The sequence below is a fragment of the Vicugna pacos genome, chromosome 13, assembly GCF_048564905.1.
Source record: "Vicugna pacos chromosome 13, VicPac4, whole genome shotgun sequence".
Classification (NCBI taxonomy): Eukaryota; Metazoa; Chordata; class Mammalia; order Artiodactyla; family Camelidae; genus Vicugna; species Vicugna pacos.
In genome coordinates this window covers 44,701,277-44,833,203 of record NC_132999.1, presented here as the reverse complement: position 1 = coordinate 44,833,203, position 131,927 = coordinate 44,701,277, and the positions used below count along the sequence as shown (strand labels likewise).

Here is a 131,927-nt window from a genome sequence, read left to right as displayed (position 1 = left end):
TCTAGCCATTTCCAAGAGCCACTGCTGTGTACCCTCGAAATGGACCCCCGTTGACATTCTTTTACTTTGTTTATGAGTAGAACTTTAATTGGAGGGAAAGGGTAAGCCTGTATAAGTGAGTTGTATTTCTAAATTGTTTACCTTTTAAAAGATCCTCTGAAAGGCAAGGGGAAGTTAGGAGAAGAACAAGTTTTAAAACCAGTCTGCTTTTCACCCACTTTGCAGCCATACAATTATTCTAACAAAAGAGACTACTTCTTTAAAGGGCTAAAAAGCTGGAAATATTAAGGATTAAAGATATTTAAGTCACTTAAATAATTTTGTCTTATGTTAAAATATCCAAAATGGATTTTAAAAAAACCCTTTTTCTTCCTTTAGTTTTAACTATAATTGAATTTCAAAAGGTGGTTAAAAAATCACTTTCCTTTCTGCCTCTTGAACCAAAAGAGATAATCAAAAACATTAAAAATTGGCTTGTGAATAAATGTTAGTCATTGAAGAGTTCAGAAGATGTTTACACTGTACATTTCAATAGAAGTTAGAACCCTAGGATGGCGCTGCTCAAACTGTGGCCAGAGACAGCTGCTGTTCTGTGAATTCTTTGATCCTAATCTACACAGTAGGACCACACATTAGTCTACAGTAGATTGGAAATTTAAAAACCCGGTCTTTTACCAGAGAGAGTTTGAAAATTGTTGTTCTAGATCAAGAGTTACACATTGAAAGTTAGCAAGGACCAGAAACACTTTTCTTACCAGACATTAAAATATTAGTGTTGCTTTAAAAGAGGGACCTTACAAAACGGAAACCTAAATGGAAGTGTAGAAGATACACTTTGCAAGGAGTCGTGTCTGATATTTTGGCTATCTCTGTTTAAAGTATTTCTGATGTTTTAATATGACTTTTCTACCTCACGGTTCAACTCTCTGCCTACTTTCTCTAGCAGAGCAATGATCTTCTCTGGTGACTCCATGACCTATTCATATCACTGGGTGCAAAGTGAAAAATGTTACATTAGAGGGAGAAGGTATAGCTCAGTTGTAGAGTGGGTGCTTAGCATGCACGAGGTCCTGGGTTCAATCCCCACTGCCTCCATTAAAAAAAAAGTTACATTAGAGATTTTATTCTAACACAGTGATTTTCAACTGGGGGTGTTTTTGCCCCCAGAGGACAGATATCTGACAATGTCTGGAGACATTCTCCATTGTTACAACTCAGGGCAGAGTGCTGCTGGCATCATTAGGGTAGAGGCAGGGGATGCTGCTGAACATCCTACAATGCATAGGACGGCCCCTGCAACAGGGGGATCTAGTCCAAAATATCAAGAGTACCAAGGTTGAGAAACCAGCTGTAAGATAAAGCAGGATTTAAAAAATGATAACTTTAATGAGTGAACTTAATTTTGTGCTATATTTTAGGCTACCTTTTACATTCATAATATTAATATTAAGTTATGTTCCCACAAGTTTTGGAAAATAGTGGATTAGTTATATTAATTATATAGCTGAGGCCAGATTCTTTACAACTTGCCCAAGATCTGGTTAGGTTTGTGATGTGGAAACTTAGAAATTCCAATCTGATTCATACTGCCAGAATCATTTCTGGACTGTGATCATGTTATTAAATTTTAAAGTGGCAAAATCATTGGGAGGAAAGCTTATATTTAAATGATTCTCTTTCTTCTATAATGTCTTACATTATTGTGCCCCTGGTTAGCTGTTTGGAGTTTGTGGATTGGCACTGGGAATAACTGAATTTGGTCACTGTATTCTGTCATTTTTAAAGGAGCAACTTCCTCTGTGTGGACTATCAGATCATAAACTGCCCTCAGTTTTTAAATTTATGTTCAGTATTTATGGCAGTCAGTGTTTATAATCTGCACAGTGTCTCTGAGGTTTAATTTGTGGAGTTGGTGATATTTTTATAAGTAAACTCACAGTTAGGCCCAATGCAGATCATTAGGGATTTAATTTATATCTGGCATCTTTCTGGTACATTCAATCCAAGTTCACCAAGGGGTCCTTTTGTCTGTCATGCAGACTATAAAGGGTATGATTAGAATTTTTTTGGAAGTCCTATTACATATGTTGCATGGATGGGAACAGGATTCTTACTTGCAGTGGAATTTTAAAATGGCGTCCTTGGGAAGCTGTTTCTCTTAAGGGAAGGGGACAGGCTTTCATAGCAAGGGATCGAAAGGAATGTAAATAAGGTCTGTATCTGTAGTAAATTTAGAAATGACATAGAGCATCGTGGCTTCTGGTCATTTGGCAGAAAGATGCCAACCTGATGTAAATATTTTGGTGGTCACTAGACTTTGAATGTTCCTTAGGAAAGCTATTGACCTAGTGGTCTGCAAAATGTTGTGAAATTGAGTATTCTGGAGGTTCGGAATATTATGATGAGTTTTGTTGTTGTTGTTGTTAACTGATGTTGTGATAAACCCCACAGAGAGAAAGGCAACAGACAGGGCTGCATGCACTGATTCTGAGGGCAGTGGGGAAGACTGGAGTGGCCTTGGTCAACTGAATTCAAACTGTTTCATTTGGACTTCTAGGTTTTTCTTGCTTGTCCTTTGTGCATTGACAATAGAACTGTCTCTGTGAAGTCTAGTGTGATGGGGTAGGGAGGGGCAAGGGGTTGGGGTGGGTGAGAAGTCCTATGACGCTCTGTCTTGAGCATTATCACTTCCTCTCGTTGCTGAACTCTTGTAGCTTGCTCTGTGCCTTCCCATGGTCACATTATCTTCTAACTCAAAAATGGGGGCACTTTATTCAGTTGCTTATGATAGGCAATGTTTTCACTGATTTTTGTTCCATATTTCCACCAAATATTGCTGTGTTCCTCAAACCTTTCATTTAAGCTCTGAAAACTTGAATTCTTTTCTTCAAATAATGCTTCTGTAGAGATAAATGAAAAGTTTTTTGTTTGGCAGGTATAGTTCAGTTGGTTTCCAATATGTCCTAGTTTTAAAGATGACATTAACTCACACCATTGTGATCAGATGATATGGAACCTTCATAACTTAAGGAGGGCATTTAGCATGAGTTCTGACCCTCCAGATGGAAATTTTACTACTGCCAATTCTTCATGGACAACTGTGGTTTAGGGGAGCAATTTCTATATCTATCATTTGATTTTTTTCAGACCTCTAGTAGCATGTTAAAAATCAGTGGGGGTTAGGATTGGGATTATGTGCTTAGGTGAAGAAAGTTGAGCAGGAATAAGCTTGGGGATTTCAAAGGGAGGCATCAATTTGAGATAGATGTCTTAGTGATGTGTAATGGATGTGGATTAACTGTCATGCAGACTGTGAAGGGTATAATTAGGAATTTTTTTTTGGAAGCAAAAGAACATGCTGGACAGTTTCACATCTTTTCACCATTCATACTCTCTGTGGAGCTTCTACTACCACCAGAAAAAGCAAGCAAATCAGACTGTAGTGCCCTCCAGGGGTCTACGTAGGCTCAAATGAATGTTCAGAAACATTCACACTCAAAAACTTCCATGTTAGACCCACTGAGAAGGGCATAGGATGGGAAGCACAGCTGGCCAGGAGGGCAGAGCCAGATGTTGCTCCTCTGTCGGAGTGCCTGCATCTGTCCATGTGGCTCAGCGCAAGGAGACAGACCCACATCAGGCAAGTATGGTAGCTCTTCTGGCTTAAAAGCCTCTTGTCCCATGGGAGCAAGTACCTCTTATTAACAACTCCATAGAAATAGCTTCCAGGGTCCCTGCAAGAGACACGTGTATTCCGAGAGTCACTGTAGTGAGGGAAGCTCACAGCTGTGGCCTTCCATCAGGCATCTGTCGTTCTCCCGGTCTGGATGCTGTTTACCACTTTAGGGTCATTTCTACCATATGTAATGTCGCCTAGCAACATAGCTGATATACTACTCTTTATTAGGTTGCCAGGGGAACAGAGCTAGAAAGTTAACCCAAGGTCAAATTCTCACAAGGAAGGAGAAAAGGTTCTGTTAATCCTTTACCAAAGGATATGCTGAGCAATTTCATAATAGATACTCTATCTAGATTCTATAAAATGTAGCCAGAGGAATTTCCTATTAAAATATACCCCACACCAACTCATTTTTCCTCCCTTGAGGAGTATTCATTCTTTGTGCTTAGCTGTTTGTGCGTAGTACACTCTTTGCGAATGTTACTGAGGTATGTGTAAGAGTTGGATACATAGTCAAAATGGTCCCATCAAAATGTCTTGTATCCTTTGGTGCTACTCAAGAGTAGGCAGGTATAGTATGACATACTATAGGGACATCATTGAATGGAAATTTCTAGGCATCCCATCAGTCATACTTTGATAATGGCGCCTCTTATTACTATGTCATGTGGTGCTATTCTTGCCTGCTTCTGTTGCTCCTGGCAGATCAATAAGTGAGGGTAGCCAGTTACTTTTTCAACAGTTATTCAGCAAGTATTTATGGAGTCCTTAGGTGTCAGGCCCTAGGGGTACATCAATGAACAAGCACAATCCCTACCCTCAAGGAACTTGCAGTGTGTAATCAGGGAGACTAACAATGAAATAACAGTTTTGGGTGTGACAGTAGGGGCAAGGACAGGGTGCTTTGAAAGTGCTTGGGTAAAGCACCCAGCCATCTTAGGGCCTCAAAGAAGACTTTCTTGTCCAAGCTACTGTGTTTATGGTCCTTCCCATCCAGTAAACTTCTAGCTTTGGGATACAATTTATAAGCAACTCAAATAGTTTCTGACATTTCCTGCGTTTTCCGAACATGGTGGTTTGGACATTAACAGTGTTTAAATCACATGTTGTATTCAGGTATGTAAAAACACTACTACAAACATTTCAGAAGACTCTAGTCTTTAGAAAATATGCATCAGATGCTATGGTTTTCTTATTTAAGAAACAACAACAACAACAAATAACTTCCCATTATCTCGACCCTGTGTAATGGAATAGAAGAAAGGTATTGTTCCTGTGACAGACCTGGAGGAGCCCTGTTGCATCTGGATCGGGGCTTGGTTGGCCATGCAAACTAGCTAATACCCAAACCAGATAGATTTGGAACAGAACCATTAAATCAAAGGATTTGAGAACTAGAAAGGATTTTAGAGATAATCTCGTCCAGAGAGATTTTACAGAGATGAAATGACTGGCTTTTAGTTCCTACACAGCTAGTTAGGATGAGAAACCAGATCCTGCAAGGCCAATGCTGATAACAAATAAGTATGTTTGGGCAGGCAGCAAAGATCATCTGTAGACAGCATTTGTTTCCTTGGGTACCCATCAGACTAAAACCACAGACGAGGAAAATGCTGTTTTAGCCTCAACGTGACTTTGTGTGATCCTGGCCTGAATTCTTGAAATGCTTAGGCAGGGAGAGGGGAAATCACATGTTGAGTATGGGGGCATTAATTTAATTTCTTCTCTTATAATACCTATGCATATTTGAAACAATATAAACTGTCATCAAAACATACACATACATGGAAAATCAAAATTTTATTATCCACTTATTTAATATGTATCAAATATTTTTTAATGTATTCACTTTATAAAAACTTTCAAATTAAAAAAATTACAATATTAACTTGAAATTACATTTGTCAACCTCTCTAGCTATTTTTTGAAATACAAATTGGTTATGATTCAGGGAAGCTGACAAGGACAATCATATTTGAAACAAAAACCCACATATTTTTAAGTCATAATATTATGGTATTGAGTGAAAATGTATTTTAGGTATTTCTTGACTCAGTGGATTTTAATAAATCTACTGCAAAAGCTAATTTGATTTAAAGTTCTGTGATAATATGTAAAGGTTATTAGTAAAACAGATTAGCCACTTGATGATGTAAAAATACGTAGAAGCGGTGATCCTGGTGTTAATGAAGTATCTATCAAGTTTGGGATTAAAATTCATGCAAATCATCTTTAATTTGGTTAAATTAGCCTTGGGGGCAAACTGGAAATAGTCTCAAACTAAATTTTTGTTTTGATTTATAAAAAGTCAAGATTAAGACATTCTGGTGACAAATTTAGAACAGGAACAGCCTCAAACAGGTTCCAGAAAAAGTCCTTTGTTCCTTTATTGCTCATTTTGTCTTCAGAAACAAATGTAATTTTACTATTTTGTGTACCTCCTAGATTTAAAATTGACCTAAATTAGAGAACTGCAAGTTTTAGAACAGTTAAGATCAGAATGGTTAAAAGTTTCTTTAGGAAGAATGAAATACGTTGAAGATTGATCCTCTCATATCAATGAGTTAATACTCCTTCATAATTTAAACTTGGTTAACTGTTTCTCTCAGGGCAATTATTTTGTATGAAATTTTATGAATATAATATTAGTTAAGAAAAAATGCCACAAAATAAAGAGAACTATTAAATAGAGCTCTGAACAGAAGAAGCTTCCATCAAACATCTTTCCCCACCTCTCTGTCCCAGGGGGTTAAAACCAATTACTTCCTTACATGAGACAGTTTCTGGGCAGAGCATTCCAAGCCAGGTCGTTTCAGATTTTGTGAAAGAATACAGACCACTGCTTGATGAATGGGTAATGCAGGATGCAATATAAGCAAAAGCAATGGCAAATAATACAAAAATCAGAAGAGCCACAACCATTCTAAGCTCTTAGCTCCACAGTCACATACTTTCCAACAACTCTTAGAAGAAAAATAGTTAGAAACTGACTTTATCTTTGGTTGCCAAGTTTCCAAGTGGATTAGTTCCTCTAACAAAGGCATTTGTCAAAACTGCTATCAAAAAAAAAAAAAAAAAGATGAAATTGGAAATGATCCTGAGCATTAAGACAGTAGCAACTGATACCTTTTCTGAGTGGGAAACTTTCCGCTTTTTGGAACTGAATTGGTCTTTATGTTAAAGTTATGTACCAAATCTGTTTATATGATTCAGTATTGTCCATGTTGTGTGTTGTTTTGCTATTTTTACTTTTTATATATAAAGAATTAAAATTAAAAAGAATGAAGTAATAAATTGGTGCATATAATCTATTTTTTCTAGATCTGACTTATCATTTCTGTTGTTCTGGCATTCCATTTTTAACATAGATCTTTAAGTTGTATGCATGTTTTTGTTTAAAAAATTATTTCTGCTTAACCAGTTTCAAATATTTATCTTCTGAAGACAGGAAGTTGGTTCAGTTTTAGCAATGTGTTGATATCATTTTACATTTTAAAAAATATAAGGTGGGCTTTATTTAAGATGGGCTGGGCTCACTTTTAAAAAGCATTTATAGCCTACAGATTTTTTAAAAATTCCCTCATAACAATATAGACCTGCTAACACTACATTTTCCATCTGTTTGAAGACTCATTAACTTCATTGAGTAACAGGCAAAAAAGTTACTGTCTAGAGCAGAGGTTGGATCAGATTTGCTTGCTGCCTGTTTTTGACAAATGAACTTTTATCAGAACACAAGCACATCCATTCTTTCCATATTGTATATGCCAGCTTTTGCACTGTAAGGGCAAAGTTGAGTGGTGGCAATAGACACCTTTCATCCGCAAAGCCAAAAAATATTTGCTTTACAGTGAGTTTGCCCACCTGTGATTCAGAATGTTGAATGGGGCATGAAATCTGTTATTCCTTATGTAGAGACCATGGAGGTGTTGTAAGTCCCAGCAATCTGGAAAGGAGCAGTAGGATTTAAACCAGTCTGGTATGTATGAACCAATCTGTGAATATCACAAGGATTTAAACATGTCTGGTAAGTATGAGGGTCAGTGGAGGGATACATATGAAGATTTGGGGGAAGTCCCTGGAAGGATCTGACGAGAAAAGAGAGTCATTTGTTTCAACTCCGGCAACTCAGTATACCTGAGTCTTCAGTGTGAGAGCTACAGGCAGAAGCTAAATGAGCATGATCCAAGATCTTGGTGAGATGCTGGGAGCTCAAACTTCACAGATTTGAACATCTGATGTCAAAGCTTGAGGCCCTGTGGGAGGGCAGGAGCACTGACTGCCCTACACTTCTGTAGCTCTGCACTTTCTTGATGTATTCTCAGCACAGCTGTGGCTCACAGGCAGTAGCAAGAGAGGTTAAATCTAGCTGGACAGGCTCTAATGGTGAGCACTGGAGGCAGCTGGGATGTCAGCTTTCCTAGGCACCCATGAATTCAGCAACAGACATCCGAGGGCTGGTCTTGGTCAGGACACTTTTGGCTTCAAGGAACAGGCGCTGAAGCAAGCTTATGACAATGGTTCTCAAAGTATGGTTCTAGGACCAGCAACATCAGCATCATCCCTGGGGGATTCTGATGCAACCTAAAGTTTGAGAACAGTTTTAAGAGGATTTGTTTCAAGATTAAAATGAGTGACTTTATGAGTGTCCTAGGAGAGGAAGCCAGCACCTGAAATAAGAAAGTAAGGGCTGGGGCTGTTATGGTCCTTGTTCATGTTCCTTGTCTGCTTCTCTCTGTGCCTGTGTGAGGTTCCTGAGCTATTCGCAGAAGATTAGTTTTTCTTCTGCCCATTCATCTGTTCTAAACGACTGCCCCAGCCCCTACCTGTCCTTCAGTTAGAATCCCCCAAAGGAAAACACTTCAGTTTCTGTCCAGCAAAGGAAGAGTTACTTTGTGTTGCATGGTACCTTAGGCAGAGGAGGGCTCTGGCCAGAGGTGAGGATGGGGGTTGGAAGGGTCAGGGGATGTTTTATTTTAAGTTTGGAGTAGGAAGTTTAGCCTTGGAGAGGTCAGGAATATTGACACGTGTCTGCTATACCAAGAAAATCAAGGCAGATATGAAAATTTTCCAGAGCGTGCCTTATACAGCTCCAGGAATTCCCAGAATTAATGAGAGGAAAACTGTAGGTAGCTGTAGGTTTCCATTAGAAGGGGAGCACAAGTCTATTTAGTTATGTACTCAAAAGAATTGAAATTGAGAGCAGGTATGTGAACAAAAACGTGTAGGCAAATACTCTTCCGCAGATCTGTTCATAATAGCCAAAAGGTGGAAACACCTGAAAGTCCATTAACGGAGAAAGGATAAACAAAATGTGGTGTGTGTATACAATAGACTATTACTCATGCCGTTCTGATACATGCTACAGCATGGACAAACCTTAAAAATATGCTACGTGAAAGAAGCCAGTCACAAAGGACATGGTATTTTATCAGTCCATTTATATAAAATACTCAGAATAGGCCAATACAGAGAAACAAAAAGCAGAGTAGATTGCCAGCAACTGAGTCTGGAGGAAGGAACAGCTGCTAATGGGTGCAGGTTTCTTTGAAGTAATGAAAAGTTCTGAAACTAGATATTGGTGATTGTTGCACAACATTGTGAGTGTACTTAATGCTACTGAATTGTACTTTAAAACAATAAACTTCATAGGTATTTTACAATTTAAAAAAGTCTATTTAGTTACTGTTTCTGGGACCCCAGGAGGTATTTACGGGAGGGCGGGCGGGGCGTCGGGGCTGCCCAGGACCGGCCCGCGAGCCTCGCGGCTGGCGGAGGTGCCGCGGGCTCTGGCCCCCGGGGCAGCGGTGGCGGCTGCGGGATGCAGCCCGGGCACCGCGCCCCTAGACGTCCCACGGCCCGGAGAGCGGTGGGAGGCGCAGAGGCGAGCGGGCGCCATTTGCAGCGCCGGACGCAGCAGCAGCAGCGGCAGCGGCGGCGGCGGCGCGCCGGCTCCGAGGGACTGGAGACGGTCACAAAGGAGGCGTGGGAGGCCGGCGCCGAGGACGCGGCCTCCGGAAGGCGGCTGGCGGGGAGAGGCGAGTGGCGGCGGGGAGAGGCGAGTGGCGGCGGGGCGCACCGGCTCCCAGACTGTGCGGCCACCCCTCTCGCGCCCGCCCGGCCGCCCGGCCCCCCGGCCCGCCCCGCCTGCGCGCCCGGGAGGCGCTGCGGGACAATGGCCGGGCCGTCGCCGCCCGCGCCAGCCCAGCCTCCCCCGCCGAACCCCGCGCCCGCGGGGCCCGACCCGGCCGCGGCGGGAAGAAAGGCGAGAAGGCGCGCGGAGCCTCCTGGCGGCGGCGAGAAGGCGGCGCGGGGACGGTGCCTGGCGAGTCTGGAGCCGTCGGGCGCCGCGGACTCAAGGAGGGTTGGCGGCCGGCCGGGCTCCGGCTGCTTGGCGAATGATGGGCGGCCCGCCGAATGGGACGGCGGGGAGGCAGGCCAGCTAATTTGTAGAATCTTTCCCTCAATTTGGTTTTGTGTGTCTGTCTCATCATGACTAGATTCAGGTATGCGTTTCGGCAGGACTATCTCAGAAATGATGCTGCGTTCTTCTCAAAGCATCGCATCAAGTGACCCACACTTTCAGCTTGTCAGTTTGTCTCACTACTGATGTTCACGTTGATCCTTGATTAAAATGCCTGCCAAACTTATCCACTGTAGTTAGCTTTTCCCTTTTGTAAAGATAGATCACTCATTTCTCATCAAACCTTTAAAATTTTATTCTTTAATTTTTCCCTCCAGTTTTATTGAGATATAATTGACATATAGCATCATATAAGATTTGACTTACATAAACCATGAAATGATTATCGCAGTAAGTTTAGTGAGCACTATGGCCTCATATAAATATAAAATTAAAGAAATAGAAAAAATTTTTTCCTTGTGGTAATGAGGCAGGAAGCCCCATAAAAAGACCGGCAGGACCCCTAGGCAGGGCCGTTGCTCTCCTCCCAGCACTGTCCGGTCCCCTGGTCCATAGCCTCTATCTCACTTTTTGCCTTTAAACTGTATAACTTACACCTAAAATTATATTGGTTCCCTGAGCTCATTTCTGATTGGTTATTTCCTTCACTCCTGATTGGTTATTTCTCTCACTCCTGATTGGTCTATTTCCACAAAACTTGTTCCTGGTTGGTCAACTTCTGTCATACCTTATTTGCATATGATGTTGCAAAGTGTAAAACTGGCAGCCTATAAAAGGCCTGTGTAAACCTACAGACGGGGTCCAGAGTTCGGAGTGTTAAATTTTCTGGGCCTGGTGGTGTAATTAACCTGAGTTCTCCAACTCTCAGGATCCGGGTTGCTGTAACACTGAGCTGTAATACGTTTTTCTGCAACAGTAAGAACTCTAAGGACTTTTTTTTAAAATAACTTTCTCATATAACATACAGCAGTGTTAATTGTATTTATTGTGTTGTATGTTTTGTCCCTAGTACTTTTTTCTCTTATAACTGGAAGTTTGTTAGTTTTGATCGTCTTCTTAATCCAATTCACCCCTCAACCCCCAGCTTTCCTCTAGGGTAACCACAAATCTAATCTCCTTTTCTATGAGTTTGGTTGTTTCTGAGGTATAATTGACCTCTAATACAATGTTAGTTTCTGTTACATAATACAGTGATTCGATATTTCTGTACATTTCAGAATGATCAGGGTAAGACTGGTTATGATCTGTCATCATACAAAGACATTACATAGTTATTGACTATATTCCCCACACTGTACCTTTCATACCCATGTCTCATTTATTTTATAACTGGAAGTTTGTACCTCTTAATCTTCCTCACCTACTTATTTAAGTCGTAGGTACTCATGGTTCCCTGTTTTATTGATTGGGCTATAATCTGTTGCTATCATTTATTTTTATGCTTAAACTGTCCCGCATTTGGCTAGTGAAGGCCCATTCAGGCCACATTTTGTATCCATTTGATGTGTCCTATTTGTTTTTTGACCACTTTATTCCTTTCTTATACAAGATGTTCCAGGCTCATCATGTCCTTTTTCCCTGCCCCAGCCCCGGAATCAGAGACTTCAAGGAGCTTTGGTTCTTTTTAGTGGTGAACTGTTATTTAGAAACCAAGATCTGGATGTGAGGTGTGCTCATTGCTTACGAAGTGTAGCTGTTTTCAGGCTCTCTCAGTGGACATTTCCATAGATGGATAGATAAATAGAGAGATAGTTTGACATATAATTTGTCATATAACTCAAGTTCCAGTCCAACACCATAGGATTCATCTGAATTTTCTCCCTCTTCATGATTTTTGGTGTATGTGCTGTTCAGGGGAATACTACATTTATTTTTCAAAATATTTTTATTTCCAGCATTAAAGTAAAATATTCCAATCAATAAAATCTGAAACTACCAAAGCTAAAGGGAGGAAAATCAGCCACAATCTCAGCATTAAAAACACATGTAAAAACACATTTTATAAATTTACTTTCAGACTTTTCTTTACATGTAGGTTGCCTCTTTTAAGTTATAGGAAATCATACTGCAAATACAATTCTGTACCCTATTTTTCTTTTTTTTTCCTTTGATTTTGCAAGAGTAGGCAAATTACAGCCCACAGGCCAAACCTGGACTGCTGCCTGCTTTTGTCCATGAACTAGAATTGGTTTTTAAATTTTAAGTGGTTGAAATAAAATCAAAAGAGGAATAATATTTTGTGACATGTGAAAATTGGATGAGATTCAAATGTAAGTGTCCATAAATTGTTTCACTGGAACACAGTCATGCACATTTATTTATAAATTGTCCATAGTTGTTTTTCCCTATGATAGCAGAGTTGAATAGAAGTTGTAGAAGAGGCCGTATCACCTGCAGAGTATAAAATACTATTTGGTCCTTTACAGAACAAGTTTACTAACCCTGGAAATACTGTTTTTTAATCACAGTATTAAAGTAGCTGCTAAATTTGTGTTTTGAAACATTACGAGAGTGACAACAATAATACTTAGCACACTTTAGGTGTTTAATAAAGTAAGTTCTCCCAAATAATTCAGGAAGGGAAGGGAATAGGAGGAGGAAGAGGAAAAGGAATAATGGTGGTTAGATTTGTCTCTTTTCAGACATTTGCTGAACTTCTTATTCTCAACTAGTGGAAAAGATATCTTCTCACTGTCATTAAAAAGAAGGTGTCTTTCATCAGTCTTTCGTGTCTAAAATAATAGCTTCTTAAAGTCCTTTGAAAATACTATTTGGGGCCAAAATAATCTTATTGTTACCAAATTAGTAATATATCTAATTTTAGCCAGCTTTTCCTCTTTGCGGAAGCTTTGGTGAATTTTAAAAAATGGCTCTATAAGACTGACAGATATAGAGAACAAACTAGTGATTACCAGTGGGGAAAAGGAAGGAGGAGAAGCAATTTAGGAGTAGGGGAAAAAAGGTTATTATGGGATTATATGAAATTATGTTTGTGAAACTTTTGAAAACTATAAAGTACTATAGAATTTAAAGAATCTTTCATTCAATTAAAAAAACCAATTAAAAAATGGCTCTGTAACAAATGTGGGAAGATGGTAGGGAGTTGAGGAGGCCTCTCCTATCTTGTGTCTCCCCGACCCCAGCCATGTGGTCTGAGCAGGAATAAATGCTGAGACACCTTCTATTTAGATCTCTTTGACTGAAGACAGCCATGAGTTTATTATTTTTTCATTTATGTCCGTAGTTTTTGAAAGTGGCAGTTCATTATTTCAATGCGTATCCCATTAAGAGGTGGGGTCTTTATACTCTCCTGTGGAATCTGAGTGGGCTTGTGACTGCTCCACCAAGTAGTGTATGTAGCAGAAATGATGTATTGAGGCTCAAAAAGGCCATGTACCTTCCACCTAGCTCTCTTGGAATGCTGGCTCTTGGGACACTCCCTCTGGGTTTGTTCCCCCATGGAACCCAGCCACCGTGCAGTGAAAAGCCAAGCCACAAGGAAAGGCCATGTACATAGATGCTCTGCTTCAGTGGAGCCCAGTCTTCAGACTTTCCAGTCCAGGCTCAGGCATGTTAATGAAGAAGTCGTTTTGGAGTCACTCCTATCACCCCAGTCATTCTAGCTCCAAGCTGTTAGTCACCAGCTGAGGCCCAGGACAGAATGGAGCAGAAGAGTAGCCCCCACTGTGCCCTTTCAGAATTCATGACCCACAGAATCAATAAGCCCAATAAAATAGTGGTTGTTTTACACCACCAAGTTTGGGATGGATGTTATACAGCAAAAGTAACTGAAACAATATCATCTTGATAAAGGACCTTATATAAAACCATGAAATAAGCATAAACAATGAAAAGCCATGGAGAGCAGAGGGATAATTAAAGCTAAAGGTGGTGAGTATAACTGAATATTAAATACAGTTCTGAGTTTTCTAGCCAAAATATAAGCAGAAAGATTGCCAAATGTAATAGTTCTCATTGTATAATAATAGGAAAGATGGCTATTTGTCAAGAGAAAGGAAGTTTTTCTGGCACTAAACTTAAAAAAGAATTTATTAAACAGCTCCCTCTAAAAGGGATATTGAAAAAATATCATGGGCAAATTCTTTATCGGCAGTTTTAGAGAATTCACAAGGGCTGTTTCTAATATGGACCATCAATAAACCCCAAGTACACAACACTAAATCATAAACGCCTATCATTTTAAGTGTGTAGCTTGATTCAGAGATAGAGCTTATAAAATCTAGAAGAACAAATAGCACATTCCTCTGACCCTCTGAGCAATCATATAAAACAGGCTTTTTGTGAGGGCTTGTCAGCAGCCAACCATTAAAAGATAACTTTTCTGGTGAATATCTGAATTTCAGGAATTCTATGATGTTAATGAAAGGTCCGTTACATGCTTTAAAACGCAAGAAAACAAGGTGAAATGCCTACAACATCTCAACGTGGAGGCAGGGGTACAGACTGGAGGCAGGGCTAAAGCTTTCTTTAAAAAATAATCTTGAAGCACATCAGAAACAACTCAGTTTTTTAAAAAATGAGCAAAAGATTTGAACTTCACCAAATAGGATATATGGATGGCAAAAAGCGCATGGAAAGATGGCCAATAGCATTGGTCATTAGGGAAATGCAAATTAAAGCCACAATGCAAAGTTAAAACCGCTACACACTTATTAGAGGCTAAAAATAAAATTACCCAGCACTGGATGCAGAGCACAGGAACTCTCATATGCTGCTGGTAGGAACGAAAAATGGTACAGCCACTTTGGAAAACAGTGTGGCAGATTTTCATCAAGTTAAGTGCAAACCTAGCATATACCTTGGAAACCCTCTTAAGTATTTACTCTTAAGTATTTACCCAAGAGAAATGAAAACTTGGGTTCACACAAAAAATCCATATGTGAATGTTCATAGCAGCTTTTTTTTTCATAAATGCCCCAAGCTGGAAACAATCCAAATGTTCTTTAACTAGTGAATAGATAAATCCATACCATGGAATATTACCTAGCAATAAAAAGGAAGGAACTAGTGTTATATACAACATGGATGAATCCCAGATGCATTATGTTAAGTGAGAAAAACCAGACTCAAAGGACTACCACTTAGTGGTTAAAATGGTGAATTTTATGTCATATATACACACACACACACACACATATATATATATCACAATTTTTACAAAGACCATATACTGTAAGATTTGACTTATATGTCATTCTGGAAAAAGCAAAGCTATGGTGACAGAGAACAGATTAGCGTTTGCCAGGAGATGAGGGGGTGGAGGAGTGTTTACTAAGATTCAACACAAGGGAGGTAAGAGAATTGTTGTGTGTCTTTTTGTTGTTGTTGTTTTTGTTGTTGTGTATCTTGATTGTGGTATTAGTTGCCTGACTCTAGGCATTTGTCACTCATAGAACTGTACACCAGAAAGAGTAAATTTTACTGTATGCTAATTAAAAAATAAAAACTTAAAATTTTTAGGGCCCACATTTAAAAAGAAAAAGTAAATAACATGAATGTTAAAGTTAATACTATTAGTTTAATAATATAGTTTATTTAACTCAATATGCTCAAAATATTATCACTTCAACATGTAATCAATCAATATAAGAAATCATTAGAGAGATACTTTACATTCTTTTCTTCTTACTAAGTCTCTGGAATTTGATATATAGCTTACATTTACAGGACAACCAATTTGTTTAAGCCACATTTCAAGTGCTCAGTAGCCACATGGGACTAGAGGTTATCCTATCAGACAGGGCAGGTCTAGATCATGATCTGAAAAAAGTAAGCATTAATGTTTCCAGCCTTGAATAGCTATTATCAAATAAACAGAATATTTCCACCAAGCAGAATATACTACTTAAAATGATCAGACTTAAAAAAAAAACTTTAAACAATCATAATGAAAAATTTAAAAATATGAACTCAAGGGAGTCACATATTTGCTAACGCATCCAAACTGGCATCATCTTCAAAGGTGACCTCACTCTCCTACTTGCATCATATGCATTACTCCTTGACAGCACCATTCCCTTTCATGTTGCATATGTCTTCTCGTTTTCTTCAGTGCTCTTATCTCTTCCTCACTTCACACACCCATATACACTTCACCCTGGTGAAATTTACTTCTTCTTTAAGACCCAATCCCAGTGGACTTCCATTTCCCCAAATTCCTGCTCTAGGAGGGTGGGAACCATGCCTTTTTCTTTGTAATTCTGATACCAATTCAGATGTGTGGGGTTTCCAGCCCCACCAAGCAATTCTCCCACATTAGCTGGGTGTCCCACAATTCAACTCAATGTTGACACTATCTCCCTGGAGATAGAATCAGATCAGTCCTCTAAGACTGCTCCTCACCCCCATCAGCAGCCCCCATCCCCCTTTAGAGGCCAATCTCAAGTCCAGGTTGTCATTGTGCTTCTGATCAACTGGCTGTAGATTGGAGATGCCAAAGACTCCCTCCTCAGGTTCAATTAATTTGCTAGAGTGGCTCACAGAGCTTGGGAAACCAATTTACTTACCAGATTGCCAGTTTATCATAAAAAGATGTAACCCAGGAAGAGCCAGATGGAAGAGATGCATAGGGCAAGCTATGTGGGAAAGGGCTTGGAGCTTCCATGCCCTCTCTGCGTGTGTCACTCTTCCCGAATCTGTAGGTATTTGCCAACCCAGAAGCACTCCAAACCCCATTCTTTTGGATTTCATGGCGGTATGATTGATTAGATCATTGGCTTTTGTCAGTTGAGTGAACCTCCAGCCTCTCTTCCCTCCCCTGAGGTCAGAGAGTGAGACTGAAAATTCTAACCCTTTAATCACATGGTTGGTTCCCCTGGTAACCAGCCCCCATCTTTAGGTGCTTTCCAAAAGTCACCCCATTAAGATAAACTCAAGTGTGGTTGAAAGGGGTTTGTTATAAATATCATTATAAATATCAAGACACTTTTATTGCTCTTATCACTTAGGAAATTCCAATGTTTTTAGGGGCTGGAAAATAATCACAATATAACACACACAGTATAATAGCCCTTACCACTGTTCTTTATTCTAATGGTTATTGAGTACTTCCAGGTGCTGGGGATACTTGGGTGAATGAGAGACAGCCCTGCCCCCAAGTATCTTATGGTCTGTGGGGATGACCAAGGAATTAAAGGAGAACTTTAATATGGTTTGCTAAGTGCCAAAGCATAGCTTGCAAGCACTGAGGAGGGGAACGAGACCTGGTGCTGGGAAAGCCAAATATTCCTGCACAACTTCTGAGACAGTCCTTTCCCATTTTCCTTTAAGGGGTCACTCTGGAAGTCAGAAGCAGTCCCTGGGAGAGTGACCACGTATGTCAGACGCCCTTTCTCTCTTTTCCCCTATACCAATATTATAGTGCAAGTGCCTTCACAGCAGTGGAAATGCCCCAGTAGGCTCCTCCCCTGCCTGTACCACACTGAAGAAACAATTCTTCCATAATAGCAATCCTGGGGCCATGTCCCCAGGTGAAAATCCTCCTCTTGAGGCCTGAGACATCAAAAGTCAGCTGTCGCAAACCCCAGGGAGCCCTTCTAATATCTTCTGTTGCTTCTAATATATTCTGAGTTTTGCTTTCAAAATCAGGAGGAACAATGAGGTGAGGTTGCAAGGAACTGCACATACTTTATTTTTAAGGAAGAAAGTATGATTCTAAAGAAGGGAGGAAGTCGTGTTGGTGACAATACTGGTGGTTGGAAAAGGTGCTGATCCCGCTTTTCTGCCAGTTAGAGAATGATTGTGTTTAAACATCTTCTCTTTTATTTATTTTTAACACCTTTATTATATTATGATTCCTGTACAGTGAACTACACATATTTGAGATGAATAATTTGATGAATTTTGACAGATGTATACACCAATCAAACCATCACCACAATCAATATAGTTAACATTTCCATCACTCCCCAAGAGGATTTTGTTTTTGTTTTGTTTTGTATTCTGCTTCTAATCAACTGGCTATAGATTGGAGGTTCCAAATAAGAGGTAATTAGGTTTATTTATTTATATTATTGTATTTATTTATTCTTAATGGAGGTACTGGAGATTGAACCAAGGACCTCACATGTGCTAAGCACGCACTCTACCACTGAGCTATACCCTCCCCCTAAACACCTCCTCTTTTAAAATGCAAATAAATTTGCAAAATTTAAACGTCATTCTTAAATTGGTGTGAGGCATTATAGTAAAATAATCAAACTGACACGCAACAAAGTTAGAGAATGAGAGTTTTAATTATGATTGGGAGGGAGAAAATTATGGGCAGAAGGAGGGCTCGAAAGAGGCAGGAGGATGGGAGCATTATAAAGACAAACTTCGTTTACTTTGTGTTTTATTTGAATCCTGCATCAGTGAATAGATTGTAAAGGATTTTTTTTTTAATTAAAAAAATTTACTGTTGACTGATCAGTAGGTGACAAACAAATCTGCTGAGTTTTAACAGATTTTTTAAAATAAATGCTGGTGAAATCTCTGAACTCCAAGGATCAAGGATCATTTTAGAAGCTTCCAGGTATAACAGTTTTCTTACCAAGGCAAGGGGATTGAACTGGCATCAGACGACTCATTAGCAAAACTGGAATCTAGAAGACAAAGGAACATTACAGGCCTTGGAGAAAAAAAGGGAGGACCCAAGAATCCTACATTCAACCAAGAGACTACTCATATGTGAGGGTTTATGCCTTATCTTGCTCCCAGTCTGTTCCAACATCCATATCTATCCTATTTCTACCACCTGAACTTGGTTTTCCTGGCTTAACCTTGAGTTGTCTCCAAGGATTTGGCTTGGGAATCATCTTTGACTCTCTGCAGCTCCCTTGGGTGGAATGATCTATCATAGCTCTGGATCCTGGGGCCCAACCACAGGCATCACCATTCTTAGCTGGCAGTCTGAGATTTCCCTATGGCTAGTTGTCCTGGGTAATGTGGTCACACAAGATGCCTGCTACTTCACTGATGATGTGGTAGCAATAGGACCCGGTGAAGAGAAGGAACAAGTACCCAGATGCATTGGTAAAACACATACAGGTTGGAGGATGTAAGATAAACTCCACGATAATTCAGGGGCCTGACATTTCAGTGAACTTTCCAGATTCCAATGGATGAAGGCATGTAAGGATGTTTCCTTTAAAGTAAAAAGCAAGTTGCTGCCTTTCCAACACCTATCCTTAATAAGTACCCTTGATATTGTACAACTACACTTCAATGAAGAAGGAGAAGAAGGAGGAGGAGGAGCATCCTTGTAGGAATATGAAATTTGGAGGCAATATGTAGCACATTCAGGTGCTTCTCTGATCCATTTGCCAAGTAATGCAAAGGACTGAAACTGAGTTGGGCCCAGAGAATTAAAGATACTTTCAGCAGGTTCAGGATGCAATGCAAAAAGCAAAAAAACCCAGGCTATCAGCACAGACGGACAAGGATCAGGCAGTGCCAAGCCCTGCTGGGGGATGAGAGATGCGGGTGGGCTGACTACAGCATGTGGGCATTCTCTCTGCCAGCCTCTTTTCCAAATACCCGAGGCTAAAGAATTAATAAACTAAGAGACCATCTCATCCCAAGGCTGCTTCTCCTGAAGAGCTGGAAGGTAAAAGCTCAAAAGGGCTGCCTGTTCACGGTCATGGCAAAAGGAAATGACCCAGAGAAGTTCTGCAGTGCCTGGCATTCCCTTCTCCGGGGCTACTCCCCTCTCTCTCCTTAATCTCATCTTGACTATATTAATCATTTTGGCTGATTTGTGAACCTCAAAATCTCCGTGGCTTACAACAGAGGTTGGCAAACTTTTCTGTAAAGGGCCAGATAGTAAATACTTGGGGCTTTGTGGGACATAGGGTTGGAGCTCCTCAGCTCTGCCCTTGTGGAGTGAAAGCAGCTACAGATACACGCAAATGCATGTGACTGTGCTCTGATAAAATTTTAAGAACTCTAATATTTGAACACTAAAATTTGAAAAATATTCTTTTGATAACTTTTTGATTGTGATATAATTGACATACATTATATTAGTTTCAGGTATACAATATAATGATTTAATATTTATATATATTGTGAACTGATCACCACGAGTCTAGTTAATATCCTTTACCACACAGTTACAAATTTTTTTCCTTGTGATGAGAATGTTTAAGATCTACTCTCTTAGCAACTTTCAAATGTCCAATATAGTATTGTTGATGATTGTCACCATAATGTATGTTACATCCCCATAACTTATTTATTTTATAACTGGAAGTTTGTACCTTTGACCCTGTCACCCCTACCTCCCTGCCTCTGGCAATGACCAATCTGTTCTTGGTATCTATGAGCTCATTTGTTTTGTTTTATTTACATTCCACTTATAAGTGAGATCTTATGATATGTGTCTTTCTCTGACTTATTTCACTTAGCATGATGCCCTAAGGGTCATCCTTGTTGTCACAAATGGTAAGATTTCATCCTTTTTTTGTGGCTGAATGATATTCCATTGTATATGTACACTAAATTTTCTTTATATGTTCTTCCAGTGATGGACATTAGGTTGCTTCCGTGTCTTCACTATTGTATACAATGCTGCAATGAACATGGAGCTGCATCTATCTTTTTGAGTTAATGTTTTTGTTTCCTTCAGATAAATACCCAGGAGTGGAATCACTGGCTCATATGGTAGTTCTGTTTTCAATTTTTTGAGGAACTGCCATACTGTTTTCCATAGTGGCTGCACCAATTTACATTCCCACCAATAGTGCATAAGGCTTTCTTTTCTCTAAGGCTTCATCAACACTTGTTTTCTGTTGTCTTTTTGATAACAGCTATTCTAACAGGTGTGAGGCGATAGCTCATTGTGGTTTTGATTTATATTTCCCTGATGATTAGTGATGCTGAGCACCTTTTCATGTACCTGTTGGCCATTTGTATGTCTTCTTTTGAAAAATGTATATTCAGCTCCTCTGATCATCTTAAAATCAGATTGTTTGGTTTTTTGCTATTGAGTTGTATGCATTTTTATATATTTTGGATATTAACCTCTTATCAGATATGATTTGCAAATATTTTCTACCATTTGGTAGGTTTCCTTTTCATTTTATTCACTGTTTCCTTTGCTCTGCAGAAGCTTTTTAGTTTGACGTGGCCCCACTTATTTATTTTTGCTTTTGTTGCCTTACCTTTAGGTATCAAATCCAAAAACTCATCGCCAAGACCTGTGTCATGGAGCTTACTGCCTGTGAGTTTTCTTCCAGAAGTTTTATGGTTTTAGGTCTTACATTCAAATTTTGAATTTGAGTTGATTTTTTGTATATGGTATAAAATAGTGGTCCAGTTTCATTCTTTTTTGGCATCTAGCAGTCCAGTTTTCCCAACACCATTTATTGAAGAGACTGCCCTTTCCCCATTACATATTTTTGGCTCCTTTGCCATAAATTAATTGACCATATATACATGTTTTGATTACTTTCCAACCTTTCAAAAATGAAAAAAAACACCCTCAGCTTACGGGCCTTACAAAATAGTAGGTTAAATTTGGCGCAGGGACTGTATTTTGCCAACCCTTGGTTTACAACAACAAACAAATATTTATTGCTTACATTACATGTTGACAATTGCAGGTCAGTTTCTGTGGCTCTGTGTGCTTCACTCTAGGGCACAGGCTGGGCTAGAAGAGCAGCCCCTATTTGGGTCACTATTCTTGCAGCAGAGTGGCAGAACAAGAGAGCTGGTGGAAACACCTGATGCCTCCTAAAGCTCCTGTTCCTGGCATGCTGTCACTGTTTGTATTCCATTTGCCCAAGCAAGTCACAGAACCAAACCAGTCAATGGGGCAGGGAAGTGCGCTCTGTCTCCAGAGAAGCACTGAAAGTCACATAGCAATGGGTGATGACATACAATCCTCTCAGAGTAAAGGAAGGGAATAGATGGAAAGTCTAATACAATATACCACCCTGAACAAATACCCTTTCCCAATATGTATTAGGACACTAATAGTCAAAGTATGGTTAAAGGAGGGATGTCCCTGGTCTATAATAAGTACAAAAAGTGAAACCAGGCATTTAAAAAGTTTTGTATAATAAATAGGCCTGCAAAAGATAGGGAACAAAAGCAATCTGATTCTTCACCACAGTTGGAGAAGCATTGCACTTCATAGCAGACAAGAGTAGCCAATACCCCCAGGGGACATGAGTTCACAGGCCAAAATACAACCATCATGAGAAAAACAATAAACTAAATCACATGCAAACACAAAATTACATACATATAATCTAAGAATTATTGGAATAGAAGGATCAAAATTTTAAAATAGGAATGATAAATATACTTAGAGAACAGATTACATTAACAATATGAGGCAATAATGAGAAATCATAAAAAAGAACCAAGGAGAAATACTAGGTTTTAAAATATAATACCTGAAAGAAATTTAAAAATGTAATACTTGAAAAAACATGAGATAGGATAGATATGGCTGAAGAAAAAAACCAGTAAATTTTGAGGTCATATTGAGGACCATTCCCATAAGATAGCAAGGAAAAGAAAAGTCAAGAGACGTGGAGGAGAGGAGTAGAAATGCCAAGATCTAGAAAATCAGGTGTTCCATAAGGAAGAGGAAAAATGGACAGGGATAAATAATATTTTAAATAATGAAGATAACCTTTCTAGAATTAAAGAAAGTTGAAAGGTGTTTGACTAAAAGGGCCCACAGAGTGTTAAACAGGAGTATTAAGAAAAAAATCTACATTTAGACACATTATAACAAAATCTAAGAATATCAAATGTAAAATGTAAGAATATCAGAAACAAAGGGAAAATTGCAAAAGCTTTCATAATAAGAGCAAATTGATATCATACTACTCAATAGCAACACTAGATGCAAGATAAGAATAGAGATACATGTTTTAAAGTAGCAAAGGAAGAGAACTCTGATTCTAGAATTTTATATCCAGTCAAACTGTCCTTCAGATATTAGCGTATAATAAACATATTTCCAGCACACTAAGCCTTAGGTGCTTTGCCACACAAATACTGAAAGAATCTTTTTTCTCTTTTTTTTTAATTGAAGTATAGTTGATTTACAATGTTGTATTAGTTTCTGGTGTACAGCATAGTGAGTTAGTTTTATATATAATATATATATATTATTTGTCATATTCATTATCATTATAGATTATTAAAAGCTAATGAATATAGTTCCCTGTGCTATACAGTAGGACTTTGTTGTTTATTGATATTATATATAGTAGTTTGTATCTGCTAATCCCAAACTCCTAATGTGTCCCTCTCCCCACCCTTTGGTAATCATAAGATTGTATTTTATGTCTATGAGTCTGTTTCTGCTTTGTAAATAAGTTCGTTCATGTCATTTTTTTTTTAGATAATTGAAAACATTTTGAAGAAAGTACTCAGGATGAGAAAGAAATCCAGGAGATACTACAAGAGATAGAAGAAATAAGAGTGTTCAAATGGTTTGGTAAAGTTTATCTTAGTTTTTAAAGAAAAAAGGTTTATGTCAAATAAGATAAAAAGAGAAAAACATCTATTACAAATAATAGCAATATTGGGGGGGTAAAAAAAGACATGAGGGTACTTTCTTGTTTAGGGGAAGAAACAGATATTGATATATTTAATTATCCATAAGGGTTAAAAAAAGCATGAATATAGGAAATAAATTAAGGGCAACCACAATACAAACAAAATATATAGTTTTTAAATCAGGAAAAGAAAATTCAGGCTATCCAATGGACTATATGGAAGGACAACAATAGCATAAAATAAATAAAACATGAAGCAAATGTAAAACATAAGATATGACAATAATAAGTAAATCCTAATTTAACTGTAAATACAACAAATGTAATTGCATTAAATTGGAAACTAAAAGACCAATACTCTCAGAACAGTTTTTTAAAATCCAACAATATAATTTACCAAAGTATATATTTAAAATAAAACAAAAAAAGGAAAAGTTAAAAATAGGATAGTTAGAGCTATGCCAGGCATACATGAACCAAAAGAATCCAGAATATAGTAATCCTAATATGTAATTAAAATGAATTTTTTAAAATGAACTTAAAGTTTAAAGTGGTAATGTATACATACCCAATATAGGAGCACCTAAATTCATAAAGCAAATACTAACATAAAGGGAGAAACTGATGGGAATACAATAATATTAGGACACTTTAAGACCTCACTAACATCATTGGATAGGTCTTCCATTCAGAAAATCAAAAAGGCAATGGAGATACTAAATGACACAATAGAACAGTTAGACTTAGTTGATATTTTTAGGACATTACTTCCCCAAAAAACAGAATATCCATTCTTTTCAAGTGCACATGGAGCATTCTCTAAGATAGACCACATAGTCGGAGACAGAAGAAGCCTCAATAAACTTAAAAGGCTAGAAATCATTTTAAGCATCTTTTCTGACCACAATGGCATGAAACTAGAAATTAATCACAGAGAGAAAAATGAGGGAAAAAAGCAACTGCATGGAGACTAAACAACATGCTACTAAAAAAACAATGGGTCAGTGATGATACCTTCAGATTTTTTATGTGAGAGAAAAATAAACTTCCACCTTAAGCCATTGCTACTTGAGTTTTCTGTCACTCTCAGCCAAATCTAATACAAATGAATCAAAGGCCATAAACCATTCCCCAAATTCAGAAAATATACTCCCTTCCTTTCTGTCCATTAATTTCCAGTTCACATTTCAGGAACTGGTTTAAAATTCCATATCATTCAGTCTCTGACCACTCTAATCCACATCCACCCAAGGATGTAGTTCCTTAAGTACAGCTCCTAACGTATAGCTCCTCTTGATCTGAAGACCCATGAACTAAAGAGACAAGCTATCTACCACATACACACCCAACAGGCAATGGTGGTACATATAGGATAACCACTATAGACATTCCTGTTCAAAAAGAGCAGAAATACAGGCACAAATGAGTCACTGGTCATAGCAATTCTGAAACCCAGCTGGGCAAATGTTGGAAATTTCTTGACTAGGACTCAAGGCCTTAGGATAATCATCCATGGCTCCTGATTCTACCTTCTGGGCTCTTGGTTCTGCCCTCTGAGTAATTCTTTCTTTTGCACAAAAGATGGCCCATGTCTGCAACTGCATAGTTTTCATTGCATTCTACCAGTACAATTTTGGGAATCTAGAAGGTATCTTTTTATTTTTTATTGCCTCTGACACTCCAAGTCCAACAATAGTGTTCCTCTGAACACTCTCTTAAAAATGTGGTCTCTTGTTAATCTTGGGGTTCATTCCATTAGACAAAATGTACTGACACAAATATCTTCAAGATAAGTCCTTCTCTGAGGAACAATGCTCTTAAGATTCTTAGAATTCTATTGTTTGATTGAGAGGATCCATGAATCACATCCTTAAATCTTCAGAGTTCTTCTTAATCTAACTGAACAGTGCTCCAAAGTACCACCTTAGATCTCTCCTAGATATTAACAAAGGCTCTTACAGCTACTCCCTTGACTTCATCTTTAGACTATGTTTTCCTGGCATTGCCCTGGATATAATCTATTCCAGAAGCCATTTTAACATCATTTGCCACTTGGAGAGTCTGGGAATATTCAAAACCAGCAAGTTCTGACTTCCTTTTGTTTTATAGTCCTTGCTTTGGTTTATCTCTCTCCTTTCATATATATTTGAAGTGGCAAGAGACCAGGTGACTTCTTCAAAACTGTGCTTGGAAATCTCCTTAGCTAGGTCATTCAATTCAGTAGGTACATTTTACACTTTTCACCTTAGTGCAGGGAATAGTGTTGCTAAATTTCTGCCAACATAAAAAGGATCCCGTTTCTAACAACGTCCAGTAAGATTTTTTGATTTTCCTTTAATTCCTCACTTACAGCTTCCTCAAAGGCCATCAGGACTCTACTATTTTTTTGAAAAAGCTCAATATTTCACTAACACTCACATCAAAGTCCTTCCATCTTCCACCCACTGCCCAGTTCCAAAGTCACATTTTTAGGTTTTTCTTATGTAGCACTTTGAGGCACCACAATCTGTGTAAGTTGTCTATTGCTGCATAACAAATTACCCGCACAACTGAATGGCTTAAAACAACAAACATTGATTACTTCGCAAGGTTTCTTAGGGTCAGGAATCTGGGAGCAGCTTAGCTGGTTGGTTCTGGCTCAGGGTTTCTCATGAGGGTTCAGTCAAGCTGTTAGCTGGGGCTGCACTCAGCTGAAGGCTTGTCTAGGGTGGGAGGATACACACCAACATGGCTCACTCACATGGCTGTTGGCAGAAAGCCTCTGTTCATCTCCACACACGGCTGCCTGAGCATCCTCAGGCAGTTGGCTTCTCCCAGAGCAACTGATCCAAGACAGAGAAAGAAAAAGCAGGAAGCTGCTTTGCCTTTTATCACCAAGACTCTGAAATCTAACACTATCATTTCTGCCTTATTCTATTCTTTAGAAGCAAGTCACTAAGTCCAGCTCACACTCATGCAGAGGGGAATCTACCTCTTGAAGGGAGCAGTGTGAAAGAACACGCAGGCATTTCTAAACCAATACAACATACTCTTCTCCATATTCAACACCGTATTAGAACTCTTCTCTTTGTCCTCCAATTTCAATGGGGATAGCTGTGTTATCATTTTCTGATCCTAGACTATTCCCCTATTAGAGATTTTGATCTTCTTCTCCCTGAATTTGCAGAAATTCAGCCACTGATAATTATTCCTCTTGTGTTTTCAATCTCTCTCTCATCTTCATGCTTTCCATCACCATTAAACATTTTAAAGTCTTTTACCTATTTCCTTTTCTGGCTAATAACCCTCTCTCTTTGCTTGTAGTAGTTTCAAAACATGGCCCCAAATACTCTAGCATTTTTCCACTATCAGATAGCAGCTTACCCTCTTCTGCTTGAATGTTAGTCGGCTGTGACTACTTTAACCAATGGAATATGGCAAAGGAAGCAATGCAACTTCTGTAGATGGGTATAAAAGACCATGCAGTTCCTTCCTAGTTCTCTTGGAATACTCCTTCTTGGGGATACTCTTTTTCAGAACCCAGCCACCGTGCTGCAAGAAGCCAAGTCACATGGAGAGGCCATGTGCAGTGCTCCAGATGACAGGCACAGCTGAGCCTAGTTTTTAGTCTCAGCTTTGGTGCTAGATCTGTGAGTGAAGAAACCTTTGGATGATTCCAGTTCCCAGCAGTTCAAGTCACCCCCAGCCATTTGAGTCTTCCCAATTGAGACTCCAGACATTGTGAAACAGAGACAAGCCATCCTGCTGTGACTTGTCAAATTCTTGACCCATGGAATCCATGAGCATAATAAAAATAGCTCTTGATTTAAGCCACCAAGTTTGGATTGGCTTGTTACACAGCAATAGTGACTGAAATATCACCCTTTACAACCAAATTTCTCAAGAGTGTCTATTCTTACCTCCTCTATTTCTTCATCCTTACATAGTCCACTAATCTGCATTTTGCTCCCATCTTTCAAGATTAATAACATTCTCTAAAGTCAATGATTTCTAAGTCATTAAATCTAACAGCTATTTTCTCTTAGACTGCTAAGAGAGGTATTCAGCACTACTGTCCGGTTCTTCCTTCTTGAATTACTCTCTTCTCCTAGTTTCTATAACACCACCCTATCCCACATCTCTTCCTTCTGCTCTAGTCACTTCTGAGACTATTTTGCAGTTTCACCGTCCTCTAGCCAGCCACTAGATGATGAAGTTGATGCTTGATTCTAAGCCTCCTTCTCTTCTTACTTTATATTCTCTCTCCATATCCATGGTTTTAATTCCCAGCTATAAAACATTGATGACAACATTTCACATGTCCAAATACCCTTCAACATTTTGTACTATTTAGGGTTCTTCATTGTACAGAGACTGGCCTTGGCTGATTTAAACAGAAATGAATGCATTAAAAGTTCACAGAATCACAGAAAGAGCAGAGCAGAGGGGTTGGAACCTATGTTAACCAGGCAGAAACAACAGCCAAGTCATAGCACAGAACTGGCCTGGTGAGGATACTAACAGTGCTCTCGGTTGGCCTGATAGCACTAGCACTGGACAGTGGCTGCTGCCACTAGTGAGTGGCACTACCACTATGGCAACTGGAGATACTATTTTGCTGCAACTGTCACCACTGCCAGAAAAGATTCTTTGAGGTTTCTGCTTCTTGGTGTCACAGCTCCCTCTTCAAAGCCCCTGGTGGGTGCATCGAAGTATAGACCATGGCCATTGTCTTAGCTGCAAGAGATTCTGGGGAAGCAAGTTATTGGCATTTCCAGATTCTGTTGCAGAAGTTAGACTCTACCTCCCAACAATTACTCATAAGGTAAGGAATTCTCCAAATATATAAATGAGTTTCAGAAGCTGAGAGGGAAGTTGAGGGAAAAAAACTCCCATTACTTCTTCCTTGCAGCAAAAAGTTTATCATCTATCTGATGTGATCTTTTGAGAAACAAGTTTGTAGAACTCTTTTGTGTGTTTTAATTAATTAAGGCTAAAATAAAATCTTTTGCTATAACAATGCCCAGGTCTTTCTGGGAGAACTGTCAGTGGGGACGCTAGCAGAATAGTTTGAGTACATCCAGCACTCCTGATACTTCATGGTTTTCGAACATGTTTTCAATTACCTGTTCAGAATGTGAGGAAATGCAACTAAACAGCAAAACAACTCAAGAGTAACACAAAAGTGACATTAAGAGATAGCTGTGAATATTCTGTATCCTTCTAATAGAGTATAATCCTTAGAACACATAGCTACTTATTGATGAAACCAAAGCAATAAACTTTGTCCAGCATGACTGAAAATGACATGAGAGAAATCCATTAAAAAAACTAAATGTTTTCAAATTCTTTTTTTTGTTTGTTTTACTATATCACAGCATTTTTCAGTACTTGACTTCAGCATAAGGAACTAGGAAACTAATTTAGTTTATAGAATTAATGTTTCTGAGTAAAAATGAAAATTCAGTGATTTAAGATTTTAGCAAATACATAACCTGATGCCTGTATTCTAAACATTAGGGACACAAATATGTCAGAAGAAAGGCTTGATGTACAATGAAACCTGCTAATCTTACTAGTTCTATATTTTTTCTGAACTTAACCAAGAATTATTTTCTCTTATCTCACCTTCTTGGGTTGTCCTCTTCAAATTAAAATTCTTGTGCCCTGTAGAGATTTAGAAAAGGTTATCCCCGACTAAAATGAGTGCTTCAATAAAGGGAAAAATTCTGTGGAGATCTCTTCCATTTGACGTTGCTTAACTTAAGTACAATAATGTCACATGTACTTATACAGTAATTGCGGGCACGCCTAAGTCCCTCCCTCTTTCCTAAACCAAATTCCCCAGATCCTAGAAATCCAGCCCTTCTGCCCTCCGGAGGCGCCTTCCCCAACGTGAAGTACAATTTAAAATTTAAGCTCCTGACTAAATAATGATTCCGTAGTCAACTGCTAGGGGATCTGGGCGCCCCAGTGCCTCTGGAGGGTGCAGCGGGGTGTAGGCAAGGGCAGGGGGAGTGGGCGAAGCTGCTGGTTGGTGCCTGAAATCTGTGCGTTGCCCCTTTAATTGTGTCCCCAGCCCTCGGGCGTTTCTGTCCAACGCCCACGTCAGCAAATACCTTTTGTTTCTCTCACGTTGGGGCTACTTGTTTTAGGGCGCAAAGGAACGGCCTCGAAAGGGGGTATTTCCCCTGCCGAGAACCGGGAATCTTCTCCCAGCCCGCGCGCGCGACCCGCCGGTGCGCCGCGGCCCGCGGTAAGTGGCTGCGCACGGCGCGGGCGGAGGGCGGGCGGGGCGTCGGGGCTGCCCGGCACGGGCCCGCGAGCCTCGCTGCGGGCGGAGGCGCCGCGGGCTCTGGCCCCCGGGGCAGCGGTGGCGGCGGCGGCGGCGGGATGCGGCCCGGGCACCGCGCCCCCAGACGTCCCCCGGCCCGGAGAGCGGCGGGAGGCGCAGAGGCGAGCGGGCGCCATTTGCAGCCCCGGGCGCAGCAGCGGCGGCGGCGCGCCGGCTCCGAGGGGCTGGAGACGGTCACAAAGGAGGCACGAGCGGCCAGCGCCGAGGACGCGGCCTCCGGGCGGCGGCCGGCGGGGAGAGGCGGGCGGCGGCGGGGCGCACCGGCTCCCAGACTGTGCGGCCACCCCTCCCGCGCCCGCCCGGCCGGCCGCCCGGCCCGCCCCGCCTGCGCGCCCGGGAGGGGCTGCGGGACAATGGCCGCGCCGTCGCCGCCCGCGCCCGCCTGGCCGCCCGCGCCGAGCCCCGCGCCCGCGGGGCCCGACCCGGCCGCGGCGCGGGGAAAGGCGGGAAGGCGCGCGGAGCCTCCTGGCGGCGGCGGCGGGAAGGCGGCGCGGGGACGGTGCCGGGCGTGTCTGGAGCCGTCGGGCGCCGCGGACTCCCGGAGGGTCGGCGGCCGGCTGGGCTCCGGCTGCTTGGCGAGTGATGGGCGGCCCGCCGGATGGGGCGGCCGAGGTCCAGGGCTTCTCCTCCGCGGCTCCGGGCACTTCATCGGGATGGTGGCTGCCTGGGCAGTAGTCCGAGTTTCTCCGTACATCCTCCATTCTTTGGTTTTATGTCGTGATGCGACAGATCCGGGCTTAGAACCGGAGGCAGACTTACTCTACCTAACAAATAATTGAGTTACACTTATTGTTTTATGACGGACCCACACATACGCACGTTCTACCTATGCAGACGGCGTCTTTTGTAAGTTAATTAGCCGTTTCGCCCCTTCCCTTTCAAATGCGCTTATTTATTGCTGATTGTGCCAGTAGCCAGGCTCCACATCTTTCAAAGGCGTGGGTTTTTTTTTCCTTTTAAATTGAGATATAATAGAGATATATAACATTGTGTTAGTTTTAGTCCAAGACGTGTTCTTAAGCGGTAGATTCTCACCTATTGGGCTTTTAAACTATATACATCAGTATTACTTCTATTCTTAATAAACGGTTATATTTGCAGAACTTTAATAAGTGGAGTGCATTTGCCTATATGAATTATTACACTTAATTTCACATAAAACAACCACCCAGTCAGGCTAGTGGTTATTCCACTTTTCAGATGAGGAAACGCATTAAGCGTTTAAGCGTTAAGCCAGAAGGTGGACTGTGGCAGCCTTCCAACGCCCTTGCCTCCTGTTCTTGCTCTTCATTTCCTCCAAAAGTCACCTCCAGAGTCTTCCAGAAAGCAAGTCATATCGCGCCCCTGCTCTAAAAACCTTAACTGATCTTTATCAGAAACAAGTCTAAAATCCCCAACAGAAGAACCAAGGCTCAAACTTATTCTGTACTCTTGTCATCCCCAAGCCTCAGATATGGTTGGGTTTGCGGGATCCCTGGAGCAGAAGCCCTTCACCCATAACCAGAGCTCAGATGTCTTTACTCCTCAGAGCCCCACTGGCCACACAAGGGGTAAATGGGAAGTGAGAATCTAACCTGCCACCCTTTACCAAATGGGCACGTTTGGGTTAGACTATAGAATGTCAGTAGGAGGCATCATAAATATCTGAACTTCTAGGTCGTGTAAATTTCCAACCCCTCGAGAAAGAGGGCACTCTGCCAGACCTTATCTCATGGCTTTGAAGTCATCAGTTCTGCTGTTGATAATGATCCGAGCCCAGCAAAAGCTTTGTAAGATAATGTACTACTTGTCATCCTGTGCTATTTGTTTATAATATTTATTAAGTTTTTAACATTTGTTTATATATTTATAATATTTAAAGGATTTAGTGCAAGTTTTTTGATCCCCTTGAGGGAAGTTTTTGTCACTTCTTTGCTCAGAATTGGTCAGTGGCTCCCCATCTTCAGTGGCTCCCCATCATACTCAGACCAAAAGCCAAAGTCCCCTAAGTAGTCTACAGAGCCCTACAGGAATTGGTCCCATGGTGTCCTACCTACCTCACAATCTGCCCTTCCTTTCTGACTCCATCTCTCATTGCTCTCTCCAGCCATCCTTAATGTTGCCCAATCCTCCTTGCCTGTTTCATCTCAGAGCCTTTGCACTTGCTGTCCAGCTGCCTGGAACACCCTTCCTAATGATGCCCACATGACTCTCTCTCTTTTCCCTCTTTGGACTTCACTTTAAATGCCATTTCTCACTGAGATTTTCTCAGCTGTGATTTTGATTCTTGGAAATGTTTTTATACTTAATTCTAAACCTTTACAGGGTTAAAAGATTATCCACCAAAGAAAACAGTTACCATGCCAGTTTGCTGAAGTTCCTTATGGCCCAGGGATTTTTGCTAAGGAGGCTAATGAAATTTGTATCGGTCACCCTGATAGGACACACTAAATTCTAGATTAATGACCATATATCTTAAAAAGATGGTCTTCTAACCTACAACCTTAATTTGAGTTACACTTGTTACCTAAATCTTTAGTCTATTTGTGGCAATATATGTCTTTTCCTCCAATTCTAAAGACCCTTGAAATTAATGGTTCCTACAATATGTAATTGTCTTTTCCATCCACATTTAAATATCTTTGAACTTGTTGGGAATCTTGATTTATTTAATATTCTTAGGATCATTATAGATAATTTAACTCTTACAGATATTTAAAATATTTCAAATTGAATTTTGACTGTCTACATGAATTAATAAGTATAATCTGCTGTTGCAACTTAATGAGGTCAATCTACTGAAAAGAAAATCTAAAATATATTGCCCATTGTCATGACTTAAGCACACATTTTGGGAAGAACGTAAACCTTTCCTGAAGACTCAAGAGTACAATATGAATGCAGGTTATGTCAATGTAGATGTAAATATGATCAAGTTGTAACTGATCCTAGTTTATAGGACAAGTCCTATTTTCTTGGAAAAATTCCTGTTACCACTTCTGTTATTCATTCTGTCTCCACTGCCTTCTTAGTTAAATTCCTCCCCATTTCTTGCCTTGACAACTACACTAAGCCTTTAAATTGGTCTCCCTGGCCCTGCCTCTCCCACTGTTTCTCTTCTTCCATGCTGCCTCAGGTTTTCTTCTGAGCATACAGATTGGATCATCATAACAATAATACCTAATATTTATTGAGCTCTGGCTGCATGCTAGGCATTGTGCTAGGCATTTTGCATACATGATGGTCAGAAGAAGTGTGCATGACTTAAGGGTGCCAATTTGGGGTCAGTCAACCTGAATTCCAATCTCTGTTCACTTGCTCCTTGTGGAATCTGGGAGAAGATTTTCTTTTAATTTCTCTGTGCTCCCATTTCTTGATCTAGTCGATGTGAATCATAGAAGCACTTACCTCATAAAGCTATCGTGAAGACTGAAATAAGATAATGTAATGTAAAGTGCTTAGTACAGTGCCTAGTAAACATTCAAATATTAGCCATTTATTTTTATTGAGATATAGCTCATATGCCATAAAATTCACCCTTTTAAAGTGTGCAATTCAGTGTTTTTTAGTGTATTCACAAAGTTGAGCAACCATCGCCACTCTCTAATTCCAGAATATTTTCACCACTGCGTAAAGAAACCCCGTACCCATTAATAGTCACTCCCTATTCCTGCATCTCCCTAGCCCCTGACAACCACTAATCTACCTCTGTCTCCATCATCTGCCCAGTCTGGACATTTCATATAAATGAAACCATAAAATAGATGGTCTTTCATCACTAGCTGCTTTCACTTAGCCTGAGGTTTTTAAGGTTCATCCGTGTTGTCCGGGTAATCAGTTCTTCATTCCTTTTTGTGACTAAATAACAATTCCATTGTATGGATACACCACATTTTGTTTATCCACTTTCCCAAGTGCTGATGGACATCTGGGTTGTTTCTACCCTTTAGCTATTATGAAGAATGCTGCTATAAACATTTGTATCCAAGTTTCTATGGCGACATGTTTTCATTTCTCTTGGACATATACCTAGGAGTGGAATTGCAGAGTTCTCTACATTTAATCATTTAAGGAACTACCAGACTGTTTTCCAAAATAAGGGCACCGTTTTGCATTCCCGCCAGCAGTACACGAAGGTTCTGATTTCTCCACGCTTGTTATTTTTGTGTGTGTGTGTGTGTTTATTGTAGTCATCCTAAGTAGGTGTGAAGTGGTATTTCATTGTGATTTTGATTTGCATTTCCCTAATGACTAAAGATGTTAAACATATCTTCATGTGCTTATTGCTACTTGTCTTAATTTATTTCTTATTGCTATTAATCTTATTTGCCTTAGCTGTTATTTAATCCTCTTAACAGACTTCCTTAGAGCCTTTTAACAGTCAATGTCCCCATTTTATAAAAAGAAAACTGATGCTTAGAGTTAAGTAACTTGACTTCAAGTCACATTGCTAGTCATTAGTGGACATGTAACTATGTAACTCTCCTTAAAATCCTTCAGAAGTGCCCCAAACCTACAAATTGGAGGGACTTCAGGATCTGGCACCTACATATTTTTCTCTCTTTTAATTTTCCACTATCCCTCCACAGACCCTAAGTCTCCAGCCATAGCAACTTTTTTTGGAAGAGGTCGTGCTCTTCAATACCTGTCTGTGTCTTTGCCCTTGGTGCTTCTGTCTAGAATGCCCATTGTTCTCTTTTTCATGTATGAAATTTTACTCATCCTTCAAGACTTGACTGTTAAGCCTTTTGAAAACTTTTCTGAACACTCCCAGGCAAAATCCTTGGAGTTCTTTCTTTTCTCCCAGGAGTATTTTCTTTCTCTTTTTGAGATTCTCTCTCTGCTGACAGACACTGAGGTGTTCTAGAGCACTGATCTTTGACATGGCATCATCTTTGTTATCTCAGGGCCAGGGATAAGTCCGGCAGAGAGTAGGTGCCCAAATATGTATTGAATGAATACATTTCACATTTCAGTTTGAATATCTGACCTTCTCATGAAAATAGAAAAAAAGATTTTTTTTTCTTGTTTTACACTATATAACCCTCTTCAGTGCTCACAGCCCACACAGGTGAGAGGGCTGGGCAGTAGTTCAAGGCTGCAATTTTCTCTGGCATGGGTACTATGAGAGGCCCACAGAGGACCCGCCAAAAGATTTTTTTCTTAAAAAGTAGGAAAACATGTATAGCTTATGCAATTCAGGACAATGTAAAAGTAATTACTGAATCAAAAGATGAAGTAGCTTTCTTTCAATTGCTTTTCTAACTCTTCAGAAAATCTCTACTGCTTTGAGTCTTGGACTTTCAGCAACATCTGAACCATCGAGGGTATAACGAATACCTTTGGTCTCTCTATCTCACTGCCATTGTTCGATAAGGTGTAACATAAGGTTCTTACAATTTCAGAATATTTGGGGGAAGCTTTATTCCAAAATCTGCAATGTATTTTTCATCATCAGAAGACACTTCAGCAAACCAAACCAGACCATAATTTTACCTAAGACCTTCATAATGTGTACATTAGAATACTATTCTAAGCCTAAACACTAAAATTTTAAACTTTCAGATTGCAAGTCTTGTCAAGTACAGATCCTATTTTCATGAAATCACCTCTGTGATAACATTTTAAAAAGCTGAATAACAAAACAACCTAAGTGTCTTTTAATAGATGAATAGATAAAGATGTGGTTCATATATATATAACAAAATAATATTCAGCCCTGAGGGGAAAAAAAAAACCTGTCATTTGTGACAACATGGATGGAACTTGAATGCATTATGCTGAGAGGAATAAGTCAGAGAGAGAAAGGCAAATTCTGCATGTTATCACCTATATGTAGAATAAAAAAAAAAGTCAAATTCATAGAAACTGAGTAGAAAGTACTTGTTGAAGACTTGGGGTGGAGGAAATAGGGAAAGGTTAGTAAAAAGGCACAAACTTTCAACTGTAAGATGAATAGGGTCTGAGGATCTAATGTCTAATATGTGGCTATGGTTAATAACACTGTATTGTATAATTGAAATTTGCTATGGGAGTAAAACTTAAATGTCCTCACCAAAAAAAAAAAATATATATATATATAAAAAAATAGGTGGTGGATGTATTAATTATGGGTGGAATCCTTTCACCACGTATATGTATATCACTGATGTATACTTTAAATAACTTATAATTTTGTCAGTTACATCTTACTGAAGCTGAAAAAAATCTAAATAACAAACACCTTGTGAGTGTGTGGGTCAGTCACCCTGCCTCACCTGGTACCCTGGCACAGTAGGGCCTTGGGGCAGTAGCCCTTCGTATCTGTACAGAGTTTATGTCCCTGGATCCCTGTCCTGGTTCCCCCACACTACCCCCATCAGTTCTGCTGGGCCATGAGCCTCCCCTTGTCCCTCTTCTGGGCCAGAAATAGTGGGTGAGGGTGGGCTGGGCTGAGGCTGCCACTGCCACCACTGTCGCTGTAATGAAATCTGTGAGCACTAAAAACAAAAACAACAAACACCTTGGTTCATAGAGCATAATTAATGAGGTAACATTTGAAATGGAAAATGGCAAAAATTGTTTCTAAAGAATAACTCTTCCTTAGGGTGAGGTCTACAATAACTAGTTAGACTAATTAGTTGACCTTAGAGTGGAGGTTTGCTATCCTCAGGTACACTGTAGTTTTGAAATGATCACTTTCTCTGGGTACACAGATAGGATGGAACTAGTCAAATTTTTTGTGTCTACTTTTGTTTAAGTTGGCATTCTTTAGGCCACACAAGAAAATGTGTGGTAATAAAATTCTAAAATGTTTGTATTTTCTACTCAGTTAAAGCATGTGTTTTAAAGTGGTCTGCATAATTAATTATAGTGATTCCTATTATTATTATTATAATAGCTAAATAAAATAAGCTTGAGGGCTTATTATAAGCCAGCCACTGTTGTAAGCACTTTACTTAGATTATCTTTTCATTTACTCTGTCCCATAACTCTAGAAGATATAGATATTATTACTAGTCCCATTTTACGTATGAAGAAACTGAGGCACAGGGAGGGTAACTTCCCATGTTATCCAGTTAATGTGTGGCAGAACCAGAATTTGCACCGAGGCAGTCTGATTCTAGAGCCTGTACCCTCAAGCACTGCCCAGTACTACTGCTCACAGACAGACTAGTCACACTTCTGCTTACATTTTGAGGCAACTGATGTGCTAACATGTCATCTGGGCCCAGTTGCAGGAAAGAAAAACCACCTCCAGCATTTTAATTCCTTTTCTAAAGGGAACTGAACGCTTACAAAATCATTGGAAGGGCTGGGAGGAGTGGGCTCCAGGCTGGGCCTTCAGAAATTATTCCCAGGACCAGACTGCCAAACAGGCCCTCCAGGGAAGGGAGTCAGGAGGCCACCAATGGCACTTCCAAGTGCCGAATGACGTTGCTCACTGCAATTTAAGGGTCAAAAAATTGCTATTTGGAAACTGCCCCTCAACACCCACCAACTAGCGATGAATGCCTCCACCAAACTTGTCTCTCGACAGCCATGAGGCTCTGGAGACTGGAATGCTGCAGAAAAACCCAATGTTTCCATAAATGTGCTTGCCAGCATTAACAGCCAAAACAGCAGAAAAATGGCTCCTGCCTCATTTCTGCCTTCCAAATCTCACAGCACAACATCTGATGGATGGACCCCGTTTCACATGGGGAAACTTAACTGTAAAGGAGTCTGGGAAATGGACTTTTTAATTTTCCAGAAGGAAGTAGATAGATAGAAAGGATGCTGGGGTTTAATACACAAATCTCCTTTTAACTAATTTCTGCTAGGGTAGAACTTGGTGGTTATCCCTAAAAATGACATTTCATCAGTATGTGTAAACTGTTTCAGGCACAGACTACGTTCAGAAGTCAGTTCTCTTAAAAAGCCACAGAATTAACTTTTGCTTGCCACTGTACAGATTGAGTACACTAGACAGTACTAGTAAGTGCTAATCAGTAGCACTGTTGAAATAGTGAAGTTAAAGCTATCAAAGTAAAAACCCTTTGCTGAGTGCCCTCCGAGCTCACTGAGACTAGGGATAGGTGAGCTTTTAGGGTCGCAAGAAGTTGCTCTCAAACGTTGTTTATTTTGTTCCCCCAACTACAAAGTCCTAGTTTACCCTTAAATTAGATATTGCTGTTTTAATTTTGGGTGTTTCTTAAAATCCTTTTCATAGCCAGTTCTATTCTTTACTGTACTTTAAAAGTAACACGTAAGTAGTGTTGATAACCCACTGTCAGAGGTTTGCTTCTTCCCAGCTCCATCACCTTTTGCTCTCAGCTGGCTCTTTATCCCTCTAAGTTTTTAAAAATCCCATTCTTCCTAGCTGTAGAGACGTGGGACTTTTTTTTTTTTTTTTTAATAAACTTTGCCAGTCATAAGAGGAAAAATCACATTACACTTTATGGAATACTCAGATCATCTTGGCTATTTTCTCTTTTGGTGGCTGCTGAAAATTTTTTTTTTTTGTAAGCTTCTAGGTCAGCAGTGTTTTGAATGATTTAAGTTGCCAGAATTCAGACCTCCTCATGAGTGGGTAGTTGATGCATTTGTTTTACTAACTAAAGTATATTTGAGCAGTTCTTTCTTCTCTGGCGGTTTTTAGGGCACTCATTTAAAAGTTTTTTTCTTCTTTATACTTTCATAATTGGAAAAAAACTCTTATTATTTTAAAAAGTGATTTCATTAATTTAGTCAAAATTATTTCAGCGGGAATTCTTAGCTGAATCGATTGATTTTAAAAAGCATTAAATTCATTTTTCCACTGTCTATGGACATAAAGCCTTAACACTCTCTACATTAACAACTTTGTGGTCAATGAACAAAAGAGTTAAACAGATTTTTTTTTTTGGTAATGAAAAAGATCTGGAATATAGTAGAAACTGAAACATTTTTAATACAAGAGTTGTTAAGCTGCTGTTACAAATTGTGGTACATTCTGGTACAATCTGGCAAATTGAATAAAAGATCTGGGTGACTGCAGTGGGGCTTTCTGAACATATGTAGTAGAGTTTTTCTTTCCCACTTCCCTCTTAACCATACAGTTTCTAAGAAATGTTTAATTTTTCAAGTTGAATCTTTAAAGCTATTCTGTTTGGTTTTTTTGCAAATCATATTGATGCCACTTGCAGGAAAAGGGTAGTAGAACATATGTTGCTGTCTTGGTATTTCATTTGTTGGCTTGCCTTTGAATAGCTGTTGTCTTAAGAAGTTTATTTTATTCTCAAAGTTAGAAAGTATGTTTGCTTTCAATTTGCCATAATGTATTTTAATTTTGGAAATCTCCTATTGCAGGTTTTAGTATTAAGGTTCAGATTATAAATAGATAAATTCCATTAACTAATATTCTGTGCTAGATTATCTATTTCTATATGCTAAAAAGTGATACCTGATAAATGGTCCCATGTAATTTATTTAAATATTTATTATGTACCTTAGCAGATGTGTCTGTCTCTTATAACAAAAGTTCATTATAAATAGCTACTTTCTCTCTCTACAGGACAATCCTTCGTACATAGACTGTGTTTGAGTTGGAATCTTCACTTTTTTATTCAATTCAATCAACTTAGTAGGGTTTCAAGAGCAGCATTTGTAAATTTCCAGGTATGAAAAATTTTACTTTTTGATACTACACCTAACTTAAATATATAAATAAAAAGTAGAGTTTTGCAATTACAGATTTTATTTATCAGAGTATGGGTTTATTGCTTGAAAATTCACTGCATAAAACATTCAATATTCTGATTTTCTTGGCTAGATCTCCCTGTTCACTTATGGCTAAATTTTTAATTCATTGCCTCTCTTGTGTATGTAACTTTTCTATTCTGTCTTAATCAAAGACTCAGATTACATAAGAGCTGGAGATTTTCTAGACCAATCCCCTCACTTTACAGAGAAGGAAATGGAGCCTAGAAAGGTAAAGTTACTAGTCCAGGGACATGTAGCTGATTTATTGGTAGAACTAGTGTCAGAACTGTGATCTTCCAGCTCTCCCCAAGACGGTGATGAAGGAGTTCAGCCCATCAGTTACATCTTGGAGCTTTGGAGTCACTGTCTGGGTTAATACCCTTTTCTGTAAATGGGGCTAATAATACCATCTGTCTGATAGGTTATCGTGTGTCGGGATTAAGGAGACAATGCATATTGCTACTATTATTGTTGCCTGTGGCCCTTTCATTTTTCACCATGTTCACCTCTTCACTGCTTCTTGAAGCTCCTCACCCTTGGTGTACACGTTCTCTCCTGAGTCTCCCTGTGATTCTCGATAACACTGGCTTCTCTTCCCCACTGTGCTCCACAGTCGGGGACATGTCCCTCCCCTCTCTGAACTTCAGACTAGCACGTGCAGTGGCTGTCTGACCATAGCAACCTGATTTTCCAACCCACATCAAACATAATGTACTTCAGACCTGAGTCATTGCTTTTGCTCTAAACCTGGCTTTCTTCCTCCTGGCTTCCTAACTTTTGTTAGTAATATTACAAAACACCTAGGCTTTAAAAATTACTGTGTTCTCTTTTTGTCTCTCTAGCCTTCCACAGCCAATTACAAATTGTGGTACACTTTTGTACAATTATGCAAATCGAATAAGAGTTGTGAAAGATCTGGGTGACTTCAGTGGGACTTTCTGAACATATGTAATAGGATTTTTTCAATCAGCCATCAAGACCCACGGATTTATTTCTTGTTCAAGTCTTTTGTGTATTTTCCATCTTCCATTCCTGCCATCATCACTGTGTTCAGGCAGATAACCAGACTGACAGTTGCAATAGTGCAGCTGTTTGTTCATCTGGAAGTAGCTTGGTTTGTTCCGTCTTTCTCTCTCTCCCCCTCTTCCTCTCTCTCTCTCTTTCTCCCAAGAAATACAACGTCCTGACTTTTCATAATACAATGCCATCTTGTCACTTGTTCATGGAGCACATGAATCTTGATTTAAGTAGACACAGAGTATCATTACTCTGAGAGCTCCTGAGGTATCTTAATCTTGAATTACAACCTAGATCTAGCTAAACGTGAGTGAGACTATAGTTAATATTTCACCCACTCATTTGACACAGTTTGAAATGTTTATTTTTGAGTATATTCGTATGATTCAAAACTCAAAATATTAAAAATTTTACTGTATAAAGTCTCCCTTCCATCTTTGCCTTCTGTCTCCCAGGTCCCACCTCACTTTTTTTTTTTATATCTCACTTTCAGTTGGCAACTATTCTGGGTTTCTTGTTAATCCTTCCAGAGTTTCTGCTTATTTTTTCCCAGACACACACACACACACACTCTTTCTTGCTTTTTTAAAACTTAACTATATGTATCATAGGTACCATATATGTATCATAGCCATCTTTCCATATGACTGTCCTCCCCTACTGTTGGACATTTTTCTAATCTTTTGCTATCATAAACAGTGCTGCAGTGAATAGCTACGCACATGTGTCACTTCGATTAGGTACCAGTATACCTGTGAGATAAATTCCCAGAAATTGCTTGATCAGAGAATATATGCATTCGTAATTTTGAGAGTTACTGCAAATTGCCCTCCATGGGGTCATACCAATTTATATTCCTACCAGTAAAGACTGAAAGTGCCTGCTTTCCCACAGTCTTATCAATGTTATCAAATTTTTGGGTTTTTTTGCTCATTTGAGGGGAAAAATGAAACAACAATGTAGTTTTAATTTGCATTTTTATTTTTATGGCTAAGGTTGAACATCCTTTCATATGATAAGGGACATTTGTATTTTTCTGTGAACTGTCCTTTGTCTCATTTTGTCAGATTATTTTTCTTTTTCTTGCCAATTTCTTAGAAGCCTTGTGTATATTGTAGAGATTGCCCTTTTCTCTAATAGATGTTTTTGCCATGTTGTCTTTTGCCTGTGTTTTGTGGTGTTTTTTTTTTGCCATACAGAATTTTGTTTTATCTTTATGTAATCAAATGTAACAGTTTTGTATTTTATGGCTTTTGTATTTAGAGTCATGGTTATAAAGGCCTTTCCCACTCTGGGTTTATGAAGTCTTCCATATTTTCTCTTAGCACTTTTATGACCTTGTTTTCATACTTAAGTCTTTGATCCATATAGAATTTATCCTGGTATAAGGTGGGAAGTGTAAAGCCAGTTAAATTTTTTTCTCCAGAAGACTAGAAATTGTCCCAATGCCATTTAGTAAATTGCTCATCTTTTCATCACTGGTTCATCATACATTAAATTCCCATATATATTGGGGTACATTTCTGGATTTCCTAATATACGCCACTGGTCTGTCCTTCTCTTTGTCACCAGCATCACAGTTTTAATTACTGATGGAGTATATAATATAATTGTGTATCTGTTGATGCTAATTCCTTTGTTCTCCTTTTTCCAAATTTAACTGGCTATTCTTGCATATTTATTTTTCCATAAAACTTTAGCATCAACTTGTATTGATCTTAAAATAACCTGTTAGTATGTCTATGTTATGTTATATTATAAAATAACTAGGAAAAACTGGCATCTTAATATGTTGAATCTTCCTATTTTCTTTCTTTTTTTCTTTTTTCTTTTTTTTTAATGAAAATACCCAGTTGGTTTTGATTCATTTTCCTTGCTCTCATCCTTGCCCTCCCTCCATATCTGTCCAAACCTAACCCATCCCTCAAGGGTGATATACTAGGATTGAATGTTCCTATTTACAGAGGGTTTGATTTTCCATAGTCTTCTCTTGTGTCCCTTAGTTTTATTCTTGAGTCTTGTGCATTTCTTGTTAAATTTATTCCTAGGTATTTTGTATTTTTGATGCTATTGTAAATGGGAGTCTTATTTCATTATATCTCTAACCTAGTGTGGGCGTTTTTTGCTATATATAAAAGTTAATTGATTTCTAATATTAATTTTATAGCTTCTTTCCCCCTATGAATACTTTTTGTTTGTGGTAATTTTTTTTTTGAGGTTCTTAAGATGTCGTTTTATTTGCAGTTCCAACATTCAGAAGAACATTCATTTCCTGTTAGCTTCTTTTGTAGTTTGCGGGTGTAGCAACAAGGTACTTCGGCCTTTTGTCAGTAGAGTCCAAAATGTCAGCCTTTAGACACAGATGTAATTTATTTGAGTGTTTGTGGTAACTTTACAGTTGATTCTCTTGCATTTTCCAAGTATACAATCATATTATTGGCAAATAATGATAATTTTACCTCCTACTTTCCGGTGGTCCTTTCTCTAGTTTCTTTCTCGAGTCTAATTGCATTGGCTAATGTCTCCAGAAGAGTGTTAAATAATATGTAGTGGTGACAGTGGACATCCTTGTTCTTTTGCTGACTTTACTGGGATACTTCTATTAGGATGCTAAATTTCCAGCTGAAATGGATATATTTTATATCACCAACAAACATTTAACTCTGTGCTGTAAAATGGAAATTAAAAAAAGAAAATGAGTATGACATTACCTACCTTCAAAAAGTTTACAGGAGAAGATAGACACAAAAATTAGTGTGATAGGTGTCACAGTAAAGTTATATGTAGTACACAGTGGGGACACAAAAAAGTGTGATAGCTAATCAGCTTGATAACATTCCAAAGAACAATGTACTCAAAGCACATTAGCTTAGTTTGCCTTTGAAATGTTTTCATTGAATTAATTATAGCATGTCCTTGACTTTAGAGGAAACTTTGTTAGTTCAGTAAGGACACCAGTGAAGATATTTATTGAATGTCTCCCACATCCCAAACATTAAACTAAGGCTGGGCGTACACATAGACGTGGTCTCTGCTCAAATGGATATTACAGTGTAGCAGGGAAACACACATCCAAACAGGCAAATAAAATGCATTCCAGCAATTGCCATGATAGACTTGTATAACGTACAGTGGGGCATGGAGAAAATAGCAATTAACATGAGCCCAGGGAAGTCAGGGAAAGCTTACCAAGGGAGGCTCTGTTTGAGCCGACTCTGAAGGAGGGTTAAGAGTTTCTGAGATTAAAATGGGTGGTTTTATTGTAGCACGGGAACAATATGTACAAACAGTTGGTGGCATGAAGGGTCTAGTGTGCCTGGGAATGGCATATAGCTTAAGAATGGGAGGTGAGGTAGGTGGCAGGGGTGAGCATGCAGAGATTGGCAGAAGCTGGGTCCCAAAGGGTATTAAATCCATTCACAGAAATATAGACTTTATCTAGTAGGCAAGAGGGAACTACTAAAGAATTTTTAAACAGGAGAATCTAGAAAGATAACATACTTCAGGGTGGATTGAGGGGAGAAAGATAAAAGACAAGGAGACCAATTCGGAAGTTGATTGATTAGTCCAGATATTCTTTGTGATGACATTTAATGTCCTCATGTAAGAATTCACATACAAATTCCTCATAGAAGTTAGTGCCAGAAGAATGCTCATTTCTACTGGGGAAATGATGTGAACACTATGTAAATTGTTTGTGTTTCTCTTTTTTTGTTTGTTTGTTTTGTTTTTGCCTTGGATTCCAGGACAAATGGTGCTAGATATAAACCTACAGAAACCATCTCATCTCCATTTTAGATTTCTAATTTCTATTGTAAAATACGTTTCATATATATTTTAAACTATTTTAAATCACTTTAAAAGAAATGTACAATCATTTTAGAAATGTGAACAAATATAAAGAAAAATATAAATTCTTGAAATCATCTACATTCCCCAAATATATTCACCCTAGATCAATGACATTCTGCCTCCACCTCAGTAGCAACATAGAAGTCATTACTTTGCAAGGGGGCAAATTCTGTTATTGAACAGCTTAACTCAGTATTTCTCTCTCTCTTTCTTTTTTTTAACCAAAACCTGCAGTATGAAGTATTACATTTTACATCATGACCTGATACACATATACCTGGGATTCTGCGTATTAATCTGTCTCTCTATCTGAAACAAACAAAAAAAATTGTGTAAGAATTCTTACCGTTTGTAATAAGCTCTAATTTTTTTATTAAACAGTTTTACTGTGGTATAATTTCTGTACTGTAAACTACACATATTTCAGATATACAATTTGATGAATTTTGATAGATGTATACACCTATGAATCCACGACCACAATCAAGATACCTAATATTTCTACTACTCCCCAAAAAGTGCAAATCTCAAACTCCCAATTTATTCCTTCCCACCCACCCACTATCTCCCCTGGTAACCATAAGTGTGTTCTCTGTCTATAAGTCTGTTTCTGTTTTGTAAATAAGTACATTGGTGTCTTTTTTTAGATTCCACGTATAAGCGATATCATATGGTATTTTTCTTTCTCTTTCTGGCTGACTTGACATAGAATGATGATCTCCAGGTCCATCCATGTTGTGGCAGATGGCATTATTTCATTCTTTATTATGGTTGAGTAGTATTACATTGTATAAATATACCGCAACTTCCTTATCCAATCATCTGTCGGTGGACATTTAGGTTGCTTCCATGTCTTGGCTCTTGTAAATAGTGCTGCTGTGAACATTGGGGCTGTGAACATTAGAGCTTCTTCTGGATAGATGCCCAGGAGTGGGATTGCTGGATCATGTGGTAAGTCTATTTTTAGTTTTTTGAGGCATCTCCATACCGTTTTCCAAAATGGCTGCACCAAATTACATTCCCACCAGCAGTGTAGGAGGGCTCCCTTTTCTCTACACCATCTCTAACATTTATTGTTTATGGACATTTTATTGATGGCTATTTTGACTGGTGTGAGGTGATACCTCGTTGTAGTTTTGATTTGCATTTCTCTGATAATTAGTGATATTGAGCATTTTTTCATGTGCTTATTGGCCATTTGTATAAAACAGTATATTTCTGTTTCTCCTCTTGGCTTCAAATATTTTTTCTGCCCCTCCTTTTCAGGAACGTCAATTATAAATATATTAGACCGGTTTGATATTGTTTAACATGTTACTAAGACTATTTTTTGTCAGCTTGTTTTTTTTTTTAACTTTAGTTCAGATAATTTCCATTGCTATTTCTTTACATTTATGGATTATTCTTCTGCGGTTTATAATCTATTAAGCCCACCTAAGAATTTTAAATTTCAGATATTGTATTTTATTTCTAGACAATTTTTTATTATTTTTAATATCATCTTTTTCTCTCAATATTTTCATGTTTTTTTTAAATTTTAAATTAAATTTAAACCCAAGATTTTTAAATATAAAATTTTATTAAGTATAATAACTTTTTTATATCCTTGTTTGCTAAATCTAGCATCTGTTTCACTTCTGGGTCTGTTTCTGTTGACTAATTTTTCTTCTGATTTTAGGGTGACTTTTTTTTTGCTTTTTCACATATCTAGTGATTTTTGTTAGAATGATGGTCATTGCAGTTATGTTTTTGAGTGTTAGAATTTTGTTGTTTTTCTTTAAAAGCTTTTGAATTTTGATTTATTTGTTAGTTAAGTTGTAAATGAATCAGTTTGATGATTTTGAAGCTTGTTTTTGAGCTTTGGGGCAGTTTTTAGAGTGATCTTTACTGTTGAGTTAGGTTAGCCCTTCTACTAAGGCATTGTTCTTCTGGGGTCTCTACTAAATACCTTAGGTGTTCAGTGAAGAATCTGTACTCTGGCTGGTCGAAACTTAATTGTCTCTCAACCCTGTGTGAGCTCTGGGAATTTTTCTGCTCATAGTTCCCCAGTTGTTCTTTACCTGAACTGTTGTAGTTTCTCCCTGCACATGCGTGCATTAGTGTTCAGCACAGACTCTAGAATACTCCTGTATAGATTTATTGATCTCATTGTCTGTAGTTGCCTCCTCTGGTACTTTGCCCTACAACTTCCCGGCACCTCAGCCTTCTTACACACAAACTGTTCAGTCCAGTTTGAATTCCTCTCCCTGTATCAAAATGCAGAAAGCCAAAGTGATAATAGGCTTCCTCATTTGATTCCCTTTTTCTGGGATCACAGGCTCACTTTTCCAGTTTTCATTGTCTGAAGACAATTTTTTCATGTATTTTGTCCAGTTTTCTGATGGTTTATAGCAGAAGGCCAAGTCTAGTACCAAATACTCCAACATGACAAAAGCCCAAGAATTTTACTTTAGAAAGTAGTTTTCTAAAAAAAAAAAAAAAGAAGAAAGTAGTTTTCTAATTTTACCTTTCTATTTAAAGATATATAATATCATTTGCAATAAAAATAACTTTCATCCTTTCCAGTATTCATACTTTGTATCAATTATCTTGCCTAATCCACTGGCTACTACTTTCAGGACAATATTAAATAATAGTATTGATAGTTTCCTGATATTTCTCCCTAAGGGTAGATGGGAAAGCATTTAAAAGAGATAATATCCAGAGTTAATGGAAGTGATAGAAGAAGAGGACACTGTCATCTAGTGTTGGTGAAGATATAAATTGACACAATGCTTTGAGAAGGCATTCTGTCTGTACCCACTTAGCAACTCCACTTCTAGGAATCACATTATTCCATATATCCTGTTATATATGTGACCAAAGATATTCATTGCAGCATTATTTATAGCGGCAAAAAATTGTACAGTCATGACCCATTACCATGCTTCCGATGAGAATAGAAGAATTAATTTTAACTGATGGGATATGATAGTAAAAGATTGGATATTGATTTGATGCTTCTCTAGTGATATTCCTAGATGTTTTGTTTTGGCAGTTGTATGACATAACTCTGAATGTATTCTACCTCTATTAGCATAGTATCCCTGTTGTGTCTGTACTCCAGAGACTTGATCATATAAGGACTGAGCAAAAGCTGGATCTTTGGGCACATGATGAGAATGTGAAGGCCTCAGTCTCTAGCCCGATTCAATCTTTTTATATAATAGTTTCTGGGAGATTTGGGATTTTGAAGCCCACTATTGGCTAGAAACCGGATTATATTAAACGTGAAAGAAACTTCATTAGAGACATAACTCCTTGAGCACTAATTTATTATAGTACTCTTCATCTTTATATATGTTTGTATTTATAAATTTGATAACAGTACTGAATTGTGGTTAGTGCACATAAAAAAATAACTGCTCAGCCAGTTCAATTCAGTTAGCACTAAGGAGAGCTGATTTAGCAAATTGTACGTTCCTGAGTTTGAAAAGCCTCACTAATCTGTGTTTCTTCACCATGGTCTCACTTTCTGTCATTATTTTACATTCTGCTGAATGATTTTGACCTATAATGATGTGTTAAGGCTAAAATTACTGTAAAATTACTAAACAGAAATATTATTTTGGATGTTAAAATGGATGTTTTACAGTGGTTTGAACCAGGGAGACACCTTCAAGAAACTGGTCAACTATTAATTAGAGATTGGTGGAAAACTGACATCATGAAAACTATCATAAAAGCTATTGTAGCCTGAGAAGAAATGACTCACAACTATCTGAATGAATAAAGTTGGAAGAAGCTTTGCCTGGAGGCATGCCAGGACTTTAACGGATATGAAGGGAAATAATAACTGCAAAATAGCAACACCAGAAACTATGCTTTAGTGATATGATGACCTTAATTGCACTGATTCTATTAATGTTCCCATTTCTAGAAATATAGTTCTGTCTGTTAAATAGAGTATTCTTGAAAGGGCTATTGCTGCAGGCTTGGAGAGTGTCACAAATTAGGAATAAATGACTCTTGGTCACACATGATAGAAGTCAAGCTTAAATTTAAGCAGAAAAGGAAATTTATTGGCTCACGTAACTAAAAATCCAAGAGAACACTGGTTTTAGGCACAGCTGGATTCAGGAGTTATAGTATATCATCAGGACTCTCTTTAAAACAATTTTGTCTGGCTTTCTTTTGTGTTAGCATCATTCTTAGGTGCGCTTTCCCACTTACAGAAGATAGCTTTTTGCAGTTCTAGGCTTATATGATCCCTAAGGCATCTGCCCTCATGTAGTGAGACCTTCATTCTCTAGCTTCCATACACATTCGGACTGACCAGTCTGATTCATATGTCCATGCAGTCAGGGAGGCCAAGGGATTAATAGCATCACCAAATTGTGGAAGGCAGTTCCCAAAAGAAAAAGAAGAATCTTATGCTGAGGAAGAAAGGGATGCTGTGCAGGCAAAAGACAACAGAAGTCCAACTATCATAACAGAAATGGAAGGAGGCTCATGTAAAAGGTACATATGAAATGTTATGGATGAAATGATTTGATGCCTATGGTTTTATTTTTAAATATTCTTGGGGTAGGGGGAATGGAGGCAGATAGAAGATATGCAATTAAAGGGAGGGTATAGCTCAGTGGTAGAGTGCATGCCTAGCACTCTAGGTCCTAGGTTCAATCCCCAGTACCTCCATAAAAAAAATAAATAAACCTAATTAGGTTCACCCCCCCACAAACAAACAAACAAACAAATGACACGAAATTAGCAAAATTCATCAGTGTTAAAGCTGAGTAAGAAATACACAAGCATTCATTATATTATCTACCCTGCTTTGGTGAGTGTTTAAAATTTTGCTTAAAGAAGTTAATGACAAAAACAAAACAACAACATTAACAACAACAAAATAAATGCAGTTTCTAATCGACTATGACTGTTTGTAAGAAGTAAAAGTTGAGAGAGAAGCTGAGAGGGAAGATTATATGCCATTTGTCCAGAAGGGCAAGTCTCAGTAGATCCTTTTCTTAGACAGCTGATTTGTCTGTTTTGGGGACCAGAAATGTTATCAGTCAGGGTCTGCTCAGGAAAACAGAAACCACTCTGGGTATTTCAAAGAGAGGAAATTTAATATATGAAATTCATTCCAAAAGTTTAAGACGAATTGGAACAGCAAAAAGAAAAAGAGGGGCCAGAGGAGCTAGAAGAATTCTAATCACAGATCAGAAGGTGCTGTGCCCCTGAGCTGGAGCTCACTAGTCTGTGCAGTTGGAGTTGCTGTCACAGTCATTCTGGATCTGCCAAAGAGGTACCACTTCTATCAGAGATGGAAAGCCCAAAGGCTGGAAAGTCTACTGGAGTCCAGAATCACCCACTCCAGCTGCCATTACACCAACAGCCAGCAACCACCAGAAATTGCTGCATTTCCCAAAGCAGGAAGCTTTTTTCCTTTTACTGATCTCCTGTCAGTGCCTTCTATTGATGGAATCTAACAGGAAGCCAGCTGCAAGGAAGGAAGCCTGGGAAATATCATTTGCAGAATTCCAATTACATCAGTATAGAGTAGAGTAGAGCATGGCAAGGGTTGAGCTGAGAGACAGGCAAATAACCAATATAGTCCACCCTCTTTGGCTGCTTGGCATCCGTATATACCACTCTTCCCATATTTAAAATTCTGAACGAGCTCACAAATCTGCTTTCCACTCTGCAACTATCCTTCATACAAACAAAGACGCCCTCACTGTCTCCTCAAAATGGGTAATGTTAATTCCTCTTTTAGGTCAGTCATGATCCAATTTAATGGAAGCATGCAATGTTTCCCTGATGGCAACATTCCTATCTTAGGAGCTAAGACCTCTACAGGGACAGAAAGCAAAAATTCTGTAAATGGGCTGTTAGAGGTAAAAGTGAAAGGAGGCATTGCTACTTTCATCCCTTGATTTCTAGAAGTGAGGATTCTAGCTATGGAAAAAAATAGTGTCATGTATTGGTCAGTGGCTAAAAGCATATACCACGTCCATTTGAATAGCACCATAATCTCTCAAGGTATCACTCAGATGGGGCCATCATGGAATATTCAGTTAGTTATTCCACTGTTTTATCAGGCAGGCTGCTTCTGGGTGATGGAGTACACAGCATGCTTCATGGTGGCTAGGTAAAGCAGCTGGCTGACAGCCTCAGAACAGGTCATCTTGTCCACCTGATTTCTGAGAATCTCCTCTGCAGTGGGTACCCTTTTAAACATTCACATGCGACACTAAAATCTCATACCCGAGGTATATCTACTTGCCTCTTCCCCACATGCCTTTTTTACCAGATCTTCTATCTGGTTCTTTCTAAATCCTTGACTGTTTGGCCAACTTGTTAGCCATTGTCCATGAATCAGGGTAAAATCTGTACCTGTGTCTATCTCTTTGTCCATGCAAAGTGGACAACCAGATGCTCACTGGGAGATTTTTCCTTCCCAGAATCTTTCAGGAACTCTCCTGATGGGAGTAGTGATGTTTCAGCCATCCACTTCTAGCTGGTGCCAGCATATTGTGCAAAATCATCTCTAAATCAGTCAACTTATTGTATGGGACTCACCATGGGACCAAACGTGTGAGTTGAGGAAAGGCAGCAATGTACTAGGAGTAGGTGCTGTCAAAACTGTGCCATCTGCTCATGGACTTACTTGTGTATACAGGACCCGTTCACTTCAGTCTTGTCCATAACACTTCCTCCAGATAGTGGAGTGCTTGATATACATGCCCAAGTGTGCAATTTGGTGTGTCAGTGACACCCAGGAAAGGCAACTCAGGCATGGCCGCTTGATGTCCCATGGCCAGGCATCAAGCTCTAAGAGGGCCTGGTAGGTGACATTCCAAAAGTTCTTTTCCAAAAAGAGAACAGCTAGCTGCTGGAGAGGTGTGATGGTTAATTTTATGTGTCAGCTTGACTGGTCTACAGTGTTCCCAGTAATCTGACCATTCTGGATGTTTCTGTGAGAATGATTTTGGATGAGTTTTTTTTTTTTTTTTTGAAGTATAGTCAAGTTTTGGGTGAATTTTAATACTTGCTTTGATAGCCTGAGAAAAGCAAGTTGCCCTCCCTAATGTGCATGGGCCTATTCCAATCAGTTGAGGGCCTGAATAGAATAAAAGGCTGATTCTCCCCGCAAATAAGAGGATATTTCCTTCTGCCTGACTGCTTTGAGCTAGGACATTGGCGTTTTTTCCCCCTGCCTTTGGACTCCCAACTGAGACACTGGCTCTTCCTGAGTCTCAAGCCTGCCACCCTTGCCCTGGAACTTACACCCTGGGTCTCAGGCCTTCAGACTTGGACTGGAACTGCACCATCAGCTCTCCTGGCTCTCCTGCTTGCCAACTGCAGGTCTTGGAACTTGTTAACCCCCTTAATCATGTGAGCCAATTCCTTATAATAAACCTCTTTTTATATGTATATTCATCCTATTAGTTTTGTTTCTCTGCAGAATCCTGACTCATACAAGAGGTCATGGATTTTTTCCCCCAAATTCTAAGGGCTGTGATTCTCCCACTGAGGCTCACCAGATGCTCCATACAGCATCCCTGTTTACCATAGACCTCTAACACAATTGGAGTTACTGGGTCATAGGCCTACATAGAAGAGCAGCTGGCACTATAGCCTGGACCTTCTGCAGGATCTTTTCTTGCACTGGGCCACAATGAAAAATGGCCATCTGATGAATTTCTCAGTATATAGGTTGGAGTATCAGACCCAGATGAGTTATATAGTTGCCTCCAAAAATAAAAGACGCCTGCAGCATGTTGTCTGTCTTTTTATGGTGGGTGGCACAAAGTACAGCAGTTACTCATTTTAGATTGGGCTGATCCCAACATGTCCCAGATAATTTGACCTCTAAAAATGTCAGCAAGGAGGCAGGACCCTCAGTCTTCATGGCGTTTGTCTCCCACCTCTGGCATGCATTTATCTTCCTAAGGTATAGGATACTTGCTGCTTTCTATTCATTATGTCCAATCCGCCTAATATCATCAGTGTAGTGAACTGTTATCCCTGACAGGTGAAAGCAAATTGCTGCTTATGTTTCTTGCTAATCCGTAAAGAGACAGAAGCATCTCTTCAAGTCAGTGGCCATATTCCAAGTGACGTGTACTATGTTGATTTGCTCCAATAGAAAGATCACATCTGGAACAACAGCTCCAATCAGAATTACCCACTGACTAAGTATACTAAAATCCTCAATCAGTCTCCAAGACCCATCCACCTTCCACAGAGGCCAGATAGGCAAGTTAAATGCAGAAGTGGTAGGAATTGCTACCCAAATCTTTGAAGCCTGTGATGATGGCACTAATCTCTGCATATACCTGCAAGATTTAGTATTGGTTTTGGTTTATCCTGGTGGGGAGGGAAAGTTAAGAATTTCTATTTGTTCCTTCTTACTATAATATCCCCCACACCATGATCAGGGAGTAGATTTGGGGCTTTTGCCAGTCGCTAAGTAGGGCTTTTTGGCACTGTACTTCAGAAATTGGAGAAATGGGCGTAGGATGAGATAGACTCAGGCCAGAACTCCATTATCACTTGATCTCAGTAAGCCTCTGCTTTGGCTGGTGCATCACAACGGTGTTTTTGGTACCCCGGAATTAATGCCATTGCAGAACCAATATCTAGTAATCCCTGAGAGCTTTAGATATTTATTTCCCTTTTCCCAGTGTTCTGTCATCCTAGTAAACGGCTTCACTTCCATTCATTTAGTAATGACTTACTAGGACATCACTTCCGATCCCTTTGAGGAAGACTTGAAGGAAATGTCTAGTGTGTGTTTGTGGATAGTGTATTGCTCCTCTTCAGTTAAATGTTCTATAATCCAGTTCTGTAAAGCAGTCTAGGTCTGAGGTATGGATGGTAGCCTGTCATGCTCCAATATGGTAAACCAGGTCAGATTGCTACCCAATAGGCCTAGAGTTTCTGATGGTTGGTTGGTTGGTTTTTTGTTATATAGGCCAATTTAATACTTTAGTAAGCTGTTCGTCTAGACAGTTCCTAGAGACAACATGATCAGTTAGCCATCACCAGAGATCTACCCCCTCTGCACATTATGGTAATTGTTTACACATTGTCTCTGACATTTGACCACTGTCACTTGGCCTTTGCCACTCTGGGATCTCATCATCCCCATTTCAATGAAGACCTCTCCCTCTGTCATCCCCAGCCTACAGAGGATAGCCATCATATCTTAGTGAAGTGTCCTCTGGACATTTGAGTTTCTCCCTCCACATTATGCCAGAATTTTTGGCATCTCAGTCTCATTGAGTTCAAGTTGTGGTTAGCCTGTGAAACAGATTTTTAGAGCCATTCCTAAGTACTTCAACTAACTGTCTCTTCCTGCATGTTATTTTTGCATTACCTTTCCTGAGAAATGCTGAGATCTGACTCTGGTTATGGTGTGGTGGCAATGAAGGGTGGTGAGGTGTGTCTGAGGAAAATTGGCATCCCCTTGGAAGGTAATTGCTTCAGATGAGTTACTACTGTCTTCAAGAAAGGGGAGGCTAGTCTCCTTAGACAAAGAAGGGGAAGCTGCTTCCCTGGCAAGGGAGGCTCATGGGAATTTAGAGGCTCAAGTTTCCCAGATTATCTGAATCTATTTAAATGTTCCTATTCCAAGTCTGAGGGTCTCCTTCACAATCAATACTCATCACGTAAGGGTGTTGGTCAGGATGTAAAATCAACTCACGTTGTAATTTTGCAACCCACGCAGTTACATTTGGGGTCTAATTTTTAGTATATGCACCTTGTGGCTTCACAAAGAATTCCTTTAGGGTCAGAGTTCTCTGGTTCTCTGATGGTGACTTGAGTTGAATTTAAAGACTGGTGCTTGTCATTTCCTTTCTGTAAGTGCTCCAGTACAGTCAGAAGCAGCTAGCCTCCCAGGTCCTTGCAGTCATTATTAATATCATGATGGCCAAATGCAGCAGCCACTTGGTCTCCCAAAGTCAATAGGACTTCACCCTAAGCGAACCCAGGTGATGAGGTAGGTAATCATAGTGTGACTACATGACATGAGTTACCAGTATTTCCATTCTCCATTGGCAAAAGGTCATCACTCTGTTCAAGCTCAGTCAGCAAACCAGTCCTCAAATCCTATTTTGGAGGGTCTCTTTGCTGGGACATTTTCTGTTGCCAAAATTATAGAGTAAGAGTCCTATCCAGAAAAACGAAATCATTCTAGATATTCTAGATACAGATACAGTAATACAGGAAATTACAAGCTGTGGGAAGGCCTGAAAGGGCTCACATGAGGCTGGGGGATGGAGGAACAAAAAGAAAGAAGGAAATGATACTCAAAGATCACAAGCTGTTAATCACAAGGGCTCAGAGTTCACAAGTCCTTGAAGCTGAGCCCACAAGAGTAAATTGCTTGCTGCACTTTTGGAGACACAGTCAGTCTTGTATCTGCTGAAGAGTTGCCACCTCTATCAGGGCTGTAACCACCAAAAATATTCTGCATCGGCCTGAGCTGCTGTCCCCGATCATCGCATCCTGCTGCTGTTGCAGAAAATACCAGCAACTGTGAGAGCTAGAAGTTGGAAATTTCTCTCTTCCTCTGGTCTTCTGATTTCCATTATGGTCCATTCAGCATATCCCACAGGAAGCTAACTGATGAGAGATCCTGGGTCATGAGGGTGCAGACTCTCAGCCCCGTCAGAACAGAGAGGAATACAGAAGGGCAGTTGTGGGGCTTAAATAGGTAAGCAATAGGTAAAGGATCAGTCCAGAAACCAAAACCATTGCCTTAGTTTTGAGAGCTCTGCTTCCTGACAAGAGGAAAGAACAAACTTATTCAGCCATAGATGGGTAGGTTAAGGTAAAAATGGCAACTTCTCCTGCCTGTCAGTTGCTATAATCTAGCAATGAAATAGTTTTCACCAATCAGCTGAGTATTTATTGAGTATCTGCTAAGCTCAGCTTATGTTGTGATACTTTAATCTTGTGATTCGAGTAAAAAGTATAAATCAGAGTAGATTGAAAATCAAATAGACATTTTTATATTTAACTACTGTAATTCTACATTTCCCCCATCCTCATCATTTTTACAAATAGTGACATTTTACTTACAGTTCAAAGTCATCTATAATGAGCTCCCATATCATCCCCTTCCCTTACATACTGTACACTTTTTCACTCTCTCTTCCTCTTGTAAAGAGGGTACCCTCTCTCCCAACCCCTCACTTATCTTTTCTAATGGTAACCATTTTAGTGCGTTCTCAGCCCCTTCCTGTTTCATCGGGAAATGTATTTCTTCAGTTTTTGTTTTTCCAAAATACTCAAATTCTTCAGCCTTGACTCTACTTCCCCTTATTGCTTCCTCCCTTATTCTCTTTCCCTTTACAGCAAAACTCTTTGAAAAGAATTGTGTGTGCTTGTTTCTCATCCCATGCTCCCCTTTTTTTATTTAAATTTTTTTGATGGGGGAGGTAATTAGATTTATCTGTTTACTTATTACTTTTGGTGGAGGTACCACGGATTGAACCCAGGACCTTTTGTGTGCGAGGCAGGCACTCTACCCGCTGAGCTATTCCCTCCCCCGCCATTCTCCCTTAAAGCCACCATAACACACACACACACACACACACACACACACACACCACACACACACACACACACCACACACACACACACACACCACACACACCACACACACACACTGATAAATCCGGTGGTCAACTATTAGTCCTCATCTTACCAAAACTAACACAATTGATCACCCCTTCCTTGAAACACTCTCTTCACCTCCAGGATATGTTTCTTCCTACTCTTTATCTCTTATTGGATGAATAACAGGACATGTTAAACTTAACTTGTCCAAAGTTGAGCTCCAGATACCAGTCCCTACAACCTGTTTTTTCTCCCAGTCTTCCCCACTTCAACAAATGGCAACTCCATTTTGCCAGTGCTCAGCCCATAAAGCTAAGAGTCATCCTTGATTATTCTTTCTCCTCCCTGCCATACGTGTGTTACCTAGGGGTGTGTGTGTGTGTGTGTGTGTGTGTTTGAAATGCCCTTTCCCTTTTATCTATTGGAGTCTTTTCATAAGCCCCTGGAAGTCACTCTCAATCCTATATTTAAATTATATTTTCCTTTTCAGTATTGGAATATATAGTACTAGAAACTCAGCTGCCAACTTGGGGTATTTCACTTTAGGGAAGATTCTTGTGACGGCCCTTTGACATAGTCTGCTGCTGAAGTCATTTGCCACTGTTCTCAGCCTTTTCTTTCAGAGGTCCTCTGTTGTTTTTTCTATTTGTCAAAGGCAGTACTCAAGTCTCTCCAGTCAGGAGAAGATAATTTTCTACTTTACTTTCACTGTTAACATCCTCCCACTCCCTATCAACTCTCAGTGAGGAGCCTGTTGAAATCTGTACACAGTGACTACAGTTTGCAACTCTTAACAATACTGATGCTCACTTTAAATGTCTACATAGTGCCTGGAAAGCAAATTCTTATGGAAACTTAAGCTAAAAATGATCTGCTTCATCCCCAAGGAGTTAACTTTTTACTAAAACTTTTAAGAATAGAATTAGTGTTTATGTAACACTTTTATGTCTGAAAAAGAACTGGCAATGACTTGGACATCAATTAATCTTTCCTCTATGAAGCCAACTTAGATTCCTTTCAGGGTTAAGAGTGGATTTTAAAGAAAAGTTGCACTAATAGTTGGATGACAATTACCAAAGAACTCAGAATCTTCAAATATAACTTATAAATTGGGATTCTTTGGTTACAGGTTAAAAGGAAAGCCAACTCAAATTAGCTTAAGAAAAAGGACTTTATTGGCTCAAGTAACTGAAAAGTCTAAGGCTAGATATAGCTTAAGACATGACTGGATCTAGGGCTGGGGTTGGCAAAGATAGCTTGTGGCTGATTTTGTAAACAAAGCTTTTTTTGGTAGGTCATTTAAATTACTTTATTTTACTTTAAATTCTAAATTACTAATAATTATTATGATAAAATAAGTAAATGTTTTTATTATTTTTATTCTGTTGATTTTTTAAAGCAAAAAATGAAATAGCGCATTTAAATCCAAATGAACACAGAATAAGAGAAGTATTTTATAAAGTGGAAAGAAAGTAGAATATTAGTACTTTTGCATTTGAATCTTGACTTTGCCTTATACAAGCTATGTGATTTTGTATATATTAGGGCAAATTACTTAATTTTGTTCATTTTAAGGTTATACTCCATTTACAGTTATTATTATTATTGGCTATATTCCCCATGTTGTACAATATATACTTGCAGCTTATTTTATACATAATAGTTTGTACCTCTTAATTCCCTACCACTATGTTTCCCTTCCCACTTCTGTCTCCCCACTGGTAATCACTGGTTTGTTCTCTATATCTGTGAGTCTGCTTTTTTTGTTTTATTCACTAGTTTGTTGTGTTTTCTAGATTTACATATAAGTGATATCATACAGTATTTGTCTTTACCTGACTCATTTCACTTAGTATAATGTCTTCCAAGTCCATCCGTGTTATTGCAAATGGCAAAATTTCCTTTTTATGGCTGAGTGGTATTCTGTTGTACATGCATACCACGTCTTCCTTAGCCATTCATCTCTTGATGAACACTTAGGTTGCTTCCATGTCTTGGCAATTGTATATAATTCTGTTATGAACAGGGTGCATGTATCTTTTTGAATTACTGTTTTTGTTTTCCTTGGTTATATATCAAGGCATGGAATTGCTGGATAAAACTTTATTGTAACACAGCCATGACTATTCATTCCCATATTGTCTGGATGCTTTTGTGGTCTGGTGGCAGAACTGAACAATATAACAGTGAAGTTGAGTAGTTGTGAGAGAGATCTGTGACCCACTATGATCTATGTGTTTTTTCCCCCAAACTAAGCAATTCTCCCAACACTAATTCAGCTGAGTTCTGGCACTGTTTACCTGAAGATAGCGTCACATTCCACAGGTTAAGAGCTCAGTCCCACAAGATTGCCCCCATTTCAGATGCCAATCAAAAGTCAGGTTGTTATTTATGCTTCTGACCACCTGGCTATAAATCAGAAGTTCTCAGGACCCCCTCCTTGATTAATTTGCTAGAGTGGGTCACGAAACTCAGGAAACCAGTTTACTTACTAGGCTACTGGTTCATTACAAAAGATATTAAAGATATGAATCAATAGCCAGATGAAGGGATACATAGGGCAAGATCCTGAATACAGGAGCTTCTGTCCCCATGGAGTTTGGGGCCAGCAGCTGGTTGAGTTCTGGTTCACTTACCTGGAAGCTCTTGGAACCCCATCCTTTGGGTTTTTATGGCGGCTTCATTACATAGGCACAATTGATTACATCACTGGCCACTGGTTATTGGTTCAACCTCCAGGCCCTCTCCTCTCTCCAGAGGTCAAGATGGGACTGAAAGTTCCAACCCTCTAATCTAATTCATCTAATTTCCTAGTTGGTTCCCCTGGCAACCCCCCCAATCTTTAGGGGACTTCCAAAAGTCACCTTACTAGCGTAAACTCAGTTGTGTTTGAAAGGGGCTTGTTATAAATAGCAAGATACCCTTTTCATTTTTATGGCTCTGAAGTGACTTCAGGAATTGCAGACGAAAGACCAAGTATAACAAAAGATGCTCCCATTGCTTTTATTGCTTAGGAAATTCCAGGGGTTGGGGAACTGTGAGCCAGGAACCATGGACCAAGTCCAAAATATATATTTATTATAAATCACATTCTCACACCCACAAACCCTAAAATATTTCCTGTCTGGCCCTTAATAGAGATAAGTGACCCGTGTCTGGTCTAGGGAAAAATGAGTGTCGATAGGATCTGGCTTTTCTGTTTCTCTGTTCTGCTTTCCTCAGTGTTGATCCTTCCTCTTACAGGCTCCCTCCTGGTGGTGGCAGAACATCTACAGTAGCTCCAGGCTTATATCCTCATAAAAGTGGTCTTCTTTTGTAGTTGCTTCAATAAACATGCTAAGATTCAGTTTGATTGAACCTCCTTTTCTTGCTTGTTTGATGTGTTCATCCCCAAACCAATAACTGGCCATGGGAACACAGTGCTCTCATCTGCCAGGTCAAGGTCACAGGTTGACCTCTGGAGTGATAAGTCATGATGGTATCTCCCAAACCATAAGAACCAAAGAGGTGAAGAGGTGATCCTCTTAAGAAAAATTGGGGAGCTATTACCAGAAAAAGGTATTGAGTGAGTAAGGGGAGTAGTAGGAATAGAATAATGAGTAAACAAGAGGGACATTATATAACAGGCTGGTAAACAGAAGCATCCACTGAAACAATTAAACTAACAGCTTTTAAATAGCTACGGCTTCTTCTGTTAATACAGAAATAAATATTTTTTGCTTTCACTCATTTGTTTTAAGTCCAAGGTTTAGGTCTACTGTGTGAAATTACTGTCTTTATTGGTCAAAAACAGTTGCATATTGGCAATTCCATGTGATTTGTATTAGCTTCCTAGGGCTGCTGCAACAAGTACCACAAACTGGGTTGCTTAAAACAACTGAAATTTATTCTCTCAATCTGGAGGCTGGAAGTCAGATATCAAGGTGTCAGCAGGGTCATTCTCCTTCTGAATTCTCTAGAGGAGGATCTGTCCAGCTTCTAGTGGCTCCAGGTTTTCATGACTTGTGAAGGTATGACTCTAATCTGTACCTCTTACTTCACATGGCTTTCTTTCTTGTGTGTATTTATGTGTCCTCTCCTCTTGTTATAAGGACACCAGTCATTGGATTTAGGGCTCACCCTAATCCAGTATGACCTCCTAACTAATTATACCTGCAAAGACACTATTTCCAAATCAGGTTACATTCTGAAGTTCTAGGTAGACATGAATTTTAAGGAGACAGTATTCAACCTACTACCCAAGGGGAAAAGACTGGCAGTTCAGTAGTGCCAGAAAAATCGGTTATCCATGTGAAAAAAGTTAGAATACAGTATGCAAAATCAATAGTAGATTAAAGACCCAAAAGTGAAAAGTAGAACTTTAAAAAATATCTTTATATCCTTGGTATAAGGATTTCTTAAACAAGATAGAGAAAACACTTTAACAAATTGACAAATTTGACTCTATTAAATCTAAAAGCTGCTTTTTAATGAAAATCACCTCAAATGGAGTTAAAAAGACAAACCACAGATGGGAGAAGTTATCTGCAAAGCATATAACTGATAAAGGATTAGTATGTTGGATGTATAAAGGATATCTATGAGTAAGAAAAAGATGACCCAATTTAAAAAATATGAAAGGATATTGTGTAGATAGCATTATTGGCCCCAGTTCATCACCCCTTACCAATATTCACACCCTTTGTTGAGTGACTTTGCAGTTCTTCCCACTAATAGACCAGAGGATATTTCTTCTCCCCTTGTGATTTGGCCATGTGATTTGCTTTAGTCTATTAGAATATAATACTTGTGACAATGTGCCAGTTGCAAGCCTAAGCTGTAAGAGACATCATGTATCTTCACTTGGGCTTTTGTACTTTAGCCATTGTCATGAGAAGAAATTGTCCAGGCTTGCCCACTGGTCTCAGGAGGAAGATGTAAGTCCACGTACCATCACAACCACTTCAGACAAGCTGTCCCATCTAGGTCCAGCCTAAATCAGCCAACCCACATGCATGTAAGCTAAATAAATACTTACTATTGTATAACATTGTTTTTGTGGTTAGTTGTTACGCAGTGTTACTTAACAGCATTTTAATAAGCAAGGAAATTCACTGAATCATGGTCAAAAAACAAAACTTGTTCAATCCATACAAATAAAAGCAGTAGCATACTACTGCATATCCATAATATTTAAACATCTGATAATATTAAGTGTTGACAAAAATTGAGAAGTAGAAACTGATATACATACCATTAGTGGGAGTTCACACCTAAAAACCAGGTGACATGGTTCTGGCCATTGATTTGCAAGTGTTAAGTTCCCTGGATGCGGCATCCAGAAAAACTAGTTTTTTTCCTGATAAAAAAGAAGATAGACTGGGCTGGTAATTGCCTTTTGTCTTTTCATCTTCTTCCTGCCGGGAATGTGGACATGAGGCTGGAGATAGGGCAACTATCTTGTAACATAAAATGTTTTAATTTCATTAATTATATTTTTCATATATTAAATTCATTTGATTCCTCTTCAAACCTACCTCTTTTTTTCCCCCCTTTTCATATAGATAACAATAAAACAAAGTAAAGGAGAATGGCTAACATTTGTGAAGTACTTACCACATGCCCAATACTGTTTTGAGTGCTATACATACCTCAACTCATTCAATCCTCACAGTAATGCTGTGAAATAAGTGCTATTTTTGGTTCCATTTTATAAATAAGGTAACAGAGATTAAGTACATTGCCCAGGGTCACACAGCTATCAAGTGACAGAGTTAGGATTCCAAGTCAAGCTACCTGTTTCTAGTTCCTACACAACTATATGCTAGTCTATATCACCTTCTGTCTCTTTGACCATTTTAAAACATACTTGTTTAATAGCCTATTAGATTTTTATTCTATTTTTCTGAAATTCCTGGGGTTCTAATTCCCTGCTTGTTATATACATACTGATTCTTCTTCACAAAAAGTAATTTCCTTCTATCTTTTAATATTTTTGATTTACTCATTCAGCAAGATTGAGCATCTGTTGTGTGCTCAAGTGCTGTTCAAGGAGCTGGGGATACATAAGTAAACGAAACAGGCAAAGTCTCTGCTCTCTTGGACCTTAAATTCTAGTAGGAGAAAACAGACAATAAACAAATAAGAGGATAGAGAGTGGGAGGAGGTGCTTGTATAAAATGGCAAAGGAAAGCCTCTCCGATAATTTGAGCAGAGACCTAAAAAAAAAAAAAGTGAGAATGTGAGCTATGTGTATACCTGGGGGGAAGAATTTCCGAGCACAGAGAATAACAAGTACAAGGCTGCATGGCAGGAACATGCCTTGAATGTCTGGGAAGGAGCAGAGGTCTTTGGAGCTGGAAATGCAGTGTGTAGAGCAGAGAAGATGTGGGCAGGGAGGTACCGGGAGAAGGGAGAATGCAGATCATGCCGAATGCAGACCGTGCCGGGCCTTTTAGGTCATGAGAACTTTGCGGTTGGATGGGGAACCTTTGGAGGGTTTTGTGCAGAGGAATAACATGATGTCACTTACGTTTTAGAAGGATCACTCTGGCCGCTGTCTTCAGCCTAGACTGAAGTTGCAAGGAGACTAATTAGGAGGCTGTTGGTGATAGGTGATGGATGGATCAAAGTGGTAACAGCAGTAGTGGACAGAGGTAGTAGGATTTTGGATTTGTTATGAAAGTAAAGCTGACAACACAGAGTCAAAGATGACTCTTAATGTTTTTGGTCTAAACAACTGGAATGGACTTAACATTTCCTGAGACGGATAAGACTGTAGGAAAAGCACGTTTAAGATGAGGATGAATGAAGAGTATAGTTCTGGATATGTTGAGCTTAGGATACCTATTAAACATCTAAGCGGAGATGCAGATAAACATATATGAGTCTGAGGTTCAGGGAAGAGGTTGGGGGCTAGATGTGTAAATTTGTCAGTTATAAGCTCAAAGTTGTATTTAAAACCATGAGACTGGATGGGCTCACCTAGGGAATGATATAAGCAGAGATGAGTTCTGAGCCTGAGCCCTGGAACATTCCAGCTGTAGGGGAGGAAAAATTTCCCTTGACCTTCTTCCTGGCTGCATCTGAAAATTAAACTAACAAAGACAGATTTACTCAATATAAGTTTTACGTGACACAGAAGCCTTCAAAAGGAAATGACCCAAAGAGAGAGACCGGAGTGTTTTTACACTAGGCTTAATGAAGAGTGGACAGTCGTGAGAAACATAAAAAAATTCTCCAGGACATGTCCTCTTAGGACATTTTAGTAGCAAAAATCAGAGAATAAAAGTTTATAAACTTATTGGGAAAAAAAAAAGAAATATAACAAATTAACATCATTAGAGGGAGGGTACAGCTCAAGTGGTCGAGTTCATGCTTAGCATGCTTGAGGTCCTGGGTTCAATCCCCAGTACCTCCTCAAAAAATAAATGAATAAACCTAATTACCTCCCCTCTCAAAAAAAATTTTTTTTTAATTTAAAAAGTAACATCCTTGAATACAGTTCCCTGTGCTATACAGTAGGGCCTTGTTGTTTATCTATATTAAATACCTTGCAATAGCCCATAATGAAAAGAATATGAAAAGGCAGGACAGGTATAGCTCAGTGGTAGAGCGTATGCCTAGCATGCACGAGGTCCTGGGTTCAATCCCCAGTACTTCCAATAAAATAAGTAAATAAATAAACCTAATTACTCCCCCCATAAAAAAGCAGGGAGCTATAAATGAGTTACTATATTGTACATTAGAAATTAACACAACATTGTAAATTGACTATACTTCAATAAAAAAAATTAACATCCTTTAAAAAAAAAAGTGAGCAGTCATGGAAGAATGTGGTTGATTAAGGAATAAGAGGTAAATATAGTAAACTGGGGGACACTCAGCAAAGCCGGTTTGTTCAGATTCTTCTCAGTGTCCCTTGTCTTCTGCGTTAAGGATGCTCCTTTCCTCTGGGGATAGGGAAGACACCTCTCACCTGAGGGTTTTACGATCTCTTGCAGGGGAGCGGGGAGGGGGCGTCAGAGTGACATTCCTGCTTCTGCTGTTTACTCAACTCCTTCAGTTCAAAATACTCAATATGCTAAGGTGCCCTGTTTGGGGGCCCTATGTCCTGAATCCCATTGCACTTACAAGTTTAGAAAAGGGAAGAACCAGCAAAGGAGACTGAGGAGTGGGCAATAGGAGACGAACCATGAAGGCGTGGGGTCCTGGCAGCCAAGGGAACAAGTGTTTCAGGCTAAAGAGAATGACCCACTGCATCAGTAAAATGAGGACAAAGAGTTGACCATTGGATCTGACAGCACGCAGGTTACCATGGACCTTTCAAAAAAATGGTTTTTGATGAATGGGAATGAAAACCTGATTAGAACGGGAGGAGTGAAGACAGAAAAAGAAAAAAAAAAGACCAAAAACTCTTCCAGTGAACTTTGTGTAAAGGGAGCAGAGAAATGGAGTAGTAGCCGGAAGTAGACGTGAAATCAAAGGCAGGTTTGTTCGCTTGTTTGTTTTTAAGATAGGAAGTATTAGACATCGTGGTGGTACGATATTGGAACTCCAATATCCACTGTGTAGAGAGAGGCGAATGGCTGGGTTCAGCTTAAGCAGACCTGCTTTCCCACCTGCTTGGGTTCTGAGAGCTTCCTTCAGGAGCAGGTTTGCGTTTGCTTCTGCAAAGTGTTCCCATGGATACCACGAGCCCAACACTAATTCTCATGTTAGTTTTTCAGCTTGAAGTTTCCCACACCAAGCAGGTAAAATAAATTTGGACTTTAGAACCTCACAAAACACAGCCTTGGGTTTGATATCTCACCTAGGGTCTTTCTTCTTCCCAACAAAGACCCTGCAGAGACAAACTGTGTCTTTTCCCTGCACTTAGGGGCAAAGTTTACAAGTCCTTTTTCATTAAGATTGAACCCTTACAGGGTTCCAGTTTCCGTGACTGGTGATAACTGGGCCGTGACTGGTGATAAGTGGGCCGTACTGCTGCTCCAGCTATGCTCCCTCCCCACTGTTGGCATCTAGGGATTTCTTTTTCTTTTTTGCAGACCCAGCCATACACTTTTAGTTTTGGCTGTATTTTAGCCAGCATCTCTAGAGGTTTGTGGCAGGAACGTTTCAGCACTTTCTAGACCACCATTTTGCTGGAATCAGAAGTCTTCCCCCTTCATTCTTCTCTTGGCTCATTCCTAGCCGCCTTTGAGGTCTCACCTTAAATGTGCTTTCTCAGAGAGGTATTCCCTAACCCTCTCCAGCCCAATCTAAGTTAGTTTACCCTGTCATACGAAGAGCACTCTCTTTCTGTCTTAGCACTTAACTTGTCATTTATAACTTCATATGAGTGTCTAATGCCTGATACCCCCCTCTCGATTAAAAACTACACAAAAGTAAGAATTAAGCCTGTTTAGTCCAGCCTGTAGCAGAAGGCCAAACTTAAAGAAGGTACTCATTCACGTTTGGTGACTAAATAGATAATTGTCTAAAAAATCGAAGAACTAACAGTAGAGTACTACATGATATACTGAAACCTGTTATCTTCTGTGTCTTGGAGACTATGTTCTCTAAGAAGAAAGTGTTTTTAATGGAAAAAAGATGAGGTTTCTGACTCTTGTTTTACTTGACTCATCTCAGAGAAGCAGTGTTGCTCCGGTTTTGGTAACCACCGTGTCTTTTCCTCTTTAGAATGGAGATCGCCTCCCATCAGTCTCACCTCCTGCAACAGCTGAATGAGCAGCGCAGGCAAGACGTGTTTTGTGACTGCAGTATTCTGGTTGAAGGGAAGGTCTTCAAAGCCCATCGGAATGTATTATTTGCTAGTAGCGGCTACTTTAAAATGCTTCTTTCTCAGAATTCCAAGGAGACAAGTCAGCCAACCACAGCTACATTTCAGGCTTTCTCCCCCGACACTTTCACAGTTATCCTGGACTTCGTCTATTCCGGCAAGCTCTCTCTCACGGGTCAGAATGTCATAGAAGTGATGTCAGCTGCTAGCTTCCTTCAAATGACTGATGTCATTAGTGTATGTAAGACCTTTATTAAATCTTCGTTAGACATTAGTGAGAAAGAAAAAGATCGCTATTTCAGCCTCTCCGATAAAGATGCCAATTCTAATGGTCTAGAGCGTTCCACTTTTTATAGCGGTGGCTGGCAAGATGGAAGCAGTTCTCCACGTTCTCATCTAAGCCCAGATCAAGGAACAGGTGTAATAAGTGGGAAATCCTGGAGTAAGTATAATTACCATCCAGCTTCCCAAAGGAATACTCAACAGCCTCTGGCCAAACATGAACAAAGGAAAGATTCTATTAAAAAGTCCAAACATTTGAGGTTGTCACAGCCTTCTGAAATGGCTCATTATAAGTCAAGCAAACGAGAGGCACGAACATCTGATTCTTCCAGCCACATTTCCCAATCTGAAGAACAGGCACAGATGGATGCAGAAATGGACTCTACTCCTGTTGGCTATCAGTATGGTCAAGGATCTGATGTCACATCAAGAAGTTTTCCAGGTACCCAAAAAGAGAATCAGTCCCCTCAATCAGGTCCCAAGACTCCTATACAAATCAGTCCTGTCTCAACATGCCCTTACTTTTAGGTGTTATGGGGAGTTGAACCAAGTGATTTTTTTTAAGTCATAATTCTCTAATGAAATCTATTCATAAAACATAAGTTTAAAAATTTTAAGTTAAAAGTAATTTTGGATAAATTTAATGAACTCAAAACAGTACTGAGGATCAAAATGCATGATTTTCCAAAACTGTATCTGTGGGTGATTAGATTACTGTTAAATGTTTAAAGCTCTTTTGTAAATGGTTCAATCCCTAAGATACATATTTTCACTTTAGTTTTTTTTCCCCTGTGTATTCACTTGGGAGGAGTATTTTTATACAGAAAAGTTAAATACAGCAACCATGCATATTTGCAAAGGTTCACAGACCCAGTAAAAAAAATTAAACTAAATCTGAATTTATTAAGATATAAATACATAATTTGAAAAACTTAACATACAGCACACAACAGTGATACCATAATTCTATGTTCAACACCATGAGGCATCTCATTTTTATGACAGTAGTAAAATGCAGAGAGATTATGTAGGTTGATAGTTCCAAAGTTAGCCTCCCTTCACTCCCATAAAATTGAAGTAGAGAACAGGGATTAGCAATACATTGAGGGGTCTAAACCTAATCACCTCCCACTGCCAGAAAGAAAGAAATACGTATCATCCAGCTTTTCCCCCCAGTCATTCAGTCAGCAAATGTTTAATAGTTTACATGTGAACTTAAAGGAAAATTATGATAAAATTAAACTCCTGTAGGCTATAAGATTTAGAGTATATATTTAGATTTGTTTAATTTTAGAAAAATTCCAAACATATATAAAAGTAAAAAGAACAGTATATTTAACCCCCATGCATGCAATACCTAGTCCCACTCATGACCAATCTTGTTTCATCTGTGCCTCTATCCCTGAGCCCTCCCATTTTTTTAAGCAAATCTCAGATATCATATGTTTTTATCTGTAAATATTTCAGAACATGTCCCTAAAATAGTCTTTAAAAAATCTACAATACCATTATTATTGTACCTGCACAAAATTAGCAAATCCTTAATATCACTAAAGGCCAATCAATATTTACACTTTCCTGGTTGTCATATAAATTTTAGAAAATAATTTGGTTGTAGATAGCATACTTAAAAATAATAGGTAACCTGATTGATTTTTACTGATCACATTTTCCTGTAGGATATTGACTTGAAAATATATGAAATTACATCATATTACAGAGCTTACTGAAAATCCTGCTGAGCTCTGCCATTGACCAAGGCAGACAGATACAACAGAGCAAAAATGGGAAAGCTTTGTTGTATTTTAAAACTGCAAAAAAAGTTATCTTTTCTTGGGCTCTGCACTTTTATAATTCTAGGTTATTTAAATCTAACTTCAATAATGAACAGCTAAATTTAACAGCTGTTAAACTGATGAGGCTTGCCTCCAACCACAACTAACATTTTGAATATGTAGGAGTTTTAAAACAAAAGAGCCTTGAAACTTTTTCACCTTTAAAAGTAGTACAACTGTATAAAAAGTAAAGGCAGGGGAATAAATACAGTAAATAAAACAGGTTACTTAAAAGCTTAAACATTAAATACTTTTATTTTTGAATTGTGTCTACAGTTTTAAAATCCAGTACCTCTTTACATTTAAAATCTAGTGACCCTATGACATTAAATAAAAAGATAAGTGGGACAGTCTAAATTTACCCAGACTTTATAAATATTTCAAATCCTGAAGTTATAGTTCTGTACTTCGGATTACACTGACAATCTAGTCTTTATAAAATTTCTTTCTTCTGCTTTTTGCCTGCCTTTCCGAGGTTGGACTCATCTGCCCCTTTTGGATTCTTGGTGTTACTAGAATTGTGACTATGGAGTTTTCTATGATTTAATCAAACTGTCTCCTGACAGATGACCTGCCCAGGATGAGGTTCAAGTGCCCATACTGCACACATGTGGTGAAGCGGAAGGCAGACCTCAAACGCCACCTTCGTTGTCATACAGGAGAAAGGCCCTACCCCTGTCAAGCTTGTGGGAAAAGATTTAGCCGGCTAGACCATCTAAGTAGCCATTTTCGAACAGTATGTATGATTTTTCATCATTTTACTTCTTAGGAAATACATGCATTTATCTGCTTTAGGATAATCTAAGTTACTGAGGGAAGTCTTTTCACATAACTCTAAAATATTAAAAAAATTTTCCAATTTAATGTTTTCACTTTGCACATAATGCATAATTTTAGTTTTTAAAAGAGATTTTTATTCTCCTGTGAAACCTTGAAGAGATATTCTTTTGAATATCCATTTCAATTCACTAAAAACCTAATGTGTTTTTAATTTTTTTTTTAATGGAGTGGGGATTGAACCCAGGACCTCATGCACTCTAGGCATGCACTCTACTGCTGAGCTATACCCACCTCCTAATGTGTTTTTATATCCCGGTCTTTTCAGAGCCAAAGACAATATAAATTTTAAAAATATTTTAAAGGTCTAGGTCAGAATCACGTCAGATACTCAGCATCTACTAGTGGTTCTTGAATCCTTATCTGGTAGGCTCTCAGGCTAGTTTCTGTTGTCTGACCTCTCTCCACCCTACCCTCTTTCTAGAGTCTCTCCAGTTTCTCTAGTCTCAAGGAAGGGAGTAAGGTGGTCAATAGAGCGACTGGACTGGACTGTCAGTAGTCAGAAAAATCTCAGGGATTTTCTGTTCAATGCTCTGGTGGTAACATTGGAATTACTCTGCTGTTGATCTTGCAGCACGAATTTTTTCCAAAATCTATGTTCTATTACTCATACTTTTATCCCATTTATAGAGCTTCTTTTAGTTTTGAAGGATATTGGGTCACTTGATGCATTACTTTATAATTATTTATTCAACAAAGATACATTGAGCACCTACCATGTGCCAGACCTTTTTCTAAGGGTATATAACAGTGAACAAAACAGACATGCTCTCTGCCTTCATTAATCTCTGAAACTAGATTTTTTTCAGTTTATTTTATTTATTTATTTTGGTGGGGGGAGGTAATTAGGTTTATTTAATATTTATTTATTCTTAGAGGAGGTACTGGGGATTGAACCCATGACCTCATGCATGCTAAGCATGTGCTCTACTACTTGAGCTATACCCTCCCCACCAGATTTTTTAAAATTAAAATAACCTTTTATTATTACAAAAGCAATAAATATGCATTATAAAAAGAGAAGAATAAGAAAATAAAAATACCATATTTTTACCACCTAGACATCACGATTCTTAACACTTTATCAGGTGAATTTCTTTTGTTTTACCAAAATATCATACAGTGCATGCTATTTTGTAACCTTTCTTTAGTGAATAATCTATACCTTTCCATCTGAATAAAATTTTATGTATTACACAGTTCAATTTTATCCATAGTCTCCTAAAATATCTTTTATAGCTGGTTTGTCCAAACCAGAATCCAATCCAGAACTCAGCTCATTATTAGGTCCCTTAAATATGTTTTTAAGCTAGCATAGTCCCCCCACACCCATTTATTACTATGTTTTTAATAACGCTGACTTACTAAAGATATTGAGCCAGTTGTTTTACAAAATATCCTACCTCTGGATTTCTCTGCTTGCTTCTACATGGTATCATTTAGCTTGTTCTCCTATCCCACCTGCATTTTCTATAAGCTATTAGTTTTATCTAAAGTCTTAATGGGTTCTAGTTAAATACTTTCATCAAGGACAAAATTGTATACTTCGTATTGTGTCACATTAGGAGACACATAATATATGGTGGACCCATCATTCATGTTGTTAAGATTGATCACTGGGTTAGGGTGATGATACCATGATCCCACCATTGCCTTGTGATTAGAAAGGAATCTCTGTGGAACGATTTTAGTGGTATATGATTATCCATTTCCCCATCAACCATTCATTTAATGGTATTAATACCAATTAGTAATCTCAGTCCAAATTATTGACTTTACTTGGAGTTGTCGAATGATTAACTTTATCCTTCCTTTTATATTATTAGCTAGAATTCTGTAAAGTAAAGCTTTCCTTCATCACCTGGGGCTATTTGGTTACTTTGAAATAGGGTTCCTATAGGAAAAGCAGGATCAATGTTAATTATTTTCCTTTAATTACCAATATTCAAAGTAAAGAGTTGACTTAATAGTAGCCTCAAATGATACATGAATTTTGGTTGACTTTGTTTTTTTAAATAGCATAGAGTCTCATGAATTTTCATTGGTTTGTTGTGTTTGAATCCATAACAATTATTATTCTTTTTGATACTTAGATTTTCAAACTTTGTGCAGTAGGGACACTGGAAGCTGGCTCTTGTGTCCTTTTGTCACACCTCCATTACATTTTTTAAGTGTCCTTGTTCTCTGGCTCCAAAAGAGCCTGAGGGTCATATCGTACTTCCTCTGCCACAAAACCGGAATCAGCCACTTCTCAAAGGAGCTTTGGTGCCTTTTAGTGGGGAATGAAATTAGAAACCAAAATTTGGACATCTAGGGTGCTCATTGTTATTAAGACATCATTCTTTTTAGATTATTTCTGAGCTAGAAAATACATATTTTTAAAATAAGTTCATGATGTTTTCAGTTTTAACATTGTAGTGTTTCACTTAATTTCGTCTTCATAATTGTATTGGAATTGGGCAGGTGGGTGATGAACATGAATCTGTGTCAGTGCCACATAGGATAACCATAATACTGATACTATCTCAGGAGAAATAAAGCTACACTCAAATTGTGTACTTTCAACATTTACTGATTAATATGTCAGTGGTTAAGCAGAAGATAGTAACTATAGTGAGCAGTGGTTCCATTCATTTTCTTAGATATTCTACCAGACTGCATTAGTTTCCTTGGGCTTTTTGAGACTACCTGTGTTTGTACTTCGGCCTGCTTTCATACCATTCTGACTTTATCTAAATGAATATGCTGAAAACTTAATTTGGCATTATTAATAATTTTTTAGATTAGAATCTGTAATCTACTGCTTTGACAGCTATTGAACAAAGTTATTTATTGCTAACTATAATATACGATTATTCATCAATTACAACTTCTTCCCAAAGCATTTCACAAATGTTAACTCATTTGATCCTCAAAACCTGGTATGTATCCCCATTAGTAATAAGGAAGCAGTCAGAGCTAATAATAGGCTGACAGGTGGCAGAACCACCATAGTGGGTGGTTGTAACCAGTGTCCATTCTGATAGTCAGGCTTCTATTCTGTTTGGGTGGTGCCCATACTTGACCAGTTGTTAAATAATTTGACAGTCACCCTTGAAGCAGGTTTATAATGTTTTAAATTACTTGCTTCAAGATACATGTTAGTAAATGACAAGATCAGTCAATGACAAGATTAGTCAATGACAAAACCAGGATTAGAACCTGCCTTCCAATTCCTTGTCCAGTCCTCTTTCTACTAGATCTTTCATTAATAAAAGTAGCAAGTAATCCTTATATCAAAAAAATTTTTTTTGATAAATTTTAATTTGGGATTTTTTTTCTCTAGCAAAATACAAAAAATTAATACTCCCATGAAATGAGTTTTTTTCCCTGAAGTAAGATATGCAAAATCCTTAGAATAGTACATGACTTATATTGTTTGCAATTATTATTTTTCTGAGAAGGTGTCCATTGTTGCCTCAGATATAAAAATATTGGATTAAAGGATATGTGAAATTAAGTATGTAATATTAATCATAAAAACAGACATTTTTCAGATGAAGCTGGTGTTTAATATTTCTGTAACATCAATTTATCACAAAAACCTGTGATCTTTTTCTAATGACTAGATGTTAATTTAATATTAATGCTTAGCTTTGAACATCTTAAGTTTATGAACTGGTACTTAGAATATCAAACTGTCCTGCTTTTGAAAAATCTTTAACACTATTTAAATCTCTGCACAGATTCACCAGGCATGCAAACTAATCTGCAGAAAATGCAAACGCCATGTGACTGATCTAACAGGTCAAGTGGTACAGGAAGGAACCAGGCGCTACAGACTCTGTAACGAGTGCCTTGCTGAAGTTGGCATAGACAGTCTCCCCATTGATTTGGAAGCTGAACAGCATCTTATGTCCCCATCAGATGGAGATAAGGATTCCAGGTGGCACTTGGGTGAAGATGAGAATAGATCATACGTGGAGATTGTAGAAGATGGGTCGGCTGATCTGGTCATACAACAGGTGGATGACAGTGAAGAAGAAGAAGAAAAGGAAATAAAGCCCAACATTAGGTAGCTAGAATGTGAACCAACAGAGCTGGCATGTCTGCAACTTACATTGACTTGCCGTATCTCTTGCTTTCCATGGTCACAGTCTGGTTAACAAATTATCAAACTGACTTAAAAGTAATGACCTGATACCACTTGCATGCTTTGTAAACAGGCCATTGTATCCATTCTGAACTTTGTTGCCCTAAAATCTGTTGCTGCACTGGAGAGAAAGACCTAGCTTGAGCTGGCATGATGGATGAACAGTTAATTGTCTTCCTTTTATTACAGAGATAATCTTTTTTTTTTAATTGGAAGATCTACTTAGCAAACTTTTCAAAGAAAATATTTTAAGTAAATTCACCACAACCAAATTTTATATAAGATAATTTGAAGGTGTTTCAAAAACATATAAATTACCACTATTGAATTTTCATAGGGAATCAGGTAAGAGCACATTTAAGGGTCTGGTACCCTACCTGACTAAACTAATTAGTCTTTCTATTAAATTCAGATCTTAAACGACCTATCATTATTCCAGTATCGTAAATACTTTAGGATTATGGCAGAAGACAAATCTAAAATATTTGAAATCATTCATATTTGACATTTTTGTCATTAAGTTTAAAATTACTCTTATGTAGCCAGTATTAAAAAAAAAATCATTTTCTTAAAGCAGAAAACTAATACTGTCAAGGTAGTTTTTGAAGATTTATCAATATAGCTCTCTTTGTAAAGAAAAAGAAAAGAAAACTGGAGGTTCTTACCAGTTCTTAAGAATAATTTCTAGTATTTATATACTGCTATATTATATATAAAGTGCTCTCTCACACATTTTCCCACCTAATCAGCAAGGTAAATATTGTTGTCTCTGATTTGCAAATGAAGACATTAACGTCAGAAAGTTTAAGTGGGGGACTAGTGATTGGACAGGTTTTGATTTTAAACTGTCTTTCATCTGTCTTTCCCTGTATTGTCTCCTGAAATGATGAAGAAATGAAGTCAAACCTCACCAATCTGCAATAATTATAAAAAGAAGCCTATCAAAATTAGAAAGTATGAAAGAAGAGGAATTTAATCATCTTCAACAACATATAATATCTTGAACTAGAGTTATTCAGATAGTGCTAAGTATTGTCCCTACAGTATCTATTGATATGTTTTTCTTATTTATATGTAAATTTTATATATAAAATTATCTGAACACGTTATTCTCTTAAGTTCTTTAAACATTTTTGCTTATCTTGTTTATATAATTTTTCAAAACAAACTTTTCTCCTAGGATACAAAGTTGAGTTTAAACTCCTCCCCTATAGGAATTATGAAACATTTCAAAATTACAGTCAAATTATAAAGATAAAATCTAAATACTAGAAGTAAAGAACTGACCTTCACAAAGGTCTTGGGAAGTTATCACAATTAAGCTTGTTTTATTTAATTTTGATAGAGGCTCCATGTATTATACTGTATTTTTAATTGCCATGACATACCTCCAGATACTTTTTATGTTATCTTCTCTTACTCTTTAATTAATTATTGTCCTTGATAACAATTTGTGGGCTAAAATGGTTCATTTATTTAAATATTTTTTACAAATAGATGAATAACCACTTTGTTTTATGGTACGTAATTCTGAGATTTTCTTCAAGATTCCCCTGATGGTAAATTTCCAGTTGCTTCAAGACTGGTTAGTATGCAATGAGTTCACTGTCTCCCAACATGACCATTCCTGAATCAGGAGTCCTAACAAATTGTACCAAATGATAGTGCGACTTGTCATTGTTTGGTCTCACCAGATGGTGGTAACATCTTTCAAAATTATAATCTGATATTTAATCATTGGAGCCAATAGGAAAAGTGACTGATTTGAGCTTTATAGAAATGAAGTAGTGCTTGCATGTGTATATTCTAACGCACTTTAGTCTATGATCTAAATGTTCTTTGATGCTACTATCTTCTGCATGCAAACATCAGCATGAATCCCAGCAAGGTCCACTGAACATAGTGCCACCAGCACGTGTAGAGCCTTATCAGAAATAATGCTTTCTCATAATTGTTTATAACAAGCACCAAGCAATCCCCACAAAAGAGCTATCAATTTCACAAACTAGACAGCACATCTGTTCTATCATTTTAGTACCATAAAAGAACATTCGTGACATGTTTGTAAGTTGTAAATAACTACAGTTATCGTATAATATATATTTAAGACTTTAGAGACCAGTTCTTTTCTTGAGTGAAACTGTCTAATAATGGTTTCTAAAAAAACTGAATTCTTTAGCTCTTAAACGTGGGAAAATGTTACATGGGGTATAATCTGTTAATATAAGCTTTATTTATGCCAAGATTTTTTTTTAATATTAGGAAAATAATGGAAGTTGTTTAGACCAAAGTTTGCTCTTACAGGAATGCTGTTTATCACCTTCTAAACACCCTTCTAAGTCTATGATTGTCAAAAGAATATCTGGTTGATGGGATGAAGTTTTGCAAAAATAAAGCACCACTGCAGTACTGCCTAGTGTCTGGAGGAAGCAAAACAGACTAGATCAGTGGTTTAAAAGATTTTTTTTTACCCAAGAAGCCCTTTATTGAAATGAGTTGTCTCATAGAGAAGATCAACATTTAAGGTAAACACTTAAGTCAGAGCTGCTCGGATTCAACCTCCTGCGAGACTCTCCCCAGACCCTTCTGCAGAGCTGAGTGCAGCACCTTGAAATGGATCACTTTTTTGAATTCCCTTTGAGCTTTACAGCCTCACCTCATTACACCTATTACTCACTGCGTATATAAGCTTGTAACCATAGCGTCTCTTAGAGCAGCAGATCACATCTTTCCTCTACAAGGTTCCTCCTATAGTTATCAAATCTCCAGACTTCTTAAGAACAAATGTTTCAATATTGTTTGTCTGAGTGATGAAATCACAGTTACTCTTTTATATGACCAAGTTACTGCTTAATGGATGAAAAATTTCAGTTACTTTTGAGCTCAGAGCTCAATTCATTAAAGTTATTTTGCCAAGTCATGCTAAAATATATTGAAATTTCCACTTAGATTCGTTATATATATTTTGAGTCCTACTATTAATACTCTGGAAAAATCACTAAAAACAGAACGGCATAAGATGTGTTTAACTGGGAAGGGTGATAATAGTGGTACTGGAGGGCCAAACTTTAGATTATAAATGGAAAGTTCTATGTTATTTTATATTAGAGTGGATCAGTATTACTATTTATCATTTATATGGCATTTTATATTTGCAAAGAATTTAATGATTTTTATGTTATTCTTTATATCTATAAAATAGGACATTTATCACATGAAAGGTAAAGAAACTGAGGCACAGAACAGTGAAGCAACCTACCTAAGACAACCCAGTGAAACAATGGCAAAAATTAGGAATTAGAATTACCAGATTTTCTGAATCCTAGAATATCAGCTTAATTCACTGAGGTTTGTTATGTATTACTTTATTTTAAAAGATGATTTTATACAAATAACAGCCAATTGTTTTAAAGCTGATGTCATTGTGTGTGGATAAATCCTATACAGAATAAATATTATGTAAAGGATGTGACTTTGGTTACAAGAGTTTCAATGACAAAAATTCAGGTTGTCATACAAATGGCATTGTTTAGCCAGCTGCTTTATATATTGTGAAGTATAATTAATATTTTATTTTGATACAGAAGTTTCTTAACTATTCATGCTAATGGAGCCATGAATAGACCAGAAAAATGAAATCTACAGAGAATCTGTAAACTTCATTTTCTAACTTGTCAGCGTTCTCCCTAAAGTACTTGTATTAATGCCAACAAAAAGTGAAATGTGTTAGTAAGCAATAAGCCACAGACAGGAGAAGCCACAGGGCTTTTTAACTTCTAATGTCAAAATATTTTGAAATGTACTTACTTAAAAACACGATAAACACTTTTCCCCATCCCTTTTTGTTTTCTTCACAAATGCAAAAACCATGGCATACTTCAACACCTTGAGATAGGAAACCAGTGACCAGGGTAGTGCTGGTCACCTCTTTACCTTTGGGCTTGATTAGATTATTTGCAAACATTGAATAGAGCTTGTAAAGTACATCTAAGAATTGATTATACTTTACTTCATTCTTTCCAATTTCTAGATACACATATCCATTATATAGTTTCTTGATCTTCCCATTGGGAAAATCTTTTAATTCCTTGTTATTATTTACAATTACTTAATTCTTTTATTAAAGTAACTCATTTTTATTCAGCCCGTAAGGGGGAAAAATGGAACATTTCTGCCTAGATCAGTAGTTCTCAACCTTGGATGCACTTTTGAATCACTTGTGGAGCTTTAAAAATACAGATGCCTCAGTAAAGCAGAATTTCTGGCAGAACGGGCCCTGAGTGTATTTTTTTTAAATCATCCCAGTATTTTTTTATATGCAAAATAAGTCTCCTAGTCAAGGTTTCCCTCTGTCCTTCCCAGATAGACTGATGCTAAGGATGGACAGTGGAACCATTTCATCTTCCAGTCCACTGGTTCTCACCCCTATAAGTAAGGAAAAAAATTTAAATATGGATACCCAGTCCAAGAAAATACTAATTTTTGTGAAATTTCAAGATATTGTGTATGTTCCTTTATTTAAGGTTTTTATTAGGGTCAAATAGTATGGACACTAAATTAGTGGGTAGTCTTAAAATAGACCATTTTTGCTTTGGGATGCATTTGCATTTTTATTTAATTATGGGTGCCTATTGCATTCTGGGAGTTCAGACAGTACATCAGAGTAATAAAGAAACTATTAGGAATATGTGACTGAAATACTATAATCTGAAATTTTACATGCTTTAATGTTTTCTTTGCTTTTGAATAAAAACCAAAACACTCTCCAAGCATTCTGAGGCTTAACTGCTACATATTAGAATCCCATCAATGAACTGAATTAAATTAGTTTTTATTCAAGTTAAATGTCATACTAGAGAAATAGGACTCAAAACCAAGATGTCTTATTTAAAGAAGCTTTAGGATTAATTTGGAAGCAAAAATAAAGGTCTTTGCTTTACTTCAAGTATTGCCATTAAAAAAAGAAAACAAAACCTTGAAACGACTTTTGAGTAGATTACCATCTTCATTCCCACGTTTGAGGTTATGTTTGCAATTCGAACTTGACAAGTATGTCCCTTCAGCAGTATTGTGTATACAGACACCATGGCTTAATCAACCAAAAAAAAAAATCATCCAGTAACGTAGTACTTTCTTGCATAATTCAAAAAGGTTAAATGCTGAAATAAAAGAGATAATGTGCCTTTTGTTGCATATTTGAGTTGATTTAAAACTTTCTTCCCCTGGAGGAAAAAATCCACAAGGGACATAGCAGTGGGAAACGGCGCCTAAAAGCATTGGCACCAGACGCCCCAGTATTTCGGGACCGTATTTAAAAAAAAAAGAAAGTCTGGGGTTTTTCTCTGAGCAGCAGCGACATTTATTCGCGCTTAGGCTAGACCCCCAGAGAGGGCCCCCACCTACCAGACACCCCTACAGCTAGATTTTAGGGGGGCAGGGTGGTAAATAGAAAATGTGATGTGAGTGGTGGGCGCCCAATAAACAGCCCTGTTTGCCGGCTCCCCACTAGATGCAAGGTCTCTATAGGCACCCACACCTCCGTATTTAAAACTGGAGGAAACCGAGGCTTGAAACCTGACCCCAAAGCTATCACGATTCGAGCCCACGCGGCGCCCCAAACCGCCGCCCTATCGCCAGGGGGGAGGTAGTCTGCTTTACCCCGACTCTCGGTTCCCCGGTTGTTCCCAGGTAGCGGTCCGTGCGTCACCGCGCGTCACTGCCTCGGGCGTCGCCCCTCTCTGCCCACAAAGCAGGGACTGCACGCTTCACCTTGCCGCTGGGAGTAGCAGCCCTGATGAGATCCCGGAGTCTGCAGCCCAGCTCGCCAGATGCAGCTGGTACTCCTTCACTGATGTATTTTCGTTTATCCCTCTTCCTTCCCTCCCCTTCTTTCTTTCTGAGGGTGTCATCACTCTTAAAGAGAAACATAGAGCAACAAATGTTTTAGCCTGACAGCCATGAGAGGTAGGCACTATTACGGCAGATGAAGAAACCAAGGCTTAGAGTGGTGAAAAGACTTGGTCAAGTTCACCAAGTTAGGAAGTTTCAAGAAGGAAACTGGAAAAAAAAAAAAAAAAGGAAACTGGAAGCAGAGGCTTAAACTCCTACCTTTAGGTAATAGACATAGATATAAATATCGTCATATTGGAAGATGAGGCATTTATAAAGACTACGGGAACCCCTGTCACACGCAAGGGAGAGAAATAAAGTCCTGGAGCAATTTTACATTCCAGCTGGAGAGACACATACATGGCCAATGATGATGTGAGGTAGAAAGGACCAAGTGCCAGAAGTACGTCCATTTATTCATCCAACTAGTGTCTCACCGTCTACCATTTGCCGTCTCCTCCAAGCACCCAGATTCCTAGATGGAATTTAGACAAATAATTTGGGCGGGGAGAGTATCACATTTATTAATTTTGTTTTTGCACAAAAACAAATACAGATAACAAAAATGGTCCTTAATGCCAACATGCAAAATAGCGATACTATATTTAAAAAAAATTTTTTTGAGCTATGCTTTGAATGACGGAAAGGCCATCCAATTAGGAGACACAACGAAAGGAAGAGAGTTTATCAATATAACTAAGGAAAACTAGCAAATAGTTGAGAGCAGAGAATGAAAGTCTAAGAGGGGCTCAAGACAACTCCAGTGTGGGCTCTGGGAGGGTAAGGGCACTACTGATTGCAACAAGGAATGGGGAATTTGGATATGAAAACTTGATATTAAAGATCTCTCCCTGAGGAGCATGTCACCAGGGACTTTGGAATCAGGAAGAACTGGATGTGTCACTGAAACAGACCATTTAAAGATGGAAGGTACAAGGAAGATACAAAATAACCAGAAGCCAGTTCCCTTGCTCCTTAAGGTGCTTGCAACTTAAAAGGGAGTTGACTACTAGATATATTAACTGACTTAAGGAACTTTATGAAATTTGTATTTGTAATTTAAAATGTTGTCTAAGTATTTCACTGGAACTGAGAAGACCCAGTAAAGCAGGAATCAAGCAGGTGGGATGAAACCATATAGCTTAAGAGGAAAACTTTCAGTTATACTGAAAAAGGACGAGATTGGCAGTAAGAATCTGGACAACAGGACAGATTTGTAGAACAGAAAGTAGATTAATTAGTGGTTGCCTAGGACTTGGAGGGCTGGTCTGGGGGGTGAGTGCTTAAAAGGCAGTGGGCTGCTTTTTATGAGGAAAGTGTTCTAAAAACTGATCATTGCAAAACTGAACATACTATGTACTGTATGTACACCTCAAATGGGTAAATCATATAATATGTGAATTATATCTCAAGAAAGTTGTTATAAAAACAAAGAGGAAAAGAATCTGGACAAAAATTCAAAGAATCTGAGTTGTGTGGCGTGAACTCTGATGGTGGATGACAGCAGGTGGCTGCACTGGTACTGATAGAAGACTCCTGGAGAGGCCACGGGAACATGGATAGAGGCAGAAACAAAGTGCCCCAAATTGATTCATCTTTCTCTTCACTGTGATATGCCCCCTGAATGATTAATATTGTGAGCTGCAAGGGAATCAGGGACAATAAATGAAAGGGAGCCCCATGGAAGGGCACCTGGTTTGGCATAAAGGGACAGTCAGCTTTTGAAAAGAGTTCAACTCATAAATGAAAGAAAACACAGGGAACAATGTGGAGCAGAGAAGTGGAAAAAGAAACTAAGTCTGAAGAGAAAGCAGGAGAAGCAGAAGGGAGTGGCTTTGTTCGCCATTCCTCATAAAGAAAGACTAACAGAATGGCACTGGCTGCCAAGGTTGTCCTTGAGGCTGGCCACACCCCCTAGCCAAATGCACTGGACTTTTTAAAAAATTAAGGTGAAAAAGTAAGGGGGCTGTTAGCATTTATGCTTGTCTCAATAATAGTACTAGCCCTCACTTACCAAGCATTACTATGTGTCAGGCACTGTCTTGAGTTTAATTCTCTCAACAACTCTGTAAATACTATCTCCACCACTTAAGATTTGGAAATTAAGGCACACAGAGGTTAAGCACCATGCCCCAAAGTGGACAGTTAGTAAGTGGCAGAACCAGGACTTGAACCCCCATGATCTGGCTCTAGTTTGTGCTATTAACCACTATACCTCCAAAATCTTCAAAAATGTTAACACAGTAGTGTTTAAATTCTGCAGCTCCAAGTATAATTTCAAAAGGACTCCCTTTTTCTTCTTTTACAAAATAAGAATCTTAACTATGGTAGCAGAGCTGGGGACACCTGGTCTGTGAGTAGTCATTACCTCCATTTCAGAGTTGAAGAATCTGAGCCTCGGAGAGGTTAAAGAAATTTCCCATAAAAATAGACTTACCATATGATCCAGTAATCCCACTCCTGGGCATATACCCAGAGAAAACGCTAATTCGAAAAGATACATCCACCCCAACGTTCATAGCAGCACTATTTACAATAGTCAAGACATGGAAATCACCTAAATGTCTATCAACAGGTAACTGGATAAAGAAGCTGTGGTATACATATATCACATATACATACATACATACATACACACACACTGGAATATTACTCAGCCATAAAAATAATGAAATGTCATTTGCAGCAATATGGATGGACCTAGAGATTATATTAGTGGAGTAAGTCAGACAGACAAAGACAAATATATGATATCACTTATATGTGGAGTCTAAAAAAAAATGATACAAGTTATATTTACAAACCAAAAACACTCATGGACATAGAAAACTAACTATGGTTACCAAAGGGGAAAGGACAGGGAGGGATAAATTAGGGGTTGGGGATTAACAGACATATATTACTATGTATAAAATAAACAAGGACCTACTGTATAGCACAGGGAACTATATTCAATTTCTTGTAATAACATACAATGGAGAATAATCTGAAAAGAAAAAATATGTATGTATGTATAACTGAATCACTTTGCTGTACACCTGAAACTAACATTGTAAATCAACTACACTTCAATTTAAAAAAAAAAGAAATTTCCCAAAGTCAGATAGCTAGTGAGAGACAGAGGCAGGATATGAATCCATGATTCTAATGTATTGAAAGTTTATATTTGGAGGTAACTGAAACAACACATAGTTCTGTATTTATTTGGCAGTGGGATAAAAACAATGTAAGCCCACTATTTCCTACTATCTTGTCTTGATGTATTTCTATAGTCAAAATATTTTTGCTAAATAACATTAGCTTTTGAACTTTCAGAGTGTCAAGAGAAATTGGGACAGCCTTTGTCAATCATCTGTTTTTGAGTTGCACCTTACAAATATCACCCAGACGTTAAGTGTTTTCCTTATATATAAAATGTAAGTAATAACAGCTGTTGTACTAACCTCACAGTTACCATCTGGATCAAAAGAACAACAGAACATAAATGTGATTTGTTATACATTAAAGGATATTATATAAATGTAGTGAACAGAATCTGAAGTCCCAAATCTGCCTCTTCTAGCCAGATGGTTTTAGGTGTCACTGATCTCATTTGTAAAATGTAGGACAACTGAACTACACAGAGAATTGCTAGGACAAATGGGTAATACACTGAAAGCATCTGGAAAAATGTTTTGTACAGAGAAGAACTGGATATGCATTTATGACAAAATAAGTATGTTGGCCCTAAGAGTTCCTTCTTGCATGTCCAGAATTCAGCATTAAGTACCTGTTCATTTTATAGGTACAAACAAAACAAGAAAATGTACAGAGCATATTATATGGGAAACAACATTGAAAAAGTCCCACAGTCACTAAATTCTGAGGAAGTTTGCTCTAGAAGGAGCTTGGAGAGGATATCTTTTCCAATTTCCTGGGTTTTTTTAGAGGAAGAAACTAAATTCTCAGTTTCAGTGTAGAATTCTCAAATCTTCTGAAGCTAACTTTTTTTTTTTCAGTTTTTAAGTCTTTTTTTTCTTTTGGGGGGGTAATTAAGTTTCCTTGTTTATTTTTGGAGGAGGTGCCAGGGATTGAACCCAGGACCTCGTGCACGCTAAGCACACACTCTTTGCTGAGCTATACCCTCCCCCTTGGGTGGGGTGATTTGGACCTTTTAGGCTAAATAACTGAAAACTGTTTCAGTAACAGCTACCTTCTTTCTCAGCTCAGTTGTTTAGAATATTACTGATCACAGAAACTTAGAACTACAAAGGAATTGAGGAATCACTAAAATATACCTGTAATACATAGATGAGGAAGTAGGTCCAAGGTCAAACAGTAGAGCAAAGACTAGGAATTGAGGCTTGTGACTTGCGGTTCTCATGTTCTTGTAGACCAGCTCCAGGAGCTGACCTTGCAGTCTCTGTCTGAGTCTGATGTAGCTCTAAAGATGCTTAATCCACTGAGCATTGTCATAACTTAGTAACTGTTATGTGCTATCTAGGAGCTTTCTTTCTATTTAGAGAGACAAGACTAGTGAACATTAAACAATTGTAAAATTGAATAAGGCTGCAAATCTTTAAAGCTAACTGGAAAGGCATAGTTCAGACCCCTGAAGACTAAATGGTTAGGGAAGCATCATGAAGTGTGATTTGAGCTGGGTTGTAAAGCAGAGCTGCAGACTAGCAACCTGTGGACTGGATTCAGCCCCCCTACAATTTGTTTCTTCTTCACTGTGATGACCCACAGTGGTTTGGGTTTCTTTCCAAAAATTAAGGTGCCTTCACATAAAAATCCCAGTTCCCGGGGTGTCATGAAAAACTGCCACACTAGGCTTGTATTCCCACTAGCGTTAAGGGCTTGAGCTAAGAGGCAGCTGCTGGCTTGACCACCACATAAACCCTCAGCTCAACACCCACAGCCCATTCCCGGTACCTGCCTGATTGCTTGGGCAGTGGATTTGCTACCTTGACATCTTCAGAAATGAGAACAGCAGCCCAGACAAGAGAACAGTAAGACAGAAGTGAAGAGGAGTGGGTATGTTATGGGGTAGAATTAGCTCTGCAATGGGGGTATCTGTTCCCTTGGATAAGACACATACCTGAAACTAGGAGAACGATCTGGTGAGTGCAAGCATCTCAAAAAATAAACTAAAAATAAATAAAATGTGTGCTGCTGCTGCTGGATCAGAAATGCCATCATTATACTTATAAAGGGTAACATACTCAAGGTAGGGGTCAGACATACTCAGGGGGCCAGGGAGGGTATAGCTCAATGGTAGAGTGCATGCTTAGCATGCACAAGGTCCTGGGTTGAATCCACAGTACCTTTATTAAAAATAAATAAATAAATAAACCTAATTACCCCCCCTAAAAATAAAAAAAAAATTTTTAAGGGGTAACATACTCATTTTCTTTCTATTTAGTACCTTTGTTTTAGCATATTTTAAAACGAACACAAACTAAATTATAAAATGTACCTGAAATTGTAATGAATTATAAATTGATTATAAATATGGAAATATAATTTGTATTGCATATTTACATCTGACTTGTTTTTACCAAACCCCATTATACAGCTCTGGTGGTAAGAGATACAGCTACACTTTTTTCCTAGTCAAGTCTGTACCCAAGTTTGCACCCTACTTGGCTTAATACATCCCAAGAGCTCTTACTCTGACTTCGGCTCTCCCATTGCCCTCAATGATATCCCACTGATCATTTTCACCATCAACCCCCACCCCCTCAAGTAGCCCATGATGTGTAAAGGCGATGAAAAAAAGAGCCCCATCTCAGCCTGGAAATTCATCCTAACAAAAGGTTAAAAGGTTCTTCTAGACACTTTTTTTTTTTTTTTGCTTGGAGGTCCACAATTTAAATTTAGAAAATGTGCCAGAGGACAAAGAAGATGGAGTGCTACCTCAGTGATCCTGCTGTGTAGCCATCTGAAGAGCTGCTATTCAAACCACAGGCTCTTGGCCTAGTCTCCATTACCCCTACTTTCTGTTAAATACCCAGAGGAAAATAATGCAGTGCTCAGAGAGAACACCAAGAAAGCTCACAATCTCTTCCTATTAGGCAAAACTCAGCATGCTATAATGACATCTGGCACCACCCAGTGGCAGCTTTTATTCATGTACCAGTGAGTAAGCAGCAACTTTGCAAACTCTTTTAATATTTGCTTGCACACTTTTTTTTTTTTACAAATTAGCTTTATTTTTTAATTGTTTTATTTTGGCAGGGGGGAAGTAATTAGGTTCGTTTATTTTTAGAGGTACCGGGGATTGAGCCCATGACCTCATGCATGCTAAGCATGCGCTCTACCACTTGAGGTATACCCACCCCCCTTAGCTTTGCAAACACTTGCATCACAAGGATAACTGCCTCACCAACAGGGAATGGAACAATGTTACAAGTCAAATGAAAGCACTTTCATTTTTGAAAAATTATCTACTTTGGAAAGTTCAGATAACTTTAAAGTTATTTTCCTGGCCTCCTGTCTTGTTAGTAATGAAGAACTTAGGTAATTTTTAAAAACCAAAGAAATTTTTAAAAATTCTTTTTTCTTCTCTAATTGTATAAATATACTGGCTTTAATATAAAATTACATGTTAGAAAGAAGAGCCCATCTGTAAATGCATCGAATTTTTCTTACGGGAAAAATAGGAAAGTGTCAGTATATCAGTGCTTAAAAAAAAGTGAGAGTAAATTAGGGCTCTTTCTAGAGAAGTCTTCCCATTGTTCAACTATAATTATTTCATCTAAGAAAATCAGCTGGAATACAGGATGGCTCTGTCCCACAGCAATGTAAAACACAACCTCTTTTAATATACATAGAAAATATGTCTTAACCGATTTGGATGAAAAGCAAAAGACTGGTTGTAGGAGTTCTCAAATTACTTTTTAAACTGCACAGATAAGAACACAGGTTGCCCTTACTTCAATGATCCTTTCTGGGACCACGCTGGATGGCTTGCATTCCACTGGCAGGTTGTAAGGCACCTGCTGCTACCCAGGGAATTAATATAGGAGGAACCGTATTTGTCACCTGAAGAATCCTTTAAAATTTGATTACTTGGGTAACACAGACCAAGGCTGTTCCTTGATTTTCCATTTCTGAAAGTCACACTTCAAGTTAAAAAGTTCTGTTCTGCAGATCTCCATATCTAACAGATATGGTAGAATTTATGTTATGGTATCATGGTATCTTTTCAAACAAAAAACAAAAACAAAAAACAGTTCTTCATAGGAGTCTCTCTCTTTTTTTTGGTATCTTAAATGTCAATTATCACAAAAACTTCCGGCTTCTCTTCATTATAGACCTGCATTGCTGAATATGTTATTGCTTTGACTTCAGTTCCCTAAAGTTGGGGTTAAAGGGAAAAAAAAGGGGGGGAAAGGATATCAAAATCAGAATCATTAACTTTAGTAACAAATGGCAGGAAGTCAAAATTTTAATATTATTCTGATGACTCACATGAAACAATTAGTTACCAAATATAGTATTATACACTGATTCAGTAAAAATGAGAGGCAAATGTGCACAGCAGAAAAAGCACTGACCTGGAGTTAGGAGATGGAGCAGACTATAGTCCTGGCTTTGTTTGTACCTGGATATGGAAGCTGTTCGACCTCTCTGGGCATCAGCTTTTTCATTCATCAAATGGGTTGAACCCAATAACACAAAGCTTTCCTACTGTTTGGCTCAGGGCTCCTTCTCAAGACTTCTTCCTTACATTCTAACCTGGGCCCTGGGAACTCAGCCCATTCCCTTCTCTGAAGGACAATCATCCTACAGACAAACAACTGTTATCCAACATCTCCATTTAGATGTCTAATAGGCACCTCAAACATAGTGTGTTCAAAGGAAAATTCCACGGTGTCATTTATATTACAAAAATAATTTGTTTTCACTCCACATGCTACCCCCCTATTGATTTCTATTCTTTTTCTGCTTCTCTCCCTTGAGCCCCCTCACCAGGCTTCATTTCATTATGTTGTGTTTGAAGAAATGCTACTGCAGCTACCGGAAGCAAACAGGATGTCCCAGTCACCTCCAACTAATTTAGGTCTCGTTGGCCTAAACACAGGGGTCAGCGAACTACAAATCAAAGGCCAAATCCAGCCTGCCACCCACTTTTGTACAGCCCCACAAACTGAGAATGATTTTTACATTTCTAAGTGGTTGAGGGGGGATTCAAAAGTTCTACTGGAACACAATTACATTCATTTATTTATGTATCGTCTATGTCTATTTAGTGCCATACATAACATAAGAGTTGAGTAGTTGCCCTTGCATCATTCTCTGCCCACAAAGTGTAAAACATCAGAAACAAATTGCCTACTCCTATTCCAACAGATTTGAATAGTATAGAGTGAAGCCATACATGCTGGCAAACACAGAATCTGGAGAAGTACAAAAGGGAGAAGGTACTTTAGAGAACATCCAATCCAATACCGTCATTACAGGGGAAGATATCAAAGTTCAAAAAGACAAAAGGACTTTTAAGCCCCATAACCTCTATAACAAGCACGACCCTATCACCCAAGCACTGACTCCCAACCCTCCAAATCCGATGTGTGACATCACGGTGTTTGAACATGTATCCAGACAGGTCAGAGAAGTCTGAGAAAGATGTAGGACTTGACACCAACTTATTAGAACTAGCAAGTTAACTGCCATAGATACTGATTTTACGGTAAGGTGGTGTTTTTAGTGGCTGGATTTAAAAACATACCTGAGGGTGCTTGGACAATGAGAATTCTTCTCCCCACCTTGAGAAGGAAAAGTAAAACATGATTTAAGATTTCCACAATTTAACATTTGTTCTCTTTCCATATTTTAAAATAAGCCTTATAAATGTGGTTAGGATACTAGAAAGCCAAAAGCAGATGGGGGAGCGAGCTATTAATTTCATTCTAACTGTCAACAGATACAGTTGCTGAGGGACTTACCCATTTCAACAAAGTTGATAGCTGCTCTTTAAAAAGGGTCCTCGGCGGGAGGGTATAGCTCAGTGGCACAGTGCATGCCTAGCATGCATGAGGTCCTGGGTTCAATTCCCAGTACCTCTACTAAATAAATAAATATAATTACCTCTCTTCATTAAAAAAGATTTAAAAAAAAGTGTCCTCGTATAGTGCATGTAGGTAGAGACTCAATAAACATTGTTTAATGAACACTGGTTCATAGCGGAAGGGTATAGTGCAGTGGCAGAGTGCATGCCTAGCATGCACGAGGTCCTGGTTTCAATCCCCAGTACCTCTACCAAAAGAAATAAATAGATAAACCTAATTACCTTCCCCGCCTAAAAAAATTTGTTTATATGAAACAATAATAAATATTGGTTCATAATAGAGTAGTATGTTCAAAAGTTTTACTAAACTCAGGGCTATAGAACTAATTAAATAGTATCTCCTACTGGAGAAAGCAGGTCTGAGCAAAATACTAGATTCTGTAATACGGTCTGAACTTGGTTTATATTTTTTAACCTTTCAAAAAATGTCCATGGTCTGTACGTAGAAGGCCTGGCCCTAGGAAGGTACTCTCAGAGAACTTGGGTAAGTATCCTCTCTCTCTTCAACACTAACATGGCTGAAGATCACAGCAGCAGAAGCAGTAGCAGGAAGAGCAAAGTTTTAAAATTCTGTTCAACCATTTATTAGCAAAATACCCTTAGACCTTGGACAAGTGTGTTTTCTTATCCATCACTTTACAAAAAGAAACTTAAAAAGTCAACATAACACGGAAAAGATGGCTTCATATGGAAATAATCTAAAGATATCATTAAGTGACTGAACAAACTTAGAAAACATCAAATCCAATCAAAGTGGCCTAATCAAGTGTTTGCAGACTCTGGAAGGAAAAGTATAACTTGTTAACACGTTGATCGCCCACTGTGGATCGGGTGCCCCTGAGAAAACACAACTGTCACCCAGATTTGGGTGGTGGAGTGACCAACGTGTAAATAGAAGGAACTGGTTTGAATGGAGTCAGGTGTGAGGATCTACAAGATGCACCAGTGTTTCCCACCACCAAGCTAGGCTGTATGCAAGTTATCTGTGCCATCTAGCAATGGTATCTTCTTTGTGCTAAAAATCAAAACACTGGGCATCAGGTTTAACAACCCAAATCAACTTTGTTCTGGCAAGTTTCTGGTTCTCCAAAGCTGAGGTGAACCCTTGCTCCTAGGTATCTCACAAAGCTTAACCTGCAAAGCCCTACTGGCTGCAATTGGTCTTCTGACTTAACATTTCTATCTCTCATCCTGCCCACTGAGTTCACTGAAGAATGTAACTAAACATCTTCTACTTAAACTAAATCTACTAGTTAAAAGGTTTTCAGGACTTACCCAATTGACCGTAATTTGAAATTTCTTTGATCAATATTAAGCACTTTCACTTCCTAAAGAAAAAAAATTTTTCTTTTAATATATGTTCATACCAGATTGTCTACTAAAACTTGCCTAGTTATCACTTTTTCTAGATAACAGCATACAACTTCTCTGAAGCAAAGGAAACAGAACAATAAACTAAATATTTCAAAGAAATAAGGTTTTTTCCTTACATACTCAAGGGAAGTATTCTTGAAAATGTACAGTCTATAAATATGTGTCAAAAGGATTTTTATGTAAGATACATAGAGGAAGATGACAGGATTTCAATCACTCTGGGGTTTTTTTAACTTTATTTATTTATAGTTGACAAAACTCTCAGCCTATCTTTATATAATATGGTAAGCACTTGAATTCTGTAGGACAAATGACCCAGTTGGAAGAATATACGTAGTGGAGCTGGGCAGGGAGAGAATGGAGGAACTGTGGAAGCAAGGAAGGCCATGTGTGTCAGATAACAATGATGCTGGAGAGGCGTTCCCTTCTAGAGGTTGATGGCAATAAGTAATCTCCATTTGGCTTCTCCTTTTTCACTTTAAGGAAAACTAAAAGCTTCAATTTTTAAACTTAGGCCAAGATGGCAGAACTGCCAAATTTCAAATGGGACAAAAGAAACATATGGATGGATATAAATATAGCTCAAACTTAGGAGACATAAAAAGTTCAGATAGAGACAGTGAGGACAGTAGGTGCATTCTTATCATACAATCCTGATGAGTGGCAAGTTTGTAATAAGAGATTTAAATGCAAAATGCATATACAAGGGCAAACTCAGGTTAACCAAGAAAAGCCTATGGTTATTATAATTTCTGCAAATCATCATCTTACATATCTCTGTGGCTAGGTTTTGCATCACATGTTCTATTTTAAATCATTAGTTTTATTCTAAAATATGAACTAAGAATCCATTTGCTCAGTAAAAAAGAAAAACTTTTGCTTACCCGGGGTATGAAGAACTCATCAGCGCTGAATTTATAAAGCCACTCATCCAAAAAGTGAAATAAAAGAGACTGTAAGTCATCTCCTACACAGGATCAAAAAGAGCCACAATGAGAGGGAAGGGTATGGCTCAGTGGTAGAGCACTTGCTTAGTACACACGAGGTCCTGGGTTCAACCCCAGTACCTCCATTAAAATAAATAAATAAATAAAAACCTAATTACCTTACCCCCAAAATTTAAAAAAAAAACCCACAATGGTATGGTGTTTAATAATTCTCATCTCTAAAAACTTGCTTGAATTTAACAGTGCAATGAATTTCTTGGGCTACTTGAAAGAACAAGCTCATAATCAATTTTGTTGTTCTTACTGTGAACATTTACAGAAATTATGTAGGATACTGAACACTTGTATAACAATTTCTTCCTTACGAACAAACTGGTTACCTTGAGTTTCCACTTCTACTGTTTGGAGGGGCTCGACGGTCCCCGTATCTGTCATGTAACCAAACATGGCCATCGCACACTGCTCAAATGCTTCCTCCAGAGTATCTCCCCATGCGTGTAACCTAAAGAAATGCATTCATGCCCTGTGTAATGTAATTGCTGCAAGAGAGAAAACTTGACAGCAAAGAAAAAATAAAATCAACATGTTAAATACAAAACCAAAGGCCTCAATCAATTTAATGACACAAACTGGGTGCTTTTAAATATTCATTTTCATGTTCTAAAGGAACCAAAATAGGCAGAGAAAAATTAAAACTAGGGACATCAAGATTAAAACATCAGCCTTCCTGTTTTAAGCACATAATTACAAAGGCATAAACTCCAGCTATACTCACTGGACATCCGCTGTATGATCCAAATCTGAGGGAGAGAAGGAAAAACACTTGTAAGTAACTAAGACTGACTTGCAAATCACAAGAAAATAACTCTAGATCATTATTAAGAACATCATCCCTGAAGAACAAGAAAATGTGGGCCGATCACACACCTTTTACTAACCATTACCCCAAAGCTAATTACTTTCCTAAGGGTTATTTTTTGTTTTCAAAAATTTCTTCTAAGCATTTACAGTTATTCTGTTAACGTTAAATAACTGAACTAATATTAAATAAAAGAACTCATAGTTACATAATATTAGCATATTGATATTAAAGAGTTGTTTTTTTAAGACAAGATTTATATTTAAATGAATGACAATTTCCAGAGGGCCACGGTCTTCTAAGGTTATTTACAAAATGTCTCATACATCGTAGTTTCTCAATAAACAAATGCCATTTGCTGCTTTTGTTACTTCTCCTCAATAAAACAAGTCAGTATCTTTTCTAAATATCTACTGTGTAAATGATCAAAATTCTGGGAACTACATCATCGAAGACAGAAAATTCCAGATTTCCCTGTCTCACCTTTTCATGAACAGCTAGCCAACTCCCAGACAAAACAGGTTTTTATTTTTAACATAAGCCAAGTTTTTTCATTTCTTGGTTTCTTGCATTTGAAGGACTCCTCAATGATATCCTTGGCCGATAAAATAGTTTTGGAAAGCAAACTCTACAGTATGTATTACAAGCTTTTTCCTGATACTCTCACGGGAACACCAGGAAGTAACAGCTGCCAGGAACACCAAGGTCCCCCTTGATCTGTTATCTCAACATTTCAGAGTCTACTCTTCACTCTTAGTATGACTTCTATCAATTCTTTCTACTTAGGATCATAGAATATTCAGGCTGAAAAGAAGTCTCAGAGATCATTTAATAGAATTCCTTCACTTACAAGAAGAAACCTGAAATCCAGAGAGACTATGTGACTTGTTTAGGACTACACTGCTGATTAGAAGCAGAGTTGGGACTAGAATTGAGATTTTCTCACTCCCAGGTTAGTGCACTTTACATTTTAACACATCTTCTGGTGGCATTCAAGATTCAAACTTATCTCTAATTTACTCAAAAATATTACCGAGGATCCAATACATTTTAAGCACAAAGGGGCTCCATGACTAATAGAGATGACAAACAAGGTAAAGAAAATGACAGGTATTAACCCTAGAGAAATGAAAGTATGTGGCCACAAAGTATGTGGAAATATCAGAATGTTCACAGCAATTTTATTCCCCCAAATAAAAAATCCAATGTCTGTCAGGAAAATGGATAAACACACTGAGGAATACAATGCAACACCACTCAGCAATAAAGCAGCATGAACTACTGATACGTTCATTAACATGTGTCTTTAAAAATGTTAAGTGAAAATTGCAGAACTCTCAGCACAGAACGCCATTCAAACCCCCTGGACTAAGAGACCTGACCAAACTTCAGCGTGGCTTCTAGCAGCTGGAGGCTGTGTTCCTAGCGTCACCCTAGCCCCACCATTATAATGCCTGCCTGAGAAAGCTCTACACTGAGTGAGAATTTACTGTTCGTTCCAGCCTGACAATAAGCCCTTGACCTCCCTTTCTTAGCGCATTTACTAAAAAGGGCTTACAATTGTGAATATTTATCTCTTACAACTCAAAGTGTCTTTCTCAAAGACTGGAGGCCATTCCTTTGAAATGTAATCATCAGGAAGGACTCCCGGTCCCTGTGGGAGGATAGAATCCTGAACTTGATCACTGCCAGCCAGCAAACACTGAGGGCTTAAACGAATTTCTACTGACCAACCTTTGTGATTTTTCACTTCTCAGTGTCTGCTAAGCCCCTGCTCTCCCCTCACCCCTCATTTTCCCTTTAAAAGGCCCAATCACCTCTGCACAGATCCAAAGGGAGCAGGGCTCTTTCCCCTACTGCCAGCAGTTACTGAATAAAGTCCATTCACCACTCTAATGTCTAGCTGTGTTTATCTTTGATCCGAGTGAAGAAATCAGGCATAAAAGAATCTATACTGTGTGATCCCACTTATACGCAACTCTAAAACTGACTGGAAAGGGGCAAAAGGGAACTTTCGGAGGTGACAGAAATGTTCTAGAGCCTGACTGGAGTGTTCCTTACACAGATGTATCTGTTTATCAAAACTCACTGGACTTCATATCTAAGATATGAGCACTTTACTACATGTAAATTAGATCTCAATTAAAAACACAGTTTAAAAAGTCAGTGACAGATTGCTGTAGGGCAGTGATTCTCAGATCTTTTGGTCTCAGGAAATCTTTACTCCATAAAAATTATTAAGGACCCCAAAGACCTTTTGTTTATAAAGGTTGTATCTGGCAATATTAACTATACTAGAAATTTTAATTGAAACAATTTAAAAATACTTATCAATTCATTTAAAAATAATAAGCCCATTTTATTGAACATGAATTTCACATTTTATAAAACACAACTATATTTTCAAAAAATTTAGTGAGAAAAGTGGTACCATTTAGCATGTCTGCAAATATTTTTAATGTCTGACTTTTTAACGTGTTGCAATGTTGATTAAGTTGAAGTACATAAATAAAATCTAACTCACAGATATGCAGGAGAAAAAGGGAGACATATTTTAGCAGCTTTTAAAAAAAATTGTATAGTCTTTCTTGATATCACACCAAACTAGAATCGTGGCAGTCTTTTAAAGGTTAGTTGCAATGTAGGGGACAATTTTTTAAGGGTTAGTTGCAATGTAGAATCTGAAGCTGTAACAATGAACTTTTCACACTCTGTAACATTAAAATCCATTGCTCTATCTTGTGCTTAGAACAGATCATACTCATGCCTGATTATATAATATTAAACATTGGTTTTGGGTAAAGTATTAGTTCATTGAATTTTACAAATAATGTTGACACATCATATAGAATTTTTAAAAAACCTGTTTGTTAATAGCACCACCAACCTCCACCAGAAAAAAATCTTCAAGCACTGGGAAGCTGTCAAGCTTATGATGGCAAATACAAGTTTTCCAAAATTGTGATTTCACTTGAAAGTTTGAATTTTATCACTGCAAACAAATACTGTGTTATTTCCCTTGCTGTGACAGATCACTTTATTTTTAAGAAGATATCTGCCAAATATCCAAGTCTGAATAACAATGGTATGTCTTTTTTTATTCTTTTGAGAAAAGTGTTCCATGAAAAAAAGCAGCCCACAACTCAAACAATTACACAAGTTCTTTTCCTCAAGGTAATCATCAATACTGAGATACAGCAGAAACACTTTAAGCATACTTCCTGCTTTGCCAAACAGAATACTAAAAAGCCGTGTAATTATCTGTAATAACATCAATAGTTCTTATCAAGATATTAAGGATATTTTTAAGTAAAAAGTGACTTTTTCTTTTTTTAATTCTAAGTACATGGTGGTAAATAATACAATGACAACAATACAGTTGGATGCTGTTGCCTCAATTTGTGCTAAGGAGCCAGGACTTCTACCTTTACTGCTTTTGAACCACCAGTGCAAATATTAACACAGTGAAAAGACCAAATAAAAAAGTAGTTCTGACTTCACAGATCCTCTGAAAGGGTCTGGGGAACCCTAGGGGTCTACAGACCACACTTTGAGAACCGCTATTATAGTACAGTGTAAGAGATACACTAATCTCGGCTAAGAGGTTCAGGTAAGAATTCCCAAAGGAAACAGGACTTAACACTTTAAAGTGCCAAGAGACTAAGGATGATCTCTATCTGCCTGCTTGTGCCATTTATTACCAATTTCTACTTAGTACCTGATACACAACAGGTGCTCAGTAATATTGCTGAACGAATAAATGGGAGGACAACTGAGCTGAGTCTTAAAGGAAAATTGGCTACAGGGAAGCTTCGGGTAGATCTGGGGGCAGTCAGTGGCAAAAAATGAAGCTGGAAGAAAACACAGACTGACATTACATCCATGCCAAGATTATGCACAAAATGTTAGCAAGTAGAATCCAGTAATGACCAAGTGGGATTTATTCCTGGAATGCAAAGATTCAATTATTAGGAAGTAGGTTAATGTAATTCATATAAATGCACAGTCATCTTCATAGATGTAATCATGAAGCATAACATGAAAATGTTAACAGGATTTTTCAGCAAAAGGTCTTTCCTGCACAAAAAATTAAAAAGCTAAATTTATTTTTCTCTCCTTTAAAAAAAATTTTTGGGGGGTAGGTAGGTTTATTATTATTATTATTATTTTTAATGGAAGTACTAGGGAATTGAACCCATGACTTCGTGTACACTAAGCACACTCTCTACCACTGAGCTATACCCTCCCCCTTCCTCTCATCTTAATTGCTGCTTTTTATTTAATGTTTTTGTGGTATAATGAAAATATATATTTGGTCTTTGTCCCTGGTCCCTGGCACAGAGCTCTTAAAACCCTGGGAATTTTCTGAGTGACAGGAATGTCTTTCATTATTCATATAGAGCCCCTTTTGACCACACCTGAGTCTATGCTAATGCGGTGACTCAGAGTGGAGCCCCCATAGAACCTCAGGATGGGGTAGTCACCTCGAAGAGAAGATGAAACAAATGATCAAAGGGGCTAGGGGAGAATACCAATAGTAATTTTTATGGATCTGAGCAAGTTGATTTTTATCTACATATAGAGGAAAAAAAAACAAGAATGGCAGAAAAGAAGCAAGTCCTGAGAGGGAGATTGTCCTACAAGATATTAAAAGATACAATAAAGCCTCAATAAATAAAAATGTGGCACTGGCACATAAGAGAGCAAGAAAAAAGGAACAGATTAGTAAGTGCAACTCTAGACCTAAATATAGGTAGGGGAATTCTGTATACAATAAAGAGACCGCATTTCAATCACATGGGCAAAAACAGACTGCTGATAAATGATGTTTTATTATCTGGTAAATCATCTGGAAAATAATTATATCAGATACTTAATTTCCCCCTTACCCTAACTGTAAGGTAGTCAAAATGTAATTTTTTTAAAAATTGTAAATACTAGAAACAGGAACAAGCTGTAACTATCAGGAAAAATATTATTCTCACAAATATGAGCAAAAGAGGCCAAACACAAAAAGAATACACACTGTATGATTCCATTTAGATAATGTACAAAAATAGCCAAAGCTAATCTACCATGTTAGAAGTCAGATTAATGGGAGAAGCAGGGAGAGAGAAGGAGCATCACGAGGAGCATCTGGGATGCTGTAATATTCTATTGATCTGGTTACTAGTTATACAGGTGTATCAAGTTTGTGAAAATTCACTTATGTGCACTCTTCTATATGTATATTATATGCCAATATAAGTTTAGTTTTCAAATGTACTAGAAAAAAAATGGAAGAATTATCTTACAATCTCAGAGTAGGCAAGGTCTTCCTAAGAATGACATCCCAGAAGCTATAAAAAGGGTAGTAAATTTCACTACATAAAAATTAATTTCTCCGAAAAAGACCAACAACTTAATGGAAAAATGGGTTAAAAATATGAATGTACACATCTCAGAAGGGGAAATACGAATACTTCCAAATATGCTAAAATATTTTCGACCTCACTTATAATAAAAATGTACTTAGTGTAACAAGACACTTGACAAATTGGAAAAGACCAAAAAGTATGGTAACACAGTAAACTGATAAAGGTGTGAGGGAAAAGGCACACTCATACAATGCTAGTGAGAGTGTAAATTGGCACAACCTCAATAGACAGCAATTTGGCAATAATCAGTGCAGTTAAAAATGCAGATATCCTTTGACAAAGCAATGTAACTTTTGGAAGTTTCTTCTCCAGACACATTTGCATGTGTGCCAAACAGTGATTGTACAAGTAATTCACTGCTGTATTTTTTCTAATAGCAAAAGAGTATAAACATAAATGACCACCAACCAGAAACTGGTTAAACAAACTAAAGGAAATGTACGTCTTTGCATGTACAGAGAAGAAAACGTTAAGGATGGTTGATCTGGAGAGGAAGACTAGGTGGCTGGGGATCAGGGCTGAAAGAAAGACTTACTTTTCACTGCATACCTGTTGTACTTCTTAAATTTTGAATCATATATAGGACCTATTAAAAGTAACTTTTAAAAACTGTTAAGTGAGAGAAAAATGACCTAGGGAGATATGCCGGGTTCAGAAAGTACAGAGCCTAGTATGCTGTGGCAAATAGTCGGACACCGGGAAATTAATGAAAGATTTTAAGCAGGAAAATAAGTCAGATTTGTGCACCCCAAACCACACTCACCTTTCGGGATAACAGCTTAACTTTTATATATAGAACTCCAGGGCCTGCACTACACTTTCATATTTATTATTATCTCATTTATTTCTCACATGAAGGAACTGAATGCAGAGAGGTTGTGATTTGCCTAATTTCACTAAACCAAAAATGGCAAAACCAGATCTTTTTACTAAACCAAAAATGGCAAAACCAGATCTTTTTACTAACAACACGATACAGGTAAAACACCAAGTTAGAAGTCCCCTACCTACAGTTTTCCGAGTCCTCTAACCTAGCCACACTCTATAAACTATCTCACTGCTAGAGATTCAGAGAGGCGACAACCCCGTCAAGTTTGAAAACGCGGTTATCTTTAGAATACACTAGTAAAATTTCCACAAAAGAAGTGTGATTAGGCATATAAAGAAAAACTTCAAGAGACTTGTAAATGTGAGAGCCTGGGTTTCCCGACTCTCAGATCATGTGGTTTTTCCCTTCGGCATCCCTCATACAAGTACAGAAGGGACTACAATACAGGGCGAAATAAGAATTTGCCTGAAGCACCCTGTGGGGCAAAATGGAAGGCGAAGCCGGAAACCAGGGCAAAGAGAGAAGTGAGCCACCTACTCACACTCGTACTTCCGATTGACTGGAGGATACTTAGCCTTGATCGCCTTCTGCTCCTCAGTCAAATTGTAATCTCTAACATCTTCCCCTTCCTGCGCCATGATTGCGGCTTTGGATCCAAACCCAACTTCCGCCCTTCATCAGCCGGACTTCGGCCGTGACTTACAACTTCCGCCCTAGACTCCGCCCCTTAGCGCATACCCTTAAAGGACCAGGACTCCATTCTTGCGGACGTACTTAATCCGCGAAAGCTTCCGTTCTAGGTCCCACCGCTTCGAGCACATCTTTATAAGTCCAAGGCCCCATTTTCTGCGCTTGCTTCATCAAGTTATTTCTAATGACTAAATTGGACGACCTGGGAGTAAGGGATACTTAAATTAGAAACCTTTAGGTCTGAGTGATAAAGACCTTTGCTTGCTGCCTCACCCCTACCCCCAGTTGATAACTAGACCCGAAAGCATCCTAGATTTCTCATCTAAAATACTACTTCGAAGGAGCTGCTAGCTCAACACCCTTCAAGAAAATGGCTGCCCCCAGGAGCGTGCGGATTAAACCTCTCACGTGACCCTGGGCGGGCGCACTCCCACCAATCTCGCGCGCGCGCGCAATCGAAGGAAGTCGGCTCGGGGCCGTGTGGGGGCGGGGGCGGAGCGCGCGCCTCAGCCCAGCGACCAGCGACTCCACGCATCTGGATAGGCTGCGAACGTGGCTTCCCCGCCCACCTCGCCGTTCGGCGCGCTCCGATTGGCCGGTGTTGGCGCGAAGGTGCGCGAGTCGGCCCTCACGCAGGGGCAGCAGGAAACAATAGAGGCCGCGCGCGCACAGCGAGCGCCCGCAGCTTCCCCGCCCCTCCCGCAACGCTCAACGCCGGGATCCCCTCGGCTTGCCTACCCGCCATGGCCGACAAGGAAGGTGAGGGTGCTGGGGTCGCCCCAAGAGAGCGAGGGGTGCCAGCCTTGCGCCGCTGCCTCGACACGGCCTAACAGTGAGGGAAGGCCGGACTCTGCTGAGTGCCGTTCCCGCCATCGCAGGCGTGAGGAGAAATCGCCCCGCGGGGCGGGCTAACGGCGCGCCAGCTGCTCGGGAGCAGAGGCCCGGCGCAGCTGCGTGAGGCTGGCGGTGGGGGCCCCGGCGGGTGTTTGGTCCCTCCCCGCGCTCGCTGTCGGTCTACCCGCCTCTTCTGGTTCTCCCTGCAGTGCTCCCTCCTCGCAGGGGTCGGTGCTAGAGCCTCCTCGTCGGTTGCGTGCTCCCGACGCCCGGCGCCGTCGCCTGAGCGGCTAACAGGGAGTCTGGCCGGGATGACCCGAGCCGTTCCGGCCCGGCGGAGTTGGCGAGCGGCGTTGCTTCTTGCGCCTCTGGCGGATTTAGACAGCTCTCCATTTCAGAATCGGCTCGGGAGCCATGCCGGTAGCTTTGGAAGTGTTTACTCGGTTTCCATTTGTGTTCGCTAATTTAATTTGTTTTTAATTTTTTAGCAGCCTTTGATGACGCAGTAGAGGAACGTGTGATCAACGAAGAGTACAAAATATGGAAAAAGAACACCCCTTTTCTTTACGATTTGGTGATGACCCATGCTCTGGAGTGGCCCAGCCTAACTGCACAGTGGCTTCCAGATGTAACCAGGTGATAAGAATTACTTGAACATTATTTTGTTGTGTCCTCATTGTAGATTTCTCGCATTGATTTTTCCCTGTTTTCTTCTCTCCAGTCACCCGTGGAAGGCACGTGATCAAAACCTATTGGTGACATTTTTTTTTCTAGGTCAAAAAGTAAGGCAAAGTGTGAAACTATTTTGTTAATTTGCCTGATAAGAGAGAACATGTTGCTGTTTTCTTTTCCTGATAGTGAATTGAGTAGTCATGTTATAACTAGTTGACCAAATAATAATGTAACGTTTATTAGCTTTCAGAAAGTATTATGATGAGTCCAGTTCTTTAAACAAGACATTTGAATCTCACAGTCATTGATAGTACCTGGTTAATACAAAGACGAGTGTAACAGGATACGTGCCTTCAAGTTTAGTTGAAGAGGCAGGTATGATTATAAAAGTAGCAAAGATAAAATGATCCGAGATAGGAAAAATTACTTCAACTTGGGAGTATCAGGAAAGGCTTTCAGGAAGTGACAGTGAAAGGTGAAGGTTAATTTACATAACAAAATTTTAGCAAAACCAGTGTGCCTATGGGAATAGTGAATTTTCTGTTATAAAACTTTGTGATGGAGGGAGTAGCTCAGTGGTAGAATGCACGCTTGGCGTGCACAAGGTCCTGGGTTCAATTCCCAGTACCTCCCTTAAGGGAGAGAGGAAAAAGAAACTCTGCTAGTTAGAATAACATTTAAAAATTATATGTGTATTAAAGTAAATTCTTTCAAAACTCAGGTCTTTAGAAGTCAAGATATTTGCAAAATGTGGCTATTAGGCTATTGGTTCAGCTCAACAAGTAATAGGAATTTATATAAATGTTATTGAAAAGAGTGAGCCTGCTGCCTTCACAGTAGCATTTTAAAAAATGGGGAAACCTGTCCTGAGATTTTAGTTAATGTTTAGAAGTTTAAAGTTGGAAGCTGCTTTGTCATGACCAGGAGTTCCCATATTCAGCTGATCATCAGAATTACTTCAGTTCGGGATAAGTGGAGTAATTTCTGTCAGGGGTTCTCAGTAGTAGTTGAAACCATTTAAGAACTTGTGGTAGAATAATTGAGAAATAGCTCCAGATTTACTGTGGTTATGTGCTAAATTATATTGGACCAGTGGATCCCAAATACAGGCCACTCCATACCTACTAAATCATTCGGGAACCCATGTTTTTAAAAAACTTTGCATATAATGTGATTAGCTAAGTTTGGAAAGCAGTGAATAAGACTAAGTTCCCCCAAGGCTGCAGTCTCTACTGTCTTAGTAACTTTCTACTTTTAACAGATTTAGGTAAATAAACTTTTCTGGATTGTTAGACATTGGTCCAAATATCCTTCCTTTTGCTTTTCTACTCATATAACAATGTTTTCTGGTTTTTTGCCATCCCTAATGTCTAGTGTTTTTTTGTTTTGTTTTTTGTTTTTTATGTGTTCTTTTTTTGGTATTAGTTTTCTTTTTCTAACAAAAAAACACACGATTGTAGTTTATTGTTTCCAGTTCCCTTTATCATAGTTGACTTTGGTTTTACACTTAGTAGGTTTTTCCCCTTTATCCACTTGTCAGGCCATTTGTAAGCCCTGATCAGTTTTACCTATGCAGCATCTTTCCCATCTAGGCCAGGGATTCTCAGATTTTAACATTCATTGTAATCAGCTGGACGGATTGTAAAACAGATTATTGAGCTCTGCAAACCCCCCCCCCCCAGTATCTGGTTCATTAGGTCTGTAGGAGACCTAGAATTTGCATGAAGTTCCCAGATGATGCTAATGCTGCTGTTTCTGATGCCACACTTGTTGAAGAACCTCTGTTAAATTAATCCTTCTGTGTTAACGCAAATCATGCTGTCTCTTAGAAATTTTTCTTGGTTCTTCATTCTACAGTATACAGTGCCTTAAGCTGGCATTCAGTACCTTAGAGTCTACTTTAATCTGCTTTCTAGCCTCCTCTCCCACTGTGTTTTCCCACATTCAAAATCAGATTTGGACTTCAGTCCTAGTTCTTTTTCTTAGTAGTTGTGTGATTTTAGGCAAATTGCTTAATTTTCCCAAGCCATCTTTAAATTAGAATAGTACTTCATGTTTTGTTACGGTGTTTAAATGATACACGGTATGTAAAGTGCTTGACATGCTTAACGTTCTCCTTTGCTCAGTTCAGTTTTCTTGGAATACTGTCTTCCAAAGCCCTTGTCACCCTCCCTTGGGTTTTATCTCTCATTTTGAGATCTACTAAAGTGTCACTTCTTTCAAGAACATTTCTTCATTCCAGAAGTAACCTTTCTTACTTAAACTTCCATACTCTTGGGTATCTTTCATGAAGTGTATATTGACTTGTATTCTAACTGTTTGTGTATAAGACTGTCTAATTGTCCCAGGTTGAGGACAGGAATCCCATCTTAATCATCTTTGTGCTCTCATGGTATTTGAACAGTTACTTTACCTGATGTTATTTCCTTTCCCTTTTAATGAAACTGATCTAATGAAGTAACCTAAAATGTTAATATACCCACAATTGTTTTCTTTCCTTCTTATCCATTGTAAAGGGTGAGTCGTTAATTCATATTTTATTCCATTTATTACACTTTTCCCCAAAAGTAATTGTAAACTTTTGGCCAAGTTAAAAAATACTTAAAAAATTAAGTGCTATGTGGTCCTTATACTCAGCTCCATGGAATATACATTGAAAGTAAGAAATGTGGCTTTTAATGACTTTTTCCTCAAAACCTGGTTAGAATAGTGCCTTTTGCACACATTTATGTGACTGACTTCATAATCTCTTTTAGTTTACTAATCTGAATAGTGACCATATATTGCTGTTACAGACCAGAAGGGAAAGATTTCAGCATTCATCGACTTGTCCTGGGGACACACACATCGGATGAACAGAACCACCTTGTGATAGCCAGCGTGCAGCTCCCTAATGATGATGCTCAGTTTGATGCTTCACACTACGACAGTGAAAAAGGAGGTAGGAATCTTATAGGTGAAAGAAGGAATGATATATGGGTGATACTTTCATATCTTTGAATTATTGTGTGAGTGTGTATAGTTTGATAAAGTAGCCTCTCCAGTTAAAAACAAGATACTAAGCTTTGGAAAGCCTGAGTTGGCAGTGTATACATTAAGTGTCAATACATACTTAACACATACTTGGTTCTGTACCTTTTCTATAAACCTTCCTTGACTAAATTTGATGGTGGAGAAATTTCTAGAATTTAGAGCAAAAATCCAACCCACCATATATTATTGCTGTGCATGATGCATTCTCAACATCGGTGATACTGCCCCTGGGGGGTTGAAAACATTCTTTGAATTATTTAAAGCATAGTTGCACATAGCGAACGTAGACAAATACACAGGATATCTTTGGTATTACAGTTTCATCAGCGTGTCAGGAAAAATGTCTTACAAGGTTTCTTAGAGGGGCAATAATGAAAAAACAAAAAAGATTGAGAAACACTGGCTTAAATTACCCATTCCAGGTTTAAGTGGTAAAATTGACTTAACCATGGCATTTGCTATATAGTATATAAAAATTAAATGAGTAATTATACCCTATTTTTAGGAGAGAACCAAAGGGTTTGACTGTTCCTGAAATATTTTTTCCCTTTCAGAGGAGGTGGAAATGAGTGAGTTTCTTTTATTGTTGTCCTTGAGCTCCAATTATAACCAAGAGGTAGAGGACAGATAGGCTCTCAGTATTGAGATTTGTGCTCTGAAAAAATGAATGTTTAATGTTTTTTATCATACATTTCTCCTGATGAGCAGAATCCATTCTTTTATCAAAGTTATTTTGGGCTCCAATTTTTTGCCAGGATTATAGCATGTGGTTAATCTTTTAATCATTCCATATTTAGCTTAGGGTGATGCAGAATGCAAAGTAAGCTCTTAGGATAAAGGTCAGCAAACATGATTCTATGTCACTGACCCAAGTGTGTGAACTATAGGATGTGGTTACTACAAAGTTATTCTCTGGGTAGGCATCAGTGATGGAAGAGGAAAAACACTAAAATTTAAGAATAAAAGACTAGGGCTTGAGACCCTGTGTGCTACTCACCAACTGTGTCGTTTGGAGGTAAATCATTTAGCTTCTCTGAGCCTGTTTCCTTTTTACTAAGTGAAGATAAATTGTCTTTAAATAGGATTTTTGGTTATTTAGGCACAAAGCAAATACTCCAACTGGTGATAAAATTATTTTTAAAAATCAAAAAAGCAAATACAAAACTGAATTCCTGCCCCCCATATGTCTGTCTTTTATGGATCACCATTAAATTGGTAGTTTTCTGAATGACTTATCTATCCCATTTATTGGATCACTTATTCAACAGATATGTTGAGTACTTACTATATACCAGGCATTTTTGTTGGTACTGGGGATACAGCATAGAATATGCTCTTCCAGCCTGATGTATCTTGGACATCTTTCTATGTGGACATATGGAGACCTGTCTCCTGTTGGTGGCTGTATACTCTGCCACACTTAATCATCCCTTATTTATTGACATTTAAGTGATTTCCAATCTTCTGGTTTCAAAAAGTTCTACACATCATCTTGCATAGTTTTGCTGTAGAATAATTTTTTTAAGTGAAATGCTGATCAAATGGCAAGAACATTTTCAACTATAATGCTGCTAAGTTGTTCTCCAAAAAAACTAAGAATTTCACCAATAGCAGATGTATTGATGTCTGTTTCTCCACGCCTTTGCCAACATTGGACTTAATACTACATTCTTATTTTACTTTGCTTTTTAAGTTATTTGGGATGTTGGACTTACTTAAAAAATATTTGTCTCTTGTCTGTCTCTCTTAAGCTGACTATTCATGTTTTTTGTTCATGTTTTGCTCTTGGGTTATCTCTATGTATAAGGTAAGTTATCCCTAACTTACTAGGTTGTAGATAATGTTTCCTCATTTTATTTTATAATCTTAAGTCCTGTTTAGAAGCTGTGAATTTACATTTTTATTGACGTATAGTCAGTTTACAATGGTGTGTTAGTTTCTAGGTGTACAGCATAGTGATTCATTTATCCGTATATGTATATATTCCTTTCCGTATTCTTTTTCATTATAGGTTATTACAAGATATTAAATATAGTTCCCTATGCTATACAGTGGGACTTCGCTGTTTATCTATTTTATGTATTGTAGTTACTATCTGCAAATCCCAAACTCCCCAATTTATCTCTCTATCACCTCCCTAGCCACCCCCCTGTAATCGTAATTTTGTTTTCTATGTCTGTGAGTCTGTTTCTGTTGTGTAAATAAGCTCATTTGTCTCTTGTTTTTTTTTTAGATTCCACATATAGGTGATATCATACAGTATTTTTCTTTCTCTTTCTGACTTTCTTCATCTAGTATGACAATCTCCAGGTCAATATTCCATTGTGTATATATATCCGGTCATCTGTCAGTGGACATTTAGGTTGCTTCCATGTTTTGGCTGTTATAAATAGTGCTGCTGTGAACATTGGGGTGCATGTATCTTTATGAATTAGAGTTGCCTCTGGATATATGCCCAGAAGTGGGATTGCTGGATCATAGGGTAAGTCTATTTTTAGTTTTTTAAGGAATCTCCATACTGTTTCCCATAATGGCTGCACCAAACTACATTCCCACCAGCAGTGTAGGAGGGTTCCATTTTCTCCACACCCTCTCCAGCATTTATTGTCTGTGGACTTTTTAATGATGGCCATTCTGAGTGGTGTGAAGTGATTGTGTAGTTTTGATTTGCATCTCTCTCTAATAGTTAATGATATTGAGCATTTTTTCATGTGCCTATTGGCTTTTTGTCTTCATTGGAGAAATAAATGTCTATTTAGGTCTTCTCATTTTTTTATTCGGTTATTTTGTTGTTGTTGTATGAGCTGTTTGTATATTCTGGAAATGCATCATTTGCGAATATTTTCCGTAAGTTGTCTTTTTATTTTGTTTATAGTTTCCTTTAGTGTACAAAAGCTTATAAGTTTAATTAAGTCCCATTTGTTTATTTTTGCTTTTATTTCTGTTGCCACAGTAGACTGCCCTAGGAGATTATTGCTAAGAATTACGTTGGAGAATGTTTTGCCTATGTTTTCTTCCAGGTTTATAGTGTCTTGTCTTATGTTTAAATCTTTAAGCCATTTTAAGTTTTTGTGTATGATGTGAGGGAGTGTTCTCACTTCATTGGTTTACATGTAGCTGCCCAGTTTTTGAACACGACTTGCTGAAGAGGTTGTCTTTTCTCCACTTTATATTCTTGCCTACTTTGTCGAAGATTAATTGACCATAGGTGTGTGGGTTTATTTCTGAGCTCTCTAATCTGTGCCATTGATCTGTCTGTTTTTGTGCCAGTACCACACTTGTTTGATTACTGTCGCTTTTTAATATTGTCTGAAGTCTGGGAGGATTATTCCTCCTGCTTCATTCTTTTTCTTCAGTATTTGTCGATTCTGAGTCTTTTTGTGATATCACATAAATTTTAGGATTATTTGTTCTAGTTTAGAAGTGGTGACTTTTTAATTATCCAACTTTTCCTCTGTTGTCCTTCAGATTTTGTCATTCTGTTGAAAGGCCCTCAGCATTCCAAGAATTTTAAAGCTAGCTGTTGTTTTCTGGTACTTTTATATTTTGACCATTAAAACTTTAATCCTTCTGGTATTTGTTTTAGATTTACATAAAGAATAGGAATCCAAGCTTTTCTGAGTGGTTAACGGGTTTTGGGGTTTTTTTTGGTTTTTTTTTTTTTTTTTTTTTGTCATTTGCTGACTATTCCATTTTCTTCACTGTTTGGTTTTGTTGTTGTTTTAAGTATAGTTGATTTGCAATATTGTGTTAGTTCTAGGTGTACAACATAGTGAATTGTTGGGAGTTTTTTTTTTCTTCATTACAAGATATTGGTTATAATCCTCTATGCTGTATAGTAAGTCCTTGTTGATTATCTGTTTTACTTGTAATAGTTTTTTATGTGTTAATCCCATACTCCTAGTTTGTTCCCCACCACCACCCCGTCCCCCACCCCCTCCCCTGTGGGAACCATAAGTTTGTTTTCTATGTCTGTGAGTCTGTTTCTGTTTTGTGTATTCATTTGTATTATGTTTTAGATTCCACATATGTTTTCGCTGGTTTTTAAAGTGGCATCTTTTAACATGGACACTCTAATCTTTTTCTAGTAACTGCATTTTTTGAGTGGCATCAAACCAGTTTGCTTTTATGGCTTTTTTGTTGAGCAAAAAGGGCAGCCACGTTTTTATGGGCTTGGTAGCTTCGTATACTAACAAATGGGAGGACCAGTCCAACCACCGTGGTAAAGGGGCTGGGATTCCCAGGAATTGGGCCACCACCCACTATGACCTTTTGTGTTTAGACTTGAAAATGTCCTGGCGCCTGTGGGCTGCTTTTATGTTCTGGTAATACCTTTAATACCTTTATCCCCCTTACTAATGCTTAATAATAGAGAAACTATTAAAAATACTAGTAATATGTATGATATATTTGTTTGACTATGTAAATCACCCTGTGTTATCCTCTCAGGGAAACTGATGCTCATAATTGTTTTGTAACTTGCCCTATAATTACATAGCATATCGCCTCCCATTCCTTCTTTTCTCTTCCTTTTACCTCTCCTTCCTCCTCCAAATTATCCTCAGATCACTGGATAAGCTTAGTGCTTAAAGGTGGTCAGGTGTTATCTCCATATGGTCTCAACAAGGGTGAAAGTAGTTTCTTGGATGGTTGTGAGCTTCCCAGTCCCTCCTTGTCCTCAAATGAAATGTCCTGAATGCTCAGATTGAACTTTTGTAATTGATTACCATCTGCTTGACTCCATTTGGCTTGAGGTAATTGGTGACAGACAGCTTCCAAAGATCATTGATCTTTCAACGTGAAAGAACTAAAAACTGGTTTAGGCCTGTTTTGACATTAAAAAGAGTTTGTGTGTTTATGTTAGATTCAGCTTGGCTACAGTCATATTTTAAGCCCTGGAAGTAGGTGAGGTTTAAAATTTTATTTCAGACTCTTACCAAGATCTTCAAATATCAACAAATTTGTTTTCAGCAACTTGTTTGGGGAATTGGTTTTGTTTTTAAATCTGTAGTCTTTTGTCTGAACTATGTGTAGTAAACTATTACTAAATCATGAAATAATTGAGTATTTGACTCAAGATGTTAGCACTTGTTCTTTTTAGTATGAAAATGTTTATGGTCTCAAAAAGTGGCATGGTAGTAGAGATCACAATACTGGTTGTCTAGTTTGGGATAGTATTGATTGGGAAGGATACGGTAGCACCCAGCAGAGAGGGGTGGAGACTGCAAATGTTCCATATTTTTATCTGGGTGGTAGGTCCCCTGATGTATGCATATGTAAAAATTCATCAAAAAATTTTTTACTCTATTGTATTACATCTCGTCTTTTTAAATAGTGTTTTACATGGAGAAAAGCAAACAAAATAGGAATATAGTTAGAATTTGATATAATTCAGTTTATTGTACATTGATAGCTTAATCTTTCTTACTTCAAATTTGGCCTTTTGCATATCAGCTTCAACTTGGGAAATCCCTAATTATTTTTCAAATAAATACTTGTCTTAATAAACCTCAATTCTGAGTCCTCTAAGCTAATTTCTTAATACTGTGCCTTAACTACTGTTCAGGCGACCCTCTGTTTAGTATATAGCTGATGCCTGAATAACCCCCCCACATTGTGTAATGAGTACCCCTTTTCTATGGGCTCCATGCCAGCTTTTGCTCTTCCCTTGTTGATACCGCTTTTCTGGCATTTGTTGTTGTTGTCGTCACAGTCGTCATAGTCATCCTTGTGTGTTTATCTCCCTGTGTTAGGACTAAAAGATTTTTGAGATCACATACCATATCTTGCCTTCTTTTTTTACATTATAGATGCTTGTGGTCTAGAATTCTGGGGGGAAGTTTTTGTTTAATGTGGTTATTTTCCCTTTTAGATTCTATTTTGAACTTTAGGTTTTTAACTTATTTGAAACACTGCTCTTCAACTTACAAAGTTATTTTGAGGTTAAAAGTTCTCTAATCTGCCAGCCTTATTACCCAACTACATCTCTGCTTTTTGAAAAGATTTTTGTCCTTCAAAGTATAACACTTGTATAACAGTGCTGTTGACAGCATTTTCATCTACAAGTTACTCTCACAACTTTGTTTTATGGATAAGGTGTTTGAGGCTCAGAAATTGAAAGCCTTCACCAAATCACCAAGATAGTAAGTGGCAGAGTCAGGCCAAGGTCTGACTCTTACTTAGGTACCTCATCATTGTGCTTTCTATAATTCTTTAACTAATCATTAACTACCTTTGTTTATATATTGCTTTGCCAGGATTTACGTAATCACCAATTACGTTGTTACACATTTTATAATGGTACTTGGGAGAACTCTGTAAGTGCACTCAGTAGTCAAATGTGAATAAAAAGTGGTTTTGTCTAGTCCTTGCTTACTTGGTTTATTTCAGCCAAGGACACTGGTTGGCAAGTTTAAGTGGGGAGGGCGGGTCAGGAAAATGGAAACAGCTGTTGTGGTTCTGTTTTTCCTCACCAGATTAAGGGAAAGGATGTGGGGAGATGATACAGTGGCGATATTTCAGAAAGGTCATCCCAATGTAAAGTTTCAAATAGTATAAGAGGGACTCTTTAGTACCTAGCACACCATGTACTTGATATTCATTAAAGTAGTAACTTTGATTTTATTTATTCAGCACATTGTTTTGATAGTTTAAATGAGGCTTCAAAGCCACTTACTGAGAAATTTTGAAGTAGAGTCAGTAGTGTTCCTTACTTTCAGATAGTAATACATAATACTTACTAGTATATAACTACCTAGAATCATTGTAGATATAGTGGAAAGAGTACCAGTATAGGGATCAGAAAAATAAGGATTCAGGTTCTGCTATTGTCAGGTCACCAAGAACAAATTAACATAGGTCATCGGAGTTTCTCTTTTCCCATGTAAAATTTTTGGAGGCAGTAACTTTTCCCTACTCTGTAGGGTTGTGGTAAGAATCAAATGAAATAAGGAGTGTGAAAGCACTTTGTACTGCTAATAAGTCTCTAAATTGCTTCTAGTATTAGACTAGTTTGCTGATTGAAAATCTTGCCTGCATCATACTTGGACAGAGTAGCTCTTGCTTTGTCCTCATTTGCAGTTTATCTTATTTACAGAATTCGGAGGTTTTGGCTCAGTTAGTGGAAAAATTGAAATAGAAATCAAGATCAACCATGAAGGAGAAGTAAACAGGGCACGTTATATGCCCCAGAACCCTTGCATCATTGCAACAAAGACTCCATCCAGTGATGTTCTTGTTTTTGACTATACGAAACATCCTTCTAAACCAGGTACCTGCCCTCTTTGTGATTTATATTGATGTGTGTGGGTATTCATCCTTCTTTCTAGGTGGGAAAAAATGTTTTACATAGAACAGAATGTGCAGTTTTAAGCATTATATATTGATCATAATGGGTCTATATTACTTATAAAAATTAAGAGGTTTAGATCTCGTGATCAAAATTCCATTATGCTTAGTAGATCCAAAGAAGCAGTGGGCTGGATAGACTTGATGTGTCTGTTACTTTGCAGACCCTTCTGGAGAGTGCAACCCAGACTTGCGTCTCCGTGGACATCAGAAGGAAGGCTATGGGCTTTCTTGGAACCCAAATCTCAGTGGGCACTTACTTAGTGCTTCAGATGACCATGTGCGTATCCTTTCCATTTTGAAGCAAATATGGGCTGGTTATCAGTTGGTTCTTTTTCTGGGGTGTGTGGGGAAATGAGACTCTTTCTTTTGTATAATAATTAATTTTACGTTTAAGACCATCTGCCTATGGGACATCAGTGCTGTTCCAAAGGAAGGTAAAGTTGTGGATGCGAAGACCATCTTTACAGGGCATACAGCAGTAGTAGAAGACGTCTCTTGGCATCTGCTCCATGAGTCTCTGTTTGGGTCAGTTGCTGATGATCAGAAACTTATGATGTGAGTAGAATCCATCTTTTTCTCAATATGTTATCTAAGTTTTATATTTAGTTACCCATTTCGAGCTTTTTTCATATTTTTTCTTCTTACTAAAGCTGGGATACTCGTTCAAACAATACTTCGAAACCAAGCCACTCAGTTGATGCTCACACTGCTGAAGTGAACTGCCTTTCTTTCAATCCATATAGTGAGTTCATTCTTGCCACAGGATCAGCTGACAAGGTCAGTTTGATTTATTTTACAAGAAAACAGGAAATTTCTCTGCCTTCTTTTGAATACACAGAGGTCTTATAGTTTTTTCGTTTTAGTGTTCTCATTTTAAAAAAATATGTTCATCTACTGATCTTGCTTTCTTTTTTGTATGTAGACTGTTGCCTTGTGGGATCTGAGAAATCTGAAACTGAAGTTGCATTCCTTTGAATCACATAAGGATGAAATATTCCAGGTAAGAAATGAATGCTCCCAGTTTTTTTTTTCTTTCTTTTTTAAGGAAAACCTGAGTGTGGAAGTGGGCACACTTGTGTTTTATCCCATTGCTATTTAAAAAAAAAATCTTCTATATGCCTATGCTAATTTGTATAGGAATTGGCATTGTTTTGCCTCCATTATGTCTGTACTTCTCAGACTGGTCATTGGTCACCTACCTTCCTGAAGTACTAAGAATTAGTGCCTGATTATTTTATCAACCTTATTCCTGACACTTATCTCTTCCCTTATTTCCATTCCTTTATCTTTCATAACTTGCTATGTCAGTTTCACAGTTCATGCCTAAAGTACTGGCTCCATGTTTTCTGCCTCATCAGTTTAATTAAGCTTTCTGTGTATACTGAGCCTTCTGACTCAGTTCAAAAAATAATTGTTGCCTTATATGTGGAATCTGAAAAAAAAAAAAAGACAAATCAACTTATTTACAAAACAAACAGATTCACAGGCATAGAAAACAAACTGGTTATGGAGGGGAAGGAGGTGGGAAGGGATACATTGGAAGTTCGAGATTTGCAGATACTAACTAATATATATAAAATAGATAAGTTCATACCGTATAGAATAGGGAACTATATTCAATATCTTGTAGTAACTTATGGTGAAAAAGAATATGAAAACAAATATATGTATGTTCGTGTATGACTGAAGCATTATGCTGTACACCAAAAACTGACACAACATCTTAAATTGACTATACCTCAATAAAATATATATAGAAATTTTTTTTAATGTTGCATTATGCTCAAAGCTTCACAGCATTATAAGCTGACTATACTTAAAAGAAAAAGGAAAAAAAGAATTGTTGCATTATGATCAAAGTTTAATGCAAGGGCACTGTGAGGAGTACATTATAGTCTACTGTCAAAGAGCTTAAAATTCTATAATGAAGAAGAACCCATTTGAAACTGCTGTAGTAAAAGATTGTTTCATCAAATATTACATACCAAAGGGTAATCACAAAACTAATTTTGGTGTGTGAATGTGACATCTGAACTCGGCCCTAGGTGAGCCATACCCTTATACACTTAATCTCCTAACCTTATTTTTTTTACTCTTCAGCCTACTCCAGTGAATATTTTGTCTTCACTCTCTTTGTCTTTGTTTATAATGAGGTTCTTGCTGAGAGTATCCAAATTCTTAAGTACTGGTCATGTGATTGTTGCATGTGTAGTGGCTAAATTTAGTAAAATCATTGTTGTAAGGAGTTGTTTTTAATCGGTCCTGTGTATAATACTGAATTCATTATAAGTACTTTATTAAATAATTATTGTGTGTGTGTGTGTGAGGTTAAGTCAGCACTAGATGACATTTAGCTAGAGGCCAGATTTAGACAATAAGTATAGATGATGAAATCTTCAAAAAATGCAAGATAATATAGAATATAAGCTATGGCTAATAATGGGTTAAATTATTAAATATAATGTTAGGTATTTTCTCCTCAGTTTTCTAATTGATGGCTTTTTCTTATGTATAGGTTCAGTGGTCACCTCACAATGAGACTATTTTGGCTTCTAGTGGTACTGATCGCAGGCTGAATGTCTGGGATTTAAGGTAAATCTTATATTAATTACTCTTTGTTGAGTTATTTTCTTACACTTTCCAGAATTTGTTACTTAAGGTAAATCTGTTTTAACTTTTAAAAATCTTTTTGTGCTAGTAAAATTGGAGAGGAACAGTCTCCAGAAGATGCAGAAGATGGGCCACCAGAGTTGTTGGTATGTTACAGATATTGCGCAGTACCGAAAGAGTTTGTAATTTATTGTCCTCTATCTGCTTTTCATCTTTGTTTTCCTTCCTCTATCAGTTTATTCATGGTGGTCACACTGCCAAGATATCTGATTTCTCCTGGAATCCCAATGAACCTTGGGTGATTTGTTCTGTATCAGAAGATAATATCATGCAAGTGTGGCAAATGGTAAGTGTTTAGTTATTTGGGCAAGTTCAGATAAATGAGACCTAGTATCATTTCATATTTATATTACTTCATCAGTACAACTGGCAGCTCTGTTCAGTTTACTCCCTGAGTGTGTCTTTAGTGCTTACCTGCACATTATCATTTTCAACTGCTTACTCTATCTAGTTGTCCCACTGGTATCTCAAACTCAGCTAAACAAAGCTGATCTTTTTTCTTTCCTCCCTTTCCTTACTTCCCTTTCTTTTCTCCTGACTTTTCTGTTTTCTGTACTGCTCCACTGTTTCCCCAGCTCACCAAACTTGAAAACTCAGTAAGTTTCCCTCCATTGTCTATTCACCTCTAGGTCTGGTTTACTTATCAGATTTTATATTGTCTATCTGCACTATTTCTCCCATCTATACTCATGTTATGAATACAGACATACCCAAACTTTCCTGTTTCAACTCCACACCCTAGTTTTTTGGTCAAGTTCTCATACTGCTTCCTAGGCTGTTGTAGTAACCTCCTAATTGTTGGCTTGCCTCTTGTTTCTCTATCTTTGCAAGCATTTGAGTTCTTTAAGGAATGGTCATTCCCTTGAAATGACTTGTGAACATGCCTAGCATAGTTCCTACCACAATGTCACAGCATAATAGTACCATTTCTCCATGAAACTTGCCTTAGATTGCAGAAACATTCCCTGCCTTTATACCCCTGTTGAAGGTGATCATCCTTTGAATTTTCAGAGTACTTGGAATTTAATAAAAATAACTATAATGTCTGATAAATAGCAACATAAGAAATGATTGCTCTCTGGAGATGGGTAGTGGTGATGGTTGCACAAAATGTGAATGGACTTAATGTCACTGAACTGCATAGTTAAATGGTTACAATGGTAACTCTTGTTAAGTGTCTCTTACCACAATTTAAAAAACAGTTACATAAGTTTTAAATGACAGTATCCTAATAAGTCAAAAGAATTCAAAAGAAACTTGTCTCAGAGTTAAATAGGAAGAAAGCAGATTATAGAACAGCAGGATAGAATCCCTCATATTCAAATATGGGTATCTAGTCTTATATCTAATTATATGTGACTACTTAATAAAAGGTTATTTGCTAAAATGTAGTTGGTATATTTAGGAAATTCTTGGTTTCTTTTTATCTCTTTCTGTATTGTAATTTTTTATAATAAGGATGTTTCATGTGTTAACGAAAGTCCTACCCTTTCCCTTGTAACACACCCACACAGAATTTACATAAAAATTAAAGAGTTCTAACGGAAAGTGCAGTGGGCTACCTTGGATAGCCTATCAGTTGAAAGTATTTTAGCAGTTGCCATGGGAATATTGTAGATGAAGGTATGTCACCTTCAAGGCCATCATCTCCAGTTTAGGTTGTTACTTTGCTCAGTTGTTCTGGGTTTTTTGTTTGTTTTTTAGGAATTACTGTGGTAGAATAAGTAGTATTTGGTCTTTGTCTAGGTTCCTGGCACACAGTTCCTAAAACCCTTGGGATTTCCTGAGTGGTAGGAGTCTCTGTTGCTATTTATGAGAAGCCTCTTTTGGCCAAGCCTGAGTTTTAGGCTAAGGAGGTGACTTAGGGGCCCCCTGTAAACACTCTAGGGAAGGCTCCATAAAAAGCTTTTGATTTGATAAGCTTCTGGGTTGGTGACTATTTCCATGTCACCAGAGAGGGTGTGGAAGCTCTGTACTCCCTCCCTCACCTTGCCCTATGCATCTTTTCCATTTGGCCATTCCTGAGTTGTAACCTTTATAATAAACCAGTAAAGCACTTTACTGGGTTCTGTGAGTCATTCCAGGAAATCAATCCTGAGCCAGGGTTGTGGGAACCCCTCAAGTTGGGCAAAAGTGCTTGGTTATCGTGGGCACTCAGGGTTTAACACTGGCCTCTGAAGTTAGGACAGGCTTGTGGGATTGAGCCTGTTGTTGGAAAAGACATTATAGATTTGTTTTCAGACTGCATCTCCTTTTTTTGAGTTTGTTTTATGAGGGGGAGGTAATTAGGTTTTTTTATTTATTTATATTTGGAGGAAGTACTGGGGATTGAACCCAGGACCTCGTACATGCTAATTATGCACTCTACCACTTGAGCTATACCTTCCCCCGAGACTACATCTCCTAATTGTATACATTTTCCCTGTAGTCAGATTGTAAGGTAAGACTCCATCCTCTGTAGCACCTACCCGAGTGATTTATGCATAGTAGATACTAAGAACAGTAAATTTTGCCCAAGGGAAAAGTGGTTTCTATATTTAGGATGCTTGTGGTGTGGATATTTCATCAAGTAGTAGAAGTAGAGTTTATTTTATACAAGAGCAGTTTCTCTTTTTTAAATATTTATAGATTGAGACTTGGAACAAGATTTTGCTGGGGGGCCAGGGATTCTGTCTTTTTTTTTTTTTAATGTACAATTCAGTGATACTTAGTATAGTCACGCAATTGCCCAGCTATCACCAGTCAGTTACCCCCAAAAGAAACCCCATACCGAGGTAGCCATCACTCCCATTTTCCTCCAGTCCACCCAGTACTAGGCAGTCATAAAGGTACTTTCTCTGGATTTGCCTGTCTGCACATTTAATATAAATGAAATCATACAGTATATGACTTTTTTTAATTCATCAGTTGACGAACATTTGTATTATTTTTTACTTTTTGACTGTTCTAAATAATGTCTGGTTAAAGGCAGATGGTACCCATATTTCAGTTTTGGGGGAATATCTTAATCCAGGGGGTTGGCCTGTGGCCAGCTGCGTGTTTCTGTTGGTACACAGCTGTACTCATTCATTTGTAGGTTGTCTGTGGCTGCTTTCATGCAACAACTGCAGAGTTGAATAGTTAAAACAGACGATGTGCCCCACAGTCTGTCTCCCTGGCCTCATGTATTTGAAAACTTAACTTAAAGAAACGGCTTTCAGTTTGCTCAGTATCCTTTTCTCTTTTTCTTGTTTTTGGCAGGCAGAGAACATTTATAATGATGAAGACCCCGAAGGAAGTGTGGATCCAGAAGGACAAGGGTCCTAGATAATGTCTGCACTTCTTGTGATTTTAGACTCCCCTTTTCTTCCTCTCAACCCTGAGATTGATATAACACTGGTTTTGAGACACAGACTTTGTTTGGTTATCCCTCTGCAATAAGTTCCATCAACAATGTTATTAGCTCAAACAGAAGGTGTTTTCTAAATATTAACTGGGGGGCTTGATTCAGCAAAGCCACAGACTTATATTTAAATTTTCTTCAGGAATTTTCTAGTAACAGAGGTCAAAGGGGGAATATTGTGTGTGGTTATTTTTCTTCTTATGCTATATCCCCAAGTTTTTCAGACTCATTTAAGGAAAGGCTAGAGTGAGTAAGAAATAGAGCCAAGTGAGGTAGGTGTCTGAGCCATGAAGTATAAATACTGCAAGATGTCATTTTTATTCAGGAAATAGGGAAGATTCAAGTCATATAAATTCCTACTCTAAAATCTTCACACCTAACTTTCCAGGATGCACATTTTCTTAAATAGACCAGTCCCCTCTAATTTTCTTCAGTTAAATCAAAACTGTGTGTTCTTCTTTCCCCATATATTTTTGCTTGTAGTGTATTTCTTGAGCTGTTTTCATATTCTTTCCTTTCTGTGAAATGGTTTTTTTAAAAAAAAAAAACAAAAAAAACTTGGGACCACCAAGTTGTAAAGATGTATGTTTTTACCTGACAGTTATACCACAGGTAGACTGTCCAGTTGAGAAGAGTGAATTGATAGCTTGTATTTGTTTTTAAAATTAAATTAATCCTGGATAAGAGTTGCTTTTTTTTTTTTTTAGGAGTTAGTCCTTGACCACTAGTTCGATACCGTCTCTTATTCTGGGTGACCTGTTTCACCAGCAGGCCTGTTACTCTCCATGACTAACTGTGTAAGTGCTTATAATGGAATAAATTGCTTTTCTACATAACCCCATGCTGATGGGTTTTATTTAGTATGTAACATCCATCAAACACCAGTCTCTGGCTTCTAGAAGAGTTGTTCAGATGACAGTTGTTTTCTATGATCTCTGACTGCCAAGAGCAGAATTAAATATAATAGACCCAGAAGTATAGAAAAGAGCTTTTACTCCTTCCCAGGGGAAGTGAAAGACATAAAATACTGAATCAGAGGTGCACAGATTAGTCTTTGATAAAATAACACATTTTTGAAGTCTATCTCTAAGAACTACGTGGACTTTCAAGAACATCAAAGGCAGTGTGGCAGAGAATTTAAGGCAAAGTTTAAATTTGGAAAAGGTGTTTGACCTTTTCTCATAGAGAGGTTGAATCTCCCCAGTATGTTTGTCACTGGGGGCCTATAGTTAGAGGTTAGGAAAGTAGGCTCTTGAAAGCCAAGTGCCATAACCAGATAAAACTTCTGGTTCCTTGCCAATCACCCAGTTAAACTGAGTAGATTGCTCTGACCCCACATCATTGTCATGAGGTAAGGTGTTTGGAGAAATCTGAATATCCGTAAGCTTTAAGTTCAAATCTGGATTGGTTCTTTTCTGTAAGTCAGTAGTTCTTTTAGAGTATAGTGAAAATTGACATATATAGTGAAAATTGACATATATAGTGAAAATTGACACATAATCTACATGAGTCAGCACAGACTTAAAGAAAAGTAAACTTTGTAAAGGAATTCATTTAAAGTCTTAACACTCATGGCATAAAAGAATTAAAATTGTAAACCCATGTACAGTTAACCCTTGAACAACATGGGTTTGAACTGTGCAGGTCCACTATACACAGATATTTTTCAATAGTAAATGTCACACAATACTACACCGTCAGTGGTTGGTTGAATCCATGAATGTGGAGGAACCTCAGATACCAAGGGCCAACTAAGTTATATGCAGATTAACCCCCATGTTGTTCAAGTGTCAACTGTAATGAAAATCTGCTGTCTTTGACCCCATCTGTGTTCCTGAAGAGGTTTTTGGTTTGGATCAATACAAGGTAAGATAACATTCTTAACAGCACTGCAAGGTAGATGTGTCCGTACATTCATCCTTTACTCAGTGCCACGTGGAGGGTTGCATCTGGGTGATAGGCACATTTATATATTCTTCAGTCCGCTGAGATCACTACCAGAAGCTTACAAAACAGAATACAGCCAAGAGCTGATTGATAGTGTTCTGCCTCCAGCCAGCCCTAGAATCTTTTTAAACAGGTCAGCCAGTATTTGTAACTTTCCCAGAACTGCTTGCCAAGTCCCTGGCACTCCCTTCTCTATTTGGAAAAAAAAGTCTGTCCAAAGGATACTTAGTGATCCTTTGCTAGGAAATGTTTTTCTGTTGTTGTTTCTCAGTTACAGATTCGGCCATAGGTTTCTAAACAGCCCCTGTAAGTTTGAGAGAAAAAAGAATGAGTTTAAATTTTCTGCAACTTCAAATAATACAGTATAAAATTTTTAACAATGAACTTCTGAAGCTTAGTGCAGGCCATGTTGGGGAGAGATTGCTAGAGTGTGATTGACATCAAATCAGGGATGACTTTTCCCCCAGCAAATATTTGAGTATCTCCTATGGTGGTGATGGGAGGGGCTAGCTAAAAATTTTCTCTGCCCATGTTAATTACACAGGTAGTACAAGAACTGAAATTCTGTACTTGTGATTCTTTGGATGAATCATTGTATTTTCCCTTGTGAACTTTGATCCACACAAAGGCAATTAGCAGATCATTTTCTTCAGTTACAAGTTTTTAGTAACCTCCCAGACTATCAGTTATGCCTGGATAAAACAGTAAAAGAAAATCTTAGTAAATTAGGGAAAGCATGAGTTATAATAGTTATTTGCGGGGAAGGTGTTAAAGCTTAGTGGTAGAGTGCGTGCTTTTAGCATGCACGAGGTCCTGGGTTCAATTCCCAGTACCGCCATTAAAAATAACAGTAAAATAAACTCAATTACCTCCCTCCAAAAAAATTTTTTTTTAAATAAGATTTTTTTTTTAATTTTTAAAGCTTTAAAAAAATTGTTATTTGTGAATTTGTGTTCAAGATATAGGATTAATTAGGAAATTTTAATTTATGGACATTTATCTAGTATCCAGCTTGGACTTTCTAATCCTAACTTTATTTATCCAAGAGAATATAGGACTTTATAAGGAATATGAAAACATAATTGGTATGTAAAGAAATTGATGGATAGATGTGTTGCTTGTTTCACAAATTAAGCAATACTGTCGTCCTTCAATCTCAACAACACCCTCTTCAGCTTTTTTAATGACTATTTAGCAAATTAACTTAGCCTTCTTGGCTTCCTTTGTCATAGTCTGAATTTGGTAGCATAACTGCCTTCTCTGCTATTCTAAGGAAACTTTATGAATAGCAGAGAGGGTCAGATAGGGTGAGGAAAGTAAGACTGCAGAGCCTAGATGTTTTATCCTCTTCCAGGTTTCCTGGTGATAATTAGGGCATATTTTGAGTCCTACTAAAAGTTACAACATAACAAATGAACCCTGAATGCCTGCAATGGGCCATTTGAAGGTATGTGTTAATCCCTAATTGGGATATCCTTACTTGTCATTAGACACTTTTTTTTTTAAGGCATTAGTATTGTTAGGTTAGGATAGCAGCACCAACGCAAACACCACTCTTAAGCCCACAAGGATCACCTTGTGACTGTGTCTCAATTCCCCCTGCCTCAGAAGTGGGAGGGTTAGCCTGTTCCAGGCTCCTTGGTAGCATAGCCCTTTAAAAAAAGAGAGCAATTTTCCATCTGGTCATGGATGAGCACAATTTGAAAATCACTGCAAATTATTTTTTTGTTTTTCACTTTAAAGTGAAATTTCCCATGAGGAACATCTATCTCCCCTCCCCACCATCCCTCAGCCAGTGTTAGTTGAGATTTGCGTAGCAGCAAAAACTGACTTATAAGTTGAGAGCTCTTCAGCAAGGCTGATCCTTAGCTGCTCCATCTCTTTGTTCTTCTGTTGCTGGAGTTGCACCGTGCTTCTTAGCTGCCTCTGTCGTTCTTCCATTTCCTCTAGCTGTTCCTGCAGGAGAAGGCCAAGAACATTTCTAATCAGCCAAACAATAAAAACCTGACATCGCCCATAATATTATAAAGCACCTTCTTACACATCGTTTAATCTTCATGGCAGTGTTGAGGTTAAGAACCTGAGATTCAAAGAAACTGTTTTGACAGTGATGCTGTTTTTGAAAATGGTGACCTGAAAGGAATCTTGTCTGTTAACCACAGCTTCTTAATGTATAGAATCCTGCAAAGGGTGGACAAGTTCTTAGAGGGACTTCTTTGTTTCACAATCTTCAGAAGGTGAGGATTTTGTCTAATTGGTGAGCTGAGAATTTTCTAGATCCCTCACTCTATGTGCAAGTTTAGATATTCCCATTAAGATAATGAATAGTTTTTATAGCATTCTGCAACTTAAACAATTTAAGTTGGAAAAAAAAACAAGCCTTTGTGTGAGCAGTTATTGAATATTAACTAGAATTCTAGGAGCATTGTTCAGCTAATAGAATTCCAGGTTTAGAAGATTTTTGAGTTGTTTGGTTAGAGGAAAAACAGTAAATACAGTTTCATATTTGAAGCTCCCTGAAGTCAGAAGTCTTTACTTAGTATTTACTACAACTTGACATGCAAATAGATGCCTTAGTAAGGATGTTGGCTATCGTGGTTGTTAATTTCCTACATTCTTTACTCATTACACATAAGGACAAGTTGTTCTAAAATGCTAAGTTGGAAGGTGAAGTTGGTATGCCCTGGAGGCCCTCAGGAGTCTTCAGATAACTAGTTCCCATTCTGCCAAAACAGGTGGGATACATTCTGTAAACTGTCTCTGCCAAGGTTTAATGCCTGAGGCATGAAGAAAGGAAGATGTCAGCAAATCAGTCTGGTTTAGTTGCTAGCTGACGTGGATCCTCAGGAATCAGGAGGGAGTTGGGAAGGGAAGGGAGTGTTGAAAGGCATATTTTTAAGGGGCAATGACTTCAGCGCAGACTTTGAAGAATAACAACATAGGAATCCAGTTTGGATACATGCTATCATTAGAAGGATCTAAATAATTTGTTCTGAGTCGCCCTTGATATACCTGTGGCATGTCAGTCTGCAGGGTTTAATACTCTGGTTGAATCTCAACTTTTGTCAACATTGTCAAAAGTTCTTTTTTTACTGCCTAGCCATGCTTTGACACCACACAGAGATGTGGCCTTACCGTCAAAGAGCAGGTTATCTAAAGGAAAGCAACTGTATACCTCTGTGCCCCAGTTTCCCAAACCTCACAAAAGTACATGCTTGGGAAGGCAGGCTGCACATCACTGATAAACTCTTGACAAGGAGAACCTCACAGATTGAAGGAAGTATTGTTACAGTGACAGTAAAGGACAATCTCCAGTCTTAATCCTATGTAGCACCGCTAGGTTAACTTTCTAGAAACTGCTTTATCATCTCAATTTCATAAATTCCACTTTCCTTAGTCCCTTAGGGCATTCAGAACCCCTCTAGTTTGACCCTTACCTCTAACTAGAACCTCCATGACTCCTATAGTCACACTGTCCAGTATGGAAGTCACTAGCTACAGGTGGCTACTGAGTACTTGAAATATGGCTAGTCTGAATTGAGATGTGCTCTAAAGATGAGATACAGCAGATTTTTAAGACTTGGCACCAAAAATATGTATGTATAAAATACTAAGTATCTCAAATTTTAATGTTGATTACATGTTACAATGATAATATTTTTGACATGGGTTAAATAAAATTATTAATTTCACCTCTTCTTACATTTTTTAAATGTGGTTACAGGGAAATTTTAAGTGACATCTGTGGTTTGCACAGTACTTCTGTTAGACAGTGCTGCTCTAGTCTGACCGAGTCAGACTTCTGGGCCTTGACTCCTGCCATTTCTGTGACCTAGACAGCATCTGCTCCCTTATATTGCAATTTATTAATTTCTAGCTCCCAACCAGACTGTAAATTCCTGGTTCTTAGTATGTCCAGCACCCTACACACAATGCTTACTGATGTGAAGCATGCAGATAGTAAGCATATTCCATCTTTAGCATTGGCACACTACCAATTTCAAACTAAAAACTTTGGCAAATTCCTCACCCCATCACTGCAAACAATCACCAGATCCTACCCATTTTACCTCACATCTCTCATCTCTCTTAAAGTCTAAGTGGACTTTCTAGGCCCTATCAGTCCACCTTCCACACTGCCACGTAAAGAGTACATACCTATGTGCCAGGCCCCATTGGAAGTGCTGTACAAATATTAACTAGTTCATTTCTTACAACAGCTCTATTAATCCCACTGTATATGTGAGGGAGCTGAACCACAGAGGTCAAGTAATTTGTCCAAAGGTTCCCAGTTGGTAAATGGTAGAGCCAGGATTTGCCATTGGTTTAGAACCCATCCTCTTAATAACTGTTATATTGCCAGTAGAATCTTTAGTGGTCTTCAAACTGTTTTCCATGAAACCCCAGAAGGAGGCCATATTGGAGTGTCCTTGCCACTCTTTAGTTAGAAGTTAGCTCCACTTTTGCCTGCTTTATATCTTGGCATTTATATAAGATTGTTTTGGGGAAGGGGTCTGTGGCTTTGAAGAAAACTTTTTGAAAACCACTGACCGAAAGACTACATAAAGCCCTTTACAACCTGGTCCCAATCTACCTCTCCAGCCTCATCTTTCTGCTTCTCACATTCCTTATGATCCAGCCACACTGAGCTGCTCACGTCCCACAACATGTCTGTGTTTTCATGCTTTTGTATAAGCTGTTCCCTCTGCCTAGAATGCCTTTCCCTTGTCTACACAGTGAATTCATTCTTTAAGGCTCAGCTCAGACATCTTGTAGTGATGAATGTGGACTTGAGAAAGATCGCACACGGTGGCATCCTTCCTCCATCACTTGCTAGCTGTGTAACCCTGGACACATGACTCACCTGTTTTCTTGTTTTTCAAATGGTGACAGTAGTTCAGACCTATCTCAGAGGTAAGAATTAAATGAATTATTACACATGAAGAACTTCAAGTACATGCTAGGTATTGTTAATCTTATGAAATACCTCGTTTCCCCAGGCAGGGGTAATTAGACCTGCTTCATCAGTACAATGCCTTATTCCTACAACTATTACAGTATCACATTGAAGCATATTAATTATTTCATTGATTCTAAAACTCACACTCTTTAACAGCTTAGCTCAGGATGGATCTTAAAATCAAGTGCCCTAGATTTTTGAAATCATTTTATCTAGTATCCTTCCTGGACTATAAACTTTTTGGGGGTGGGGACTGCCTCTCCACCCCCAACCCCCAATGCCATTTCTCATCTGTTTTGCCAGCACATAGCTCACTGCCTGGCACATAGTAAACATACACTTAGAAAATATCTGTTGAATGAATGGATGGTGGTGATGAAAGAGGCAAAGTTTGCAATTGTAAGAATGATGCCTATCCTTGAAAAGTAATCAGATGCTACATGTAACCTCTGGCAAACAGTTTAGGAAGAAGCCATTTCAGAAAGAAGAATTAGCTCCTTCAGACCTTTAGCCCTATTTTAATTATGGCATAGTGATAGGAGACACTCACCAAGATTGTTTTTCATATAATGGAAAGCTGCACAGATCATCAAATCTGAAACAAGTACAGTGATGAAAATCACGGGGGAAAATTCTATGTCAGAACACTAATCCAGGGAATTCCTTATTTAACAGCATCACCATCCTAGTTAGCCTTGCCTGAAATGTCAGCATCCTCTCGACTTCTCACCTCTCTCTGCCTGACTCATTCTGTAGCCAAGTTCATTCTATAGTTGTTCTTACATCCTTCCCCTTCCTTTTATTCCTGCTACCGTGTGTTCTCTTATCTACTGTAGCTTCCTAGTGTCCCTTGCCTCTGGGTACCTAGCCCATTTTACACACTGACACCAATACTGTTTCTAAAAGTAGAGACAATCATGTTAAGCCCTTGATTAAATACTGTTAACAATGCAACTTATCGCTGAATAAAGTCCAAATTCCCTAGTTTGGATTTCAAAGTCCAATGTGATCTGCCTTGACCTACCTTTACAGTTCAACTCACCTCTCAGTTTTTCACCTTTCACATGCAGCCAAGTTACTAATTATATTTTAGATCTGTTGAGTCAAATAAAATATATTAAAATTACCTTCATGTATTTCTCCTTTTTAATGTGGCTATTAGAAAATTTAAAATTATATATGTGGCTTGCATTATATTTCTGTTGGACAACACTGTTCTAGATCTTCCCTATACTTCAATACCTAGCTCAAACAACACCATCTTCTGTGAAGGGTTCTCTGATTTAATCCATGGCTAAAATACGTCATCATCCGATAACACTCTTATCTGCACCTCTTAAATCACATGTTATTTTCTACCCTGGGTTACAGTTATTAATGTAACATCTGACTGAGTATTAGCTGCTAAGGATAGTATTTGTTTATGCAAAAATAATTAGTGCCCTAACACTAGATTGTGACCCAATAAAAAAGCAATGTGTTGGAGATGGGTCCGGTGTTGGGTGAGTGAGGGGTGTACACATATGCCTAGTTTGAAAATATTCAATATTATGACCAAAAAAAAAAAAAAAACCCACGGTTTTCATAATACAATCTTCAGTGAAGTGAATGCAGCTGTTTTCAAAAGAGGACACATTCCCTTAAGGATGTATCAAAATCTCTGAGAGGGCATAAGTTTTTAAGTTTATCTAAAAGAACATGTATTTCACAAGACAAACGTACTGCTCTGAAAAGCACCACACCGTAGTCTTCTCACAGCGCCTAGCAGCACTTAAGTCAGCACTTGACTGATGTGTACTCTGAGCCTGGTGGCAGAGACAAGTAAAACTCCCTATCTTCTGAAAGCTCACAGTCTGGGAGAGAGAGAATTGTTTATGCACCTAGTGTTTATATCCCACTAGTGTTTATATAAAAGAGATTACAACAAGCAGAAACAGCTTGAATACAAGTGAAATGGTAACAAATGCACAAAGAAGGAAAATAAGGAATAGAGCTTTATAGATTTCATCTCAGTTTTTTAAGCCTGGAAGAAATCAGCAGAGATCAGCCAGGTGGGACTTGAGGGTGAATATGGGAGAGGGGAGAGCATGAATTCTACCCAGCCCCATTCCCTCCTGCTCTATATAAACCCAAGTGTGATTCACTCAGAACTGGAAAACTGTGCTGTGGAAAGAGCACTGAAATATTTGGGGCTGGTTAGACTAGAGTTCAGATTACTCCATCTCACTGAGCCTTAGTTTCCTCATCTATGAAAAATGATAATAGTTGACTTGGAGAGTTAACGAAGATCAAGTGAGATAATTGGTGCCAAAGTGCTGTGTAAACTAAGAATGCAGATAACTTTCAGCCCTAGCACAGTCAGAATGAATGGAACGGAGCATGGAGTAAAGAAGTGAGTGACTGACCCCAAAGAACAGATTGTTCTTACATATGACAGTATCCTTCAGCCCAAAGGTATTTGACGGGTCACCTGTTCCTCCTCAGGCTAAAAGACCACACTTCCTTCCATGCCCAGTGGGCCTACCCTGTACTGCTGCACCTCCTCGTCTCGTTTTTGCCTCACAAGGGTGATCTGGTCCTCCAGGTTCCTGTTTTGCAGATGGAGCTGCCTGGCCTCTGCTTGCAGGGGTCTCAGAGCCTCCTTCATCTCCTGGATCTCGGCCTGGGTCTTCTGTAGCGCTTTGGCTGCGGCTTCTTTCCTCTCGAGGAGCCGCAGCAGCTGAGGCTCATACTCCTCCTCCAGGCCCTGACGGCTCTCTGCCATGAGGTTCTCAAACTGGGTAGAGAGCCGTCGGCTTTCCTGGAGGAAACGCCCATCCCTCTGGCTTGGAGGTGCTTCGAGTTGCTGCCGTAGCTGCTCCTTCTGCCTCTGATAGGCATCCCGGAGCTGGGCCAGTTCCTCTGAGAGCTGGGCTGCCCGTGCGGTCAGCACTTCCCGGAGCTCGGCAAACTGGGCCACATCCTGCTGTCGGCACTCCAGCTGGTACTGGTAGGCCACACATTCCTTTGTCACCTTGAACAGCTTCTGCTTGACCAGCCGGATCTCCTCTCTCAGCCCATCCCTCTCCAGCTCTGCCTGGGCGTGCAGTTTGTAGGCAGCCAAGATGTCCTGGTGGACCTGCTGCACCTCCTGTAGGGCTGGTTCTCGGAGCAACACAAGCTCGTGGATGAGCTGATCCCTCTCCTTTTCCAGCTGGGCCACGGCTTGGACACATTGCTGGAAACGCCCCTCCAGCAATTCCAGGTCCTCTATGCTCAGGCTTCCCTCTGTGCTGGGACTTGGCCCGGCTCTGAGGCTCTCCTCCAGGTTAGGTTTCTCCTCACTTGGGGCAGTCTCGCCCCCATAAATGACCTGCTCTGGGCTTGTGGTCTTTCCTGGCTCCGCGGGCTCCTCCACACACACCGTCTCCTCGGGCTTCACTGACTCTTCCACGTACAGGGCTTCATCTGGTGGCCTGGCCTCCTCAATATACAGTGTCTCCTCCGGCATCTCTGTCTCTTCCACATACAGGGCCTCATCAAGGTTACCTGGGTCCCCCAGATAGAGAATGTCCTCTAAGTTCAAGGTCCCCTCCAAAGACAGAGTAACTTCTGGGTTCCAGATGCCCACCTCATACAGGGAGTCAGAGCTCTCCTCCTGAAGAGGAGACGTAGCCTCTGCTCTTGTTTCTCTGCAAAAGAAATGACAAGGTGAGAGGGCAGTCACAGTCCCCAGATGATTGGTGACTAGAGCCACTAGACCACAGGCCTAGATTCTATCAGTTCTCACAGCTCAGGGGACATTTGTCCGCCCCTCCCTGCCATCGATCTGTCCCCACACAGCCCACTGCTTGGATCTCCTGACAACATCCCATGATGTCAATGTCGAGCCTTTGCCTATATACCTTCAAGGACAGGAAACTCATACCTGAGCCACTATTTGTCACACTGTCATAAGAAACTTCTAGCATTGAGGTAAAACCTTCCCAGCAAATTTCCCCTGGACTTGATTCTCCTTTCTAGAATCAGACAAATCTAACTTCTTTTCCATGTAAGTTCTTTAGACACTTGAAGAGAGCTGATTCATCCTTCTATTATTCCATGCATGCCAGGGTTTCCGGTGCCCTCGTCATTTGGGTCACTTCTTTCTGATAGGCTCCAAATTGACAGGGTCACTATCCCTTGGGGGTGGGTAGTGGAAGCAGCATCCAGGTGTGCTCTGAGCAGTGAATTTCTGGACACACTACGCCTATTGATGCAGCCAAGATGCCCTAAGCATCAAGGGCAGCTCCATCATATTCTTGACAAGTGCTGAGTTTGGCTAAAATCCTTAAGACTTTTTCACACCAAGTGCTTTTAAACCACATCTCTTGTCCCTGGAAAACTTCATCTTGTTAGCATTGGCCCGTTCTTCTAGCCTGTCAAATGTTCCTGAATTCAGATTCTGTGACTCTAACAGATGAGCCCCTTAATCCAGCTGCCTGTGGCCTGCTAGCTTACTCACTTCCTGTTAAAGAATGCTCTCCTGCCACCCTCAAGTGGCTTTGGTCTTTCTTGTTTCAAATGCATCTTACCCCCTGTGGATCTCTGAGCAATTCTTCAAAAATATAAAATACCATGGAAATAATAATAATAAATTACACTTTGGAAGGTCTTCTATGTGCCAGGCCCTGTTCTAAATGCTTTACATATATCAATTCATTTAATCCTCATAACAATTCTATAAGGTGTTTACATTTATTATCCCCGTTTTACAGGTCAGGAAACAGGTTAAAGAGATTAAGTAATTTGCAGGAAACTCTTACTCAGCGTGTACCAGTTATAAAACAGACTAAACTTGAATGTAGCTTTCAATAAACTTCTTTTTGATAGGAAGTATAAATGAAAAGCCCCACATAGCAAAGAATTTGATTTATTTGTCTTGAAAAGGCTTACTTGTGTCCAGGTTTTAAGCTCCATTTCTTAGCTCCAAGTTCCCAAGAGATTATTTTTATTCCAAATCATTGTGCGCTTGGCCCTCCTCTCTTAACACCCCAGGAATCTCCAGCTTCCCTTTTGTATCTCATAGTGGCCCTCTGAAAACCGCAGTGTGGCTTCACCAGGCCCCAGACATCACTGGCCTCATTCAACCCCGTCACCTGCACCAAACCTAATGCTTGAAGACAACTCAACAATCACCTAATCCATTCACTTCACTTTACCTGAGATGGAGTGTTTTTTAAATATCTTCACCTGGTATTACTTGGCACGTCAAACTCAACTGCCACCAAATTATCCTTTCCCCTGAGCTTGTCTCACCTGTATTTTCTAGCTCAGAGAAACACATCATCATATACGAGATGTGATGATGAGACGAGAAGTCTTTAAACAGCGCTTTCCCTCCCCTATACAGCCAACTCACTGAGCACTGACTTCTCTATCTCAGGAAGTCCCCAGTCTCCATCCCCCTCTTCACCCTACTACCAGGGCCCTGGTCCAAGTCATCATCTCTCATCTGCACTTTTGCACCAGCCTTCCCATGAGCCTTCTCCCTCCTCTTCCTCCTCCTGCTCCCAATCTATTCTCTACAGAGCTGCAGCCTTCTACAACATAAAGCAAATCACGTTGCTCCACTTCACCCCTAGATAGCCAATTACTTAGCATAGATTCAAGGTCCTTAAAGATGTGGCCCCAAACATACCTTTTCAGCCTCATCTCACATGACTCCCCACAGCCCACCAATGCTTGACAATCCAGAACACGCATTAACTTTTTACACCTCCTACTCCTAGTCCACAATATCTAAAGGGTCCAGCTGAGGTGGAAAAAAAAAAAAAAAGCTCATTGTATACCACCTGGCTAGAGAACAGTCCTATACTACCTGGAAAGGTAGAGCTCCTAGTGCCAGGAAGGATGCACCTGCTTGGCCAGCCAGACCCTCCAAATCCTCCACAGTTTCTGCTTTCCCAGCCAGTCAGCCCCTACATCGTGCTCCAGCGGAGTCCTTCACCCAGGAATGATGTAATCCTGTTCAAGGCAGTATTCTAAGCATTTTACATGAATACTCATTTATATGATGTTCATCTGTTATCCCCATTTTGTAGATGAGGAAACCAAAGCACAGAGTAAAGAGCACACTGAAGTTCTACAATTCATAAGTGGTGGAGCCTGGAGAAGCCTGGCAGTCTGGCCCCCAGAGCCCGAGCTCCTTTTTACCACTCTCAGGAGAGCATGAAGTCTAAAAGAGGCCAAACAAGTATAACAGAGCCTGGCCCCAGCATTTAAAATGTATTTATATCTATTTACCTAACAAATTTCTACTCCTCCTTCAAGTCCTGCTTACACTCTACCTCCCAGACAACCCCATTCAATGCATTTTTGATGCAGCTCATCTTCACACTAAGTGCTTTGTATTATAGAAGTGTGTGTCTGTCTCCCCTGAGAGTCCATTCCTAAACACAAGCACAGTGATTCGCTCTATATCCCAGGGTGGGGCTCAATGGCAGAAGGTAGGCAGGCAGCAACCGACTGAGATCCAAGGAGGAAACTTGCCCAAGGTCAAGTGGCAAAGCTGGAAGTAGAACCCAGGTCTCCTGACTGGCAGGCAGTGCTGTTACCACACACCCTGTTGCCTCAGTCACCTCACCCACAGTGCCAGGCCTCTGCCAGGTGCTGCCCTCAGACAGTGCCCTTCTCTAAGTTGCTGGGGAGAAAGCAGATTATGGAAGATGTAGGGGCAAGGGAGCCAGCTCAGATGGGACCCCTGACTTCAGGTTTCCTTGGGCCCCAAGCAGACTGCCTCTGCCACTCTGTCCCTGTCCCGAGAGGATTCCAGCAGCTCTCAACCCTGTCCATCAGGGCTGTGGCTGGGAGTGTTTGTGACACTGTGTAGGCATGAATTGGTGTGTGACTTTGCATGTACCCATATGTGTGTGTGGCAGTACAGATGAGTATAAGTGCAAACTAGGCTCAGTTGTGCCCTGATGACAGTGAAGTGGTGTTAGGTGTGTGTATTTGCACCTCCACCTCTTGGGACACTAGGAAGTCCAGGGCTTCAGGATGACCTGGGGCAGAAATGCACCATATTCGCCCCAAATTCTTCAGCCACAGCTCCCTTCCCCCTAACTAGTGGCAAGCTGACAGTGCGGATGGATGGTGAGGCCCTCCCTTCCAGGCCTCCCCAGCTAGCCATGGCCCTCCTGCTGGTCTGGGACAGTAGACCCTCCCCACATAATCCCAGGCCCCAGACCAGAGAGAACGGGCTGCCTGAACAAACTCTCAACTCCAAGCTGGCAGCCACCCAGCCTTGCACCAAGTGTCTTCCACAGGCCGATTCAGCCTTCATCTCCAGCTGCATTTGGGGTGAGGAATGAAAGAAAACGTAGCGTTTTTGGCCACTAGGGGCCGAATGGCATCCGAGGGTTGATGCCCATTAGTCTGAAGGGGTTAATCCTTACATCGCCTGTGGGAGGGGGAGGGGGAACTATTTTAAAAAAAACCCAGACAAACGGTGGTGCCGGGCCCCCAGGCCGGACTCCTCAACTCCCTTCACGGGGTTCCTCCGCCTTGTGCCCCACCCCCGCAGGACCACTGCCCCCCGCCCAGTGAAAGACGCTCGCGGCGGGAGGGAATCCGAGCAGCACCCCCTCCCCAGGGGCGGCGACACGGGCCGGGGACCGTCCTACCTCGCGGCCTGGGCGGCGCCGTCCCCGCTGCGCCGGGGCTCCGGGCTGGACATGGCTGAGCTACCCGGGCTCGGCGGCCGCGGTATTAATAGCAGGCCCCGCGGGCCGCCCGCGCCCGCCCGGCCGCCGCACTGCCAGCTGCAGCCGACACCGGATCCCGCCGGCCCCGGGCCGGGCGCGCCCACTTGGCCCGGGCTCCTGCCGCGGGAGGAGGGAGCGGGCCTCGCGGCTCGGGGGTGGGGCGGGTGGGGGGAGAGGCAGCCCCTCCCGGGACCAGCCTGAGGGGGATGGAGGGGATCGGCGTCTCCAAAGCCAGCTACCCTGAGGTCTTCCCAAACCTTCTTTCTCTCCACCCTTCCCTTCCAAGGGTCCTAGTTGCCGGGGGCAAGGGAGGAAGGTGGCTCTGCAGGCCCAGGAGAGCTCTTGCCCGGCCCGGCCGGGAAGAGGGCAGGGGGTGGGGTTGGGAACCTCGAGGGACCCAGCACCCGGCCCGCCGCCCAGAGGAGTTCGGGGATGTTCGCCGCCGGCCGGCGCCCTTCAATACCCCCCGCGCCTGAGCGCTGTGCCCCGCAGCTGTTGCCTAGGGTTAGGGGAGGAGGAGTAACGCCACACCCATGCTTTTGGGGACAGTCAGGAGCCTGGGGAAGGGCGGTGGGAGGACTGCGGGGGAGGGGCTTAAGCCTCTTAAGGTTGAGTCCGTATTTAACACCGCTTTCCACCCCCGCCTGCGAGGTTTCCTGGGGTCTCTCCGCTTGCTCCACCTGTCACCCCTGCCTGCCCTGCTTCTGTCCACTCCAGGACATTCCCCCACCCCCAAGTCCTTAGCCCACCAATGTCAGGATCAGACTTCAACACTGAAGGCTTTCTCCCTAAGCGAGAGGCTGCCTGGCCCTTTCCCAGACTTGGGCCTCCGGCGTTCTCCCTTCTGATGCCTTTTTTTTCCACTTAGCCCCTCTGTCTGGGTAGATCTTTGACTCAATCGCAGAAGAATGCCGTGCACTCTATAACAAGCGGAAGGGCTGGATGTGTTTATTCTGAGAGGCCTTGAGTAAGGGGTGGGGGTGGGGCGGTGGGGCAGTGGTGCGGCCGTGCTGCGAGTCTGTGGGCTGTGTTGTGATCTGTGGGCGCTGCGGGCTGTATGAACACACGGTTGTGCGTCTGCTGTTTGGAGGAGGAGATTGTGGGATTGTGTGTCCACGTGCGACTCTGCGTGTGGGGTACATGTCTGTGTGTGGACATGTGGACATGTGACTGTATAATCTGGGAGGGAGGGATGTGATTTTGTGTGTGGTGATTGTGCCGGTTGTGGGGTGTCCATGTGGCCAGCTGTTGTGACTGTGCTGGGGTGTGTGTATGGTTTTGTGTGTGTGATTGTGACAGGGCAAGTGACAGGGCACTGAAGCATGT

At 39.0% G+C, this 131,927-nt stretch overlaps 4 protein-coding genes and 2 long non-coding RNA genes across 17 annotated transcripts; 2 read left to right on the top strand and 4 right to left on the bottom strand.

The window, feature by feature from the left end:
* Window positions 1–18,480: 18,480 nt before the first annotated feature.
* On the bottom strand, window positions 18,481–29,825 carry LOC140700726 (uncharacterized). Its single transcript, XR_012079334.1, has 3 exons — window positions 29,722–29,825; window positions 29,231–29,269; window positions 18,481–18,706 (listed from the first exon to the last, which is right to left on the bottom strand). It is a non-coding gene; the product is annotated as an uncharacterized lncRNA (long non-coding RNA).
* ZBTB8A (zinc finger and BTB domain containing 8A) lies at window positions 29,503–78,087 on the top strand. 3 transcript variants are annotated; one of them, XM_072974858.1, is made up of 5 exons: window positions 29,503–29,858; window positions 39,451–39,554; window positions 65,784–66,607; window positions 68,567–68,736; window positions 72,563–78,087. In XM_072974858.1, the coding sequence occupies exons 3-5, from the start codon at window positions 65,785–65,787 to the stop codon at window positions 72,893–72,895; spliced, it is 1,326 nt and encodes a 441-aa protein (XP_072830959.1). In that variant the 5' UTR covers window positions 29,503–29,858; window positions 39,451–39,554; window position 65,784; the 3' UTR covers window positions 72,896–78,087. The 3 variants fall into 3 exon arrangements, with proteins under 3 accessions (XP_072830959.1, XP_072830960.1, XP_072830961.1); XM_072974859.1 differs by lacking the exon at window positions 29,503–29,858 and adding an exon at window positions 30,575–30,803; XM_072974860.1 differs by lacking the exons at window positions 29,503–29,858; window positions 39,451–39,554 and adding an exon at window positions 45,409–45,458.
* LOC140700727 (uncharacterized) lies at window positions 59,101–64,111 on the bottom strand. 2 transcript variants are annotated; one of them, XR_012079336.1, is made up of 3 exons: window positions 62,635–64,111; window positions 61,357–61,461; window positions 59,101–59,665 (listed from the first exon to the last, which is right to left on the bottom strand). It is a non-coding gene; the product is annotated as an uncharacterized lncRNA (long non-coding RNA). The 2 variants fall into 2 exon arrangements; XR_012079335.1 differs by having other exon boundaries at window positions 63,087–64,111.
* A 7,557-nt stretch (window positions 78,088–85,644) lies between the features above and the next one.
* Window positions 85,645–98,420, bottom strand: ZBTB8OS (zinc finger and BTB domain containing 8 opposite strand). Of its 8 annotated transcripts, none has more exons than XM_072974861.1 (7): window positions 98,078–98,420; window positions 91,010–91,034; window positions 90,615–90,736; window positions 90,172–90,254; window positions 89,189–89,241; window positions 87,575–87,611; window positions 85,645–86,197 (listed from the first exon to the last, which is right to left on the bottom strand). In XM_072974861.1, exons 1-7 carry the CDS (start codon window positions 98,097–98,099, stop codon window positions 86,111–86,113), a joined length of 429 nt encoding a protein of 142 aa, XP_072830962.1. In that variant the 5' UTR covers window positions 98,100–98,420; the 3' UTR covers window positions 85,645–86,110. The 8 variants fall into 8 exon arrangements, with proteins under 8 accessions (XP_072830962.1, XP_031539834.1, XP_031539836.1 ...); XM_031683974.2 differs by having other exon boundaries at window positions 90,615–90,788; window positions 98,114–98,420; XM_031683976.2 differs by having other exon boundaries at window positions 98,114–98,420.
* Window positions 98,421–98,637: 217 nt separating this feature from the next.
* Window positions 98,638–116,806, top strand: RBBP4 (RB binding protein 4, chromatin remodeling factor). Of its 2 annotated transcripts, none has more exons than XM_006196937.4 (12): window positions 98,638–98,788; window positions 99,352–99,499; window positions 102,331–102,476; window positions 109,665–109,838; window positions 110,080–110,195; window positions 110,313–110,473; window positions 110,569–110,695; window positions 110,841–110,918; window positions 112,434–112,510; window positions 112,617–112,674; window positions 112,764–112,874; window positions 115,829–116,806. In XM_006196937.4, exons 1-12 carry the CDS (start codon window positions 98,773–98,775, stop codon window positions 115,892–115,894), a joined length of 1,278 nt encoding a protein of 425 aa, XP_006196999.1. In that variant the 5' UTR covers window positions 98,638–98,772; the 3' UTR covers window positions 115,895–116,806. The 2 variants fall into 2 exon arrangements, with proteins under 2 accessions (XP_006196999.1, XP_006197000.1); XM_006196938.4 differs by having other exon boundaries at window positions 98,644–98,788; window positions 99,355–99,499.
* A 1-nt stretch (window position 116,807) lies between these two features.
* Window positions 116,808–130,695, bottom strand: SYNC (syncoilin, intermediate filament protein). The gene is made up of 4 exons (XM_006196939.4): window positions 130,521–130,695; window positions 125,402–126,548; window positions 119,749–119,873; window positions 116,808–118,221 (listed from the first exon to the last, which is right to left on the bottom strand). Exons 1-4 carry the CDS (start codon window positions 130,571–130,573, stop codon window positions 118,185–118,187), a joined length of 1,362 nt encoding a protein of 453 aa, XP_006197001.2. The 5' UTR covers window positions 130,574–130,695; the 3' UTR covers window positions 116,808–118,184.
* Between the last annotated feature and the right edge of the window lie 1,232 nt (window positions 130,696–131,927).

Excerpts from the sequence above, each read along its gene's own strand:
- ZBTB8A (XM_072974858.1), top strand. The coding sequence starts at position 65,785 with ATGGAGATCGCCTCCCATCAGTCTCACCTCCTGCAACAGCTGAATGAG. Across the intron at positions 66,608-68,566 it reads CACATCAAGAAGTTTTCCAG|ATGACCTGCCCAGGATGAGG; the intron begins GTACCCAAAAAG and ends GTCTCCTGACAG. Across the intron at positions 68,737-72,562 it reads TAAGTAGCCATTTTCGAACA|ATTCACCAGGCATGCAAACT; the intron begins GTATGTATGATT and ends ATCTCTGCACAG.
- ZBTB8OS (XM_006196935.4), bottom strand. The coding sequence starts at position 97,977 with ATGGCGCAGGAAGGGGAAGATGTTAGAGATTACAATTTGACTGAGGAG. Across the intron at positions 90,737-91,009 it reads GATCATACAGCGGATGTCCA|GTTACACGCATGGGGAGATA; the intron begins GTGAGTATAGCT and ends GCATTTCTTTAG. Across the intron at positions 90,255-90,614 it reads AGTAGAAGTGGAAACTCAAG|GAGATGACTTACAGTCTCTT; the intron begins GTAACCAGTTTG and ends GATCCTGTGTAG.
- RBBP4 (XM_006196937.4), top strand. Across the intron at positions 102,477-109,664 it reads CTACGACAGTGAAAAAGGAG|AATTCGGAGGTTTTGGCTCA; the intron begins GTAGGAATCTTA and ends TCTTATTTACAG. Across the intron at positions 109,839-110,079 it reads GAAACATCCTTCTAAACCAG|ACCCTTCTGGAGAGTGCAAC; the intron begins GTACCTGCCCTC and ends GTTACTTTGCAG.
- SYNC (XM_006196939.4), bottom strand. The coding sequence starts at position 130,573 with ATGTCCAGCCCGGAGCCCCGGCGCAGCGGGGACGGCGCCGCCCAGGCC. Across the intron at positions 119,874-125,401 it reads AGGAGGTGCAGCAGTACAGG|GAACAGCTAGAGGAAATGGA; the intron begins GTAGGCCCACTG and ends CTTCTCCTGCAG. Across the intron at positions 118,222-119,748 it reads GAAGAGCTCTCAACTTATAA|GGGCTGTTTAGAAACCTATG; the intron begins GTCAGTTTTTGC and ends TCAAACTTACAG.